The following is a 144179-nucleotide window of genomic DNA, read 5'->3' on the forward strand; positions in this document are numbered from 1 at the left end:
AGAGTTATGCCCCATGTCTTTTATTCATGTATTCTATACCTGTTGTGTTTATTTGATTATCTTTGCTTTTTAATGCCTGTTTTTAAAATGTCATTTTATAATGTGTTCCTGCTGTAATTCTTCTTAAATGCCTTTTATGTTATTTCACTTTGCCGTGTGCTGAAAGGTGCCATATAAATACACTTGCCTTTCCCTTTCAGTTATCTTATGTTAGAGCATATAGAACGTTTGGTACTATTTTTATAATTTTTAATAATATATTATTGTATTTTCTATCATCAAAGTACATGTATAGACAAAATGAGTGAATTAATAAAAACACCAAGAAAGAAAGACATCTTGTGACGGATACACTCCTGACTTTATATGGAAACTTTTCTCAATTCACATTTACATTTTTTAGGTATTCAAATCTGCGACCTTGTGAAGGACAATGAAGGGCCATTTTCAAGATAACGTCATAAAGCTATCAATGGCCTGGGACTTGTCTCATCTCACACCCTCCCTTCATTACAGCAGATGTGTAATGTGCTTCACCTGCTAAATGATGTGGAAACAAGGCCTCTGTGAAATGGACTGCCCAAATGGAGCTTGGACCTCTCCCTGTCTGTCCAGGCAATTAGGGAACAGATTAGCCTAACCACAGAGAACAATACACTATGTGCTAATAGACCAACATCTCAGCTGCATCTAATGATGATGAGCTAGATGTATCTACAGAATGTACAGACTGAAATATCCATTTTATTACAAGCACACTGAAGGAAATGCCTGTTTGTGCAAAACGCTGAAAATGAAGGTGTAACCAAGGGCTATACGAACATAAGAGATAATAGCAGAGATGGAACAAAATAAATGGTAGCAGCTAAATTGGCTGAAATTATCTAAAATTATAGGAAATATCTAAGAGTAGTACTGCAAGAGGAGCATAAATGCAAGGCAGGAAGAGGTGGACTGGGGGAGAACAAGTGAGAGGCTCAGAAAGTGAGCAATGCAGTAAAACCAGACACACACACACACACACACACACACACACACACACACACACACACACACACACACACACACACACACACACACACACACACACACACACACACACACACACACACACACACACACACACACACACACACACACACACACACACACACACACACACACACACACACACACACACACACACACACACACACACACACACACACACACACACACACGACCCTTCCAGTGACATCTGGACAGCAGTAATAACACGGTACAAAATGGCATCCCAGAGAAACTGCATATTAACACCCGACTCGTGGCATGCTAATGGCAGTTATCACAGGCGCCATGCTCAGCTGCTCCAATCACAGGCCAACAGGAAGCAGGAAATAAAGTGGGAATAAAATGTAATAAAATATATATATGTACCAGGGGATCATTGATGAGGCTTGTTTTACTTGAATGAATGAGTCGTTTTTGTAACAACTGGCTTTATCCTGGTGTATTAACTTGTATGTCAGCTTTTGGTTGTTACTGGAAAATTGCAGTTAGATTTGAAATACATAATGTTGCTACTGTACTGCATAAGCATATATAATCAGGCAAAAACCTAAGGTATGCACACTAGTATGCTCCCTGAGAGAACATGTGTTGGGCTATATGAATAAATGAATTGAGGCCAACACCCCAACACATGTTATACACAATGGTGCAATATCAAAACTTCAACTAACTGACATTGAACGATCATGTACACTTATCGCACACACTGACGTAACTAAGGGTGACGTGTTATTGCACATTGCTTTTTCCCTTGTACTAATGCTTTGTGTTGCCTCGCTGAGCAGGAACAAACCAAAGTTACAATGATTTTTGTAGGTCAGTGCACAGGTCAACGCACAAGGAGCAAGCAACTGTTAAGTGTTCCTGTGTGGTTTCACACACCGACTAAGACAATATAATTAGAACTGGCATATGACCTCGTGAACTTGAAGTGAGATGTAGGAATGTAGTTTTAGGGTGGAGCCCGGTCAGGCCAAAGCCTACAGCAAAACAATGCAGAATTTCCCTTTAGTATTGTAATTTATGTTATTCTAATTGTATATAAGCCACTTGTTAGTGTTAGGGAATAATTTGCTTAGGGATTCAACCTTCGACCCAGTTCAATGTTTTCTCTCTTTACTGTCTCTTTTCCCATGGCATAGTTCTACGGCCTTGGGAATTGCTGCAATCTCTCTTAAGGAGGAGCAGCTTGGGCGCATTGTTGTTGATAAAGTATGTTGATTATTACACTCCAAACTAGTTAAAACTTTGAGCTGCAGAAGAGTTCTTCAGAATTGGTTTGTCAACTCGTGACACACCACCTCACTTGTCAATTCTCAGGCTGGAGCTCCAAATAAACCGTCAAGTGTTTGCCATCAAAGCTCCAGCTCTCCTCGTGTCTCTCTGAGTCCTGAATCTCCATTGCTACAAAAGTTTCCCCGACAGTTAGCAATCTATCTTTTTAAGATACGTACAGGCTCCAAATTGAACAAGTATGGTATATTGATTGAAAGTGTTTTGTATATCTAATAACACAAGTCTTAAAGTTAGACCATTTGCACTATGCGCATGAAATTGACCCATCAGGTGTTGAATGTTTAACTACTCTTAGGGTTAGGTTACAGACCTCTTCATGCTGTGTTCCCTTAAGTCATTAGATGCAATTTAATTCACCCCTCAACCCAGAGTGTGGGCGTTTCCGTTTTTTCCAGTCCTGCATCTTGTAATCTTCCATTGGTAACAGGCAAACAGCAGCATGCCTCCCTATCAACAAGGGTTAAATACAAGTCAATCTGAACATATACACACAAACACATCACAGCTGCAAACCATACTGTACACACTCAAGCATTTGTGTTTGATACGCTCATATTTCATTAGGACAGCAATGGGGCCTGGCTGGGCAATGACTCTTTGCAATTATGTGGACCGGAGTCCGTATTCCTGATTGGTCTCATCAAGCTTAAATGGACCCTAGCACCGGAATGCACTGAAGCATTGGTTTAATATGAGACTGGGATGTTATGCAACTGAGTTGGTCACGCAATAAGTCCTCAGAAGTTCCATTTAGAACGACAACAGAGGTTAGCACTGCCTCACAAAAGTTTCCTGATCACATGGTTTTAAAGTGACACAAAGCATAAGAATGGACATAAGACTATAAGAAAGGCTGACATTATAGCTGGCTTATATGACTGCTAAATTAGGAAGGTATTAAGTAAATAGGTCCCATACTGAGACCCATAACTATGCACCCATACACTATAACAATAATTTCAATATGAATTATTCTATTTCATTGATTACACGTTTGGGATTGAAACTACCAGGTTAAAGTTCAAGATGAGGTCTTGACATTTATATATTTTTGATTTCAAAACCCAAAGATATTCACTTTCATATGATATACATAATTAATATCAGTGATTATTTGCCAGTTTTGCATGAGAAAATTACTTTAACGTTTAATTGATTGTTGAATTAGTTGAGGCAATTATTCTATGGCTGTAAAATGTGATGGATATTTATTCTGAAAATGAACAGTTGATCATCATTTTACAATGTTCTCCCGGGTTACAACATGTATAAGTGCTCATGTTGCGACACGTATTTTTGACAAATCAAGCAATTTACTTTATGAGTACAAACTGCCCTGGTATTGTAACTAAAAGGAACGAAAATTAAACCCAAGTTTTGTGAAGGTGTATCTGCATCTCAGAGAAATAAACACCTTTGGGCCAGTTTCCTTCCACCTCTCTCCAATAAAATGAATTTCATACTCATTCATATTCCCTGTCATCATTGAGACACTCCATCCCCCTAAAAGTCCACATGGAGATTACAATCAGAGGCTTGTCATGTTCAATTTTGGAAGTGATTTGTCCCAATTGCCATCTCTCCATTTCTTTCTCATTCCTTTCATGGATGTCACTGTGATCAAAGGCGTTCACCTTAGTTTCCATATTCCTGGGAAAAAGCCAGGTATTGGTGCTGGCGCTTTCCATAAGGCTCCCCTGAGAGGCATCCTAAACCAACCAGGATGTACTATTGGACAATATTCTGGTGTTTAATTCTATTTTGGGGGGGGATTGAGGCAAAGAAGGGGAAGAAAAGGTGGTATTAGGGCGGTCAAATTATGGAAAGGATCAGGTTTGGTGTCGACTCAAGACAAATAGAGTCATTGCTTGATATGTTAAGCGATCATATCGTCAGCACACGTACAAACAATTCAGCGACCCAGGGGCCAAACCTTTGGCTCCTATCAAAACTGATGTCATGTGAAAGGGCACGAACTGTGATTAGAGTCTTGTAGATGAAACATGTCTCTTAAAGCACAGCTGAAAGGGCAAAGGGGCTTTGATCTCTTCTGGTCAACAATTACTCAGGAAGCTTCTGGAACAAATGGAATCTTTGAATCCAGTGTGTACATGTTTACATGGGATTCTGTTGGAGAAAATAACCCTGAAGCATTATCTTATACTCTACCACAAATTGGAAAACCACAAGTTACAAGAAAGAGCAAAAACACATAAAAAGCGAGACAAAGGTCTTAATTCAAAGGGAAGATGTTGCTGTTCAAATGTTTAAAGTCATTTTCAGAGTAATTGCTCGGTGACCTTGTTACTGACGTATCTCCCTATTCTCCGGGACAAGCTCAGGCACTCCTAAATATGAGGTCTGACAAGCAGAACTGCACCAACTGCATTTCTACTTTGCCGCATGCTGTCTAAACATTAACAAAACTGACATGGTCACGGTCATCGCTGCACCCTCTCTGACTGACCTTCATAAAGAACAAACTTCAAATTACATTTGTTTTTGTTTGATCTGCATTTTTGCATTCATCTCTTCCTATACTTGTTGTGCCTATCAAACAAACCATCATTTCATCTGCAGTAAACTAGTCGAAACTGTACTGTAGTTCCATATAGTAATGAGACAATATGTTGTATGCTATTTTTGTATCTTTTTTCTTTCTTTTATCCTGACTTTTCCCATTGGCAAATATAGGTGATAACTGGCCATATGTACAGATAATGTGACCTTAAGATCGCAGCACAGTATCCAACACAGTATCCATCAAATTTCATGGAGATTTGCTCAATAATAAGAGTCATATATTCCACTGAAAAGCATGAGACATCCAAAGTAAGGATACATCCTCTAGATGCCCTGAATACGTTTAAAACCATGTTGAACCGATTGATCAAGTAGATGTTGGGATATGTCACAGGGAAAGTCAAAGCATTGTATTACTGGCGGCACTACAGGGAAATTAAGTCAGTAGGATTCATCCTGTGGGGAACATGAATTTCCTCAAGTGTTGTGGCAAACTTTTCAATTGTTATTTGGATTGTTAAGTTCAAAACTGTTTTCATCTCTGGAGCCATTCCACCAGGATGGCTAATAAAATAAGTCTTAAGATGTCATAGCTTTTTCTATTATGCTCCCAGTCTGCTTAGCATTTCTCTGCCACCATGTTTTCTTGCTAGCAAAGTCAGGTCCTTCACTGTCAGGACCTGACTTGACTGCATTAAAAACCAAGATCTGCTTTCTAATTCATATGGAGAGAAATCTATCTCACAATAAGCAGATATATCAGTATCTTCATGGACAGCAACCTCATAAGACCCTGGTGCACTTTGACAATATGCCATGTTTTGGTGAAGGAAACAAACAACTCTCCCTCTACTGCTTTCTAAATCCTCAGTGCACTCGTGGACCCCAGCTGAGAATAACAAGTTCTGACCCCCTACAACAACAGCTGGTGTATCAAAACAAATCAAAGCTTTTGCTAAAAGTCTTTCAAATAACTAATGACAATATGTTGCACTTGTTGACAGCCAAGTTTGATCATGCACATCGAATGCCACTTGGAAAGACCAGACTATAAGAGACGATAAAGGTTGAATGGTTTCGTAGCAGTTAATGTATGCATACAGTCAGTGAGTGCAAAGCGTTGATAGACTTTAAATTATGATTATAGGACCATTTGATATGTATTTCAGCTTTCTGGTGATTGCCTTGTTCAACCATAACCTCAGCTCTTTGCTAGAAGATTAAAGTGGAAAAGACATGCACCAAAAACTAAATTGAGCTTGACTAGATGAGCATCGGACCAATCAGCGAACAATCTGAAATGTTTTGACGTTATCGCTGCCAAACCTCATCAGCATCTGTTGAAACCAGGTGTTACAGATTGGAAATTTAGCATTTTTCTTTCACTGCATGGCCTCTTTTACATCTCCGTGTTTAAAAGAAACTGATTCTGGCTGATAGTTGAGAGGATATTTTAACACAGAATATTTGTTTTCAGTTTAATAATGAAAAACATGACTTATCTAATTTAAAAACCAAATCATTTATGGTTATGAGCAGGACCTGTGAAGTCATACTTAGTATTTCGTATCAATGTAAAAGTTATTTCTTTTTGGGTTGTTTTGTACAAAAAAAATGGGTATAGCACCAGAACAGTTTTAAAAAAAATGTTGAACCATTACATTTTATTTGTTTTGCATCTCTTTGTTATAATTATTATTATTATACAAAAAAAATGAACATGTTCAATAAATTGACTAATAAATAAAATAAATAAATGAGAGGTGCCATTGTCCAGATGTCTGTGAGAAGTGAACATGTTAGCTGGCATTGCCAATATATTTGACCCACCTGATAATATCCAAGACAGGTTTCTTTGTTTCCTTCCAGTACAATTGCACAAAGCCAATGAATGATCCCAAAAATGTTACTCTGAGTCGTTGGTATATAAAAGAAGTTGGACAAAAAGCACAACAGTGACTTTGTTAACAACTAAATGGCAGCTCCCTTGCTTCCATTTCCCCTCAATTGGTGTCAGTTCCTTTGATAGTCCAGCTAAAGCTAGTGCAGCGGGAGGTGGTTTTGTCACTGAGCGTTACCAATGTGTAAATTGGCCTCCCCACTGTAGCGAGAGAGAGCATCAAAAAACTCAGAGGAATGGAGACACAAACTCTCACTGACTTACACTTATTTACCTACGCTGGAAATACTTGCATGACAAACACGATGAAAGCAAACCCTGGCAGGCGAGAACTGGCAAACAATAAAGTGTGCGAGGAATTAATCACTACTCATTCAATTGTAGAGTTGCTTCGTATACAAAAAAAAGGTTCGAAAACGTACATACTGTACGTATGTACACAATATCATTTCAGTTCTTTCATTGTATCTAAAGAGTAATTAATTATATATATTATTATTTTGAGTCAGCTAATTGTATGCCATCATTGAAACCAGCAATTCATTTATCTTACTAACAACTGTCTACATTTTATTTACAGTTGAGCGACATACTTTCATTTGTATTAATCCACGACTTTAAAAAGTCCCGAAGCCATTCCATATTTACTCCTGTATATGTCATTTTATGTTTAAACTTCAGTACTCAGCAGTTTTATCAAATTAAGGAGGTAGATAATTAAAACTATATATATTTAATGGCCATTTGAAAGTTATAAGGCTCGGGGTCCTACTTCTTCACATACAATCAGATGGAGGAGCCATAGTGAGGATAACAATTTGAAATGAAGTCTCTGCATGTTATAACTGACATGTCAACCCTCACTATGTAGGCGTTAACGGCAAACTCATAGTCAAACATTTGCCTATAGTGCTTTTATGACTTCTTTTTGAGTTTCAGTTTACCTGCATTGTCAGTTGGATATTTATTGACAATGGGTTTAACTGAGCATGCTTGATCACAAGCTGCTTAGGTCTTTAACACACTCATTAAATTGCACTCCAAAGTCACACAGACTCATGCTGTTTTTATGATAAATATACTGACCATTAAAATCGAATCTGTTACCATGAAACATTTGACAAAGCATTAAGCTGCTATTAAAAAGTGAAGCTATTTTATTTTTCTGCATAAACAGCTAGGCCAAATTAACAGAACCTTCCAATTCCAATTAAATATGTTTGCGCATTATGACCCTGGTGTAAACCTGACTATTTCCATTGTTCTAAGGTTTGGATAAAAAACATAGACTGTATGATACAAACCTCTACTATATGACAGTTCTCATTAGTGACCATATGAACTTACATTAACCACATGTGGGAAGCAATTAGGTCCTTGTCATGAGACAACAGGCCTGAACACCAGCTGTTTGCATTGATAAGTAGCAAATCAGGTAATAATTTCCAATTATAACCATGGAATGCAGCAATATGCATTTGCAAACTAATAATTAGCCTTCTTATGTTTGGGTGTGTATTATCATCTACTATGGGCACTGTTATATTCTGTTTTTGCATTTGGAGTTTGAGGGTCATACAGATAGTACATAATAGAAAATGGATAGTAAGAAGGCTAATCTGGTTTCGTCTTACGATTGTCTTGGGAAAAAGACCCTGAAATGACCAGAGACTAACACTGCGTTGGCAATAAGCTATGTGATGCACTGGAGCATGTCTTGGCCGACATGGTAGTTGCACCTTTGCCTAATTCATTGTTTGCTTGCCTCACTTTTGTCCACTGACGTGAGCGCCTAATTGGAAATAGAAACCAAATGAAAAACTGATGAGAAAGGCTCCAGACCAAGACATGACCAAAACAATGCAGAACAAGCTTCCTTCTTGGCATCATGCAAACTGGCCCCTCCAAAAACAACAAATGATATAATTGGTCATATCTCTTGGCCTAATGAGTTCAGTGGCAGTAGAGGCCATTCATTAAAAATGCTGTCTCAATTTGTTTATCAATTATTAACCCTAATGATTTTAAATTAAACCAATAATACTATTAATGTAAATGCTAATTCCTGTTCTTGCAGTGAGAAGGATAACAAGGTTGATACCACTCATGTTAACATGGAAGTAATATGACTAATATGAAGCTAGTAGCTGGTTAGCACAAAACAAGGTGAAACAGCAAGTCTGGCTCTGTTCAAAGGTTACACATCTAACTAAAGAGAAATATCTTATTTGTTTAAACTGTAGAAAAACTGAATGAGGCAACATGTTTATAAGTGAGCTTAAGAAAAGTTTTTTGTCACGCCTTGGCAAAGCAAGATAAGTCATTGCTAAACGTTTAGTTAAGCTAAGCTAAGCTAATAAAATGCTAGTGCCAGCTCTATTTTTACTGATATGTACAAGTGTAGCATCAATATTCTCATATAACTCTCCGCAGGACAGTGAAAATATAATAACGAGTCAAACTTTTAGTAAACTAAAACTCGCATTAACATTTAACCATCAAACTATTTGAACCCCTAAAAAAGCATTCTGAAGAGAGGATGACCACAAGAGGCTTAAAACTCAAAAAAAGTTTGAAATGAACAAGTGCACAAACACAGACTCACTGCCCTGTAACCAACCACTCGAACACAAACATGCTGCCTTTTTACCCCCCAGTGGCTGTTTTTTTGTTGACAGCTCCCAAGAAGGGAAAACAATAAAGAGGCACAATATGTAATTTGAGTTGACAAGTCATTCCTTCCAGCCGCTCTCGGGTAGGTTTTCCCTCTTTCACCAGAGTGCACTAATGAGTAAGAAAAAAAAGCGTTTGTTTGTTGACAAGGCTGCTCTGTGGCTGTCTGAAGAATGTTGACCGGGGTGTTGTGAAGGAAGCACCAGTGACTCCGGGGGCCGCGTCTCCACCAGCGAGCCGGGCATCTTGACACCTCCCAAGCCCTGAGTACACTCCAACCATTATTCACCCCCACTGCCACAATAGCGTGAGTAGAAACCCTGACACGCTCTTGACCCAATTTCAAGTTATAATGCTGTAATGGGTTTCAGCCTAATTTAAGCAAGCGTGTACATATAATTACAAGGAAACAGATTGTTACTTAATTGGAGTTCTTTCTTGAGGCATGGAGGCAGGCAGTGTTTTCTGACTCGTGTGGGAGATGGATGTTACAACACTTGTAGACCTCTAAGTTGAAGATTTAAGGAAGAATGGTGACACACGATGCTTATTCATTTATGTGTTTAACAACATGATGCATCTGTATGTTTTTACAGCTCCCTGCACGAAACAAATAAGGAGAAATATACATGTTTTAGAGCTCAGTGATGTTTTCCACGTATGTACAATTACATCCTAGATGTGTTTCTGGTCCCATTATCAACAAAGTGTCTTTGCTGATTCCATATTGTTTGGTAAACCTTATTGAAGTACTTGAAAAGCCAGCTTGAAAAAGAATAAATGCTATAGTTTGTTGAATAAGTCTGTGGCGTAACTTTAAGCAAAGTATTCTAAGAAAGATGAAATGTGAATGTTTGTTTTCCCCTATGGCAGTAAAAACTATTTTACTGTAAGCACTGTACGCATCAGCCTCCTCCCTACAGTTATTCCTTGAACCATACAGTGAATCCCTCCCCCCCCCCACCCAGCATCGATGCCAATGCCCGAGCTTTGGATCAGAGGCTTCCGGGAGCGATGGTGCCCGATGCTGTCAGAAAGTAGATGCCTGCCGTTTGACCCCGAGATTCTCTCAGACCGTCACAGTGGCACACATCGCGCAAACATCAGCATCACACCCCCCCCCCCCCCCCCCCCAGAACTGCACATGGGGGCTGTCAGGACACTGGATATGTTCTTGGGGAACGAGCTGTAAATAAGACACACTTGGAGCAACATGAGAGTTAACAAGCTCAATACTGTGTCCAACCTTCAAAACGCAGATTTATAAGAAACAACGTAGATAGAGTAATGAAAGTACTGAAAACCTTTATTTAAATACAAATACTCATACTACCGTTTTACTCAAGCAAAAGTCTTGCATCAAAATATATTATGATTTTCTAAATTATTACTATTATTATGCATAAAGCACTGTTTCAGAATTAAATATATTATTCCTTTCTTTAATATTCATGACTCTTACATTGCAGCTGAACGTACAAGCTAATTTGAATTAGTGTATATATACATACTGTTTATTAGTTTATTATATTGCTGTTATTTTAATAATAACTTAATGTATTTATAATCTGTAATAATAAGTTAAATTGGCAAAGTAAGATAAATGTGGTGTAGTGTAGTATTTCTCTTTAGAAGAGAAACAGAGAATATAAATTGTTACAAGTATAAGTAACACAAAAGTGTACACAAGTATAGTAATTGAGCAAATGTACTTTCCAGCACTGGATATATCAGTGAGGTTAGAACAGGGTCAGACTGTATAATCCAAATTGATGTTGTGGGATAAACCAACTTGCTCATTTGCCAATAGACGCATGAATATAAAACGGTGTTAAAAATGTAGTAGCAAATATCTACGCACATTGCCTTCCCTTTGTTTATGATAAACCATTCTAATGCGAGCGAATATCAGTAAGGAAGCCAACACAATGGAGTAAACACGCACTTATTGGGAATTTATTGCGGCTGTAGGCCCAGATATAGCGGGTGATAAGTTTCACATTGGAGAATCAACTGCTCTGACGATTAGATGAATGCACAAGAGCTCAATATGGAGAAAGAAACTATCCGTCCCCTGTGTGAGCAGTTTCCAGCAGCTCCTGCCAGTTTGCAAACTATCACAATCTCCATGGCTTGTATCATCATAATCATCAAAATGGAATAACAAACACAACCGCTATAGGGCATTCTGACTTCCGTAAAATAATTGAAAAACAGTGTGGTGCATTTGTCTGTGTTATGGCTGCAGCTGGGCTTTAACAAAGCTAATTCTTTTGTTCCATCATTAAATGGCCTGTTTTGTCAGAGCTGACTAATTTGAATAACAACGAGACTTAGTTAATCTCTCCTGTTTTTCAGAAATATAATAGTGCCTGAACTCTTATTTGAATGTTTCATGCAGCCAATTAGCGGTGTAGCACTGGGGTCTGTCGTTGCCTCGGCTTTCGCGGGGGAACAGTAAACACAGGGAATAGTTCTGTGAAACACAACTGAAGTGAGGTGAACTACAGCACGACTTCCGAGTGTGTCGGCTTTTAGGATGCAAGGAACTTTTCTCGTTTTTGATCTCACCTTAGAAGACTGGGAAACAACAGCAGACATAAATAAATAAAAGCTTGTGACTTAACGCTACTTTTAACATATATTTTATGTTAGTAATAATTATTTTGAATGCCGCTTCCATCCTGTTTTGATGCTGTGAATCGTTTTGTTCCATCTGGGACGGAAAAAGTTGCTACTGTACGTTTAAAATGAGTAATTGATCATGAGCCATAAATAACATATGTGGTGCCTTTGAGCTTTGCAATGATTTAGTATATATACCTATGAATATTTGTTATAAACAGAACAAATTATACTGAGTCTCTTTAGTGCCTACCGACCCAACAAACGGTGAAAAAAGACAATCAAGTCATTTTTCTTTACGGGCTGCCAAAGTCAGAATACATGGGATTTGAAAAGCTATTCAGATTTAAGTCTTACATTTTGAGTCCATTTATTTGTACACTAATCAATATCAGGACACTTGGCTTTTTGTGAGGAATCTTAAAGAGACAGGCACCTAAACAGAGTGTTACAGACGGATGGTCAAAACAGGAATATACATTTAGACATAGTACAACAAAAATGTATTTTCCAGCATTAAAGCATATATTTTTGAAGTTGAGAATAAGCAAAAATATTCACCCTTTAAAATTACTTTTAAAACCTCCAATATCATATGGATATCGCTTTAGTCATTTTTAATCTTCTCATTCTTAGCAAAAAACAAATCAAATTGTTCGTACTCAATGTTTTTATTTTACAGTTTCATTTTATGTTTTGATTTAAATGATAAACAAATATCCTGAAGTATGTTGTTGTATGTGTGCGTATATGCTGCTGAGACGCTGTGCACACTCTATAAATCTGAGCCTATTTGCATTATGTCTGACAGAGAGAGGAATAACTAATAGAGTATTGCCGTGTACTGTTGGCAGACCGCAAACAAAGAGCTTCATTTGGGATAAATCTCGATGAGGAATCAATCCATCGTAAAATGCCGCACTTCTGAGGCAGTCTGTTGTCCCTGTTTTGGGCGGGAGAATGGGAAGCAGAGTGAGTAAGTGGATCAATAGCGACCTCCGCCTCATCGTCAAACTGCATGATTGGGATTATTTGCTCTGGGTGGTGTTCTCCAATCATAGCCTCTTTTATAAGCAGCGTGCATCTCGATCAGTCTATTTGTGGCTTTAGACAAACAACAAACACAGAAGAACATATGCAGACAAGGAGAAACCAATGTCAGTCAGTTTAGAGGGAACACAATCTTAGCTATTCTTTATTTAGATTTTGATATCGCAGCTAACGATCAAAGGTGCAATAAGTGGCAGATTGTGGGAAGGATAATGTCTGGGAAAATAGTGTTTTGCTGACCCTGCTGGTCCCATTTTATTCTAACTTTAATATATTTCTTCGCCATCAAGATTGCTTTTCTTCAGAGGATTGGGAACGTTGCCGGGAAAGCTGCCAACTCTCTGGAACAGATCATTCAATCTCCTACAACTCTTCTGCATCTCATAAGCCCCGCTGCCTGTCGGCCCCTCTCTGACGGCGAGGGACCCTTCTCTATTATTTCCTCATCTGATCTCCCCCGATGCACTCCCGGTGCTCATCGCAGCTCAACCCCTCTTCTGTTAATCCTGCCTTTCATCTGGCGCTGGGGGACCTTTCAGCCTATGGTTCACTTATGATATCAATCACCTGCACCGCTACCAACATAGCCTCACACACACACACACACACACACACACACACACACACACACACACACACACACACACACACACACACACACACACACACACACACACACACACACACACACACACACACACACACACACACACACACACACACACACACACACACACACACACACACACACACACACACACACACAAAGGTGTTCCTCTGAGCTTCCCACTGTCCTCTGACAAAGGACAGTGAAGAACATCCACCTTGACTTTGAAATGATCGGGATCTGAATGTATTTAAGTACACAGTGACATTACTATATGTCCTATCTGGTTGGTGTATCTGATAGCAGCAAAAAGAAAATATGGGAACTGTTGAGAAGGCCTAAACGACTCTTCAAATTCAGATTTGCTACCAATAAAGCAGCAAGTAGTAGTGATGGGCGATCACAACATTTTCCATAAATGGTCATCAGCTATGTGGATATAATGGTGGGTAAAGGCTTGGGCTGCATGCTTTGGAAACAATAACTTTATTAAGTCTTTAAGAATACTGTTTGTATGCTGAGACACACTGCAGCACCACAATACTTTATTCAAAATAATATGTTCAAATATTGTGCTTTAACCAAGTGTTGTGCTTACTGCAATTTGGATATTGCAGATATCCATATCGCAACAAATACATTAAATAATGGAAGAATGGTGTGAGAATTAATGTTAAGAAGGTCATAATTAGTTTTTTAAACTTAAGCAATAGTAAAGTATAAGAACGTCTAACAATATCTTGTCTCAAATCAAAATATGTATAGCATTTAGATTGTGTGCCCAGGCCTAACTGCAAGTTTCTGGATGGCATCACAGACTGGAGCCTTCTGGGATTTACTGTAAGTTACACAGCAGTTCTTTATTACCTATTCTCCAAGGTAATTGGAATACCATGGACTTCTATTATGTGGTTTTATAAGGCATTTGTTGTTTTTGCAGTCACTCGCTTGTGGTGTGTCTCTAGATGGTGTTTTTCTTAATATTATTGTTATGCCTACAATACCACTGTCAAATAAACCCTTGCTGTGTGGCCATTTAAAATGCTCTTTCCCTGCAGAGCTACAAAACAGTGCAGTTACTAGCATTTGAAAATGTTAGCCCCGACATGGCTATGAAAGCTTGTCCTGTCATGTTTCATCAGTGCATTGTCTAACTGGTAAAGGCTAACAAGGGTGAGTGCTGGGAGCATACAGAGCAATAACCTAACCCTCGCCCCTTAGCATACTTCCTACCACAGCCTTCGCTTGGCATGAATGTCATGCAGACAGTGCCTGGAATTGAAAGGTTTATCCTGTAGACATTGGGAAGACAGACAGTACAAAATATGAGTCAAGAGTGAGTGGTTTGTGGGAAGCACGTAGACATGTCAGTCAAAGAGAGATTATCTCAAGATTCAGAGACATAATAGTGGGTGGATGATCACGTTTATCAGAACATTTACATTTGTGTTGCTCTAATCAATAGATTTAAGTTAAAGGCGTGAAGTTTACAGTCTATAATTGTACCGTTTGGATTAACTTCTAACTATTCATGTTAAGAAGAAGCTTATTACAGCGATACACATATTGTATTCCAGCCTAGAACCACGCAGAAAACGGACACAGTTAGCTGCTAGCTTCAGAACAAAGCATGTTGATGCTAAAGAGATAGGTATGTGGCTCAGGAGGTGACGAAAACAGAGCAAAAAGTAGATTAAACATTCTGAATAGATTGGTTAGGTGACCCAAAACACAACTCCAAATGATTGTTGCTCAAGGTCTGTTAGCTAATATGTTCAGCATGAAGACATAATGTTCATTTTGTGTTAAAAATACCCAAAAGCCAGAACGACGAACCTATGATTGCAGGTTTTTAAAAGTGTCAAACACAATTATAGCCAATCAAACGCACTCTCACTTTAAAAGCAGTATATAACTTATATAAAACTCCATACATGACATCAGTGGCTTAGTTTGCTGACTGTGTAATTCTTTGAGCATTCCACTTTATTTAATGATATAAGCATATTTTAGCATGTAGGTTTGTGACACTAGTAAGACCTCACAAGACAATGGCCATTTCTCAATCTCGAGGATTTCCAAGCCAATATTTCAAGGATGCTACGTCATCGAGTGCCGCCGAAGGATTGTTCCAATCTCCAGCATACTTGGAATTCCACCGAGGCCGCGTCCTTGGTTTGGGGGAAATTTCGAGGCTGCACATGGGTAGACTTCGCGTCCTTAAAATCCCCACAACGCTTTGCGCACTGACCATTTTCAAAAACCCTTGCGGAGAATGGCTGAACCGACGCAGCACACATTTACATGTAAGTATGTAGTGGCGTAGAACATGTGTTGGTAAATATGTTACTTTGCTACATTTGTTTGTTATCACCAAAAATGTTTTATGTGAAAGCAAAGCAAGTTCATAATTAGATAGACATCGTGAGGTATTTATTTTCGGTACAGTTTATGTTGAAACCGTTAGAGAGAGTGGCACACTTGTTAGCCTGTTCCATTCGTTTTCCGAAGCCGTGGCTTGGAAGCATACTTGCTTCGTTTCTGAAGGAAGTGACTTGGAAGTACGTGACTACCAAGCCAGCATCCTCGCAATTGAGAAACACCCCCTATGTGTTGATCCATACCTTTTATTTTGACTAATACGAATTGTGTGCCGCTTTTCTTTTATCGCCCCATGGGGTACTGAGCTTAATATAAAAAATATTGCTTTGAAGTGTTGCTAATTACAAAATCAAAACACAAATACCACATTCTTTGAAACCCATCCGCTCCAAAGAGCTTCAACCACTGCTTCGGCGCTCACTGTATGAAACCCTAAAGAATTAAAAGCACAGAACTATGAACAAAAGGATGCTAAATCATCTGGACTGCATACAGATACAGCATGTCCCCCGTGTGAGCGCCTGGCACTGCCCAAAAGACAACCAGGCTCCAAAAAAGAGGACATTACAGCCGGGCAAAGCTGAGATCTGTTTGCTGTCCGGATTTAAGGGAGGACCTAAACAACTCCACTCTTGGCACAGACTGAAAACACCGCCACAGGCTTGTGATAAAAGATTAATTGAATAAAAATGGTGTTTCCCGTCAATGGGAGAGCAGCATGTGGGAGAAGGGAGATTATAAGGTTAGGAGAATGTTACTGAACAAACGCGGCACATTGACCAGGCGCGATAGTTAAGGCCAACTTGGACTCGCCTTCAAAGAGTTGGCTTCCCTCCTAACAACGCCACTAAGCTGGTTTGTGGTGTGCTTTTAGCTCCTTTCTTCTTCCGTTATGTATTTGCCCCCAACAGCTCACGACTGACTCACTTCCTCCTAAGCTGTAAAGTCATATGAAATCACAGGAACAAGTCTTTTTTTAAATGGGCCATAATTAGGAACTTGAGGAAAAATGAAAGAATTCCCTCTCGTTTTTTGGAATGGTACGGTGAGGATTACAACGCCACAGTCAAAAAAAAGGTCACTCTTTGATGTAGGAGACCAGACTAAAATAAAAAATATGTACAATTGCGTAATAATTGTTTGTTGCAACATCAGGGTATCCACATAATTTATAGAAGCCAGAGGGTCAGACACACTCATACACGAATATAAAACAACCTAGATAGGAAATTGTTGATGATTAGATGATGTAATGCTCAAACTCCAACTAGACACGGGATAAATATATCTCAGTTGTATCTGCTGTTTTGTATTGCTTCATAAATGTAACTTTTCCACCACTGATATAAAGCACAAGGTTAATTAGGATGCTGGGGTAAGATTTAGAGGGAGAAAAGGAAGGGGGGTATCCAAAAAGGTCAGCCATTTTATTTTGGTCAGCACGTCCTAATGAAGCCAATCTCCCGCTGGTCAGGAAGGGAGTCGGGAATAGTGAGGACTATAATTATCGAGCACCCTCGGGGATAGTTCATTATACCACAATATCAATTTGCAATGGTCGTAATTGAGGGAAATATCTTTTTATGTTTTTGGGACTTTAGATTCAAACTTTTGTTGAAGACACTGCTATATTACAGATTATAGACATGGTAAGGATAAAATAACAGAAACACACAGACTTGTTACATCATTTTATTGTTCTTACTTCAACTTTGTTAATCAACTTATATCTGAAGCCATCTTTAAATGAGAAACCAGTTGTGTCTATCACGTCTCAGAGGTGTTTAACCTTTTAAATTGATAACTCAACCTTAAAATGATCATTTGTTTATCAATTACTCACTGCCCCTCACCTTGAATATTTAAAGAACTCCTCTGGACTTCAACAGCCTTCATGAATCTGAGAGAGTAACGGTGGAAGAGACGGAAATACTCACATGTTGGCGAGTGTTTGAGAAGTAGTGAGCGTGCAACTAGATACTCAGTTTTTTAGGAAACACACAGTGAGGAATTGATATAAAAATAGTTATTTTCTTTTAAAACTCGACTCTCCCATGAATGTCCTCTCCTATATCTGGCCTTCGGTTATTGGCTACAGTTCCAGTGATTTTCCCAACTGCATCAATTTATTCCGGAAACTGATAACATGCCTTTTTTCAGTCAACCTCTCACACACCCGGACTATATCTCATTAACTTACAGACATAGCTCATGATTTCAGCCAAGATAATGCAACTGCTGTTCCATTATGTGTTTTGCTTTCTCTTTTTATGTCCCCGAGTCTATAGCTCCTCAGAGGAAGCGTCACTTTTCTGAATAGGGTTTCTGGCTTTTCTTCAGAGCAGCTGTCACCACGGATTGACGGAGACAATGCAACACATTTCTAATTCCAACACGCTCCTTTGGCAGGTAAGAATGACGCCTGTGAATGTGACTATTTTCAGCCTCGTCTGCGTTACAGAAACAGCTGGTATGAACTCGTGTTGATTGATATGCTCCACTCGGATGAAGTTCACTTCATACATGTCGTTTTTTTTATTGGGGCTTGGGGAAAAAAGTAAGTGTACCTTGTTACTTCCATTTCACACCAATTACTTCCAGTGAGTAGCAAAAATATGTTTTTTCTTGTGACCAAGTATTCCATCGTGAAGCAATATGGAGATTTAGCAAACTGCCTATGTGACTAATAAGGGACAACGAGACTGATCTTGGCTAATGCATCTCATCTGAATACATTCACTGGCATAAATGTCACTGCATTCAGATTAATTTAATCCTCTGATGTCTGTTCTTCGTCCTTGTAAATGCAACCAAGCAGAAAAAGGAATAATAATCACAACGCTTGTATAATGCAAAGCAATTTGACAGGCCCCCCCCCCTCTGGTGTCCCTCCCAAATTTTCCTGACATGCATCCGACACACGCCATGCTGAGCGTTAATAATGTGCCCACCTCGGCACCTTTGCTCTTAAAAACACACCACTTCAAGCACATTTACATGTGACTACACACACGCAGACACGAGCACACACCACAACCTTTTGATGTGTTCAAACCAAGAGGCTGCCGTTAATTAAAATGTTGAAAGGATAATGTTGGTCTGAATGTATCTCTGTTAGACGTACAAGAGGCAACTAATTAAAATTTGAAATGGATCCTAGTGCCCCTCTTTTGACGTCGCCTCTTCCTGCGGAGAAATGAAGGAGATCGAAATTAAAGCAATAACTCAAGCGGCGGCGTATTTCAAAGCCGAGGATTTGAAGTGGTGAGTTGTATCTGCCTCGCCTGCAGTGCAAGAGTTCATGATCAAGGTGGGGGGGGGGGGGGGGGGGGGGCTCACAGGGACCATGTTGTAAGACAGGTGACTCCTCATATTTCTCAAATAACTCGCACTGTCATTCTCAAAAGACAGGTTGCGTTTGGATGTTTTTATAGTTTCACTGCCTCAAGGAGGTTTTTGAATAATCAAACAAAAAATATATTTTTTACATTTAGAACTACAGACCACTTTTGCTTGCTAGGGCAACAATCGTTGGGTTTATGACTTTTTGTAACTTTAATTCTACTACTCCATTTGAAGATATCAGAACATTGTGGGATGACACTCTGAACGCCCCTTGTAATGGCTTCCTTTAGTATTGAACTAATTGCCTATTATGCAATATGTCACTTGTGAAAATAAATGGACGTGTAGTGTAAGTATTTATGTCTGTAAAATGTAACCCTTTTTGAGTTTACATGTACAGCCACGTTCGAACTGAAGTCATTTTCCTTTTTGCTGAAAAAAATCTAGTAATTGTGTCTATATTGTGAAATTCTAATTGGTGCACAGAGAGAAATTATGTGCATTACTGTTGCAACTTCCTCAACTTTAGTTTAGACCAACATTGTATACATATTATTAAACTGGCCATTAAACCCTATGAATCACCCATTGGCAGATATGGAGCACCCATAATGTATTAGGTTTAACTTGAAATAGAAAGCAGTGAATAACAAACCCTTATAACAGTTAAATAAAAACAACCTGCAAAACAACAAAAAAACAGCATCCAGCCTGGATATTCGTTCTACTTCCAGCTGCTTCTTTATATGGAAGTAGATGTTTCGCAGGAGTGGAAAGTCAACGCTACTCCTCATATTTATAAATCTAATATATTGAATCAATATTGAACACTGCGGGTGCTGCTAAAAGGCTCATTTACGGTAAACAACTCATTCCCTCTGTATCTAAGGAGCTGAAATGTGTGTTTCGTGCACCTCAGCTTGTCGCTAGCTAGTTCAAGCCCATCCAGGCGCCAAATGCCTCGGCTCTGTCAATGGACCTTTCAGGTGTATTTATGTTGCCCTAGCAGGTGGTGGTGGTGTTTACTCTGAACAGTTTGTGCTTTGAGGATGCTGATATTGTGAGATCACATGACTGGGTCACTGCCTGTGGATGCAGATGATGCAGGTCATGACAGAAAAAAACTTGACATTTGTCTTGCAAAATAAAAAATAGATCTAAAGGAAACGCACTTTTATACGCAAACATATAAAATATTCTATTGCATCTTCAGAAGACGGGGAAAAAAATCGGAAAAGTAAAAAAGACCAAAGGTGTCTGGGTGATCCTGATATCCCTTAGATCTTTTAAAACGTTTCAAAATAGTCAACCTTACAATCAAAAAGTCAAAGTGATCCTCAGATATAAGGGTGTCAAAGAAATGCAGTAAACTGTCAAGAACCCTTTGAATTCGTTGCAATTAGATTTCCAAGAATACACTCATATAATGTCTCCCACATATCCCATAGTGCACTCTCAAGATGGAGTTACAGTGCCATACAATCATCACTTTATATTACACTAAAGTAATGTTTGAATAAAGTGGTCTTCATTTTAAATGTATCCATGCTCCTTAAGTCTTATCTCACATCAATTCATGCTTGAAATGTGGTGATTTTTGAGCATTTATGGAGGTCTTGGTAACTTATGACATTTCCTTTGATAATTCAAAAACAACCAGCAGGAAGTATATTGGAAATATAATCCATTAATACATGTTTGAACCGGAATTAGATATTCTGGTTTAAAGTTTCCCATCAGGCTGAGGGATTTTCACACATATAAAGAAAAGAATATGAACAATCTGCAATGGTTTACACACTGTGTTAAGGAGGGGAGTTTAATTCAGGCTTTTTATCTCCCTCATTTCCTTTCAATCATTAATTTCCTTTCAATCATTCCATCATTGGACCATGACGATATACCATGTCTTAATTCCTTAAAAGTCCACTAGTAGTTTCCCAATTAATATATGTTGCTATTTAAAAATATAGAGCAGTCCATAAACAAAATACATGCATTATAAAAACATTTGGAAGCAGGTATCAGTGTCTGCATTGCTGTCAGATTTCCCTCAAAGACTACCTGCGTTTAATCTCATGCCACCATATCACAACGACTTATCAACATTCAAATAGGGTTAAATGTTGGCTGCTTCAAGCTTCATGCACTCTACTCTGGCAGGCCACCCATTCAGAAATAACCCTGACGATCTCTGAGCACCCACTACTGTAGCTCCAGGTCACACTCCCTGTAATTACTGGGAACCCATAACTCAATACTGCAGCCATAAAGCAGGGGGGCTGTATAGAAACCTCAGATTACAGACATATTGATTGCTCTGAGGACACAGGTCCATCCACATTGGCTGTGAGGGTTTGGTGTTGCCATAGCTACAACACCGTTAGCAAAAGATGTCTTTAATTGATTGATTAGTCTTTTAAGGGCAGAGATGAAGCATTATGAACACATGATTTGCCTGCCAAGAACACCAGTTATATTCAAAGTAGGGCTATATCAGCTCTAATCTGCGACTTGAGGCCGTTGGCAGGCTACCAATTTGCTTGCCATGTATGTTTGTCAGGGGTGTCACTTCATGCATGCATGAATGTTAAGTGAACCTATTTTCTGCAAGAATGTGGGATTATGAGTGAGTGTGTGTGTAGTAGGACTTCTTAGATGTGTGTCAAGGAATGTGTATTGCTATATCCGAACATAACAAGCTCCCTTTTTTAAATTACAATAGTTTCCACATATGAGACACCAGACTCTTTTATTTCAAGAAAATGACTGTACTGATGTAGTGGTATTTGATGTTGTCTTTTAACTATTCTACATACTTCTCGTGATTGTATTTGCATCATCATTTACAAATGGATCTGATACAGCTCACTATTGTAGTCAAATGAATGTAGTAAAAGAAAATGTATCATGATTCCCTCTGAAGTTGATAGAAAGTCTAATTAGATTGAGGCCTATTTCCTGATTTCAGACACAAAATAGTCTGATTTTCATGAAACCTGCTGGAATGGGATAGGTTACATTTTAGAGTTTATCTGGATCAATATCCAGGTTCAAGGCTTTTATTGGTCATACAAACATAGCTACAGTATGAAATAAAGTACAACACATTTTATTTCTAGCATCCATGTTGTTTGCACAATACCACAAAAGCACAAATACCCGAAGGTCAAAAGAACGACTTTGCAACCCTTGAAAAGAGACCATCCAAGAAGCAAGTGAATGCACCATTGGCCTTGATGTAGGTCTTTACTCTACGTGTGCCATTCTAGTTTACCGATACGTTTAGTGTTTGCCACCGGCTGTGTCCTTTCCCAGCAGCATCTTACACACAGTTGGACATTTCGCTTGTCAAAGACAGCGCGAGAACCCAGTGGCTGCTGACCGTGCATTACAGCAGCAGGATGTGTGGATCATCATTCCATACTCATCGCTTTCAATAAGTGACCTTCTGCTTTGGCTCCGATGAAGCCCAGCCTTCGTAGAGAACAATGACAAGGAGTCGGGTGGGAATACGGGGGGGGGGGGGGGGGGTCCATTCAGCTGAATGAATGCTTCCCTACTGAGCTTTTGGCTGTGGAGACGCGGCAAACCTGAAGTGGCTGTAGCCCCTACTGTAAATCATACTGCCTCCTCGCGGTGCTCTCTGCCTCCCTGCATTGTGTCGGCCCTGCTCGCTCTGCTGCCCATGTGTCAGAACGGCTCACATCGGCAACAGGCAACATCTCTCCCCTGGCTGCTGCCTCTTCCTGTGAGTTTCACACCGCTGTCTGTTTCGCTCCCTCCAACGCATCGCCCCTCTCCCCTCTCTCACTTTGTCTTTAGACATCAACCTCTCTCCGTCCCTCTCTTTTCCCCCCTCTCCACCTCCGAGTGATTTTCTGCCTGCTGAATATGCAGGGCAGAGGGACACGCTATCGCTCACTTAAAAAAGAGTCTAAAAAGCAAGTGTTTTGTGCGATGATGTCATTCAGTTTTTATATTATCTTGCAAAAAGAAAAAGCAGACACAATCATCTTGTTTTTGTATTATGATAAACTGGAGAAAAGCAAGGAGTCTAACTACATGACAACGAGAAATATAGCTTTCACAGTAGCACCCAGGACATTACATTGCCACTTTCATAGTCCCCCCAAGTTTCTCTCTCCGCCAGCCTCCCTCTCTGCATTCTCCCCGGAGATGACAACATGTTCCACACTGTCCTCTTTTGGATGATTAGAAAACTGCATGCTCTGAGCCCATAGTGTTGAACGGAGGAGAGAAGAAGGGGAAAAAAGAGTGGTGGACGATGGAGCGAAAGAAAGACAAACAGTGCACGCTTCTTCTTTCCTCCGAGCAGATAAACTGCATTGCAATTTCAGCATGTTTATTTGACTTTGACTATCGACATCAAATGCATTTGTGCACACACCGGATGTCAAAATTATTGTTTGTGTACAGTCAGCACTAAACAGATGGGGTTTTGGAGGCTGGGTTTCAACACTGCGACGGTCTGCTTCTGTAACTATAACAGACTGCTCCACAATATTGATGCTATGCTGCCATCTCCTCAGATGTCTTTGCGCTGAGATCTCTATAATGTTAGATGTTGACTGCATGTGATGATCAGTGTCAGTCGAGAGCATAGCAAAGGCTTCCAATCAGGGTGAAGCCTCTACCTTGTGTTGCGTGTACTCTTACTTTGGCAGCATGACAAATGGCCCTGCTACGGATAAAAAGTATTAAACAATGTTACCAGGAAAGGGAAAGCACCACAGGTAGATGCACTTGTTGACCCGGCTTGAATTATTTTGATACGCTCAGGCCAGCGGTCCGAAAGTACATAATTTAGTGCTGAATAAGTGCTTTACTTCAATATAAATTGGATGTCCTCGAGTACTTCCATTTTATTGGTTCCACTTCCTTTCAGTGGAACATTTTTACAGCCTTACATTTATTGGACAGCTATAGTCACTTCACGAATCAGCATATACATAATTCAGAAGAATATTTAAAATATGATGCATCGATCACAGTGTTAAACATTAAAGCTAAACAATGTTCTGAACGTTTTTTGAAAACATTTTCATTGTGATTTCTCACGGTTTCCTGAGGTTTGACTAATGGAACAACACATGCATTGATCAAGAAGACAATCAGCAGACTAATCCACTGTCATTATTCTGCTTATAAATTAATGAATAAATTATAATAATACAATGATATAATTACATATAGGTGGGCATGTCTCGGTATTGAAGAGTTTTAGTAGAATTTTACAGTTCTGTAATTCTTTTAGTTAAACAAAAATATCCACCACCACTGTTAAAGGACACTCTTACTTACTGAAAATATCATTCATATCATAATACAATAATTAAAGTAATGACCATCTAAAACATCTGTTGTGGAAAAGGTGTACCTTCAGTGAGGGTGAACCAATAAACCAAAATAAACAAACCCGTGTGCATCATTATATTGCCCAGCATGCTCCATGTCCATGTGCCCCTGGCTGGCAATAACCTTTAGCTAATTACTATTTCTCCTGCATCTTAATATCAGTTCATAAAGCAATGCAGCGCTAATTAGGGAAAGAGAGTGAGATGATATCCAATTAGGGGCCCGTCTCTCGTCTCAAAACAAGTGAGCCGACCCAATTCATCTTCACCTTGCGTGCCCCTCCGCTACATGGTCGGAGGGCGAGTTTCTTTGAAAAGAATATCCGCTGTTCCCTGATGGCTTACACTATGATCCAGTGAAAACATGCCAGCCAAAACAAAGTCACGGTAATGAAGAGGACAAAGCCGGGGATCAGCAGGCGTATTTGCTTATGTGGGCAGGGGTCTTTCTTTTGCAAGGGGGAAGTCTGGCAAAGGCCCTTGACAATATAAGGAAAGAGAAGCTTTTCATACTTAAGTGACCCCTGTGGCCCAGCCTGTGGCCCCCCCTGTGGCCCCCCCTCCAATCAATATTACAATTTATTGGAACTAAATCAAATCAGAGACCCGGATGAACAGTGGAAATTAAACTGTTCATTACCTTATATAAAAGCAAATACTGTTTATGTTTTTTTATTAAATTGTCACTGAAGTTACTGAAACAAATACTCTAAATGAAAAAAATGACCGAAAGAAAGGACTGTAACTTAAATGTACTAAAAGAAATACCAATTACTGTATTTTTATTTTACACAATTAATTTATACTGTCTTTGTCTTTTTAACCCGTGTTTATTGTGCCCTCATGAAAGAACTGGCCCCAGCCTGGCCACTGCTGATAAGAAAATCATATATCCCAATATCAAAGATAGTAGGAATAAATAAGAATAATCTAAGACAATATCAAGTCTCAATACGATATAGTGCCAGCCCTAACCCCAATAACACAAAAAAAACAGTTAAAGAAGTTGGAGCAAAAATATGGATTGCGAAAAAAGGCACATGTTTTCCGCCTATAGATTCATTTAAGGTCAGGTTCTTCTGCAATACCTGCAAGTCAAACCAGAATGGCCTGCCCTGCTGGTCATTTCCTATTTTAGCACCGACTGGTAGGCGCAAAATAGGCTCTCTCCAGACTTGAATCAGATTAGTGTCATGGGGCCAGGCCAGCTGCCGTGAATGGGAGTCATGTCTGTGGGTGTCGGCGAGGGGGTCCGCCTGTCACTACCCCGTGTCATTTCAGCCTGATGGCCTCGTCCCCATAGACATCAGAAAGTAGCCGATGTAATCTGCAGTCATTCAGCAGTGACCTGGAGAAATGGAAACCAATGCCGGCGGTGTGACGGAGGGCAGAGACAGCAAGAGAGTGAGCGATCTGGTCGGTCCGTGTATTTATCTACCTGACACTTTGAACTCAGCAGAACCTGTAGAAAACTCTGCCATATTCAGACAGAAACCCAATGCAAGCAGCAGCAGTGGGGGTACAGATGTGAGATTGAAGAGCACTTGGCTAATTGACTGAAATGATACATTAAGACATATGCTTACCTAATTGAAGGAATCGCTTCAGCATTCTTTTAAATCGCAGCGTAAACACTTGAGGCTGGGGTAAATAGTCAAACTGGCTCGGTCTGGTCCTGATCTGACTGATAATGAACTCATTTGAATATATTTCTACCCTCGCAATTACAATCTAAATCGGAACTGATGGATCATTTGGGCCCAACTTGCATGAAACATTCATTATCACAAGCCCTAACACATGGTCGGAGCGCTTTCCACATCAAACACCAGCGTTTAGAACGAGGGACGGACTAATGAGGTGGACACAAGATACAAATGCATGAAAGGCGATACTGCTTGTGCACTATATGCATCTATCTCTGCTTTCCAAATATCCAGCATGGTGTTTGGCATTTCTATACACAAACAAAATCGCCAGCCAAGGACACATAGGGAAAATATATACATACATTTAATATGTAAGCTCAAAACAGGTGTTTAAAAAAACACGGCATGGCTTCAAAGGCTTTCTAGTCCCTCTGCGCTGCCTTTCCAAACAACATATGGTGGGAAAACATGACTTATCTATTGACATTAATGTATTCATCTGCGTTTTATTATAAGAACAAACATTAACATAATTCTCCACTTGGCGGCTGTCCAGCCATCTCCAGTATCTGGTCTGATGGCAGCTTGGCTTGGCTTTCTCCACATCCCTGGACTACATTCGCAATGGACTCCCAAATAAATAAATAAACTGCTTTGGGCCTCTTGGCGGCAGAGGGGATTAGCCATGCAAGCACTTCCTCCGTTTTGGAGATTTTGTTATTGACTTGCACTTTGCCAATGCTAATTGCCCGAGCCCACGCAGGGTCAGAGAGGGCCACCTCCCCGTTGGGATGGATCTCTCCACTTCATCTGGACATTATATTACCTCCGGCCATGATTTGCGTCAGCAGGCTTGAGTTTAATTCCCCTTAATCACATTCAGGAACCCTGGCAGAATCAATAAAGACACAACAGTCAGGGCTATCCTTTGTCCAACATTCCATTAAGGAGATAGAAACCTCAGCATGCTACGCCGGCAAACTGTGTTGCTTGACTACAAGTATGAATAAAAACCAGGAGTTGTAAAGTTCACACCGAGTGATGTGAACACAATAGGGCATTTTTCTGATGTCTTAATAAGTGCTGCAAGCAACACGATTCTGTATTGCTTTGTATTTATTCAGTCAAGGTGATGTGTCCCATTTGGGTTGCCAAAATAAAAAAAATTGGATAAATATGTAAGAAAGACATGTAAAAATACCCTGTTTGTATTTCCAATATTGCTCTTTGGCAAACCGAAAATGCTTGGATAAAATAAATATGAGTGTGTCAAGTAAAGGCCCCCAAACAGTTACCAAAGAACAGATACCTCAAGCCTTCTAAGCAGATCATCACCATGCTGTGCTGAACTGGACCCGTCAGTGGATATTAGCAACCGGAGGGGTTAGCATGTGACAGAGAGACATTTACAGGTCAAGTCTTGGCAACACATGCTTAAACACATGTGTGTGTACATTGCTGATGGACAATATGTAAACAGATTTGTTTGTAATAGCAATGACTTTCATGCAATGCCACATGTGCTTATATTCACCGTCACATGCTCCATTTTGAATATGATTTATTGTGGTGATAAAAAATAAGCAAGACAAACTAAGCTGCTTAAGACAACATGGGAACCATGCTGTATATCTCTAGAGATTGTATCTTTAACATAAAAAGTGCTTCTTTGTGTGATTCATCTTTCAGCACATGTTTTTTCTGCAAAAATGAAATGTATCTTACATCTGAAATGTATATACTGTATAGTGCAATGAGTATTACCTAACGGTCATTAGACCAATCAACTTGTATGGTGTGTATTCGTCCCAATAAGGCAAGCCACATGTAACACAAAACAAGACAATAGCTGTAATTGGGCTAATTTAAGGCAGAGTTCTACCAGGAAATGTCACATCCGTAAGTAACAAATCACTTTGAAAAATAGTGTGATAATTTTGTTTTGTCATTTGCCATTTCGGCATTCTAGCTTTTAGAGTTGAAATGTTTTTGTGATGCAGATTGCCCCATTAATGTGTCTCTGAATAAGAGGGTACTTATTGTTTCAAATCAAATACAAAACAGGAGAATTTGGAGATTCCAAAGTTGTAAAAGGTACTAACAGTAATTAGAGCACCATAACTTATTTGTACTACAAGCAGTGAACACATCAATGCCAATGCGTTTGTCAAATGGCTGCCACTTTACACATTCACCAGACAGACTATGAGCAAAATTAACATCCACTTAAAGTCAAGTTTCAGTTTAATAAACTCCTTTTGCTCTTTTTTGTCTCAACCAACTTTGGTTAGTAAAATGGGACGACGCCCAACTGCCATTCAGAGGCGCCACAACCTTAGTTACGCATACCTTTAATCGCTACGTGAGATGCACAAAATGTATCACCACATGTATTTATATGAATGGCGAAGTAGCAATAGAAAAAAAAAACTGTTTTGGTTCCACGCTGTAAATATGTTTATTTTTGCTGTAAAATTTGCCATTTTAAATCAGGGGTCTGAGGATTGCTATATAGCTGTTTATTAGTGCAGAATTGGGGCAAACGTCTTTGTTTTCTTTTTTTTCTAACATTTTGGTATGCTCCTTTTCTGCTCTAGAGTGGATTTATTGAGTGTGTAGGAATGTGCTCTTTTGTGAGGACGGGTGATGTCTGTCCCAGAGACAGTATATTCTTGTATTGATTCACAGCAGTGTCCCCGCGGTTCACCAGTGTGGCAAACCAAGGACTGGAGCACACAGCATTTTAATCTGTCAAGATGTCACCAGCTTGGGACAAGAGGGGAAAAGGGGGGGTGGGGTGGGGGCTAACGTTTGGATGGAAAGAGACAGATGACACCCAACAGTCAATGCCATTGTGCCCACACACGTACAGACACACATACACACACATGTACCTGCCTAGAAACACACATAAAGCCTGCCAGTCAGTCAAGTCAGTCAGTCAATGTCCACTTGAGGGAATCACCTTGTGCCCTTTATATTCCCAAAGACATCTCAACACAGCTCACTGAGTTATCTGGCAGTACTCTTCTTCATTCTCATATAATACAAAAAACATCTCATGACATCATTGAGGATAAGGTAAGCTATGCGTGATTTGATACGCTTTGGAGGTCAAGAAAATTGACATACTGTATGGAACATTGTTCTGCTGAAGGTTACATTTTAACATTACGTTCATGTATTCTTAGTGTGCAATCTGTATTTACTGTTGCTTTAAAATTAAACCTGCCTGTTTCTATTTGTCAGTGTGGATGTTGCCAGCTGGTGGTTTTGTGATAACAGCTGATTCCCGAGACAGCTGCAGTGATGTTGCAGAAAAAGCTCTTAAACAGCTTTTATTGGCAAACATGCTGAAAGGTAAAGTGTTAAATTGCAACATTGCTTTTAGGCGGTGAGAGGAGCCTTGTGTCTGCTGTGTGTTTGGGTTGTGTCTGTATACACAACACAACTTTTCTCAGAGGAATAGTCAAGAGGGTATTCCTGGGAGATGGCAGTGTTTCTTCAAAATAAATGTTAGAGGAAGGTGGCCGTTAACAAAAATTATTTGCTTTTTGCAGAACTGGATGTAGATATGTCCATAGAAGCATTACATGTTTCCCACAACATTGGGATAACTTTGAATGAAGAGGTCAAACTTCAGGAACTATTTTAGATTTAAACCCAGACATTTTGCAGGTTTGATCATAGTCATTCTAAAACACAGTTAAATGAACACTGAAGTTGTTTAAAAGGCAAAATCTATGTTTACAAGAAAATATACTCAGGCTTAAATAGATGAAACCTTTCCTAACATCGGGCTTGAGATAGTATACCACAAGATACATCATAAAACACATCCTTAAGGGATTTGGAAATCATTTCAAAATGCATTATTCAACACTATAAAATCACTATTTACTTTGATGGAGCTCTCATTTTCAGTTATACACTCTCTAAAGTGCAAGATGTTCCTTATAATTACCATTTATTTATAAGTATGAGTAACGTTTTATTCCCTAAAAGGAATGTCTGCAGAATGTGTGCCTACGGAGAGTGTCCAAAGAGAGTTAAAAATGTCTGAGAAGGAGCCCTCATGTTTTTGACAATTTTGACCAGTGGCCTTCAAGGTATTCAGAGAATACCCTGGAACACTCAGATAAAACAAAAAATCGATTTATTTATATAAATAAAATATAATAAAATGTAATCAAATGAATAAATGAGAATCGTATCTGTGTTGTTGATCTGTAATATTACAGTGTTACGTTGATTTGTTTGTCCTTCTCTGACCATTCACTACGCATTTCACTGGTTTTGTGTTAGAAAAGAAAGCAACCAATCAGATCTTCTTCTGGGTTTCTGGGTAGGATATCCTTCAACCAAGGTATTCTATATTCTGGATCGAATGCCCTGGCCGTTGCACTGAATGAGAGCGTACATTTGGACTGACAGTTTGATCAACCAATCATATTGGTTTGTAGCCAATGGGCATGTTCTTTCAGAGTTTCCCTCGGTCCCAGGGTGCTCTAGAAGGCCCTCTAGTTAACTGGAGAGAGACCTATATATACAGTCTATGAGAGAGAGACAGAGGATCTAGAATGAATGCAACGAAGCAATTCATGCCGTTTTATTGTTTTTAACGTTGAAATGACAAGTGCAACAGGTGAAGATGAAGTTGTTGCGGAATTGTTGTGAGTACCCTTTTCAAGACGACAATTCAGTGAAAAGACAGACATCATCATGCCGGGGGGGCGGCGGCAGCGGAGGGTGTGTGTGTCTACCAGAGGTCGCGTTAACCGAATATTTTCCTTCAATGACGGATTTGTTCTAACAATGACGGAAAAATCTGAAAGCAGTCCGTCATTTTGACGGATTAGAACACAATTCGGAACAGCGCCAAAATGTCCACCAGCGGCCCACATTATATTACATCCTTAGTGGCCAGGTCGACTGAGGGCGATCTACTGTACTGTAGTCTGTAACTATTATTTAGTCATTCATACCCCTGTCCAGTTGGTGGCGAGTGTGTGTATATTAAGTAGCTATTGTCTAGTCTTTTTTTTGACCTCGTTGATTACCTCGTTGTTTAGCCGGCTTTAGCAATAGAGAGGCGAAGTCCCTCCCCTTCCGGGAGCCTCCATGGGACCCCGGAAGCGGAAAATTATACATTGAAGTCAATGGAGAGAGAAAAGTTATCTTTTGATCCCGTTTGAATTGTGCCACGAATGACACATATGATGTTTGTCAATCTTAAACAATCATTTCCATGCAAAAAAAGTCACAGTTTGTCGAAAAATGCTGAAATATAAGACTGAATAATACGCAACTAGAAAGACTACAAATCCCAAATGCATTCTGGGTCGCGTAAGTGATGTCATAGGCGATAATGCTCCAAGACTGGTTGTGACTCGCAAAGCAAAGAGGAAGAAGAAGACTGATTTATTCCCTCCAATAAATATAAGAGATTGCTCCAATAAATTCACTTTTACAAGATGCCTGTGTGCTTTGTACGAGGTTGTAATCACAAAAGAGATCATACCACTTGCTCGTTCTATCGCTTCCCGTCTGATGAAAGGACCAGGAGTCGTTGGACCAAACATATCAGGTAATATACATGTTTTGCATGGAACATAGTCAAGTTAGCTACCTAGCTAGTAGCGAGCATGTTAGTTAGCATTATATTACATGACTTAGCCTTGTCATTTGTATTAGCCTTAACATGAAGTAAACCAAAATGTTAAACAGTAAGAGTAGTCATGATGGTAAGTATTTTGTGAAACATTTGAAGAGTAGCCTATCGCCCCCTTCACCAGGTGCTAAGGGGGCGGGAGGTAGGCTAACGCCACATTAGTATCAGCGATCTTTTCTACTTAATGCTATCTGCACAAATGGTTAACATTGACCATTAAAAGATCAGGCAGTTCAGGGAGAGTCGAAGGAAGGAAGGCAGGCAGCTTTGCATGACATTCTTCTGGACGTGTTTCATTGTGATGATAGTGAGAGTGAGTCAATCTGTTTGTTGGAAAGACAGTAGTTGAGTGATTACTGAGAGAAAATTATTAAAAGAGATAATTATTCAGTGTTGTTACTTTAAAGTGTTGTTACTGACCTTTTTCTCTTTTATTTTCTTTACCTCACCTGTAACTGCTGAGACCCTGAGGAACATGCACACTGGTCTGACCTGCTCTGGCAACCTGATTTCCACTGTACGTAATAGTATTTGGTTATGGTATATTATTTATATACATCAAAGGCACAATGCACCCCTCAGAGACACATGTATTGAGTGGGATATTTTGCATTGGTCATGTGAAATCATCTTTACATACTAGAAAACTGTAGGAGCGGCAACTTGTTTTGAAATTGAATTTTTAATATCCGATAATAAAGTTGATCTGTTTTCTTTATTCTTCTCTCTTCCCAGCTCCATCCATCACCATTCTCTGTTCCTGCAGGTCCTGCTTGCTAATCAATATTCATATTTTTTTACACAATTACAAATAAAGTCAATGTATTGTATGACATGAAGTTGTGCTTCATTCTGAGTCAATAATAAATTCATTCTGCCTTCAGCTGCAAAATTATTGTGGACTGCACTGACATCCATGTAGCTGCCCCCCAGTAAGATAAACCAAGCTAAGTTGACATACTCAACATACAGCTGTACTCTTAAGTTTACATGAAGAATTTGTGAAATATTGGTAATAACAGGTTTAAATGATTATTAGTAATTAATTATATAATTTTCTCATCGTAGATGAGCAGACAGGGAGCAGATGAGAAAAGCAGAATATGCAGCTGCCATTTTCCACATGGAAAAGAGAAAGGGCCAAGTGTATTTGAGTGGACAAAAGAGAAATCCCAAATACGAAAAATAAAGTTATACAATTTAGAGATATGTATACAAATAAATACATATCCTATATACACCATCATGTATAATGATGGTGTATGATGTAGAAGGAAGTGTGGTAGATAACAAGTAAATATAGAGTTACATACATATCCATGTTACAGCAAAAGATGGAATAACTAAGAAGCACGCAGTATAATAATAATTACACGCAACAATTAAATAACTGCTCAGCATCTCCACCACAATCCCAATCTGCTGTGTCCTGTTTTCCTCCCCTCTGCATAACACCCCATCACACATACGAAACACAACGCAGAGTCCGAGGGTGTTAAGAGTATGTTTATTTAAATGTCCTCCTCTCTACTGGCCAACACAGGGAGCATATGCTGGGTGTAGAATTGTTCCAGGAGGAGGAGATTTCCATGCCATGCAGGGTCTTTGGGGATGGGGATGATGATCCCCTCCTTCGTGGTCCACAGTAGCAGAGACTCCGGTCTGTGATGTGCAGCTGTTATATAATATACAATACATTTTTTTGAAAAAAAATTGATCAAAAAATAAGGATTTGGTCAGGATCTAGAGTCAGTGTGTAGTTTATTAATTAATCAATGCTCTCTACATTAGGAAAACACATACCAGTGTACCAGAGGGAGTCACACACAGCTGTGCCTAGATAACCAAACAAATTGACAACAGGGATGCAAACTCATCAGGTATGAAAAAGGTGACAAGGATCCGAGCCCCCTGACCCCACAGAATATTGGCTTTAAAATTAGGAATAACAGAGGATTTTAGCAGTCAGAACAACTAAAGCAGCATTGTTAATATTAACAGAAACGCCATAGAGTCACATCTAATAGAAATATATAAAAAGCATTTATTTTAATTGTGTAGCAGTCAGTTTATAATTTTGGCAGCACTGTTGAGCATTTTGAAAATGTATTTTCATGGCCTCTGTGCAAGGCTTAGTCTTTCTATCTTTATAGCCACTGGTGTAAAGTAACTAAGTTCATAAACTCAACAAGTACTATACTTGGGCACAATTTTGAGATACTTGTACTTTACTTAAGTATTTCAATGTTTTGCTACTTTGTACTTCTACTCCACTACAGTTCAGAGGTAAATGGTGTACTTTTACTCCACTACATGTATGTAATACCTTTAGTTACTTTACAGATGTGGATGAATGATGTGAAATATAATCAAGTGTTAAATCAGACTTTAGTTCCACCTGGAGTAAATCCAAAAGCTACCCTGCCTGCAGTATACAAAGTCATTCAAACTAGCTGCACCTTTACCAGCTTTGATAACACTTTAATGATCAGTCATTATAAAACATATCATATTATTCTGAAATGGACCAATCTGCAAAATGACTACTTTTACTGTCGCTACTTTCACTATATTTTGATAATAATACTTTTCTACTTTTACTTGAGGAACATTTGGAATGCAGGACTTTTACTGTAACAGAGTATTCCTACACTCTGGTACTTCTACTTTTACTCAAGTACAAGAACTGAGTACTTCTACTTTTAATCAATTACAAGATATATACTTATACCACCTCTGTTTATAGCCTATGAAAAAAACGATTAGAAAACGAAGGCTAAAGCTAACGTTAGCAGATAGTGACAATGTATGCTAGTTAGCTAGCTCAACGATAATGTTGCGACGGGGGAAAAAAACTTTTCAGTGCACATCACGCTCTGCCGCTCCGACAGGGAGCTCTACTGTGAACACCTGAACGGCCCGTTCTAACAGCTGTTCACCAGCGGTCCAGTCTGTGCCACAGGGACTCCGGACGCACAGTTAATATTAACGAACGCACCGTAGGTAATGTAGCTGCTGAAGCTAGACCATCATCGCCGAGCAGCAGAGGCTTATTATCCATCATGAGCAGAGCCGACAGGCAGGAAGACTCGAGCACACAGCTCGCGCTTCATTATAATATATAAAAAAAAGCTCGCGGCCGCACATTAATCCGGGTCCCAGACCCCCTCCCATACCCCAAAAATATTTTTATTGCAGATCTACAGGAATCACAAAAACGACCTATTTTGGATTCAAAACGGAGAATTTCGCCGAAAGGTGACAAGTTTGCATCCCTGGACAAGATAACCAAAATCCTTGAATCTACACACAGCAAATAAACTCAAATGACACAACGAGATGTAAAAAGGAGATCACACATATAGTCGATATAGAACTGGCCGCTTCAATCTGAAGAGCAACTAAAACAAAACACGGGAGTGTATCTTGTTCTTGTGAACACTAATGTTATCCACAGCATACACAGACACCACAAAGTTCTTAAGGAGAAAACTAGTTGCTAAAACAAAACACGTTAGTGTACCTTGTTAGCTAGCTGACATTAACCTTAAACATTGCACTCATATTACTCACTGAAACCTTGTAAAGCCGGTCCCGCATGCTGGCTCTTACAGAACCTCCCTTTCGTGTATGTACAGCTCTCAACATGCCCAGACTTGTAGTGATTTTCACCTCGTTTTATACTTTTTCGCCTCATTCGGAAAGAAGCAGGTGAAATTTACTAACGTGACAGCCATCTTTGTGATGGTGACGCGTATTGTTCGAGACCAGAGACCTGTAGTTCACTGAGCGGTTTCACACAAAAAAATGTGTAACTTCACAGTTTTACGACACATTTTTATTTTTTTGACTTGCAAAATGTTCTTTTAATTTGACAAACATCATATGTGTCATTCGTGGCACAATTCAAACGGGATCGAAAGATGACTTTTCTCTCTCCATTGACGTCAATGTATAATTTTCCGCTTCCGGGGTCCCATGGGTCGGAAGTAGATGGGCGGGACTTCGCCTCTCTATCGCAAAATGTCACGGCAGCTGATCGTCCGAAGGTTTTTTAATAAGCCCAGTAATTGTGCTGTTGTGGATAAACGAGGTGAAAAAAGAGGGATTGATGCGGTGGACGATGAAGGACAAGCCAGTAAGACTAAAACTGACAACGTTCAGCCAGCGGCAGAGGGGCAAGCAAGTGGCAAGGAGTTCAAGCTGGAGTACCGGTGTTGCAGTATAAATTGAGTCATGACAACTGGCGACATTCTATTATTTTCGTCATAGGAATCCGGGGCGTGTACATTGAGGAACCATTGTTGACTTACCAGGAAAGAAACATCGTTTGTCGTTTACGTTCATCTTTTGCTATATCTGCCTTCCTAAGATCACTTTGCTGCACATTCAGTACTCGTATGTGAGGTTGTGGGTGAGAGGCCGATATCGTGAGGCTTACAGGGAGGTATCGAACATTACAAAGTAGGTGACTGTGTGGATGCCTGTTCAAAACATTGCAAACTTCAATAAATCATTTAAATTATATATTTGTGTCCGACTTTCATTTGTTCATCGTTCTTAATGTGATGTATAGTAGCTTTGATAGCTGTCCATATCTTCAGACAGCCTAAAAGTAAAACACAAGTTGTTTATTCACAGCCCGAACGCTCATCGAGATGACTGGATCAGTCATGACAACTTGTGATCAGCTCCGATTAAATTGTGATATCAATTCTGTAGCTAACCTCCAGGGAGCACGTTTATTTTATGAAATACCTGTATCCCTCTCATCACAACAAGACTCTACACTGTGCAGGAAAAACAATTACATACATGAAAATAACCTTGATGCATGGGAATTAAACACACAAACTATCTTCCGTGGCTATACCGATATGTCACAGTAACGGTAAACTACAGAAAAGTAAGTCCAGCGGGGCACAAGTTGAATACATATAATACGGTAGTTCTATTATGCCTTTAAGCCTATACGTTTAACCCATAAGAACCCGGACCCATTTCTACTTTTGGGGAAATTAAGGGGAACGTCATTTAGACTAAATAGACACATTTCTGACAAGTAACCTCCCTAGTGTCAAATATCTGGGCTTTAATGGTAAAGTAACTCTTATTTATAACTTAATTAACAAGGATGATGTTTTGGTTTGCATTTGTTTGAACATACTATGAATTGAAGAATAAAGCATATGATAACTAAATATAATTGAATCAGCTAAATTAACTGACCAGACCATAATCATATTTCTAATTGTGCATATATGTCACTCCGGGTTTACTGTGAATGTTTAGGGTTAAAGTCCCGATGTGACACCATGTGTCACAGCAATATTTATGGCATTTGTTTCATATCAATTTCATCAAGAAATGTTTCCACAACAGGTTAAATGTAATCAGAATCAGAATACCTTTATTCGTCCCACAGAGGGGACATTTACATTTGTTACAGCAGAAAAGAGCCGAAGACAGCTTAATGTTTAACAAATGACATGTCATGTAAGCATTTTTATTCTTAAATGGCTTGAATATTAACTTTAGCAACAAAAAAACTTTCCAAATCTAGCTAGTTCTGTCACATGTTTTAGCCTGACACATGGACATCTTGGACATGTTGTTATGGGAAGACAAAAGCAAATGAGAAAGGACCATGACCCCAGACTGTTCAGTGTGTGTCACTTTGGGACTTCATGAGATAAAAAAGGCTAAAGCTGTATAAGGAACTTTCCAGAACATTTAAATTTCATGTGACACCCGTGTCTAAGCAATTCTGTCTGCCTTCCGTGTTCCTGTTGTTATTTACTTCCTCTCTGCCTTCTTCTGATGATTTATCTGTTAGTTTGTGTGTTTAATTCCCATGCATCAAGGTTATTTTCATGTATGTAATTGTTTTTCCTGCACAGTGTAGAGTCTTGTTGTGATGAGAGGGATACAGGTATTTCATAAAATAAACGTGCTCCCTGGAGGTTAGCTACAGAATTGATATCACAATTTAATCGGAGCTGATCACAAGTTGTCATGACTGATCCAGTCATCTCGATGAGCGTTCGGGCTGTGAATAAACAACTTGTGTTTTACTTTTAGGCTGTCTGAAGGTATGGACAGCTATCAAAGCTACTATACATCACATTAAGAACGATGAACAAATGAAAGTCGGACACAAATATAAAATTTAAATGATTTATTGAAGTTTGCAATGTTTTGAACAGGCATCCACACAGTCACCTACTTTGTAATGTTCGATACCTCCCTGTAAGCATCACGATATCGGACTCTCACCCACAACCTCACATACGAGTACTGAATGTGCAGCAAAGTGATCTTAGGAAGGCAGATATAGCAAAAGATGAACGTAAACGACAAACGATGTTTCTTTCCTGGTAAGTCAACAATGTGTCCTCAATGTACACGCCCCGGATTCCTATGACGAAAATAATAGAATGTCGCCAGTTGTCATGACTCAACTTATACTGTAACACCGGGTTCAGTGGGAGCAAGAGTTTAAGTGGCTGAGGAGGGAAGATGGCAAAATGTTCTGCGACATCTGTAGAAAAGCTAAGATGAGAAACGGATTTGTCCGAGGGTGCACGACGATGCAGAAATCAGCGTTCAGGCTTGGCTACAGCAGATCAATTGAGTTGTTATTGTAAATATTTTGATTGTAATTGTCTCATTTAAAACGATGGCATTGTTCATATTTGCCAGTTTAGGCACAATGGTCGCGGTTTTTAGCGGCCTCTGCCCCCCCTCTGCTGTGCTGTCAGTGCAGGAAAAAAACAAATCATTCATGTTCGTGTTGACATGAAAAGTGACCACACGGTCGGTGTTCATCTTTTTTTTTCTCCATGCCCTTAAATGTTCTGTATGAATCATTAAAATAAAAAGAATGAATGAACATTTACTGCTCAGTACCCAAACATACATATTAAATATATCTCCTCTCATTAAAATATGAAAAATAAAATGACGGGTAATAATGGAAAATGACGGACAACGAAAAAGTCTAACGCAACCACTGGTGTCTACAGAAGATCCAGTTGTGATAGACACGGTCCGCCACTGATTTTGAATAAAGCCCAAAACCCTTGTGCATTTAGTAGGCGTGCCTCAGAGTCTTTTGATTCAATGAGTCTGATGAGCCACTGATCCCACACATAGTAACCACCAGTTTGCAGCACTATAAATAAAATACTTGGGTGCTGACTCCTTAGATACACATTTGGGTGTACTTTAAAAAAGAAAAAAAAATTAAATCCATTGTTAATTACCATATCAAGATTGGACATATAAGAAAATTCCTTTTGAATATAGAGGCAATGTTATGGATTAAACTAAGTCAAACTCCAACAACCAGTAGTAGTAGTAGTAGTAGTAGTAGTAGTAGTAGTAGTAAGAAAAGCTTAAATGGTATTGCTTTGTGAGTTGCCCTCAGTGCCGTACAAATGGTATTTACCCAAAGTCTTTCTCCCAATGGTGCCATCTTTTTTAAATATCTTTACAAAGTGTACAATATTATTAAAATTGCCTCATAAACATAACAGTGTTGAACCAGCAATCATGTCCCATGGAAATTGTGAAATGCTGCTAAATGTGTTAATAACAATGTGTCAAACAATGCATGACTGTAGGATTTGAGTATTTATCCTGCGTAGTATAAAAAAAACAAAAGCTACTGCAAAGCACGCTGCTATCTTGGTACCCATTAATTTGCATGTCTATTGTGAGTTCATGTTCTGCATGTTTCTACGTTGATTTGATCAAACCATGTTCAGAATAATCAACACATAATGTTCCGTATGTCCTAGGAATGGATCAAATCCACTGCATATTTAAGTCCCTGAACAATATATGCAAAAACATGCTAATCCCAACTCCTATTGTTTTACTCGTCTATGGTCACATGAGACATACCGTATTTTTACGCATTCTAATCACGTAACAATTAAGACAAGCTCGGGTAGGCGTCATTTTAAGAAAAAAAACAATATAACATTGTACACACTAACTTCTGCCTCTGCGTTATTCCAAGTAAAGGAACAACTGTGTGCTACTAATTAGGGGCCAAGCTTTTGTTTCCTCGGGTAAAACTGAAAGAGCCCGAGTTATCTCGCTGCCCTCCTGCACCAGCATAAAGTAAGTGCCGCCTGGAGAGAGAAGCACTTAGATCCAACACTAGCCCCCATGCAGTGATAAATATATTACTTTTGAGTAGCAGGCAGCTTAATGGCTAGCAATGGCATTAAAAATAAAGCAAATATTGACAGTCTGGGAATATTTGCTTTGGGTGTGGTTAGGAAATGGTTTCTAAAGGAAAGAAGAGGTGTCAGGTATGGGGAGGTGTGTGTGTTTGTGTGTGTGTGTCTACTTTGTTGGCGGCTCATCTATAATGTACAAAGACGATTAAGTTTGAGCAGCGGCTGGGGCAGATAGACAGTCAGTTGAGTGGTGGGTTGCAGATAAGAATGAATGCAAATATACAGCAAGAGTGACAGATTAACCTTGGACAAGGTTGAGCGTTAACGCTGTGAACAGGCAGGGAGCCTGTGGTGTCTGCTGAGGTAAAACACACATGCACAAAGACAAAGGCGCCCCTACACACACACAGTTTAAAGACAAGGGTGTGGGCCTGCATACAAGACAAGTACACACTTCCTTATGTTCACACAGATGTGCGTTTTAACTGTTTACACAATTGAACATGGATTATTCATCAATCACCATGTTCAATGTTTGAGTCGTGAACTACAAACAATTTTAATAGACAATTTAAAGCTGTACTAAGCGAAAATCTAACGCATTTCCTTTTAAAACCTCAAGGAAGATACAATCAATTTTTCAAGCCACATTGATTGCTGGTCCATTGGTTTCCTTTTGGTCTAAATTGAACAATCGTCTAAGTCCTGTTTGTGCTCTCAAAGCGTCTTACATTTCTTATTTCACTTTGTTGTGAATGTGGCTTTGAAGAGGAAATGTTAGGCAGTCAATTAAAAGGTTCTTTCTAATAATGTTTGCCGAACGTTCACTTTAAAGGAAGTTATATTACCATTTCCATGGTTAAGGTATTTCATGCAATAGGAATTAATTGGGTTTACAAGTGGTTAAAGTTGTTTATCTGATAGATTTGAAGTCACAAAAAGTAGAAAACATAAACATTGTATTCCCATTAGGAAATTGGGGTGCATTAAAGAGGCATATCAGACAAATTGCAATGGCGTCTCCTTTCTAGGACATGTCTAAGGTGTCATTGGAAGCTAACCATAACTCTTTATTTACATCATGTCAGAGCTTTATTTAGCTACTGCTAATACAAAGCAGCCGTTTAAAGATTTAAACAAAAGCGGCAAAACATGTTGGATTTTTTTGTGACGCATCCACAGGAAACAAATCATATTTAGGGGTTAGCAGTGACATTAATCAGTACAAAAAGTAACGTGTTGCTTAAATGTTGCTTAGAGTTTGTTTGGTTGCACGGTAAAGAGATAATCATGAGTAGGGAAAATCATAAAACCAAAAAGTAAATGATCAAATCCAGACTAAGTTCTTACACTATTGCACACGGTTATCCATGAGCATGAGCAAGCATTGCAAAGTTGAAAGTACTGTAGGGAAAACAATAAGCTGAACATCACAGTTATACAACACAAGTACACACTGCCATTAAACATTGCACATGGATCATGCTGTACACCACCGTCACCCCCATTAAAAGACCTGAACGCCTAACTCGGAAGACGTTATGTAGCTGCATAAAAGCCATGTCCCTTCCCAGCTCTGTGCCATTATGCACTGATTACTTTCTTGGAGGATGACAGCGGGGAGCTAGATAACCCACACTGTAGATGGGTGATAACGGCTCTATCTCTATTTCTTGACGTCACATGCAGGGAGACAGTATCTAGGAGCAGGTAAAAATAGTTCCGCAGAGGTAGGAGGCATCAGGTTGTGATGTGCCGAGCAGATGTAGGGAGGAAACGGTGAATACCAATAAAGCAGATAGATGTGGCCTGGACTCTACTGTACGGTGTTTGTCATGTTGCTCTGTGCTTCTGAGCCGAAAGGAAATAAAAAACTGAGCCGGTATGTAAAAAAGAACGGAGGAGGAGGAGAAGCTGCAGCCTCCTGTTTTCTGTGACTTAATATAGTGAGTGTTCGGGGGTTATCTTTATTAAAGCAGGTGAAAACATGCAATCAGTGACTGCATCTTTGTAACGTCATAAAGTACAAATAACAAACCCTATCTGTAATGAATCTCTCCATTTAAAAAGGACCTACAATATTTGCTGTTTTCATTGACCTTGACTCAAGTACTGTACTTTGAAATATGTGTACTTTGAGTATTTCCATGTGATGCTATTTCATTTAGAAGTAAACATTGTTCTTTTTACTCTCTTCATTTATTTGATAAGATTAGTAAATAGTTACTTTGCAGATTCATTTTAATAATACGAAATGTCAGTCAACTAAATTATGGATTATGAAACCTGCCTATATAAAAATGTATGCACCTCCTTTAAAATTACATTTATGTACATATTTATTGATCATTATTTACAGTCCACGGATATTCTGAAATACCTGCATAGTGAGTACTTTTAGTTCTGGAACTCTAAGTATACTTTAATGCTACTGCTTTACTACCTTAAGCCCAATTTGAAATGTGACACTTGTAACCGAGTATTTCAACACGAAGGTAGTACTAATTTAGTAAACTAAGTACTACTTCTTCCACTTCTGGTCGTTTAAGTTACGTGTATAAATGGACTTGCATTTTGAAGTGCCTTCCTAGTTTTCCGACCACCAAGATATCACTAAATGCCAACAATTACTCATTCACACACATATTCATATTGCCTGCCATGCAATGTGCCAATATGTTAATATTCCAATCTAATGTTCAAGGACACTTCCATTGGAGGACATAGGGATCGAACCGCCAAACTCCCAAAAAGTTGATGACCCAACGTCCGCTGTTGAATGAACTAATATTTTGAGTTTGTATTTTTCGGCGTATGTACATCTTGCATGATAACATTAATACATTACTCGTATTGGCTCTTCAAAAACAAGTCGGTGTTTCACCATCTGCGCTTGTTTTATTAAAGTGAGGAAACACAGTTCATCCACGGGGCCCTCCGACCCCTAGAGCCAATTAGAGAACATTTTTTCTCTGAACATTGCTCAGATCACTCTAGTCCAATTCGGCTTGAAAAGGCACCACCCTAATAGGCGGTAATGAAGGAAAACACTGTTTTCCACTGATTCACCATCTAGCTTCAAGATGTTCCTTAGTGCTGATAAGGAGGCCCACTGTATGTGAAGTTAATAATAAAAACCAGCAGAGCGAAATGAGAACAAGGGGGGAAATACTCCCAAAACAAGTACCTCTGAACATAAAGTCACAATTCATGTTTACTTGGTTGCATGGTGAGCACCAATCATGTCCTACATGCAGCGCATAAACAAACACCACAGAGTAAGAACATCATAATTGGGATGACGGAGAGAGAGCTCCGCTGACATGCAATCTATTTAGTTTAATGTATGAAAACTGTGATAAGAAGCTTTTAGAACGCAGCCGCTAATGAGTAAACAAGATGGGATGATTAATGTATTAATACTTAATAAAACCAAAATGTGTTGTGACGGATGAAGAAAAGAACATCAAATGGAAAAGGCTTTTAGTTTGTCATGCGGCTTACATCGTGAAAGCCTGAGGTAATGGCATCAGGATTGCATTTAGGACTTGATATAAGGCCATGTTTGACAAAAAATGGGGTCCTGGTATTGAAAACATTACTGTTCCTTCGTGCAGGGTTGATTGAATTTAGGAAAATACATAATGCAATATATTTTGGATGCCTTTGTGTGCAGATATTGATATCTTGACCTTTTACGAGGCCTGTGAACCACCTTGGCTCTATTCCTCGTGATGCTTGCCAAAGACAGGCGCATTTGCTTTTGTAATCCAAGTTTTCCTCTCTATAAATGTTAAATAAAAAAAATATTCAAGTCAAGGACGTTTACTTCACCAAGGGCTGAGTTAAACCCAAGTGCAAAGAAACACAATGGAAGGGGAAGCTTCTCAGTGTTTTAATAAGCACAACAGCAGGAGTTCAGCTGAAGAATAAACACTACTGCCAGACTAACTGGGGAAGCAGTCACACAAACAGTGGGGGAAATCACACACCAGAGAAACCATACTATACTTACACTAAATAGGGCTTGCAGAATTACCACACTTCCAATACAAAACAAACAGGGAATACAATTGGTATTATCTTTTGATGCACACATCCAATACTCAGGCGAGACAGTTGAACAGCTTTATAACATGGGTAACAGGTGGTCGCTCCAAAAATCTGACGAAATCAAAATCATGGACAACAGCTGGTTGGCTTTAACATTGTTGAGCTTGAACTGCACCATTGAGGTTGTGACAGAAAGTACTCATAGAAAAGTCAATTTTATAAAAGTGTATTCTATACGTATATCAATAAAGAGACATTCATGTGCGATATTTGAGTCAGCGGATATCTCTTAGGTCAAAAGAGGGTAGTTGAAAGCAGCACTCCATTAATTGTATGCAGCAAAGTATTTGAACAGTTTTAAAGTTTTCACTGTGTAAATAATAATAATAATGACACATCAGGGTAATCTCAGACCTTGAGCCTCACATTTCTCAAACAGATGACTTGTTGATGGGAAATGCATCAATTTCCTTTTTTTTTTCCAAATATGCCTCTTGTAAGCTCCCCAACTTTTTGGAAGTGCAATTCTGAATAGCTAGATTATCTTTTTTAAATGCTTTGAAAATAATGGACATTTCCATTAAACTAGGCAAACTCAGTCTGCTGATGAAGATAATATGATCCAATCAAATATCTCTTCGACAGCTTCTTAATGGTGAAATAGTCTTGTAAGAATACATTATTTTGACTTAAATCAACGTTGCTTTGTCTCATAATGTCTTTACTTGTCATACAAGTCAAAACAGCAAAGTCTAACTTCATTTGGATCCTTTAAACCAATGGATTCTCTCTTTACTTTAAAAACCATCATACTTCTTGAAAAAAAGAAAGGTTGTGACAATGCTATTAATCAAACAGGATCATTTAACAAAGGAAATCAGAGCAGCACTTCAGGTGCATGGGTAACTTTGCCTCACTTGGATATTGAGGTTTTTTTTACTTTAATCCTGTGCTAAAAGGTCTTCACTACCTTCATTTGAGGCAGGTGCTGAAGGTAAGGCAGATTGAATTTTGGTCTATTGTTTATTGCTAATAATGTCGTCCCTTCAACTTAGTTCAATTTTTGAAGGTGGAAGAAATAACTCATAGGGGCCAGTTTGGTCTTTTTATGGAGGCATTTTTATTACCCGGACAATTTGATTTGGAGTGATTTGTTTATGCCGGAGCGGCGGACGGCCTTTTTTAATAATCACAGGATACATCAGCACTTCTCGGATATACTCCACTTTAAGCTTCAACTCTGACAGTGTGTGTGTGTGTGTGTGTGTGTGTGTGTGTGTGTGTGTGTGTGTGTGTGTGTGTGTGTGTGTGTGTGTGTGTGTGTGTGTGTGTGTGTGTGTGTGTGTGTGTGTGTGTGTGTGTGGGCAAACTATGTAGGTGTGTATAATTATATGACTCACAGAAGAGAAGTGCTAGAGATACCGTTGCAGACAATATTGTTCTCTCTCCGATGCTCCCGTTCCCCCTCGGCTGCCGGAGCGAGGGAAAGGTTACACCAGCAAGGGTGGGTATTGAAATTCAAGACCACTTCACCTAGCCCAGGAGTGGCTGTCTGAAGATTAATGAGCTATTTGGTGAGAGTTCAGCTATTTCACATGCGCAGGGTCCACATTAGTGATATAATTAATTTTACAACACTGGGGTGTTGTCACCCCTTGGTAGCGTGCCATGCGCCTATGATAAGCATTCCCTAATTAAACAACACTAAAAAAATGTTTGACATTCAGAGTCTTGTGAGGAAAAACAACCTCATGCTACAGTCCAGACACAGCATGATCCTTCCTTTCCTCACGGGGCATCTTTGCATGAGTTTTACATACTTTAGAATCTAGTAATTGGATGGATATTGATTTTGGGGAGCATGTCGAGACTTTGAGAAATGACATGTGCAGGAAATCCGAGGCAAGTATTTGCGCCAGAAATGGCTAATGCATTGTTTCCCATGCTGTGGTTTTTGTGGCTGCTTTGGTCACGTTGTGAGCCCCAGCAGAATGTTACAAAAGAGTAATCAGGATAAGGTCCTATGCACGTCCACAATAGCTGCCCTCCCTCTCAGTTAACGCTGACACAGCTGCCATGTTTACAACTAAAAATGAATACAGTCATGGCAAATTATTTCTGTCTGACCTCCGTTGTTTGCTAGGGAGTGTTGAAATAGTGCTAACAGCAGCTAGGGCAGGGGTAGCCAACACGGTGCCCGCGGGCACTTAGTCGCCCGCAGGGGCAACGTGTTCTAAAATTAGCTCGCCAAGCAAATCCAAAATGCATAAAATACACAAAACAAAAAAAGGAAATGTATTAAAAGGATCTACCCTATTCATAAACAAAACCTAAATCATAGCAAAATCTACTTACTACAACTCTATATCTATCCAACACCCCTCCTCCCCCCACCCCCCACAATGAATATCGACCAATCACGTTCTTGCTTGATTTGCGGGACCAGTGTTGCAGTCGGGAAGAAAAGCAATGTGGCACCTCCCCGCTGATTTTCCTTCTGGCAGAATCTACACAACACATAAGCCCCATTGAACACAGCCTAGTCATGCCAGCCTATACAGCACATGAGGGGCAGAGTTTTACTCAGTGTGTGTTGCAACTTACATATTTATTTATTTATTGCACTTGACACACACACACACACGCATGGCATGATTACATTACATTTACATTACATTGCATTTAGCTGACGCTTTTATCCAAAGCGACTTACAATAAGTGCATTCGACCAGGAACATACAAACTTGAAGAAAACAGGGGGGCAGGGGGGATATGTCCCCCCCACTTTTCGAAATCCCGTTTGTGTCCCCCCACTTCACACTTCACAAATATGTTTATTATTTTTTAACGCAAGCCGTCATCGCCACCGAGCAGCACACAGCCTCTTTGAGTGAGAGAGAGCGAGCGCGAGAGAGAGAGAGAGAGAGAGAGAGAGAGCACACCTTTATCTATTTAATATAGGTAAAGTAAGAAATCATTACAATGTATATAGGACAATAACAAATAAAAAAAACAGTTTAAAAAGGGGAGTGATTAGTAAAATATGCATATATAGAAAGAAAGGATGCTAACTAGGTAACATAAGATAAGAATAAACAAGTTTAAATGATTTGTTATTGATTGTGATCATAAGATGTTTGGATCATTGAAAAGTATTCAGCTCCCTTTCATCTGAGTGTTGAGAGCTGTATCCATAAATTCATGTTGTGCTGAAAGTGCACCAGATTCATGCATTTCACTTCAACATTTAAAAAAAAAATTGTCCCAGGGGAGCATGCCCCCGGAACCCCCTAGAGCAGTGGTCACCAACCTTTTAAAGCTCAAGATCACGGACCTCGGCCTAGGTGAAAGGCGAGATCTACCTATTGCAGAATTGAGTGAAAAAGACGGCCCAGACAGTGCTTCCAATTTGAGGCCGTTTATATAGGCTAATTGTATCTGAATTACTGTTACAATGAAGGCTCCATAATCAGCTCACGGCATATAGGCAGTGGTAAAGTGCTATTGGGGGGCGGACCTCACCTCCTCAAGGGGGGTCCGGGGGGATGCTCCCCCGGGAAGATTTTTTTTTAAATATTGAAGTTGAAAGCATCAATCTGGTGCACTTTGAGAGCAACATGAAGAGATCTATGGATACCTCTCTCAGCACCAATATGAAACAGAACTGTAAACAGATTTTCTTTTTCTTTATGGATATTTTACAAATCACATTAAACTGTATTCTTGTTTTACTGCCATATAGTAGGCTATTTCATACCTGTTTTTCATGTATTCTCTTATTGTTTGTATAACTATAATGATCATATGAAGGTGTGCCGCGGAAATAATCTTTTGAATAATTTGTGACAAAACTGTTCTAAACACTCAAGAGTCCTTTAGCTCACCTGAGCCCCTCAGTCTGACAGGAGAGGACTCTCCTCCAGCTTGTTTTGGAAACAGCTCGTTATGTCCGTCAGTGCAGCTAGTTAACCAGATGCTAACATCACGGTCCCCGCTAGCACAGGTCCCGCTCTCTCCCTCTCTCCCTCACTCCCTCTCTATCACACTAAATGCGCTATCGCCACACACACACAGAGTCGAGCTTGAATGACACAAGCACACGTGTATTCCCATGCAACTCTCTGATTGGTCTGGTGTGTTGCCTCTTGCGTTCACTGAACACGGGAAATTACAGTCCTGCCGTCGTCTCTTGTGTCATGATGAGGTTCACGTAAAGCACGGTTAATGTATTATATTATTGAGGTGTCTCAAATATACGTCAATCAAGTCGAACCTGCTAACAGGGTGGTAGATGATAGGTTTACATCTAAAAACGTATTTTTCAAACATTATTATTTTAATTTAATTTTTCTTTCTTTTGTTACTTTTTTTTTAACGGTCCGCGATCTACCCGCACCACACTCGCGATCGACCGGTCGATCGCAATCGACTGGTTGGCGACCACTGCCCTAGAGGATGTGAGGTCCAAATAAAGCAGGTTAAAATAATGAAATTGCATACATGTTATTTTAGTAAACACTGCAAACGGGTCCCACAGACCCAAACAGCACACAAAGGTTAAAGGTCAGCATAATAATGTTAGAATGTGCCAAATATATACAATGCAAAAAACAAAGAAAAGAGGAGTAAAAGTAGCCCCTAACTTGTTTTATTTTTTTTAAGTAGCTCTCATCCTAAAAAAGGTTGGTGACCCCTGAGCTAGGGTAATAGCTTCATCAAGTGAAAGCTAGCCAGCTTGCTAGCTTCAACCTTGTACCTCATGCAGTATTCCATTGTGGACAAATGTGTCTCCCCAAAAAATTATAAGTAAATGAAATTTGGAAATGTAAACGATAATGCTCCTCATGAGGTTTACTCTCTTATTAAAGTTTGTCTCGAAGCACATATTTATATTAGAATCGCCCCAAGTGCTACACAGTTATGTAAGCTAAAGCAATGAGTTCATACTGACAAGCATACTGTACGCTGTCTCTGAACAAGAAGAAGCCAACGCATCATTTTTGTTTCTATATACACTATACTGCATCTTCACTCAAACTCAAAGCCCCATGTCAGCACGGGCGAACCTGAGCAACATTTCTAAATATTTGTTCAAATACCTTGATTTGGAATTGTATTTTTCCACAACAGTGTTGTCCACACATCCTTGTCACAACAATGCTGTTAGCATACAGGAAACTTTAATGAGGGCCCCTATGCAGATTTCTGCTTGTGAACCCACTCCATACAGTCTTGATCTGACAAAATAATAGAGGAAAATTCCAATATCCGTTCAGCTTCAACCAACCTGAACAAATGACAGGCACATTAAGCCGTCAGGTCCTCTTCTCAGGTGCCCACACAGCCTCGCTCACAACTTCACATCCGGCACTTTAGGAGAAATTAGTGGGCTTTATGCTAATCTTCTCCCACATATACAAACCATCCAGCGTGACTGTTATGTACATGATATACATGTGAATCATATGGTCAGAGAGGTTAGACATAATCATCATTTAGATTCCTACTAGTTAGACAATTTCAAGAGAAATGATTTAATGCCAGGGATTTGCATAAAGCAGTATTTAATGGTTGTTCGCTAGGGTTTCATACATTGGTCAGCACATGCCTTCCGATAAAAGGAGCTACAGTTCCGCTCTAGTCTCAAAATGCCATGTGCAGCAAGGTGCAAATAGAAAAACAGAATTGTTTATATTCTGCAGGGTTTCAGCTTAATGGAATCGTGTAGTGGCTGCCCTGGAGGGGAACAATGTTGTAATGAAGAATTAATTTGTGTGGATAAATGCCGTGGTGATTCCACGACTTATTTTGCTACACATTAGATTCAAAATGGAATAGCCATTTACTTTACAAAGTAGCTGATCCGCCCTGGATGAGACCAGACTAATAAGTTAATGGCAAAACTCACTAGCAGGCTTGACAGCTGTTTAATAAACTCGGTCTCATTTGGAGGTTGTAATGCTTCCTGTTTGGGCATGTGCACCAGGGAACACACAGGATAGAGACTTTTGGGGGTTAAATACAATACCATTTCATGTCACATCCATCCTTTTACCATGTTATAGGAGAGAAAAACATTTATGAAGAATTTCTGAACAAATACACCTTTGGGGAGTTTCTTCCGTAAACCTTTGTATTGTGAAGACCAACGCTTCTACCCTACATGAACACTGGGAATGGTTTATACATATTTCATCTCCATGTTCTCTAGCAGTGATTCAGCTGCTGCTTCTTCTACCGTTTTTCATTTTTAATCGTGATGATAAAGCACCATACTGTTTGTATGCTCAATCCCTCTTGGTGGGAAATGTCTGCAGTAGGCTGAACGTTTTGTCTGTGTGTGGTAAAGTGTGTGTACCTACGCTTGTTGTAGTGTAGTTTGTTCTGGCATTTCCAGGAAAAGAAACATAGCAATCTTCAATAATATCTGCTTATGAATGTAGAATATGTGGTCAATTGGACCAGATTATTGCATCAGGAGCATGCTGGTTTTCTTTTGTTATCTATTTGTAGTCTTTGTATCATTGACCAATCACAATTAACCACGCTTTGATCGTTTGATGTTAAACATAGCTAGTGGAGAGCAAAGTGGGCTAAACTGAAAATCCTATCGGCCATCATTATTCAGACAATAATTTAGCTTTGATTAGCTTTACATTTACTGGCTAATAGATGAATACCTTTGTAGATGTCATGCAGGTTTTACTACAGTAATGTGACAAATGTCCCAAATAATACAGACAATCCAACAGTCAATTTGTAACATTAACCTACCAATTCCTACATTTCAGTGATGCCTCTACAGTAAAACAGCTTAGTCTGTCTGTGACCTTTAGATTTCTCAAATGTTGTTCTTCACCAGACTGCCATGAATAAAAAGTCTCACTGCTCAGTGAATTGCAGAGTGTGCTTGTTACAATATATTGTACATTAGGTGTTAACCAGTCCAGATTTGTGTTAGAAGAGCAATGCACAAGCCTTACAGATATCATCCATCCGCGGATGGGGGAGGGGAGGGGGAGGTATAGACAAATGCTGCAGAGGTTTGCACAAATCAATTTCTCAGGCTTTTTCCACATTTCACTGGAGGACACATGGGTGGAGTCCATATTGATGTGTTCAGTTTGAGACTGTTGAAGCAATGGCTTTGGGGAACGTTTGTTTTCATATGAAAGATCATGAATAATTTTGCATTTATATCCATCGTGCTATGATATGTGAAAAGCACTAAATAGAAAATCTAAGAGCTCAGAGTGTGTGTTCCTTTGTGTTGTGGCTGTGTTAACATGGAAGTATTTGCTTATGTGTGTTTGTGTATTTATAAAAGCGGGGCCCCTTTACAGTTTGTATATATAGGTACAAATGCAATTATTTCGAATAAATATGTACATATGTGGAGATTTGCATTGATTGCAACACAATGTGAACGCATCAATACGGAATGTTATCACAAGCCCTGAGAGCTAAACAAGCCTCCCCTGACAGAAAAGCCAACATCCCTCCAACTTTCCCTCACTAGCTTGCCTGATAGGTATCAAAATGGGCTGAAGTAATGGGAGACAGCACAGGCGGAGACGCTGCCAACAGCCAGAGGGTCCGGGGTGAAGCGAGCGGTGCCCATGCGACAGATGGACGTTGTCTCTGGACAGATTAATGTGCTCGCTGGCAGGGGCTTCAGTGGCTGCAGCAATGAAGGAGTTCACAAAAGAATTCTGGATATTTGTTCCTTCTCCAAAACAGGTGTTCCACTTGTTTGGGCCCCTCATTTCCCCACAGTTTGTATAACTAGATAATGTAGCCAAGCAAATTTAAAGTGGAAGTCCACCTCATCACATCCTACCAGAAATATATACTACATAGCCTAAGGCACTGCAGGTGGAGGTGGAGGAATTATTCAGCTATTTTACGTAATTAAAAGTAGCAGTACTACAGTGTAACAATACTCTGTTACAAGTAAAAGTATTGCATTCAAAATCTCATTCATGTAAAAGTATAAGCATCACAATATGCTTAAAGTGGCAAAAGTAAAAGTACTCATAATGTATTATGGCCCATTTAAGAACACGTTTTATTTAAATATTGGTGTTTAATTATTGAGGCATTGGTTTAGCTTTAAAACGTTTCAAGTCAAACCTTCTGTATTCATAAATTCACCATGAATTGTAATGGAGTACTGCGACAGAAAAACACAGTTGAATTCAAGGTCAAACTTATTTATAGAACCTTTCAACAAAATCACTAAAAGCTTTACAAAGCAACAAATGACATAAACAACTGCTTACATTATGCATGTGGTTTTAACAAATCAAATGTTTCCTCAGTGCTTTGCCCGTGTGGCGCACACACCAACTTTTTTCATGTCCCTACTTATTTTGTTCTGGTTTACATGCCACACTGCTCTCATATTTGCTCAGCAGGAAGAGCCCGGGGAGGCCCTCTATTAAGTATATAAAACAGGACAAATCAATATGCATTCTTCTACCAGCGGCGCTCCTCGATCACAGCATGGTGACACGGGGAGAGCGGGAGAGCCAACCAGGACGCCCGGACTAATAGGCGTCAAAGCCAAGTGACGATGAGGCTTATCTGTGGTGAGCAATATTTCCTGTGCATCCCCAAAGATCTGGCTGGACAGTTTGTGTTATCCCTCCCTCCAGATAAACCTCATCACCCACACACAGAGCCTATACTGTATGTCACATCCAGCTATAAGCGCTGTCCCTTAATAGCAACCATGACAGCCAACCTCCCGACTGGGAAAACAACAGTACTTTTTGTTTCATAGCCCACCTAATACTCAGATGACACACATTCCCTGTCGCTGCTCAGACTTGTTCATAGGTCTTATCCCGTCTTTAAAGGTCCCTTCTTGCCCCTCTGAGATTAGTGGCGGGTAAAGATGAAAAATTGCGTTTTCTGCACAGTGACATCTAATCTGTTTGGCGAGCTTTAATTTCCCTCGACGATGGAAACGCTGGTGGGCCACAAGCTCACGACAGACATACTTTTGTCAAAAGGACATGGTTGACACCATAGGAGAATATTTTCTTAGCCGATAGTCTGTGAACATTCATTGATTATTTTAAAATAAATGCTTTTGGATCCCAATTTTCAAACTATGTACAGTTTCCATTATGTAAAATGTCAGTACAGCAATCCTAATTCAGTATCAGGTTAGAAAGTGGCTGATTGGGTATGTCTTGCTAAAATGGAGTAAACAGCCTATCACAGATAGTCCCCCATGAAATTGTTGCATAAGTCAGGATGAGGAATATTTATTTTAACTAAAACATTACTTTCCGGGCTTCTCTAAAATATTATTGTAGCAATGAAAACACTTTAGCTGTGCGGTTGCTATTTGTCTACAAAAAATAAAGGCTATTTTTCATCTTGACAGGTGTAATGTGGCCATGTTACTGGCGTAATGTGCAAGTACGATGAGTAACACAGGAGTTTCTTATTGGCCTCAACATTTTGTGCGAAAAGGCTGTCATTTAGGTACATATTAAATTACTGTGTTTGACATTTTGATGTGGAAGTTGAGTCCCTCGTCCCCATTTGCCCCCCCAAGAGTAATCTTTCAATTTCATGAAATCAGAATGACGTTGTCAAATCGCCGTCTTGTCTCCAGATCCATCGCTCTCTGTTTCATGTGGCAAGAGCCCACTGCACCTCTGAGGGGAAGATTGAGTAATAGATAGGAGGAAAGAGGGATGGAGGGAGGCATGGAGAGGGGGGGCTAGTGGAGGGGTAGTTGAGTGAATCTGATCTTAATTTTCTACCACTTTGACATGTGTCACGGCTGTGATTACATAACAATGATGACCAGCAGAGTTCACCGCCGGGCGGCTGCGATATGTGCCTGATAAATATACTCAGGGGCTTCGAGGCACGCACGCAACAAGCTGCGTTAAAGGCCAGCGTCACATCAAGTGGTCACAATGCATTATGGGCTCAGCGTGTCACGGCTAATGACAAGACAGGGCAGAGCACAGAATACAGTGCAAATTCCCTTTAAATACACATCCTATCGCTATCAAAGCTCACCCGCCGGAAACAAATTATGTCCAGCTGGGAAACAGGCAATTCAATTTAACATGGAAACGTAATAGCTGTGATATATTTTGATGGGCTGGTATTTGATTTTAGTGGAACATGAGCGCTGTGAAAAACCACCGCTGACGAACAAAAGTCAAACTGCTGTACGTTTTGACTTCAAAGAGAATATTCAGTTCCCTATGCATTATTTTCAGAACTACCATGACAAGCTGTCTCAAAAATCACTTTAATATTAAATACCCTCTAAGACTTTTGAATAATAAATGAAGGTTGGCTGTGTGCATTTCATCATGAAAACATGGTTCTTGTATCATATAAGCCATGGGTTTAAATGAATTGTGTCTTAAAACAATGTGGCTTTCTTACGTATGATTTCCTCATGTGCCCTTTTATTTTAACTTGTGTCTTTGACCTTCACAGAGGAACATTATGTCTGGAGTTTGACACTAGAAGGCTGTTTTCCCATTCAGCTGCTGGGGGGTACGTTTAAAGTGGACCCTCTAACGCAGGGGTTCCCAAAGTGTGTGTGTGTGTGGGGGGGGGGGGGGTCGTGAGATGATTACAAAATAAAAATGAAAAAAATAAATAATAATAATAACAAAAAATTGATTAATTTAAAAAAAAAATGTATTATTAATAATAACGTTTGCATAGACATTTTCAGGGGCGGACTAGCCATCTGTATAATTTCCCCGCAACGAGGCTCCCCCTTTGACAATCCACTAGCGCAGTGTTTCTCAAATGTTCTCACACCAAGGACCACTTAACCAATAAAAAACACTAATGGACCACCTAACTCCACAAATATCCAAAAACAATAGGCCTGCTTACCCATTCCAACAATATATAACAAATTATAGCCTAATAATGACAGTAGTGATAGTAATAATAGTAGTGAGACAATAATGACACTCCCGCGAGGGTGCGGAGAACTGAAATTAATTCACTAGCACAGTATGTATGAAGAGTATTTGTATATTTATATATTCTAATAATTGCAATGATGCAGGCAGAGTTGGATGACTTTAAGAAGTCCTTACTATAATTGTACTTGTTTTGTTTAAAAGGGAAGTAGAAAGTGGTTTGATGGAGTGCCTGAACAAATGTTTCAAGTAGATATAAATAAAAACACATAGCGTAGTTTTTTCCGAATTGATCAAGACATCCATTAGGCAACATCTTAAACTGTATGATATATGCTGCTTTTTATATCTTTCAATATTTGTGGCTTTGGACGGTTGGTCAGACCATATAAAAGGTTGGAAAATGTGAGGTACAGCTCTGGGAAATAATGATTTTCATTATTTGATGTTTTTTGTATGGACTCTTTTTGGTTGCAGTCCTATACTTTGGTCTCAATTTTGAATCCACAAATAGACTACAACCCTGAGTGACCACTTCAAAAAGCCTAACATACTTCAATCTTTAAAAAAAAGACATTTGGGTCCAAATAGAACTCAATCATTGACTCTGAATTTCTGAAAGTCCTCAAGAAAAAAAGTCTTCAAGATGTCAATGAAGGAAAGAGAGTTGTATAATCGGATTTGATAGGACAACTCCTCACTATCTCCGGCCGTCTGTCAGCCGGGTGGAGACGGATGGCAGGTCTCGGATGTGGTGCAGGGCATTAACCATGTCATGCATTTGCACAGAACGCTCCTCCATCACCTGCCCGAGCACTTAGCCTGGGCGGCAGGGGGAGACCCGACTCACCCCACCCCTGACGGCTGAGAGACAATTAGGGTGATGCACGGCGACTCATCCTTCATCCAACAGGGGAAGGGGTGATGGATCCACTCCAGCCCCAGGCTCCAAACGGGCCTCCCTCGGTTGTAGGTAGGGGAATATGCGTAGGTAAAGTTGCGGATGCTTGATGGAGGGTTATGAGGTTGAGTTGGATGTAAAGGGTGCAGATACTTCCCTTCTGACCGCGGGGGTCACAGGTTCAGATCCTGGCTAAAGGATGGATAACATTTCATATTTATGAGCTGTGGTGCTGAGACATCAACGTTAGTAATAGATGTTGCAATGAAAGCACTAATCGTTGTAGATAAATGCTTCTTTTTTTAAAGGTCAACTACTGTATTATGCAAAATCCACTTGTTCATGTCTCTTCTACATCAACATGTGTCCCCTCTGTGTAAGGAGATTCTGAAAGTTTCCGGAAAAAATATTCTCTCTCTTTTTTTCCTGATCCATTTATATAAAAACCTGTCTGAAAATGAGCTGATCAGAGTTTGGCCACTTTATGATGTCATAACGATGTTTTGGCTTGTGTAACCATTAGCCAATCACCAACTAAGGTAACCCCCACCCCACCCCCACCTTCTCACCTGAATCTCCTCCGAGAGCAGGGGTGCCCAACCAGTCGATCGCAAACGACCGGGAGATTCCCAGTCGATCGCGAGATGTGTCTAAAAATAGAACAACAATATTCTGTTTTATCGTTAATATCCTATAACATAATCTTCATGTGCCAGAATAATGCACTTGAACGCATCAAAGCTTTGTGATTAGCCGGCGTGACCCCATGTGTCGGGGCGTGGCTGGTGGGCAGCGGGCAGTAGTTCGCTGACGTTGTCCGTGGCAACAGGAGTGCCAGTCCGCACACACACAAGACCGCAATTATGGTAGAAGAAAAAAAGCCCAAAATATATAGTTTTCACTCCGAGTGGGAGGATGATTATTTTTGTATCTATTCCAATTCAAAGTCCATCTGTCTCATCTGCAATGCAAGCGTGGCTTTATCGAAGAAGGGTAATTTAGGAGCGGCATTTCAAAACAGTGCACAAACGCTACGAGACGAATTCCCTCCTAATTCTGCCCTACACTCCCAAAAGGTGAGGGACCTGAAAGGACAGCTAAATGCACAGCAGTCCATTTTCACCAGGCCCAACAACAAGAGCAAGGCTGCTACCATAGCATCTTATCGTGTCAGTCACGTTCTTGCGAAACACATGAAGTCTTTCAAAGATGGCGAAGTTGTGAAAGAAGCATTCCTGGAGGCTGCCGACGTGCTTTTTGGGGACAGTAAAAATAACAGTACAGATGTAGCGCTTCATTTCAGACAGTTTGAAACGTGAGGGCGTGATTGGTACGTGATCTGCCCTCGCTCAAGGGAACACCTCCAGCTTGACTTGAAACCGCCCCCGTGATAGATAAATGTAATTATAATGGAGCCAGCTGCAATGGATCATTGATACACCAGGGGGTGCAGTGGGGTTCCACACTGGAGCTCATGTGAAATACAGTCAGATACAGTACGCTGGATGTACAGCGGAACTTTGTTAAGATCCATATGTCACGGATATCATACTCTGTGGTATAAATAAGAGACATTTAATAATTTACAAAACATCACCATGTTGTTATTTAACAAAATAATGTTGTTTAGTCGAAAAAAACTAACGGGAGGAAATGCAGCCCGGCTCTCGATTTTTAATCCTAATTTAATCATCATCTTCACCTCGATCATTTTTGTTTATGTTCGCCGAATTGACATGAAATCAATGACACATATGAATATACTGTATTCAACTTCATTAAAACGTTATTAACGTGCCTAAACTCAGTAATTCACGAACAATATTTATATTTTAATGGAGCCTCGTCGGTAGATCAGGATCCCAACGCATAGCGGAGGGATCCTCATCTGCATGACGGGAGTTATTTTCCCCCTACGGAACAAGTCGCTGCAAATTATCCCGCTTATTACATTGCCACATTCTCAACAAAGTAACGACATGACTCCCAATATTAATTGAAATGCTTTTATGGATTTAGAAAATGTTTTTATTGATTTAAAAAATAGTTGTATGTATTGAATTAAATTGACATGCATCCGCTAAGAAAAATAGTCCGTTGTTACCGTTTTTTAAACAGTCTGAATGAAACGGCAGCTCTCAGCTGTGTATTTACACAACTAATGGCCCATCAACCACAGCTCTCTCCCCCCCTCCCCCCCTGATCTTTCTTCTCAATCAGCTAAATTAACTGTAGGTTACTCTTAGTGACAAGTTTACAATTAGACACAACACTGTCATTGCAAGTGAACCTCAGTTAGTTGACTTTTATGTTCAACTGCTAAATTCGTTACTGATAAAAAAGGGCTTCTACTGTACCTAATTACCTTAACACTAGAACTGCCAGAGGTTTTTGTATAGGCCTACCAAAAACCGTCAAATCCCGCTATTAGAATGCAATTTTTAACAACATAGGGTGCTACATAACACATTTTCAGTAAAAGTCACGGTCTGGGAGACATTAATATTTTATTGAAAAAAAGTTAAATTGCACACACACAACACACATCACACAAATTAACCCGATTGGTGGTTCTAGTGTTAAATAAACTCACTAATTAATGAAACCAGTTCAATACGCATTATTCTTATTCTTATCATTCTTTATGAGCGCAGAAATATTCTTAAAATCAGATCTGTTTTTCAAATGAAATCTGACGGCAGGCAGTTAGCTCTGATCACCTATGATAAATGTGCCACACCTAATCGCTGGCCATTCAGGCACAGAGATCCCTCTATACAAATCAAACTGTAGACGGTGTGAAAGCACCTATTGTTTTAAATAATGGTCGGAATGTTACCTGTGAGCCTTCTGAATTACCGTGGGACAGCACACTCTAAACTAAAATGTTCAATCAATAAAGTAACATCTTATCTTATCTTAATAATATCTTCATATTAATAATAAATCATACAGTATGTGTCCGAAAGGGAGCAGGAGGAAGCAAACACAAAAATGTACAAAAAATATACTGCATATTAAAGCAAACGATTGTAAAGGTAAAATATGAGCATAACAAATAAAGAAGTGTAATGTAAACATTTACATTATAATGATGATTATTTAATATATAAAGACTATATATTATTGAATTACAAGAATACATATACTTTAGTTGATCTAAAATATTGATGTGTTCAAATGCTCTTCAAAACACAACTGAAAGTGCTGGAAAAGTTATCTTTCTGTATTTGTGAATGAAGCGCCATCTCCTGGTTAAAACCTGAAATTGAAAATCTGGCAACGCCCTCTTGGAAAACAGTGGGAGGGCTTAACATTCCCAGATGTTCGTCTTAGGCAGGTCGTAAATGAAACAGGGCTGAAATGCTGAAATGATCTGATTGGTATTTGGAGCCAAACAATACAGAGACATGTTTTGTATATACTGTATATATGAGACCTATAATATATTGATGAAAAACAGTATAATGGGGGATCTTTAAATGTTATAAGCATGAGGAATTTAGTTACGCAAGTAGTAGAAAGTCATTTAAAAGCAGACGCGACTCGAATAAAAGACATTTTAATTGCCCTAAATGCTTTGGAATCCTCTGCATTGCACTCACTACCTCCATTGGACTTCCCAACTTGTGATACAATGGTGAACACCCTGATTTGTAGACCATTAATCATCGAGATGAGAATGAAAATATAATAAATTACAAACTGTTAAACAACCTTGTTAACAGCAAAAGAAGCTCCTTTCAGCACAATTCCCCTCTTGTAATGAAATGTAAAATCTTGCTTACTGTACATACACGCCGGCCAACCCATATCCTCGTAAATAAGTACACACACACACACTGGAACCAGTATAATGAATAATCACAAAGTCATAATTACCTCCTAACAACCTTTTCCTCACTACAGTGCATCTTTGTGATTGAAGTCCACCCACATTGAGTTAATTGCGTTTATTCCCCGATGCCACAAATATGCAATTAAAATGCAGGCATTACACAGCCCTGCAAAATCATCAATACAGCAAAGTTAAAAATAGGGTTCGCCTCCCGAGTGCGAACTAAAATGTAGTTCTGAAGAAGTGAGGGCAGTGAAAGACGAGGCGGTATGTTAGCACTTCTTTTGTATTGTTATTATGCATTAATGTCACTGTCAATGGAATTCATAGAAAATATATTTAATTAGTTTCTTATCATTCTGACTCACAACCTGTTAACAAAACATTACATATTCATTTTAGTCGATAGAAATAAATCGATGTGTCCACAAAATACTAAAGAGTGACTGAGGAATTCAAGCAGAGTTCAAAAGCATGTGGACTGGTGGAATTTCATCAGATTCTTATATTTGATCAACCATCCAATATGTGCTCTCACATTTGTTTTGCCTTTATTTACCAAAAGGGTTGTCTTTCATTTAGATAGGTTTCAACACATTAAATGTAGGAAGCTGACGGCCTCATCCATTCTTCAGTCTGTGCAACTGTTTGACAATAATTTGGGCATTCAGGAGTCCAATTGGAATGCAATTACAGCAGAAAACACACAACGGTAAAGACCTTATTATTATTACTATTAGGATGTGCTGCATAGGCGGCGTGTGAGGCTGAGGTTTGGGAAGGCTAAATTACTTTTTTTTACCTGACGCTGCCCGCCTCCGGCGTCTATAGAAAAGAGATCAACTCAGTGAAAGCACCGCCTACTGACCAATCGGAGCTCAGTGTGCAGAGTTTAAATCTATCAAGTCATATTACAGGATAAAGGAAATACAGTTTAAACTGCCGTATGCAGAGAAGACGCAGACGTGTCGCACTTATCATTCATATCACATCATCAATCAGATCATCGATCATATAATATCATAATGTATCATATATTTCCTTATCTGAGTCAGCTTCTCGAGCCGTATCTGGCCGTGCAACACTTACATTGTCACATATTGTATGCAGAAGTATTATTTTAAGCAACACATTAAGTTGACGAAACACTCAACTCAAATGTAATTAAAGTCAGATCCACTTGTGTCTTAGACGGGGCAGTGATATCAGTAAATCATGGATGTTTAAAGTTCATATTTGTCTAATATTAGTTTACTTTTCATTAATGAAGTATGATGCTGCGCTGTCAGTACACTTGTCCCTGTTTGTGATTGGTCAAATGTAGCTAACCCCGCCCCTTTCACGTGAACGCGCTCTCAGCTGGAGAGAGAAACCCTGGCTTGATTTACCGAGTTGATAACCAGCGTCGGAGGACCGCTTAGCGAGATCTCGCTTCTCAGGGTTAGTTAAGATAACTCAAACATATCCAGGGTCTGTTGAACTGGCTTTGTAGTACAGGGGACAGGTGGCTGCATAGCAGCGCTAATGTCAAAGACACAAACATTATACATTATATTTTTATTTTACCAAGATGCAGTGACAAAAATATTAGGGAAGGCTTAGCCTTCCCTAGCCTACAGTACCCGCGGCCCCTGATGTGCTGTGTAAATGAAATAAAGCATACTGTAAGTGTCATGCCTCTGATTTTGTTTGTCCGTCTGTCATTGTGATACAAGTCCTGATATTACATTGTAGTTCCAATTGCTCACAAAAGTAAATACTCCTAAAATAAACTCCATACATTTTACCCTTTAAAGTCTCTGGTTTACATATCTTGGGGAGGGTTACCGCATATGTCGATAAAAGCTGTTTAAGAACTTTTTGCGACTCCAATGAGAACTGATAAGTTGAGAGAAAAGTAGAGAATGCCAAATCACAATTTCCTGAAAACCAAAAATTACTTAATCAGTTTGCCTGTTTTGTCAGACGAGCAGTCCAAAATGAAAATGTTTTGAATTTATGATCACACCAAACAACTGAGAGGTTGCTAGCAAAAGAACATTTAAAATATTCTGGTTGATCTTCTTTGACTAATCCGTGAAATCCAGCTTGATACAGAAGATACAAGACTGTATGAGAACAATCATCAAATATTTGAGAAAGATTGGGAAAACACATTTTTTAAATCCTATCCAGGCAATTCTATCACGACTATTATATGTCTGCATCTAAAACATTTCCTTATGGGAAACCATTATCTATGTAATTTACATAATCGCAAGGATACATTCCTATGGGAGACAGAAAGATTGAGGCCTAAGCACCGTCATGATCACTTCTAATGAAACACACTGAGTATTCCTACTGATCAGGGTGTGTGTGTGTGTGTGTGTGTGTGTGTGTGTGTGTGTGTGTGTGTGTGTGTTTGCTGGAGGCTGACATTTACAGGATTGTGTGTTCATAGGTTCAGTATGTCTCAATGTGCTGTATGTGGGAGACTACAGTAGACGATGGGAGCGCGGAGGCAGAAAGTCTTAATAATGCAGCTCGTCGAGCAGGTTGGCCTCTTCTCCATTTGCTCAGGCAGGTTTGGAGAACTGCTGATGATGCAATGTGCTGACCCAAATACACTACCTGCTCCCAGCAGACTATGCCAGCTGGGGCAATCTCTGTCTCTCTTGCTTTCCCCCTCAGTCTCCTTCATAAACCCCAACCCTTCTTTTCATTTCGTCCTCTGATCGCTGAAAGGGCTCAATTGCATAATTTCCTTCTTTGTTGTACTGCTTGTGTCTCCACTAAACAGCACTTCTCTTTGTGCAACACGAGCCAAAGCCTATTGAGTGAGTGAGTGATATGCCATTGGGTTACGCTAGATGGTCATGCGTAGTAGTGCAAAGGGCCAGAGGCATCACGGCTGGAAAAGTATCACAGACAAAATAAGGGCAGCCTTTTGATCAGCCATACAAGATAACGCCGAACAACACACTACTCTACCGGTGCTTTCACAACGGTTAACTGCAGACGTACCAGATGACCAATGTCCCGCTTGTTGCTCTCACTATACAGGCAGATCAAACAGACACTACAAAACACTCAGGTCTTTTATGTCGCCACCGGGCAGCCAGGGGAACCGCTGTATGGAGTGGAAGCTGTATTCGCATGGACACAGACATCACAATAGGTGCAGGGTCACAATACATGGCAGCCATTGTACCAGGGGGTGGGGGTAATTATAACCGAGCACACCAGAATGCCCCTTTTTAAATATGATTCCCAGACTGAAAGGTATACATGTTCGCACACACAGCAGTTTTGAAATCTAGTCCAAGACATACAAGGCTAGAGAAGTCAAATGTCAAGTAAGTGAAGATGATTCCAATCTTAGAGCCTATTCAAAGTAAGCCTTATGTCTTTTTTAAGTTGTTGAGGTTCAGTCCATATCAAGTGTCAAGACACTCAACATAAGTTAAGAGACATGCCTAAGTCTTGTTTAGTCGTTTGTTATTTGATACGGCATTTGTGTCCAATTAAATATAGTTGTAAAAATTGTGAAATCATTCAGGGAGAAAGAAATCAGGACATTTCAACTACATTCCAAGTCTTTCATGATCCGAATGGTGTTCCTTCAAATGCATAAGTCTGATATTTATATTTTCATGGCGTGTGCCGTTGCTGGTCAACATTGTTCTCTATTATTTTGGTATTTTACGACCACAAGTCTCAAAGCTTTAAACTTTTTTAGTAGTTTTCAAGTCAAGGCATGTTGCAAATAATATGTCAGGTCTCTAATAAGTACATTTTCAAAACAGTCTTAAGTTCTATTTCAGTCGTTCAGAGAGTCATGCCTCAGAAGTATCTCAACTTTTTCCAAAAAAGCATGTTCTTTGAAGAAATATAGGCTTTGATGCTAATGTATTTAATTCCTGTTTATGCAACTTATTAATGTAAAAGACAAGCTCATGACTTCCACTCTTGTTTGCAGTGAAATGGTGAGACTGTAAAACCAAAGAATTTAGTGTTTCAGACAGAAAGCCCACTTCCAGCTGTACAGACTTGATGCCAGATTGGCTCCATCTGAAGATGAGAATGAAGACAATGGTTAATCTACTGTCTGTTCTGACTCATAATGAACTTGGGTTGCATCGCATGCAAGATAGAGTATAATGTACCCCTGTCAGAATATCAAAACTATACAGCAGAGATAATTCTGTGTAACCATAGCGGTTCTGAAACTTGAATCCATTTTGTGGCTGGATCAGTGTGGTTTTTAGCGAGGGGGCTTATGCGTATAATTACATAGACACTTATTTTCTGCATGACAGCCTTGCCTGCCATAATAGCTTCTGTTTTCAGGGGGAAAAAGAAGAATGAGTCTCAGGTAAATTGGAATTGTCTCATCATGTTTTTTCACTAAGCCTGAGTCCGAAATTACTTTTTCTTTTTCCTGGAATAGATGATTGTATAACCAAAATGGAGAAGGCTAAAAGGGATGTGTTGATATGGGCTGTAAATCTTCCTGTTAGAAGCTGCTCTAAATTCTCTTTCATTTAATGTCACGGACAACCCGATACATTCAAAATACTTGCCTGGCACCATTAAAAAGTGATTTAGATATCAATTATTTCAACATTCTTCTCTTAATACCACCATTTGCATGTTTTAATAAGGCTGGGAATCTCTTGGTAGTTCACTCAATTTTCATTTCCATATGTTTTCCTCTTGTATGATAACATCTGTAATCTCTGGTTTGTAAATTGTTAATGAATGTAAAGGAAAGAGTCACTGACCAAAGAGCATCTTCCTTCACTTGGCCCTCATGTTTCCTCTAACTCGAGGGGCAGAGGGCGATATCAACAGATTCATTAAGAGGTCGTGGTTTGCACTTATTATTCCATTATCGACCTTGATCTGAAATTTGCTTTATTCTTTATTCAGTGGTAATCGATGTGTGCAAGGCTGTTGAGTTTTAAAACCCGTGATTGACATTGATAAATGGTTGTGCCAGTGCGATACAGAACAAAAAAAAACTGAGCAGGGGAGACAAGTTCTGTGGAGGTGCATAGGGACGCATTAGGGAAATAGATCTAAAATCATTAAACTCCAGAAGGCAATGTTGAGATGGTGGACATTTTATTGGAAAAAGGAAAGAAGACAACGGATAATCCAAGTCTGTGGAGAAAGAAGAAAAAGCCTGGCGCTCAGGTTGATGTGCAGACACCCGATCAGACAGCCCTTCATCCCTTAACCCCCAGCCAAAAGTAGAGAAGTGAGATGAGAGGAGAAAGGTTGAGGGGAGGAATGAGCTTTAGAAGTGCTGAAGCTGGATTTTTTTTTCTTTGTGAAAGAGAGAAATAGAAAAATAAGGAAAGGGAGGGGTTCTAGAGAGAAAGAAAGAAAGCAAGTGCTAATCTTCTAGAATAGGGCAGTCAGATCATCGCAGGTGAAAACAGGAGCTAAAAGAATGTGTGTTTTCCTCGTCGCTTTCCAGACTCAAAGACAAAGCTTAAAAGATTCAGGCTTAAGGATTCTCAACACAATACCCTGTGCCAAGCAGCGATGTCATTCCCCTCATTCAGCTGCAAAGAGTGACTTAGATTGAATTCATAGAGGAATATGAAGGTCAGGTGCAGTACTATGTACACTCTCAATCTCCATGCCCATTAGTGCTTACTTATAAAGCCATTAAGCCCATTATCATAATTACCTTTGCTTACTCGCAGAAACCACTGAGTGAAATCTGTCCCCCAGAATTCTCTCTGGCAGAGTGTTTTCTCTTGCCCGGCCGCCATCCGTCCTCTTCCACCTGACTGCCCTCACTTTCTTTCTGTTTTAAAAATACAACCCCGGAGCCACCTCGTGCGTACGTTTGCTTGCCACGAAAAGGTGTGCTATTAATATGCAAGTGCATGTCATGAATTAGTAACGTAGCAACCCTTTGCCAGTGCGGTGTATGTCAAGTTCGGTAAGGACGTAGCAGGAGGAGGACGTTTGGCATGTTGTACCCACGTACCTACCTGCCGACCGTTGAACAAGCAGGGCTGTTGTTCCCCTTAAGGGGGCAATAAGTTCCCGTTCCACAGGAGAACTCACAAATAGAACTTTTTAAAGATCTCACTGTCGTCCGGACAAGTGTCGGTTGTGCTTTTTGTCACACGGTGAAAAAGACTCTTCCTCTAAAAATCCAATCCCTCTTGGACATCATTATTGAATGGCTCTCTTGTGACAGTTTTCTTGGCCACAGCGGACATGAAGCGGCACTATTTTTCGTCCCCTTGAGTGAGTATTCCTGTTCCCAGCAGCTAAATTCAACATGTGCCGTGTTACTCAGGGTCAAAGGTCGATAAAGGCCAACAATCCAATTTCACAGCGCCTGCCTCTGACAGACACCGTGTGATCTTGCGTGGGACCCCGCCCGATCTCCTTCTCTGCATACCCACAAGAACACTCTGAACTTAATCAAACTTTAATCAGCCCTCTGCTTTAGTGATAATTGGCAGTCGAGGCAGGGCCAGAACTTTGCTCCCGTAGGAAGCACTCTCTGAACGTATCCATGGCTAATCACGGATGGAGGTATGCAAAGCTATTGGCCCCAAATCTGTTCCAAAACCGAATGGGACCACCGTGTTGAAGGCATTTACAGATTGGCACATGCACATATGTTGGTGTAAAAGTCTGGTCTGACCGGTACGATATTGCAAAAAAAAAGGAAAAATGCAGTTTTCTCCATTCCTGTCACCTTGCAATAAATGGATTGTATGTGGTATTGGAGCAGATGATTAATTCATTAGCAGCCATGCCAACTGAAATGGCAAAGACCTAACCCTAATCTTGTCTTGAATGTTAAACCTAACTACCTTCTCTTAGGCGAACACTTTTTAAGAAGTTCAGTGTGTTGAAAGCCAATTGGGCAATTCACATGACTTTTCCCTGGGTGTAGGATTACATAAAAAAGAATGGAAGAAAGCAAATGCAAGAAATCCTGCAAAGTTGGTGATTGCCTAATGCACTTGTAGCCTTTGCAGTATAGGATGTGAAAAAAAGCATATTTCAGAGAGCACCTCCTCTGCACTCTATACATAAAGGTTCATGGCAAATCAAATAGAGTTTTCTCAATATCAGACAGCAGCAAAGGAATCACATGGAAAAAACTGACCTGTCGGTGATGTGTGCACGATATCGAGCAGTCATCAGAAATATGATACATGGGTATGTTTTAGGAGCCAAAAAGTAATAAAAAACAATTATGGTCTAAGCCTCTTTGACCCGATGGAGAAAATCCATGCCAACCCAATCTTGTTGTAGGTGCTATGTTATACCGAATCCAATGCCCTGTGAAATGAAATCAATGGAGTTACTCACTAGTGCCACATCTTTCTGCTGAGCTTGTGTGGCGCATGTGGATTTAGAGGCCTACAGCACCCCCTATGAAGACTGGAGGTCAATAGCATTTATTTGAAAAGTTTGACTAAAGCAACAGGGTGCATTCCCCCCCTTAGGTTACAATGAGTTTAACATTGGAAGTTGTGGGCGGCAGTAGTTTCCTTTCAGAAAGACTCAAACGTAAATAAGAGAGCAAATGTTGCCGTGGAAAAAAACACACAAGAAGAGCAATCTATATCTTCATAAGAAGTTTTTATTATCATTATTAAATTGCAGCTCCACTCATTAAATCCGGGATGTATGTACTAGTCAATGTGTTACAACTAGTCGCATAGGAGTTTAACAGTATTTATGTTGCATAAGTATACACAGCAGCAAAGGTGTCTGATGTTCTAAGTGTCCAGAGACATCAGTGTGGAAATAACACATTGATGTCCATTATGATAAATGATATTGAATTGATAATGTGACCAATTAAGAAAGTGATTTTATCTAACGTACTGCAGATTCCATTTTGAGAAACGTATGAGACGGACTCAATAACATATTCAATTCTGAGCTAAGTCTTTTTGCATCATCCCAGCTTCCAGTGTTCCGTCTGACTTTTCATACGGGATTATTGTCGTATTTTATCTGAACATGTTCGAGTTCATTTGAGCTCCAACTCTGAGCCTTCACTGTAAAACGTCTTAACATTAATGTAGCGGTATCAAACTCTCCCAGCGTCTTCGGGCTTATCCTCTTTTCTTACATTTATCCATTCTTTAGTTGTCATATCGGGACCGGAAAAGAAAAAAAGAGTCACAAATCCATTTTGTCCGCAGACAGTGTCATTACATGATAATTCAGCTGTCTTACTTGTTACTTTGCAGGAATGGAAGTAAGTGCTCCAATTGGATTCATTCAACTAAAATGACCCTTCGTTGACCATGAGGCATTGAAGCTTTTGAGTTTCTTCTGTCTACTAATGTGCTAATGGAACAAGAAATAAAAAGCTCAGTGGCAAAGAGACAACAGGACAAAGTCTAACCTTCAGACGTTGTGTCATTCAACAGAATACCTGCTGATCAAGCAGAGCACATGGACAATGCCAGAAAGAAAAAAATACATAACTATAGACATCTGTAGCTCTTTGAAAGGCCCTTATTGATTATGAAGCTGCATGTTGACAGTCTCTAAGGCTGTCAAGTTATATTATAAGGAGTTAATGTTTGTGTGTGTGCACTTTAAGGTTTGTTCTTGTGTGCATTTTAATATGCTCAACCAACCTGGTTTAATACTCTGGAGGATCCCTCCATGCACAGATTTGTGATTGGATTTTGAAGTTCCCTTGTAGATCACTACAAAGTTCCCTCCCAAGGACGTAGCATTAGTATTCAAGGATACCAGTTTGACACAGACTGGGCAGACTTGTCTCCCTGCTGGGCTGGTAAAAGGCAAACGGGAGAAAAAAGGGAAAAGGCTTTGAAGTACTTGAAGAACTTGTCAATAGCGGGTATTGACCCATCCTGCTTTTATTTAATAAGGTTCCCATTCCTAAAGGCTTGATGTTCTGGATCCTCATTGCTATGCTAGCTTTGCTGCAGCATGCTGTCATACTGCTGATGCCACGTATTTCCGCATTGATTACCCCTCTGGGATTAGCTCAAATGCAAATGTGAGTGTGTGCGTGTGTTTATGTGTGCATTCAACTGTGTGTGTACAAAGAGTGCTAGAGAGGAGTGCGTAAAGGAATACCTCAGCCTTGGAAAGACTTATCCACTTGTTTTCACATGCTTTAGCATTATCCAGTTATGCTTTCGAACAGGCTGTCATGCTCACAACACACGCATAAAGTAGTCCATTCATGTCTATTAATATTGCTGCAGATCCCTCCTCCACATACTGTATGCACCTACTGTATGCACTGTATAAAAAACTAAACAAATGGATGCTTCCAAACCAGGCAGGCCAAACGTATAGGAACATGGCAGCTGTGAGAATCTGGCTTCCTTGAAAAGCCTGGGAAGCATTACAAGGAAAAGAAAAATTGACGGCAAGCAAAGGGAGATTAACATGCAGTCCCCTGTTTTATAATTACGCCGTGGATTAAACTGTGATCAGGCCTGCTGAATTGATCTTCAAGAAAGCATCAGCAAGCCGCGGCGTCCTTGTGCATTTACGGAGTGCAGTAACTGTACACTCACGCATTTTACCTCATTAAACAAATCCAATCTTGATTTTGTGAACGATGCATGTTCACAGATGTGAAGGTCAGTGCAACACGGCAGGCTAATTCAATCTTTCGGCCATGTGTAATCCCGTTTGCGTCCTTTGTGTGCAGGTGATGCTTCTATTGTGTTGTGAGAAGATTAGCAATTGTTTGCTGTAAAAGGTACAGTACACTCTCGTGTTAAACCTCAACTGTGCAAGTACCATCAGGTAGGAAGAAATCAAAATCTAATATTATCACCTTTCCTTCTAGTTCTTAAAAGCTTAGTGAGTCAGTATCATCAGAAGAACGTGTTGAAGTGGGTAAAGTTTGGGGCAATTTTAAATATTGCTTCCATATCAGTTAATTAATAACAAAAAAACATTATTTTATGTAAAATGGAGCATTCGCCGACTTCAAATATATGTTGATGCCTCAAACTCTACTGTTAAAAAGTAGTTCAACAGAGTTAATGCCATTTGCCCCAAAATATCTAAGTAAAGTTCCATGTTTACCAAAGGCACAGCTATAAAAGTCTCACAATGAGTACAGATATATAATTCAGCTTACAACACCTGAAGCTTTGGACTCGAGATCCGAGTGTGATTTTTCACTGAAACATGCTACAAGCAGAAAAGCACTTTTAGAATTCTAGCGTGTGTGTGTGCCTCTGTCTCTGTGTGAAACCGCTCACATGTGCTGAAAAAGACCATATGTTGTAAGACAAAGCTGCCAAATTATAATAAATACCAAAATTAGAATGGAATTATTTTAAATAAATTGGCTCAGCGTTTTATCCTTAGTCGTTTATTCCATTGCTTTTAATGCTAAGTATAAATGCCCAAGTAGAAAAAGTGTGTGTCATGACTGCAGGGGCCAAGGTTTGATTCTGAACTCCAGTCTGGTGAACGTTGTTTCTTTTCATGTTCTTCTTCAGTTATTTTTGCAAAAAATGCAAAAGAGAATATACAGATAAGCTTGCTGGCAACATATTTGTTGGAAGTAATGTCATGAGGAAGCAAAATCTGTGAGCGAAAGATAAAATATGCAGGTGATTCAAAAAGTGCCTTGAACAGACATGAAATTTTTTTAACAATCTGAGTTAATATGATTCAACAAGTCTGAAAAGGATAGTCCTGATGTTACAAAAAAAAGGGCAAAAACCTTGAAATGGATGGATGTGAGCGATTATCCTTCCATGCCACTGCAGGCGATACATATCTCAGATCAGAACTGAAAGAGAGTGCTGTGTACCACCTGAAGTCTTTTATATCTTATTATATCATTACATATTACTGTATCAATGTGCTTATACAGTGCTGGAATGTATGTTACATTTACTCAAGTGGTGTACTAAGTTACTAATATAGATTATAAATACAAAATATAAATCAAACAATAAATGATGGAATATTAGCATAGGTTCATAGTAACATAAACCCCACCTTTAACAAGTACAAATTAAAGGAATTAATACTTATAATATCATACTAATTACAATTCAATCATGTTCTGCACAATTCATCATTTTTGTGATTTAAGTATATTTTAATGCCAAAAATATTGTATTTTTACAATGTAGTATTGATACTTTCATTCGAGTACAATGTTTGACTTCTAACTGCTAATCAAAAAATAAAAATAAAAAATTCTTATGTTTCCATATTTTAAATATATAGAAGTAAATATAATATCACCAATAAGGATGAGTAAGGAAGTGATTCATCCCTTTAAGAAGTATTTTAAAAAACGTGACAGAACAGAACACTCTGACTCACCCTCTGACAACTTCTTGCAACCTCATCTTCCAAGTTCCTCATGGGGGCCAAAAGCAAAAAATAGACATACTGTCCACAGACTGCGGCTGTCTTTATCTAGTCTGCTGCCAAATCATGTTTATAAAACTGACATCGCACTGACTGAGAAAGTTTCAGACGGCAGCTTCGCTACACACATGCACACCAACACAGTTTTCTTGTCTGGAAATAGCAAAGGGGAGGCATTTGTGTTCCCAGGGGAACCGTAGCGAGCGGAGACGCCATATGGAGGTGGGTGTACTGTACCATGTCTGCTGGGGGAATGTGGTGAAACTACAGAACCAATCCAGGTATGTGGGAGGTCACCAATAAGCGTTAGCCTCCCAAGAGACGGGGCATGATGGGAGTTGCGGTTCGCCGTTACTCGCCACCACACGCGGTTTCCGTTCTCACAGCTGTCACAGATGCTTGGCTTGGATGACAGGTGGGGGAAATCGATGAAAAAGATGGAGAGTATGTGAGAGGATCGTTTTATGGTCTGCAGATAAAAAACGTGCGAACATCTGTGAGCAATAAAATATGGAGAAAAAAAAAAAAATCAAACTACCGATTACTACATAGAAATGATAGAAGGTTGTATTTGTGCCAGATCCTGCCTGAACATAATTTGTACCTTCTGGATTGGAGCAGCGTATCTGTCGTCTGCATCACATCTACATTTATGACAATTTTCTAACAGATTTAAAGGAATCGAGAGATCCTTCACTTATGGCAGTGCATGAATCCACATTTGTGTCACAAAATTGCGATATCGACCAGTTGACAAAGTCCAAAATGACAAACTAAGCTACAGATTCATTAAAGGTCCCATGTCATGCTTTTCACGAGGGTTATTACCCGTCCCCTTGTGTGTTATGTAAACGGTCTGCAGAGTCACAAACCCCCAAAGTACACCCTGTAGCGAGTAAACTCTAACACAGAAAAGACCTGTCGATGCTGACCCAGAACGCCTCGTTGGGGATTTATCTTTTTTTCCTGGGTACAGTGACGTGCCCATACCCAAATGGACCAATCCGTGGAGCTCCTCACTCACACACACTCTCTCTCAGCGGCAAAACTGTGCCGCGTTTGTGGGTGCGGGTGCTAGTGAAGCCTCGCAGATGGGGGTGCTGCAGCCCCCTCACCACCACCCCCCCTTCCCGCGTCCATGGTTCTCAAGCTGAGTTCAGGCTGAGATTCGCGATGTCTCACAGACCCCACGCAGCAACCAGGAAACTACACCATAGCTCACACTGTCCCCTCCTCACAGCAGCGAGCCCCGCAACGTCCCGCCAACACGGCACCCAGACCCCACGCAGCATTCTCATCTGTTTGTCATTACTGGTGTCATTTTTCTGGTTGCTAACGCCATTTGAACACATAATCACTGACGTTCCGCTGTAACGGCGGTGGACTCATCAGAAAAGAGTGGACGAGCTGACCAATCAGAGCACACTGGGCTCATAGGGAGGGGGGGGGGGGGGGGGGCAGGAGCTCCAACAAGCCGTTTAGGACAGAGAGAGAATACACATACTATACAGAGATGGTGTATGAGAAACCAATGTGAGTTTGGAAAATTGCATATTGTAAATCTATTCTAGTAGACCTCAACAATGGAATTATGATCAGTAGAAATGGCCATGACATGGGACCTTTAAATGGTTTCTCTTTCAAAAGCATGACCAATGTCCTGTGGGATTGTCTTTTTTAATGTTTTGACACAGTATTGAGGAGTGAATATGCCCATGTTCTCTTACGTTATAAAGTCTTAGCTTCGTTGGAATTAAACATTAAATTCGTTTTTTTAAGTTCTACTGTATTTGTTTGTAACTTTGCAATCCTTTTTTGATTTTGAATACAGAGAATAAGTCTTGCAAGGACTAAGATAATGACGATGGTGCACACTGACAATTGTGGTGTGCGGTTGAAATCGCTTAGTCATATTTGTACAGAAAGAATCCTGGCTAAGCAAGTGGCTGTTTCTGATGTATGGGGAAAGCATGACTAATGAAAACCTGTACGTCCAATGGATGGGGGCTCTGGGCTCAGCTGTCAGATCAGAGGAAACGCATTCTGCTGACAGTATAAAGCAGGTTTGCACAACATTGTTTATGATGACTGTCTTGTACTGTCCAATGTGCTCCAGGCAATGGGATTTAAAAAAAGTTCTAGGACATTGTTCTTTCCTCTGTCTCAGAAGAACAGCATTTTCTGTGTTGTTAGACATTAAGGACCAGATGTATGTATGTATTAATGTCCCAGCTTGAATGCATGTTTCATTTAAAAAGGGAAATCAACATTTCACAAGCATATTTCTCCTTATAAAATGATGGGGTATTGATAAAACGCCTTACAACCAAAAATACAGCTTCCTCAAAAAATAAATGATGCCGAACCTGCGAAGAAAATGGAACCATGGTCCCAAATCAGAGACCTCCCTATGTTTATGTTCAGCCCCAAACCTCTCCTTAAAAGCAATTTCCTTCCCTCACCGAAGCTGGGGACAATCTTTTGAAATCCTGCGAGTAAGAGGAAAGGGAAATATTGAACTGACATCTACAGAATTTCAATGTGGTGGAGGAAATATATTATCATACAGTATGTCCCTGTATGTTTCCCCGTGTATATTAGGCAAGGGAAAGTAGGGGGGAGTAGCTGTTATATAAGAGAAACTTTTGAAAAAACAATGTTGAAGTTGTGTGTGTGTGTGTGGAGATATACATGCAGTGTGTAGATGTAATGTGTGGGTGAGTGTATATGCAGTTGTAGATACATCTGAGAGTGTGTGGACATATTTGAGTATGCATATATGTGTGTGTTTGTGTGAGCATGCTGAGCGAGTCTGATAACCAGAGTGTGCGGTCACCTTGCTTTACGATTAAAGGTTTGCGCTCTTTAGCTGCTTAAAAGGAACCCTGTTTGTCCTCAAAAGGGAAAAAGGAACACAGCGAGAAAAAAGGCATGTTTTATCAGTCACAGCCAGAACTCAATATTTTGCTATTTTTCCCAGATTAGGCTTATTCACAAGGTCCTATAGGTGAAATGCCTTCAAAGATAATAAAGAGATTAAGATCACATTCAGAAATCCCTACCAGGGAGAGAGAGGAAAACTTTTGAAATAAACAAAGCAGTTCACACTTTTTGATATTTCTGTCGCCAAGTGCTTTGGATTTAGCTTATGCTTAACTTCTTAAATGTTCCCATTGAGATCTCCTGATGCATCCATACAGACCATTTTTCCATCCTATGTCAGCTATGAAGAAAGGATGAAACCCAAGGAACCCAAACCTTGAAGACTGAATGATTAAAAAAGAAAGTCAATCCATTTGAAAGATATCCATCTTCAGTAAAAAGGTGTCTGACTTGACACGAGCTGGGGGAAATATCATTTGTAAAAATCAAAGTCGAGATTACAAATAATGTTTCTGGAACAGGACCTGAAGCACTTGATGATTCCATTGGCCGTCCAATCAAAGTCGTGTACACTCACACTCCCTTTCCAAGCTGTCATCTATTGTCTTGCTGTCAGAGAATTTTTGGAGGGACACTACATGGCCCCAGGTGTCATTTTGGACTCGGAAATGAAAATGTCACTCTGCCAATGTCCCATTTTCTGCTCGCTCAATGATATCCTAACTAGCAGGCAATCACGATTTCTATAAATGGATACAGATGAATTGGCTTCACATTTATTAATCAAATCCCGAACTTCTGAAGCACTCTTCATGCCAAGCTGTGAGGAAGTACAGGCTCTCACAATGACTAAACTAATCAAGTTTAGTCATCTACTAAAAGCATCCTCATATTCTGTGCCTCCTTAATATAAATGCCTTCCTTTTTCTTCCACGCACCCCTTAAGGTTAAGTGAGGGAGGTGAGTATAGTGTTGTCAGTGAAGGCAGCATGACCCTCCTGTAGTAGCAAAGGCGTTGGAATGACCCTCGCACACCACCACTAATCAGGACTTTCGCAAGGGAGGTCCGGCCCCCATCGACAGCTATTGGTGCAGAGCCACGGCCCTGCCATTGATAAAGAGTCACATTCACATACGTTGACAGGTACACAGTGCTCATGTCCCGCCCACACACAAGGAACACACACGCAGGCACACAGCCATTAAAAAAATATTATTGTATCAGCGTGCCGACAATCGTGAATTTTCAACGGGGGGGGGGGGGGGGCCTCGCTGCGGGGAAGCAGTGTGTGGACCTGTCAGCGCAACTTACATGATGCCGAATTTAACAAACTAATTTAAATAATTGGTTTAAACGGCATAATAATAAGGACGCTCGTCCGTTCTGTGATGCCCAGAACACAAAGATGGCCAGTCCGCCCCTGTGTAGAATGTTATTTCAATGAGAGATGAGCAGATCGCCACTGGGCTTTCAACTAAAGACACAGCCACGCAAAGACAGCGACATTTGTACAGCTCTTTATGGGTACAGCAATTTGTGAAGTGCTTTCCTCCGTGGTGAAACGATCAGCACTGCACCACGGAGGAAAGCGGGAGAAAGTAACCTGGAGTCAAGGAGAGCGGGGCTGCGTTGCGTGCATGGCTTCCTTCTGCAGGTAACGGGGAGACGCGCTCTGGCGGCGGTCTCGTTCAGGATCCGAAAATTTAATTTAAATACTTTGCACACTTATTCTACTAATACCTAGTGTGCCACTGGTTACGGTGGCACGCATGCCCGGGGTTGCCGACCCCTGACGTAGAAGCTCTTTTACAGTTTAAGAAACAATCAATCAGTATTTTCTTAATTTATCACGCTGGATTTAAAGATTGTGATACATCGTTTACTATGTGTGCTTATGACCACATAATAACCAAGAAATCATACTTAAAGAGATAAATCAAAATGCAGAAGCAACAATTACAGCTGTCAATTAGTTTCATTTTGAGCACAGTATTATTCTATGGCGTCAATTCATCTCAGAGTCTTGGGAACACATTAATTAGAAGCCAACAGACATGAGAGAATCCACCTATTATCTCAAATCTTTGATTGCACCAGCTCAGCTGAAAATATACCTAGATAGAGAATCACAATTAAATCCTCAATGACAAAACGTGGCCATGATTCATTTCAATGTTTTTACTTATTGAAATATCTAAAATGCTCCCTGGAAAATATAAAAACATTTTAAGCGGCAAATTATTTTTGTGTCATGATCATTTCAAGTTTGAATGTGCAGTATCCATCAGGTGTGGTAGAAGGTCAAGGGGTCTGTCATCTCTGCCCAAGTATCATCCACATATAACAATTATTTATGTTCCATATTGCCAACCTCAACATCTAAAATGCTGGCATTTGCCCTCATGCTTCAAGACATTTTTTATGATCCTATCACACAAGGTTAGGCACTGTCAGATGACGATTTAAGATTGTGAAACAAGAATCCAAACAGATTTCTGTGATTTACGTCGTCGAGACTCCAGGTATTTGTATGTGTACTGCATCTGTACATATGGGGATGTTATATGAGAGCAGTATGGGTGTGGGGAAGGACAATTATTCAAGCATTTGCTTCTGTTATTCAACTGTCAAATGTACCACTTTCTCTCCATGTCATTATCTATCTGAGATAAATACCTCAAAGGAATCTGTTAACGCTCAACATTCATTTCTGTTGTTCAACGCTTTTGACAGTTGTGTCCCTAAAGAATGACACATTTTCAACGTAAAAAAAAGGTGACAGATGATATTACTGTCTCCATCACACTTTGGTTGATTGTCTACTGGAGTCTCTTTACGTAAGGCTGGAAAAAAAATGTTGTCACTTTAATTAATGGTCCACAAAGATATACATTTGTCTTTTTATTTATCTGTTTATCCGTGATTGAAATGAGAGGATTCTTGTCAGAGTTGGCAGGGCAGAATAAGTCAAATCGTTCTGCTGAAAGATGTTTTGTTGTCCTCCTCACTCATGAGCTAAGAAAATGTTGCGAAGTGCAACACGTCATATTACATTGAGGGTTTCAGTCCTTGTCAAAACATTATGCCAATTTAGACACAGCAGGACTACAAATACATAACTTTGAAAAGGTTTTTCAAAATGCCAAAAACAACATGTCAATACTGTTGATAGACCGCCATGGACTGTGTGCCATGGAGCTTTAAGGGGTGGGGAGGTTCCAGTAGAAGCATCTTGGTTGAGGGTGGAGAGCAGATGGCAGGAGGATTGTGGAAAAACGGCAAATCCTTTGATATGTCTGCAACATCTCATTCACAAGAGCCATCAGCAAATATGTGCAACAGCTGTGTTTTGAGTGAATATTGGAACTGGTGACAAATAGGAACTTGAAGTGAGTAGAGTACCCAAGGTTTGCTGTGCTTAGACCGCAGCAGATTTCTAGAAGAACATCATGTCTACAATATTTGAAACACTGAATAATAATAATTCACCATTTATTTAATCAGCATTTCTGCTTAATTTGAAAACAGTAAAAATGGTTGTATTATTGTGTTACTCCCGTATCTACTTCTCCTGTGTGACCACATGGAAGTAACGGTACAAACGGTTCTGGTTCACCTGTACATTTTGAAAAAAATGGATGTACTGTATGTTGCCTTAATCTAGAGTCCTTGGCACCAAAATACATTTGGAAAAGTTCCCTCACTTGAATGTATGATAATGTAAAAGCTTCAGAAGTAAGTTTGTGTGTCAAAGTCTGGAAACTAGGCTTTCCTTCAGAATGGGAAAAGTATTATGGCCCAAAGGACTGAGATACTTCTGTTAAATCTGTTGAAAATGTTAAACTAAAAAATGAATATAATTTTTTCAAAAAATAATAAAAAAATCACCCAAATAGACAGCACTTTTTAACCTATAATTAAATGTTAGATGTTGCCTCCAACTTTAGTGCATTAACTCGACATAATTGTTTGAACATAAACTCTTCATCTCATGTCTGTCAAATCCAAATGACTGCTTCCTGTGCCTGCTGTCCCGATGTAATGCCTTCCTAACAGAATAAAAACGTGTTATTCAAAACACACTGGGAAATGCAAATGTCATGCCCATTTCTCAACGTAGTGACAGATCTGGCAATAAATTGTATGCGGCCCCCCTATCTCCCTTAAGAAGCTCATTCTATAATTCCAAACATATTATAATTGGCAGTCATAAAAAATGTGTTTCTCTGTAAACACTGATATAGGCAAGGTAATTCAATTCACCATACATTGGGAATTTACATTGCTGCACATCAGTAGCTAATTTCCTCTGGGAAATTAATCTCTGCTGGGTCTGGGATGAACACTGACCACTGTCTACTGTGTAAATATTGACAGTAAAAGATAAGGTGGCTATAACTAGCTCATACATGCGACAGTTAAATTATGTCTGTGGAGAGGCTTACTTTCATAGCATGCTGGTATTTATAAAATCCATAGATGGGCTGAAATTAAGGGGATAGCTTAAGATTTAGCTTGAGGGGAGACTAGGAAAAAGCTAAGAGGGAGTCAAGTGCATGAGGTTAGGAGGTTTTAATGGTTACTTTTTTTAAGGAGTCACACAGGCTTTATGACCACTCAACTACATGAACTAGTGAAACCTGTTTTAGCTGGCTTCACCGACTTGACATTTCATTTATTTCACCAACTGACAGTGACAAGCAAGATCCAAAAACTTGAGAAACAGTGGCAAGCAATGTCTCTAAAAGCTGCAAAACTGTGGACACACAAATGTGTAGCTCACTACAGCTGCCTTGGAATGGGAGCAAGCCTTGTTTGGCTTTGAAGACTCCCTTGGCATACATTCACTGCTGGGCATTGTCAGTTGACTAATGGTACCAGTAAGGCCTTTTCTTTGTATCTTTACAGATACGCTTCCTCTATTTATGCAGAGATAGGTTCACAGTCCAAAGAATGACCTGAGGGATGGATGCACAGCGCCCCCGTTTCTGCCATTTTCCTGGACCTTTGACAAAAGACTTTGAAGAAGACATATCCACAAAGTGTGGGAGCTTGTAGACGCAGAATGGCCAGAGCTAATGCAGGCCAAGGCCACCACCCAAGGCTTCAATCATTGAACCAAAGATTGTCTGGATGAAACATTCTCCTTCTTCAAAGTCTCTGCTTCTGTCCTGATCCAAACATTTAACCCTGCACTTTCATCATTGTGTAAATATATGTCTGGTGCTTTAACAGTGACTCTGCATGTGTTGCCATGCCATCAAATGTTGAGAGGGCAGTTAGGGACAATTATGTAGATGAGGGTGGATGAAGTCCAGCTTTACAACACGGAGAGTTATTTTGCAAACATTGCTCTTTTCTGCGTCACCAGAGATCAAATTAGTGTTCTCGTATTTGCCCAATACTTGCCATGGAACAAATGGATTTTAAAGACTGAGGGGTTGAGACGTGTCCCCAGTTTACCTCGTGTTGCTAGGCATTTTCCTATCTTGAACTGCCTGAATGATGTTTCTGGTCGAGTCAATTCATGAACTTGGGTTCAGAGAAACCCAGGAAAATATAATGAATCTATCAGAGTGGTACATTATCAGAAGCAGGTTTAAAATCCACCCCAGCATCCGGGAAGAAGGCTGAAAGGGCTCTAAAGTTTTGGGATGTGACTCCCCTCAAGCATGTTCTTTTAGGGGCTCCCACTGAGGCAAAAATATTAAAAACTAGACATACTGTGGTCACAGCTTATCTAATCCGATTTAAAAGGATGTCTCTATGGAGAACCATCCTTGATATAAAGAGGTTTACTTTGAAACTGTATTTGATATCAAAAGGATAACAACAAAGCATAATCTAGTACACATAATAGGTAACAAAAAAAACAATAAACTGTGATTACTGATGAACTATAATCTGATAAGCATTGTTTGATCAGTCCGTAAAATGGATCTAAAAACTATCCAGCATTATTCCCATAGGGACCATGTTTTGCTTGTGGCCCTTTCTGTCTATCCCTTGATGTTGCCTCAATCATAACAATAGCATTACGCACTCCCTTGCACAACACCTGCCACATTATGTGATGACGTGAACCATCCCACCAGCCCCGCCGCTCCCATCTGGCAGCTGCCAACATTATAACTGTTGGAGAACACAGGGGTTAATGAAACCCCCGTGTTAGCAAACGCACCTCTGCGTTCAGGGCTCAAGCTGCTCGGAGATCCACATGCAGCCCTGAAGGATTGGCTCCATTATGGATGCCAGCACGGGGCTACACACACTTCCTGAATAAAATAATGCTCACACCTGCTACCTGGGCTCAGCTGTTGCCATGCAACATAGAGATGATGCATTCTGCTATCTGTTCTCCTGCTGTGTGCACAATGTCGGCAATTACAACACGATTAGTGGACTTTCAAAAGTGTTCGGAAGGCCTTGTATGAACAAGGTCCATTGTTTTTGGTATCATCCAACATTTATCTTGTGATCTAAGAAAAAATATCATCTGGGTTTTGCAACTTGTTCATATTGAGTAGATAATGAGCAATTGTGTGATGCCCAGGTAGATAGATTGATCTTATTAATATTCAAAATACAAATCTTAGGACAGAAGTATACAGCTCTGGAAAATATTGAGACCATTAAAGCATTATTAGCTTCTCTGGTTTTACTATTTATAGGCATGTGTTTGAGTGAAATGAAAATATTTTTATTTTATTCTATAAACTACTGGCAAAATGTATCTGTGTTGGAATTCAAAAGATACTGGAATAGAATGGCTGCCCTACATGAAGAAATTGAGATTAAAGAAAAATGTATTTTTTGTTTAAGAGTTGTCGCTTATTTGTTACAGTCTTTAGTTTCCTTATACAACTGTAAGATACAGAAAACCATATCATAATGTATAGTTTTTCTTGCCAGCTCATATTTTCAATTTTCATATTCATATGTACGTATAATAAGTAAAGATTCACATTTTTTTCAAAACATTCTGATGTGTTTTCAGGGTATAAGAGTGTTCAAACCAAATTCAATGTGTAAGAGGTTGAAATTGAAATCATGTCCAAACCAAAATTCCCAACAGTTTGACATTACAAGCCAAGCTCGAGTTCCAATTCAAACAGTGGCTTGCTCAATAATCCGTTAAGTTTTGCCGCTTAGGGAAGCATGCTGGGAAGCTTGAACATGCAGTCACTCAAGGGGAAACCTAGCCATTTGCATCTGGCTTCATGGGGCTTAGAGAGGAGGGGGCTACCATCAATACTGGTGCGCTCTCTCTCACACCTTTTGCTTTCTCTGTTCACTTGGTGAATGCCAGATGAAAGATCCAGACCTTTACTCTGGCTTCTAGAACCCTTTGAAGATGCAACCCCAACGTTTATCAAAAGCAATGTCTTTGAAATAACATGAAAAGGCTACATTTCTGATACAAAGTGGGGGAGGGCGGGTGTTTAGGTTTCTGAAAAGGATGTCAAAGTTGCACTGAGGCCCACCCCATGTAACAAACTAAATAATATATAATGGTATTCTTCCAACTTAATGTTTTGTAGCATCACACACATTAAAATGTTCTCATTGTACATCATAGGACACCGTTAAATTGCTGATTAATCACTTTCATTGGGAATTCCTAATAGTTCTGGAAATGCTTTTTTAGTTTTTATGCAAATCTAAAGAGGGAGGGATCAAAGCTCCACACGCTACCTCACATTGATCCTCAGCTTCAAAGGAGTAAACATCCAGTTACATTTCATTGACTAAACAACAATTAGTGCTTGTATTGCTACACTTAGTTCCAGCAGCTAAGCAGGTCGTCAGCTGTGATCCATATTTAATAACAGCCCCATTCACAAAAAAACACCGTAGAAAAACAGCCATCATTCATTTCAAATGTGTTCAATGAGAAAAGAGCTGAAGGTTTTAAGATACCGATGTCCTCTAAGAGAGCACCCTTGTCTGCCTTCACTCTTGTTGCCTTTATACAGAAAGTGCTCTCACAAACAAATCAATCTTTTAAGAAAGTTATTCTCCAAGGAGAATATAGGAAGGACCATTTATTGTACAGTATGTGGAGCGTTTTAAGCATATGTTAAATATGTGTGTGAAGGCCTCATGCTATAATTATCTAGTGCCTCCTTACAGTTATATACTGAGGCAATGCTAAGTCACTTGCTAATCTAAGTATGACCAATCTTGAGTTAAAATGTATCATATTTTAAAATGTTGATTCAGCTCCTTTTTACAGGCTGCAATTGTCCAGTTATCAAAATCACTTCATTGCCGACGAGGTTTGGTTAGTTTGACTGTTTGTTGTTAGGACAGGAAAAACTCCTGACCTGATTTTCATGAAACCTGGTGGGAAAGTGCAGCTTCGGTGAATAAAGAACCTATGACACTTTGAAGAGGGTCCTAATCATGGGTGAATGAAAAAGCACACAGGCTGCTTTAACCCTTTAACTGCCAGACCAAGAAAAAAAGCTATGGAAAAATTATTTGTTTGCATTTTTGTATCAAATGGCCCACAAATAACCACAAACAATTTTTTTTTTTGACTGACAACACAGTTTTATTTGTATGAGCAATATGAGTTAGAATTGGCCTAACAGGAAACCACTGGCCTAACAGCAAATGTCTATATCCTGTGTTGGCCTAACTTGCTCATCTGTGTGCAACTTTGGGCTGAATGCCATGCATGAAAGGTGCTATATAAATTAGTATCACTCTTTCACTCTGAGACTCATAAGGCATTACTATATTTAGTAATATTACCATGAATATAGGCATTTATTTACCATATTTTATAGGAAAACATCTCTGTAACTCTGAAAAAGTCATATTCCTCGTTTACCATAAAAAGCCAATTCGACCGATTGGTTGAGCATATTTTCCAAAAAATAATTACACTCTTGTTAAAACTTTTGTGCATCAAGTTATCTAAATATGTTCAGTCAATGCTCTGACACTAAAATATGACAAATGATATGGTTACCTTACAAAACTTGACCAAAAAGAGTGATTTATTCAGCGGTGATTTTTAGCATTGCCAACTTTCTCAGTGGAAGCTAGCTGAAAGGCTTTCTGTTCGAACCACAGTGACATCTAGAGGTTGTTTTGTGCATAACATGTCAACCAGATGGTAGAGCTGGCTGAATCAGATGGAGTTCAACTTTATTTTTCAACAAGACAGACACAAAATGTGCTCCACTAAATGGTGGCGCTGGCAGTTCAAGGGTTAAGGCACATTGAATGTCCAGAAAAGTCCAAAAGAAAATACTGTAGTAAAGCACGTAAAAAACACAATATCATACTATTGATGCCCTTCCTTAAACTTCCCTTTGGTCCACTTGAGAGTTTGTAAACATTTGCCCTTAACTAGGATAGGTACCATTGTTATAATCATAGCTTTAGCATTTAGCTCAAGACCACAGTGCCTAAGTAAAGCCAAACATAACTGCTAGCATGGCTTGTCTCCCATTTTTGAAATGATACTGTATTTGTATGAGAGTTGAATGACATATGTTTGACTGATGCTTAATAATATACTTCCTGATCTGCCTGACACCATGCTGTCTACCCATGCTAGGGATCATAGCATTCATCTAATTTATTACTCCCATTACTTTCAACTTTGTGAGACTTTGTCGTTTGATTGATGCCGAAAACGTAAGTACATATGGATCAAAGAGCTGACTTAGTACAAGGGCAGTTGTCATTGATATGTTTATAATTTGATTTATCCTGACTAGTCACTCCACAGATTGGATACGACAGTGATGACCTTAAAATCTGCCTTTATGCAGATGACGTTGCATTCAAACAGCCTCCAAGGTCATAATGTTACCTCCACTCAAGTGCTATTACTTTTTTTAGCCGATGATGTGTTGATTAAGGTAAGTATTCATTGTTAAACACATGTCACTCAATTTCCTAACATCAATTTGCTTTGGCAATGACAAAGTGTTTGATTTGCTAATTCGCCTTTGAATTGCAAATGTAGTCTCCTTGGAGCTTTCCGCATGCCAACGCTCAATTTAGTCCCTTTTTGTGTGACTTTTGGAGAGGTCAGCACCAACAATACCGCCAGTCATTGGTGGAATCCTCTGACCTGATAAGGCACAGAACATAAAAACCCAACAGAGCATTATCAGCGCCGGCATTGCATGGTGAAAGCACAGAAAGTATTATATAAAAGGATAAACAGTGAGGGGAGCTTGGGCTTGGTCAAAACGCCGACAGATGAAAATGTTGTGATTGGTTTTTGTATGCGACAATCTTGAAATATTGTACAGTACAATAGGGGGAATTAACAGGGAGCAGGCACTTCTACTTTCCATGCTTGCCTATTGTAACATTTGTCTTCTTCTGGCTGAGCCCTTTGGGCGTTAAATGCTTGAAAGTGTGAATACCTAACTCGGTCCATTCATGACTAAAAACCCCAATTAAATTCCAGTCAGAAAAATTCAACTACAATTCCGCCAACTGCCCTTGTTGGCACCTCTATTCTGTGTAAAGACAATTATATGGATAAATGTTTTACTTAGCTTCCTGTTTATGACTTTCACACAAGTGCATAGGTGCTCCAGCACACATATCCAATTACCTTTACTCATTAAAAACATTGAGAGGAAGCTAATTTAAGTTCACCGCCTTGACTTGGCAATAAATAATTTCACGTAACAACACATGCCATTCGGCTGCTGTACGCCTGTGCTTAGGAAGACCTGCAGTGAAGATTTAAACCATGTAATTATATCACCACATCCTTTTTTATAGTGTTACATTATAAACATGTGGCTTGGAATGATTGGATATTTCTACCGTAGAGTAATAAAGCACCTATTCTGATTTAGAGATATGATTTTAATTAGATTTCAATGGCAGTACATGTATATTTTTTTATATAGACGATTGTGTCAGAGTTCTAACATACCACAGCTGATTGTTTTCTCATCACCTTGATTGACTTACAATACCACAGGCCGCTATAAAATAATTGAATTACCTTCTATAAACACGAAAACCTAGGTCCTTGTAGTTTATTTGTTTTATTTCATCCGTGTTGCGACCTTGGTTGGAAACAAACCATGTGTCCAGGTGTTCAAAGCTTTCTTGCCCTCGCCACGACTCTTTGCCCGTCATATTTCTCTTTCAGTTACATCTCTTACGCTCTTTTCACCATTGAGCTGCCACTGAGCAACATCAAATACACAAAGAGACCAATGTAAAGTGACCCAGCACGACCTCGCATTATGGCGCCCAATCGTCGTGGAGTTTATTTTCCCTTGCTGCTAATAAACTTGGTATCTTCTTCCCAGCGCATCAAAAATCAATTTCAATAGCATGGCAATGAACATTACCTGGCCCTGAATGTAATATGATTGCTGCGTCAATTACCAGTTGTGTTTGCCGGTGCCCTTGGTCATATTGACGTTCTTAAATTGAGCCGTATGAGGATGAAGGACTCCACTGCTACTGCCTGAATGTATTCTGGAGGAATAACCTGCCTTGCCACAGCGCGTAGCTCTGGCAGTGAATTCAGCAAGGGATCTGCATGTCATAATGGGATATCATTACTTCACTACCCTCATTACAAGGTCCTCATCTGCTGGGGCTGGAGTGTAATGTTAATTATTACGGAGGAGTAAGACCGAAAGGGGCATTGTGGCTCAAACTGCCATTTTGATTGGATTCCCTTTCATCTCATTAAGAAGTCAATATTACCGCTTGTTTGGCCGTCAACATGAGGCCACTTACACATATCCTTCTTATAATATATATCTTTGTTATTTTGGGCCATCTTTCCAAAGGCAAATACAGTTGTGCAATTATTATCGGAGTATTATCTTATATGGTGCGGCAAACTGAAGTCTTGAGACGTAAATACCAACAAAGCATGCAAATTGGATCTTTTTATATGTCCTCTCGATAGCTATGTAATGCTGCATTCTTATTTCTGTATCTCATTTTAAGGATGTGGTCATCTGGTTTGAAAAAGCTTGACTTACTGTCAGGTGGTTATATTCATATGCAGACATCTGGTGTTCTTAAATATGAACATATATCATAAGCAAAGAGGTGCTGGTGTGGATAAAGAAGGCAAACATTGAACTACTGTACAGATATGTTGTTAACAAAAGAATGATGATTGCCCCAACATAAAGTGATTTGCTTAATATTGACTTTTTAACATGATCATTATTTCCTCCTAAGTCTGCGGTTTGCAAGTGATGTGTATAGAATTACAGTCACAGGGATTATGAGTGTTTCAGGTTGAGTGTGTGTGTGTGTGTGTGTGTGTGTGTGTGTGTGTGTGTGTGTGTGTGTGTGTGTGTGTGTGTGTGTGTGTGTGTGTGTGTGTGTGTGTGTGTGTGTGTGTGTGTGTGTGTGTGTGTGTGTGTGTGTGTGTGTGTGTGTGTGTTATAAGGATGTCAGTGGCGTCCCCCCCGGACCACTTTCCGCTCGTCTTCCTGTTGTCTGAGTCATTTCACACGTTTGTGGCACTCCACACCTGACCATGTGCACTTTTGAAAGTCTATATATGTCTGTGTGTGTGATATTTGTTTCATGTGAGCCTGTCACACATCATGTTGGAACTCATATGTTCAGCTCCACCATTCACGCACACACTCTCTCTCTTCCACACACGCACACACTCTCTCTCTTCCACACACACACACACACACACTCTCTCTCTTCCACACACACACACACACTCTCTCTCTCTTCCACACACACACACACACTCTCTCTCTCTTCCACACACACACACTCTCTCTCTCTTCCACACACACACACACACACTCTCTTCCACACACACACACACACACACTCTCTCTCTTCCACACACACACACACACACACTCTCTCTCTCTTCCACACACACACACACACTCTCTCTCTCTTCCACACACACACACACACACACTCTCTCTCTCTTCCACACACACACACACACACACTCTCTCTCTCTTCCACACACACACACACACACACTCTCTCTCTCTTCCACACACACACACACACACACTCTCTCTCTCTCTTCCACACACACACACACACACACACACACACACACACACACACACACACACACACACACACACACACACACACACACACACACACACACACACACACACACACACACACACACACACACACACACACACACACACACACACACACACACACACACACACACACACACACACACACACACACACACACACACACACACACACACACACACACACACACACACACACACACGGGTCTTTGAATGGGCGAACCCACAGGCAGGATTTGCTGCTGTTTGAGCTCGCCTGTCTTACTCTCATCCCCCTTTGAAGTGGATACAGACAGTTGGAAGTCCGGGGGGCTGTGTGCTCCTTGGGCTGAGGAGACGGCTCAGAGAGACATCAATGGGCCGAAGCTCGACATGGTCATGCGGACGCTCACGTGTACTGTACTGTAAAAACAGGCTTTCTAAGGTGCATGGATGTAGAGGGACAGAGAAAACAACTTTCCAACAGAGGAGAATCAACCCAAAAGTGTAAACAAAAACCCCATGAGCCAGAGAGAGAGGGTGCTGTAGTTCCTAACCTTCAGTTGAGGAAAGCCCAAAGGTGTGGGAACAGCAGAGGTTTCCTAAGGTCCAGACAGCTGAAGTAAAATTAGCTTTATAGAAAAAGAGCCGGAAGGGTGAAGTGAGTATGAGAGTCTTTTCAGGGGACTGCTGTGGGGGAATGGAGTGAGGCTGGTGCTGGAAGGATCAAGGAGCAGAAGTAGGGGGAGATGGATTATATACTCAGAGAAAAGGGAGAGACTGAGAGTCCCACAGTGAGCTGCCGCGATGGGAGATGACTCCAGGGTCAGGAGTGATCGAATCTAACTGTATACTAGCTCTATAATGGTCCCTTCGGCAGGGATGAGAAGACATCTCACACCTAACAACACAGCACACTGACCTAAGCAATAACAGATGGGTTGGTCATTTGTTTACTCACTTCTCGTGTCGGGTGTGAAGCTTGGCAACAACTTGCCAGAGAAAAATCTGAAAAACAACATTATGCAGTACCACAACATAAAACAATACCATCTGCTATTTTGTTTCCGTCTTCAAGTTTTAATCAGTGCAAAAACTTGATTCTTAATAAGACCTTGCAGCACTAAGGAAGCGCTGTTTCAACTTTCCTGTATTAAAAGCAGAATTGACTTTCTGCAAGGGTAAGAAAAAGTCAAAATAAAGTAGTTCACCGATCAGACAATTTACCCAATGTGAACACAGCTAGGAGTGAAACATGTTGTTATTGTATGTTCTACAGTGGCCTGCTGCTGCTTGTGATCACCTTGCACCTACATCTTAGCTATTATCAACATTTTTTATATAATGTACAGCATGTAGCATTGCCTGTGCTTATCAAAAGAGACTTTCTCCTTCAGCAAACATCTTGTAATATAAGAACCCATTGGCCATTGTCTGTGTAAAAGGGGCTTTTGGGAGCAGTGGCATTTATGTTTGGCTCAGTGTTGCTTCCCCTTTGACCGGACGTTGATATGCAGAGTTGAAATAGTGGCCTGAAGAAACTGTGGAAGAATATAACAATTGTTTCAATATTTACCTTAACCTATGCTTTGTTTGACTGTGACCAACATATCCAGAAATCAGACATTTCTTGTATTCCTTTCTATCGAGAGGAGAAAAAACCCCATTGATTTTGGTGACCTAAGACCTTTACTCATGCGTTATCAGTGCAAACTTCTCTGACCCCTGATCCTCTGTGCTCTCAGCGTTTGCAAGCGTTTGATTCTCGAGACCCTCTGACCTTTCTACTTGCATTACCGCTGGGCTAAACTTTCAAATTTCAAAGTGCTTGCATTGTTTTTACAGTTTGTGGAGTTCTAAAGTAATTTCTTATATTCTTAATAATGCAACCAACCAACAAATCTATTATAACCACAGACAATTGCCATATTAACCCGTCTCTTGCATTTCGAGTGACTTTGTTTTTGATCATAAATATTGTGTTTTTCATCCAATTGCCTCAAGACCTTATGTTATCCTCCACACTAGGCCTCTGAACATATATGTTACGTGCCAGGCAGGCTGTACTTGTGGGGTTTTCTTTCCCTCCTGTGTTTCTCTCTTCTCCCTGCCTTCTGCACAGCTAATCAGCAGCTGATCGGAATCTGCCTGTGCACCTGAATCTGATTGGATCTCCTCACCCTCAGCTGGCCTATCAGCAGCCAGGGCCGACCATAAAGGAGGCACCCAGGAAGTCTTCTCTCTCTCTCACTCTGGGCCTGTTGCTGATGAAGGAGCCTGCAGTGTTTAGCAACTCATGAACTTTGAATTGTCTGACCTTTGTGAAAGTGTGTGTGTTGAGAGGTGGAGGAGTTAGGTAAGTCTGGGGTACCCTGTACATTTCTCACCACGTAGCTAACTAATGTTCAGACACACTAAGTTAGTGGATTGTTGCCACCCCTGTATATTGTTTTGTCAAATTCTTTGTAGTTTAGTTAGTGAGGGTTTTTTTTGTTTGAGTTTTGGTTTCAAAGGATAGATGTAGAGATAGGCCTGGTTTTGTTATTCGTGTTTCTTTTGTTTGGCACAATCCTTTGACTCCTCCTCCTCCTCCTCCTCACCAACCGATTGTTCTATTTCGTATATGGCTTCGCCCTCTAAGGCTATCGCTATTGGGTAATCCCCCTGCGCCCCCGCGCAGCACTGAAACACTTGTAGTCCACGCCCACCCGCAAGGTGGGCCCCACCCTCGGGCCTCCTTCCGGTATAAATAGGAAGGTGGCCCGGCAATCTGCTCCCTCTTTTCTTCAGCAACCGTCAGAGTACTGAAGCACAGGAAAGGAATTAGAGTCATGAGCAACAATTGTGTCCGTGATTGTCCCTCATGTAAAACGGGGTACATCATGAGCTATGATCTACACGCGATATGCGAATCCTGTCTGGGGCCAGAGCACGCGTACGCGGCTCTCAACCAGCAGGTCGCGTGTTCGCATTGTGCCCGTCTCCCATCAGCCGACAGGCAGCGAAGAGCGGACGCTCTAGCTGCCGCGGCTGAGGAGGACGACTGGCCAGTCCAGGAGCACAGGGACGACAGCCTGTTTCTGGAGCCGAGTGGTGGGCAGGAGTCGGACGACTCCTACCCCGTTTCCCTCCATGGCTCGCCATGCGGCTCTCCCCTCCCCCCTCCCCCCTCTCCCCCGGACGGGGGAGACGGGGTCGGAGCGAGGTACGGGTATGGCGGCCGAGCACGCGGTCCCCTTCTCCGTTGCCACGGCACTGCCGGCGTTGGGGGGCATCATGCTGGAGCTGCCGGAGATCATCGGCAAGGCGGCAGCCTGCAAGGGTCTCCTCGTTCCCCTAGGACGGGAAAAGGTAGCTCTGGATGACATGGCCGGAGTTTTTTCCCGCGTTCAGACGGGCAGGAGTGACCCGATCTGGCCGCGCTTCCCAGCCATTAGGAGGTACCAGGAGGGGGCTGCGGCGAACCCGAGGACCCTGAGGGCTCCGGTGGCCACCTTTGTTCCCTTCACTAAGGTGAAGGGATTCACTGACGAGGGTTTCGCAACCACCCCCGCTCTGGAGCAGAACTTGACAGCGTTATTTGGGGTTAAGCAGGCCAACTTGGTCGCCGGACGGCGCCCTGTGTTGGCCTCCCCCAAGGATCAGTATGTCGCCCGCCAGGCTGACCGGGCGCACCAGTGTGCGGTTCAGGCGTCTGCGGCGGCGAACAACATCGCGTTGCTGGCAAACTCGGTGGTTACGCTGGTGGAGCGGTCCACCACCGTGGCTCCAGAGGAGGCGGAGGAGATCGGCAAGGCGGCCAGCACGGCGCTCACGCTGTGCGCGTCCGTGGCTGTCTCCCAGGCGAGGATCGAAGCGTGGATGACGCAGATCCAGCGCCACCTCTGGCTGCAACAGGCGGCTGTTACAGAGCCGGCCAGGAAGGGCTTGCTGGACGCTCCGATCAGCTCGGAAGGGCTGTTCGGACCCCAGTTTTTGGCCATGGTAGAGGCCATGAAAGCGGCAGCGGAGCAGGCGGATGATATCCGCCAGCACGTTGGCTGGCTCCAGCCTGCGGCGAAGCCGCAGCGGCACCAGCGGCAGCAGCAGCAGCGGCCAACCCGGCCACAGCGGCAGGCAGAGAGACAGCCGAGGCGGCAGACTCGCCCGTCGGCGGCGGCAGGGGCACCGTCCCGAGCCTCCGCCCCCCCACCAGAAAAGAAAAAAGAAAAGTACTCCCGTTCGTCGTCTGCTCCACGAGAGCCGCCGAGGAAGCAGAGCCGGCCCTGACGGTTTGGGGGGGAGTGTGAAGGAAATAAAAGAAGCTTAATTTCCAACCTTTTGTCGTCAGTTTCAAATGGGTTTCACATATCCCCCACTCTGGGTGAACCAGCTGCCTATGACCTATCGGTTAATAGCCAGCAGGGTTCGTTACAAAAGCCTGCACATTTTAATCTATCGGTTAATAAGTTACAGAGCGCAGTAACTACGCCAGCTGCCTCCAATCTGTTGATTAGTAGGCAGCGGGGTTCGCTGCGGGGGCCTGATGGTTATAACTTTTCGGTTATTAAACCACAGACCTCGCGGCATTCCTCTGTCCGAGATCTGCCACCTACACAAGGTCACAATAAGCCCATGAGCGCCGTGGTAACGCCTCATGTGGATATTACTGCACACACCTCTACTCATCCTCTGAGCGTGTACGCGCCTCACGATGAGAGTCGGAGTGAAACGCAGCGTGTGGAGGCCCCCTCACAGCCCTTTCGCTCTAGGCCCACCTTGGGTTGCCTCACGGGCAGCGGCGGCGAGGGCTCTGGCATGGCTCGTCGTCATGACAACCACAACACATCTCGAGCATGTGCGCCCGCTCTCAGAGTGTTTCTCGGAGTGGCAGCGCGTGTGTCTGATGGACAGATGGATGAGCAGGCTGATCAGCAGAGGGTACACCCTGCAGTTCGCCTCCCCCCCCACAGTTCAACGGGATAAAGGAGACACGCCTGTCATCCCGGCAACATTGTTGGGCGCTCCAAGCAGAGCTACGGGAACTCCTGTTGAAAGAGGCTATTTCCAGGGTTCCCCGAGGGGAAGAAAATCAGGGATATTACTCCCGCTACTTCCTTATCCCGAAAAAGACGGGGGGAATGAGACCCATCCTCGACCTGTCAGCGTTCAACGAGGCAATAATGAAAAGGCCGTTTCACATGCTGACGGTCAAAAGGGTGCTAGAGTGTGTTCACCAGGGAGACTGGTTCACCTCTATAGACCTAAAGGATGCATACTTCCACGTACCCATCATCCCACAACACAGGAAATTCCTGCGGTTTTCATTCCAGGGAATATCGTACCAGTACAACCGTCTGCCGTTCGGTTATTCCCTGGCTCCTCGCAGCTTTTCGAAGTGTGTAGAGACGGCATTGCAGCCGCTACACAGAGGAGGGATGAGAGTACTATTTTACCTGGACGACCTGCTGCTGATGGCTCGCTCCAGGGAGGAAGTGGCTTTACAGACGGTACAGCTCATATCGCATCTGTCAAAGCTGGGTTTCATGATAAACTGGAAAAAGAGCTGTCCTCTTCCCTCCCAGAGTATTGTTTACCTGGGTGTGGAATTGAACTCAGCCCGCATGAGAGCGCGACTCTCACGGCAGAGAGTGGAGACGCTGACAGCTCTCCTTCGACGCCTCACACCCGGCAGCGTGGTGACAGCCCTCTCCGTGATGCGGCTGCTCGGCATGATGGCAGCCGACCACGGGGTGATTCCCCTGGGTCTCCTTCACATGAGAAGACTCCAGAGGTGGTTTATTCGCCTACGCATCGACCCCGTGCGACAGAGGAGGCGCATGGTGGTCATCCCTCTGTCCGTGGGTTCAGACTTAACCTATTGGAAAAGTCCCCACGTCCTGTCAGAGGGTGTGGCCCTGGGCAGAGTTACATCACACATCTCGGTGTTCACAGACGCATCTCTCTCAGGGTGGGGAGGAACGTGCATGTCGCAGGCAGTGGGGGGACAGTGGCCGGCTCACATGTCCTTCCACATAAACGTGCTGGAATTGATCTCCGTACGGAGAGTAATTCAGCATTTTGCCTCGCTGCTGCAGAATCAACATGTATTGATTCGCACAGACAACAGAGCCGCGGCAGCCTACATCAATCGCCAGGGCGGGGTACGCTCAGCGCAGCTTCTGAACAGAGCCAGACGGCTGTTGATCTGGGCGCGCGCGCACCTACTCTCCATCAGAGCATTGTATGTGCGCAGCGAGTTGAACAAAGGGGCAGACCTCATGTCCAGAGGAGGCCCTCGCCAGGAGGACTGGAGCCTACACCCCGAGCTGATCGCCCAGGTTTGGAGCCGGTTCGGGAAGGCAGAGGCGGATCTGTTCGCCGCACGCGGGAACGCGCAATGCGCCCTCTGGTTCTCCCTGTCAGCGCGGGACCTTCCCCCCCTAGGGGTGGACGCGTTCGCACATCGTCCATGGCCCAGGGGACTGCTGTACGCCTTCCCCCCAGTCCCGCTGATTCCCCGGTTTCTGGACCGAGTGCAGGAGGAGGGGCTGTCAGTGATCCTGATTGCCCCGGAGCGCACGGGCGCTTCCTGGTTTCCATGCCTACAGCGTACGCTGTCAGGCAGACCGTGGGAAATTCCGTGGCGCGGGGGCGCTCTCTCGCAGGTGGAGGGAGCGATTTACAGTTACCCAGTGATAGGCCAGCGCCTATGGGCATGGCCCCTGAACGGGAACACTTAGAGAGGTTGGGTCTCTCTCAAGATGTTGTACGCACCATTCAGGGCGCCAGGGCCGCGTCTACCAGAGCGACCTACACAGCCAAGTGGGCAGCGTTCCAGCGCTGGTGTGTAGAAAGAAGCCTGGACCCCACTACATGCCCCCTGCCTCACGTGCTGTCATTCCTCCAGCTGTTGTTAGACAGGAATTTGGCTTTCAGCACAATCAAGGTATATGCGGCTGCCATATCATCTTGTCACGTGGGTTTCGGAGCCGGGACGTTGTTCAGTCACCCCCTGATGAAACGCTTTCTGCAAGGGGTACGAAGACTCAGACCGGTGTCACGCGCACTGGCGCCTCAGTGGGATCTGGCTTTGGTATTACGAGCACTAAGCAAAGCCCCATTTGAACCGTTAGAGCAGGTTCCCCTTAAAATGTTATCAGCCAAAGTAGTACTGCTTTTGGCTCTAACATCAGCAAAAAGGGTGAGTGATCTATCCGCTCTCTCGGTGGCCCCGTCATGCCTCCGGATCCAAGGAGATGGCAGTTCGGCTGTGCTACGGCCTAACCCAGCCTTTATGCCAAAGGTCATCACAAGCACTTTTAGGTCAAGAGTGATCACCCTGGATGGGTTTTTTCCGCCTCCTCATAAATCGGAGGAAGAAGCCACATCTCATCTCCTCTGCCCGGTGCGCGCGCTGTCCTGCTATGTGGCGCGCACGGCGGCCTGGCGCCGTTCTCAGCGCCTGTTCGTGCACTATAGAGAGCGCTCGATCGGGCAACCTCTGTCTGCACAACGGCTGTCACACTGGCTGTGTGAGGCTGTGTCACAGGCATATGTCTCCTCTGGGGTGGAGCCCCCGGAGAACATCAAGGCGCACTCCACCAGAGGAATTTCCTCCTCCACGGCTTTGCACGGAGGAATGTCAGTGGAAGATATTTGCACGGCTGCATCTTGGTCTTCCCCCTGTTCATTTATTCATTTTTATTTGAGGGATGTCTCCCATTCCTCTCTGACACACCCTGTACTGGGTGTCCTGTCGGGGTGAGTGATGTCAGGGAGCCGGCTGTGCGCCTCTCTCTCTCCTGCCTTTTGGCACGCGGAGAGCGGCCCATTTCCCCTGAGGGATGTTCCTTTTTCCTCTAACACACTTTGTACGGAGTGCCTGGTCAGAGTGAGTGACGTCAGGGATCCAGCTGTGCGCTCTCCTGCCTGTCTGCACGCAGAGAGCTGCTGTCCCCCACTACGATCGCAGGACGAGGTGGGACTTTCGTCTCTACTTTCTCACAGCGGCCGGTATGTATTGTTCCCAGCCTTCACCCCGTCGGGAAGATAGGCATGTTTGCTATGTTCCAGGTACGGTGATGAGCCATTACGCATGGCACATCAGGCAGGGGGGTGTTATTGAGCAGGTATGTCTGTGCTTCTAGTGCCGGGCGGACCCAGTGGGGCGCAGACTACATCATGCTTCGCCCTTAACCCAATAGCGATAGCCTTAGAGGGCGAAGCCATATACGAAATAGAACTGAGGTTACCTACTGTAACCCCAGCTTCTATGAGTAAATGGCGCAGCCCTCTAAGTGCGGGGCCCCACTGGCTCTACGAATAGCTGAAGAAAAGTTATGTTGTATGGGAGCAGATTGCCGGGCCACCTTCCTATTTATAATGGAAGGAGGCCCGAGGGTGGGGCCCACCTTGCGGGTGGGCGTGGACTACAAGTGTTTCAGTGCTGCGCGGGGGCGCAGGGGGATTACCCAATAGCGATAGCCTTAGAGGGCTGCGCCATTTACTCATAGAAGCTGGGGTTACAGTAGGTAACCTCAGTTTCAAGTATATGTCTGTTCGATTCTGGGTTTATACAAAATAAACCTTTTGTCAACTGTTACACTGACTCCCTCATTTTTATTGGTTGTATGTTATTGTCTCCAGGTCCCCTAGACCTTAGTGGAGACGTAACAATATTCAATTGATGATCACCACTTGCATAGATTTTTTTAGTGATTTATTCAACAGTGACACACCCATGATGTTTTCGGTCAGAATTGACCGCTGTAGGAAATGAATGGGTTTGAGTGTATTATGTCCACACACACACACACACACTTCTCGTGTATGATACAATGTATCAGACATTCTCACAGGTGCGAGCTCTGTGCCCCTCGAGAAAGAAAAACCTCACACTTTCTCGCAGTAAATGCCCCTCCATTATTGGCTCTCATGCAGTTATATTTGGGCCTTACTCACATTTGAATCATTGACACAATAAGCAGGTGAACGATTAGGCGATTTTCTGTCAGAGAGGCTCTGGACAAATATTTTGAAAGAGATGAAGAGGAGATTGAACCAGACATAGAGGACGATGTCTCAGAAATGGAGACAACAGCGATCCAGAACTATGAGCTTGACCAACAGTCAACAGACCAGGGATAGGCCCCTGAGGAAGAGGCCCCTGAGGGAGAGGCCCCTGAGGGAGAGGCGCCCTGAATATTTATTTTTCTCTAAATTTTCATTGAGGAAAACACTGAACAGTATCAGTGTCTTATGTTATATTCATCACAGTGAATGCAGTGAATGTTGAACTTGATGGGCCCACCGGTGGGTCCGGACCATATACTGTATAGTTGAAAGTACACAATGAAACAATGACTTGCTTGTATCAAATCAATACATCCCATACATCATTGGAACGGGAAGAATCTCAGCTATAACAACTAAAGCATTTCCATCTCCAGCAAAACACAGCCTACATGGCAAGCATTCTTATAATATACAGTAATGTACAGTCAGCACTATATTTGAACTTACTGCATAATTATAACTCCTGGTGTCATTATGTCTGTCACCCCTTGATTACACTTGCTTGGACTGTTCAAATGAGATGTCAACCATCAAAATGGGATCAGGGGCTCCAGAGATATGACTGTGCAAAACACACCGGTCAATTTTGACCGAAAATAGTATGGGAAGGGGGGTATGACCCAACGCAAGAGAAGGGTTGAACCCATGTTTGGGGCCCTATGACCTTTACTGTGGAACTACTTAGCATTGATGGATGTGGTGTTCATTGTAAGCAAATAATTAGGCTTGACACTATTTGGGTATTGCCATTTAAGACTTTTTTTTTAGTACTAATTTCGTAATTCCATGACAACTGGGTAAACATGACCCTCTGATAAAGATCAAGTGATGTCATCAAAAGCTCCAGGAAAGCTGGATTTCTTAATTTATTTATTTTTTCTGTAGTTGAGGACTAGAAACTATGTATTGCCACAAAATGATTGGTTAAAGCTATTACCCAATTCCCCAATCATATTCTTGTGAGCACTCAGTTCGTACCAAAGCTGTTCGACACTAACGAAGACTCACACTGCATCAATAAAATAGTCCTTTCAACCAATAACAATGATTACCGGAAAATCCACAGCGTTCCAGTTTCTTTCTGGGTTTAATTTGCCATGGATTTTGAGTACTTTTCACGTAATTTGAAAATGTGATATTACCAACAAGCAAAATCAAAAATCAAGGTATTCAAAGATGTTCTTTTGATGTGTGTGGTTGTTTTGAAAGCTTACAACAAAATTGTTACCAAATATTGATTGGTAAACATTTCATTCTCAGACCATTGGAAATGTTACTTCTTTTTGCCAAGCTTTTATCCATCCATTTTTATTTCTTTACTTACATGGTGGGCATGTTGTCCCAGACCGAGCTCACTTTGTTCTTTTGTTGATAACATTTCAGAAAGTAGTGTGGAAAATTGCTTCTTCTAATCCACCGGTGAGTTCCTGTAGTTTTATCTCCATTTGTTTGTGTACAAGTTATTTTGCTCTCTCTCCTGAAGTGGCTAGTCCTTTTTTCCCTGTTTTTTTTCTTCCTTTTACCTCTGTGACCACTAACAGAAAAAAGAAGCCTTTTGAGGCCATACGTGAGAGGGGACATCATTAGAGGTTGTTCATATCCAAGCACTTTAGCTCTTCTACTGCATGTGGTCTTTGAAAAGCACTGCTAAAAACCCTAATAGCACTGGAGGACAGAACAAGACAGGGTAGGGATGCATCTGAAGATGATGATGTTTCCTTTGGCTGACGTTAACATTAAGTTGCATCATGCTTCTGCTATAATAGCTCAAACATTATGAGTTTCTTATTTAAGTTAAATATACGATTGATGCTCTACAGCTTACATATTTACTAACATGGCATGGTGTGAGGCCATTAGCCGGGGGTAATAATTAGCTAATTTCCATCTGTCTGTAAAATAATGAGGCTCATTTGGAAGGGCCAGATTAAGAACAAAGGGGAATACATCTCATTCTAAACAAAGGAGAGATTCTCTAATAAGAATATCTTAAAAAGTGGGGTTCATGTGTGATAAACTACAAACTATAGAGTTGCAATGTGGGAGGTGACACTGTTTCTGAATGCACATTCCCTTACTTTTTTCTTTAAATTATATCCTCAATGGTCCTAAACCATAAAATCCCCTGGTTCAGCAATGTAATAAAGGCATAACAAATATATAAATAAATAAAGATATACTGTATAGCAAGTTAGCTAACAGAGAGGCGAAGTCCCTCCCCTTCCGGTGGACCTCCATGGGACCTTATTTCTGAAAAGTTATGCATTGAAATCAATGGAGAGAGAAAGATTGTCTTTCGATCCCGTTTGAATTGTGCCACGAATTACACATATGATGTTTGTCAATTTAAAAGATAATTGTACAAGTCAAACAAATAAAAATGTGTCGTAAAACTGTGAAGCAACACTTTTTTTGTGTGAAACCGCTCAATGAACTACCCCTCCCGTCTCGCACCACACACCAAGATGGCCGTGACGTTGGCACATTTCACTTCTTTCTTTCAGAATGAGGCGAAAAGTATTCAACGAGGTGAAAATCACTACAAGTCTGGGCATGCTGAGAGCTGTACATACACACAAGGAGAGTTAGTCGGGACCGGGACTCTGGGAGTTGTAGTCTTTCTAGTTGCGTATTTTTCATAGACTTATATTTTCAACAGTTTTACCACAGACTTTTTTGACATGGAAATTATTATTTAAGATTGACCAACATCATATTTGTAATTCGTGGCACAATTTAAACTGGATCAAAAGATGATCTTTCTCTCTCCATTGACTTCAATACAAACTTTTTCCGAAATAAGGTCCCATGAGTCCCACCGGAAGGGGAGGGACTTCGCATCTCTATGGCCTTAAATATTTAATCTTTGTCCATGACCAATCTTTTTTTGTTCAATTAAAAAATGGCAGATGCCATTAAATACTACATTACCCATAAGCCTTGGCTGCTCACCCCAAAGACAAAACAATCCGGCAATAGGGCCTAATCTGAGGGGTAGAGGATGCAAAACGCTTTTTTAAACATGGTTGACGAGTTTAACCAAATTTGACCCAGAATGAAAATGTGAATTTAAATACGTCATACATCACAAGATATTTAATGTGTCTGCACCCAAAGGTACTTCTCAACTTCTCTACGTTTTAATTGTACCTCTTTTAAGTTCACAACACCTCAAATGGCCATGCATCCGTCATGTATCTGCAGTAAGTGCTTAACACCTACCTAGGCTATAATGGGTGTCTCACTATCTGCGTAAAGACCCTGTAATCACGCATGTTCAATAGTTGTGAAGGGTGAGGGATATGAGTGTATGCAAGCCTTGGATGCTGTTAAGGTGAAGTGGGAAATATCTCACTGTGTTTGTATGTGTGAGTGAGAGAAGACGTTGTGACAGAAAGAGTGAAAGTGCTCCCCATGCTACAGTAGCTCTGTCAGCACTCACACACACTCTCTCTCCTCTTCTTCCATTGCACCTCCCCTCCCTTTCCTCTTTGCTTGGCACCGTTACCCCACTGCAGATTCCAGCTCCTTACACACTGAATGTATTGCATCTGTGATTTAAGAGGGGGGAACTTTAATGGTGTGGGGAAGCAGGGAAAGGTTGCTTTCTGTTTAATTCCACCTGGTCACAGTCCAGTGCCAAGAAGAAGTAGTGTTAGGTTCAAAGCTCTCATAAAACAATGTGAGAGACACCTGGAGAAGTTTGCGTCTAGTGGGGTTCATACCAATGCACAATAGCTTGGTTTCCCTCTAGTACAGGGGTCTCAAACTCAAGGCCCGGGGGGCCAAATATGGCCCACGACTTCATTTTATGTGGCCCCGCAAGAGATTGCAAAGAATATAATATGTTTATTATACGGTTACATGCCAATTTACAGAAGCAGGTTGCCCATAAACTACATGTCCCACAATGCATCTTGTTTTGTGACATGGGCACACTTGCAATTATTTGCCCTGGACTTCTGCTTTCAGACGTAGTTAATTACTAAGTTATTTTCCTATCCGATAATAATCCAATTCAGAGGCAATAATGTCATATAATACATTATTTTATATATATATTATATATTTATATAGTTAAAACCGGCCCTTTGAGTGCAACCTTTATGCGAATGTGGCCCGCAATGAAATTGAGTTTGACACCCCTGCTCCAGTATTTGCTGCATTAGCCTTTATTTTTCCACACTCGTCCTCTGCTTCCCTCGCTCATTTAATTCCTTCCGTTTCCCTCTCTCATTTCCTCTTTTCCCTCTCGGGCTCTCTCCTCTTACTCCCTGTTTGCAGAGGCATTAACCAGACCATTAATGTGACGGCAATCTACATATGAAATGTAATTTGCGAGAAATTAATTTCTACCCTCCATCTGTACATTTGCTCTCGTCCTTAATTTGTTTCGGAGGAACATTTCCATTGGTCGCCATCTGGGCGTTTGGAAAAAAGGAACAGAGATGTATTCATTTAATGTTAATGGCATGTGTGATTGGATCCATGTAAAAACAAACCAAAGAGAGGCGGAAATAAATACAAATTGCATTGAAGGAACGCAGATGTCATCTTAAACATTTAAAGAGTGGAGAATGGAAGGGTCCCATTAACAACGCAAACACTTCAAACGGAGAAAAAAGAAAAGAAAACTGTGACAACAGATGCGCAACATAATATCAGGTTTAGGAAACTCATTTTGGGGGTGATAGAGAAGGCTGCTAACTCATTATGCACTGCGCCCACTTTAAAATCATCACAGTTGGTTCCTGCACCAATGGCTCCCCTCTGTTACAGGCTGGTGTTTACCAGTTTGCTGCGCCAGCCTCACAAACGAGAAAACATTCTCTGCTGTCCTACTAGTGTGGCCCTGGCAGAGATGGCTCTGCCGGCGAGTGGAAGTGTGCTGATGGAAGAGCAGAGGAGGCACATGTCTTTGGCTCGTATCATCCCAACCCCAATTAAAGCATTTTCAATTAGCCACCAGGCAGCATTCAGGCTGGGGCTGAGCCAAGTCTGTCTGGGGGACAGGACTTTAGAGAGGAGAGAGGGTGACCAGAAACAAGGCTTCATAACAACAACAAGGGGGTACAACAGAGCTATTTGCAAAGGGGCAATGGTATGCTATTGAGTGTGGTTGCTAGGCATATAATATAACATGCTTGAGATCGACAGATTACTGTAAACAGGAAAATGCGTAGAAAGAAACACAACTTAATGAAATCCACAACGTGTAAGTAACAGGGTTCATACACTTTTTCACCAATGATTTTTCATGACTTCTCCATGACCTTTACCTAATTTTCCATGACCAAAAACATGACTCTCAGCAGTGCCACTGAAAATTGTTTATTTTAACATGGAACAGGAAAATAAGGTCTGCATATGAAACATGTTGTGCCTATCTAAAACAAATCAAACAGGCTTACTAGCTTCTATTAAAATCTCTCACCAGCAAAATACCTCGACAGTTAAATGCCATTTTATGTTTCATTACTATACGATACAGTATTTATTATCATTATAGTATTACTATTTCGGCGATTAGATAAAATATAAATTATATTTGATGCGACTTTAGTTACATTTCCATGACTTTTCCAAAACTTTGGGGAAAATATTGTTTTCCAAAACTTTTCCAGGGCCTTTGCATTTGCATTTTTGAATTTCCAATACTTTTCCAGGTTTTCAGTGACCGTAAGAACCCTGAAGTAACCTTTACTTTTAAGGTTTATTTTCAGGAAATGGAACTACCAATGGGAATGGCTAATGCTAAAAAATATAATTCAAGAACTAAGAAACTAACAAGGAGTGATCATGAGAGGGATCACTAGCATGCTTGACACATATCTTTGTCCCTCTGCAAAGCAAACAGGAATACCCAGACCCACAAAAAGAAAGAGATACTATGGCGGGAAAAGACATGGCCTTGTTAAACAGTTCACGTCATGGTTCTGAAATCATTTATGTTCATGATGATACTCATTTTCATGTCAATGGATTCTATATTTGCTAACTGGGTGCATGTTGACAATTCCCACACAATGGTGAATCCTTGTTCTGTTGAGTAAATATTCTCCTTCCGAGCATGCTGAATGGCCCAAGGTTAGACAGAACACAGAGCTCATTAACATAATGCTGTACAACACAAAAGCAGGAATGTTGAGATTCCTAATGACCACTTGTCTGTGGTATGAATTAATTGGGCGATCGTACCTAATTCCAGAGTTGTAGCACACAGATCTGGGCCCTGTGCATATAAAGTCTAAGTGGGGTTGCCTCCACTTATACTATACCCATTGTCACACCTGTACAAATAACTGAATCAGCAATTAAACCAATGCTTGTAGAGGGGTCTTGCTTTTCAGTTTTTGTAAATACCAAGTGGAGTTTTAAGTAAGAGGACATATTGTATGCAGTTCTTCTTTATTTATTCCTTTTCCTTTTTCTCTACATCAGCACGTTCCTCCAGATTGTACGAATTTGCATCTCCTCTGGCCTCCTGGGAGTTTTGTTTGGTAAGGCCCCACGGGGGAAGCAAGTGAAAGAGCAGCAGAAAAAGGTAGGTAGACAAGAGGGGAGGGGGGGGGGGGCGCCAGGGAGGCACACAAGCTAACGTGCACCTGCAGTGTTTGATGAATGACGAGAGTAATGACTGATGATATCTAGGAGGCCTGGGGGGAACACCTGAGTGGTTCTATCTCTCACACTCTCTCACACACACACACACACACACACACACACTGAGGAACACATCTAACCCGGTGGCTTGGACATGGTCATTGCCGTGATAAGACAGTGTAAAGTGTCAGATTGACCGGATCGCAGTATTGACTTTGTTCATCAATCCAAATAACTCAATGATTACATTCCCAGGTGCTGAGATCTTTGACTTTCCAAATGTACCGACTGGTTTATACTCATTTGGAACAAAAATGACACAGCTTTTGGTATTTTGTTTGTACATCTTGGAAAGAAGACTGACTAAGAGGGATCATGACTTGTGAAAAATAAATCTTGAGGGTAGCCGAACCTAATTGTTTTTTCTGTGTCTATATCAAGACCAACAGTCATTGCAGTTTAACAAACAGAAAAGTAACAAATGCATGCTAGTTTAAAGTTGAATAAAATAAGCGATAAATGTGCTTAGTTTTTCTTCTTCTTTTTTTTTAAGAATAGCCACTTTTTGTGCACAGATTGCCGAAATGAAGGAGCCAGATGTCCTCTGGTTCCTTGAACAGAATAAAAGCATTAATGTGGCTTTAAATGCTAAATGCTGACCAGAGAGTTATTCAAGTGTGAGTTATTTAAATGAGTGTCACATTCAAATTGCTTACATATAGTGGAAATACTGCAGTGTGAATGCCTTTTAGATTGGCTTAAAGCCTGTTTAATCTTAATGGCTCTTCAGAGGACCAGTGTTAGGATTGCCTGCACTATTTCAGCGACAAAATACTTTGGCAAAAGAGTCAAGGCATTTGATCCCCTTCTATTTGCACATAAATAGCCTATAGGTCGATATACAGTATGTGACCCAATCAGTGGACATTTCCTTTTGAATTTTGCTTTAGTTTAGAAATACAGTCTCTCTTAACTTGTCTTTAGCAATACACAATCAACAAGAGTTCATTTGTTTAAATCGAGAGCGTAAAAACAAATACAAATTGACCCCATTACTGACTTTTTTATTGAGAGGTTTGACATACTCAATTTAAGACAAAACTATTCAAGTGTACCCAAAGGGATTTTCAGCAATGTGGTTCTCTTTATTATGAAAGTCTAAAATATTATTTCCTTATGGTTATTAAGCCCAATAAACACATCATATTTCAGCCAACGCTTGCCAACACAGTAAATCTTTCCTTCGATGCAACCAACTTTAACAGACTTTTGCAGCAATAGAGCTGACTACTAATTTTGTTTTCCACAGTTAAGTTTGACCGTCCGCCATTTCTGCTTCTTGGAGAGTAACTGCAAAAGACTTGAATCTCTCTGGTAACTTAGTACAGCTAACAAGGAAAACAAAGTCACTTCCTTCTTCCTGTTTTGGTTGTGCAACTTAATGTAAGCTGTAGTTCCAGCCCTCATTTTCATAGATGATAGCACCAGTAATGTAATTGCAAAAGCAAGGTTTAAAGAAAACACATATAAAAGCAGATTACAGCCATTTCATTGTGCAATCAACATTTGCTTTATAATGATAAGTTTAAGCAACAAACTAACCCTGCCCACTTAAGGTTTAAGTGCATTGGCACACTCAGATACTAAAGAAACTAAATGTTCTAGGATTGGGCGTGTTAGAATAGCAATAACATTAAAATCGCAGATTGGAGGCAATCAAAAGAAAAAAACGGCAGTCTTGATTTCCCGGTGTTTCATGCATTTAAAGTACATTCTTTACCACCCCTGACCCCGTGCCTGCAATGCACCATCAGCAACTCATTTGAGTGCAAGCCATGCACAAAAGACAATTAATTCCAGTTATCGTGAAATATGTTTCATGACATATGCGTCTGAATAAATGCACATGCAGGAAGTAGAAACATTTGCATTGGGTTTTGCTCATTATCTGCTTTCTTCTGTACAGTTGAATTACATCAGCATATGAGGTGGTTTGTATTTGCATGTTTTGATTGTATCCTCAGGAGGGAAAAAGCCTTTGATATAGTTTTGATTATGATTTGCTGAGTACACACTAAACAACTCGTGATTTAGTTGCAAGTCCTTTCGCGGTGTCTATACTGTACATCAAAAGCACCGTTGCTGTTGGTTAGCTGATGTTTGCCTGGAATGCATTTATTAGATCAAATCATTTTATTGTATTCAAGAGTGTTTCACTTAAAGTCTACCTCGCTATTTAAACTTTTTTATTCAGCGAGGAATGTTGCCTTCCTGCTCTCTCAGCAGGCTGTGCTTATTTTCTCCAAATGAATTCTGTTTAGAGTTGGCATTTTTAGTAAGAATACAATTTTTTTGCAGACCCATCTGGCCCAAATGAAACAGCAAGTAACTTATTCAGTCTTTAACTTTTTAATTAAAATGATACTGATTTTGCTGCATCCGATTCTCCCCAAGTAATCATCATACACTAAGTTTACTGTCAGAACATCTTTTGAATAACACACACAAGATACATGTCAATGTTCAATACAAAAAGTAGTTTTTTATGTATCTGTGTGTTAACTAACTTAACACAAAGCTAACCTCTGTGCCAAATACATATTGCAATTTCTGTAGATGCGTCACAATAAAAGCCACACCTTGTTTTGCTAGTAAATACATTTATGCGAAGCCTTGTTTTCTAAACATTTGGGGGGGAGATCCAACCCAAGAAGGGCAGACTCAACCACTATGGATGACATTTTTGTATCTCTCGAGAACTATTTCAAAAATACCCAAAGGAAACCAACATTTAAACAATTGCAGATCTACAGCTGAACAACAAAAAGCCATACTATTTAATTGGACGACATATTCTTTCTTTGTAATCAACAAGTGTTGGTGTAGTTCATTGAGCGTCAACAGACAACCCTTTAAACCAGGATCATTCTCTGGCCACCTCTCTGCAACACTGCCAAACTGTGTCTTTGTGTCTTGGTTCCTGTTATCTCCGAAGCCATATGTGTTGTACTCGGCTCCCATCGTCGGGGGGAAAAAGCAGCCTCACTGTCACAGCACAATTGGAAATATGCTATTGAAAACAATGAATAAGCAATTGCCACGGCACTTTTGTTGCTCTAAGTTTAGTCCAAAGGTGGAGTATAAAATGAATCAGAGGGACATTTGCACTGAGGTCCATTTGACGTGGGGGAAAATAATGAAAACACTATGGACTCCCAGTGATACAAGTCACAAAGTTAATAGCTGGAGTGGGTAAACCTTGAGATGTTACTATCCGCTGGGTGTTCAGGTGAGATTGCTTTATCTCAATTTGCCAGGTCAGAATTCTAAAAAAAATCTAAATTAAACTCTGTGTCTGTGGAGCGCGATACAGGTTTTATTTTTCGTGAGCGCACTTTTATCATGATGGATTTGCTTAACAAAAGGGAGTTGAGCTCTAGCTGCAGGGTGAGTAGCAGTGGGGGAACTGGAATCATGTAAAGGGAATGGGTATTTGCGAGCATGATTTGTGCGTTTGTTTGCCTTTTCCCTGGAAAGTAATTAAAGCCTGACACGAGCGCATGAGAAAATCTCAGCGAATCACTCCTGTGTGTGATGTGATCTCGCCCCGCATTCCTAATTACACTTTAGCCGTGTCTCTTTTGGAATATAATAAAAGCAAAACACTTTTGGTGCCACTCAGACACAGTCGGCGGTGGCGGACGTGCTGGCAGGAACAGCCCCACTGATGGACGTCTTTAATTAGCAAAACCCTGACACAAGAAGAGATTTCCCAGACTTTCATTCATTCTGAACTGCTGCTGATTGGGTCAACTCTATTTCAGCGCTGTACCAAAAACTGCTAAGCGTCCCTTTAATGTTCTTGGCTTAAAGTCAGACAAAACAATACAAGCGTGACATTGAGAAATTGAGAAGACGGGGAGTTTTTCTTAATTTGCTTCAATATTTTTTACTTTATTCTGATTAAATATAACCTCAAGGGTTTCATGTTTAGGCGATTATTGCTATTTCACATTAACATCTTATTGGAAAATACTTTTAGGCGCTTTAATCTTGTTTGGTTCTGCTTCATTTCATACTTATTGTCACATACTTTGGTTGATACAGACAGTCCATCTCAAACACACAGAATACAACAGCCCTTTTCACTGCTCTCAAACTGCCAGCATTGACAACTCATTAGACGGAGGGATGTTTTGCGTTTTCACTGTAACACTGCTTAAATTCCTGGGTTTTCCTGGTCCCTTTTATCCCCACATGACGGCACATTTGCACGAGCAAAGGGGAAGGAAATGGCGGGTTTAGAGAGGGGGAAAAAAAACCTTATTAAACAAATTCTCTAAAGCATTGAAACCAACTGGTGTGGAGTGCGCTGATAACAGCTGGCCATTTTGGAGTGTCACCTCGCTTGGCAGCTGCGCCAGCGGAGAGAGGCAGAAAATGTTTTAATGGCTCTGGCCAGCAGATTTGAACACTGTTATTTTGGCAACTTTTTAATTATCTCCAAATGAATGGATTGATAGGAGCAGTCATAACGAGACAGAGATAGGGTAACATTCTGTTGTGGCAGTGTTTTACCCATTTTGGTCGTCTCATGCAAAGATGTGTTAGCAAGATGGCCTCTAGACTAAATTCTTTGAAAGTTTCGAGGGCAACTTTGCTAATGAGAAACGTAATCGCACACTTTCGGAGAATTTTTGCTTTGTATGTATTGGACAAAAACTTGTAGCTGAAGACACAAATGGGATTTCATTCTGAACCAAGTAAGTATGTAGCCTCCCACTAACTGGAAGTATTAAAAAGCTATTATTTGAAGTGGTTTGTTTATTCTATACAAACTGATTAAATCTTCAATCAGTAAATGTTTAAGGATAAACGTTTTTAGTTAGTTAACTTCAGTGATTTTTTGATCAGTTTAAGTCGATTGATATGGCAGGGAATCCATTCAAATGCAAGATGAGTGAAATGAAATCTATCCAAACTAAAATCAGAGTATAAACAACAAAGCTGTATGGTGTCCTGCCATCACCACATGTCCCGAAATTATCCACATTTAAACATGACAGATTTTATTTGTAATGTCTTGGATGTTAAAGGAAAGCTAAACTTGAAAGCTTGCATCTTCAAACTCTAAAACACAAAGTATTTAATCTGAAGGCCAAATCAAAAAACCTTTGAAGGTCCACTGTGACAGGAATTTCATAGTTTATGATAACTACATATTTCTCCTTGTGCCTTAAGATAAAACGAGGTCTGCAAATAAAATAAAACATTGCAAGATATCCAAGAAATATAACTTGAATCCACTCTAACAAACTTCCAGAGAAAGTGATGTGTATAGTGGACCAAACAAGGCCCATGAAAAACCAATTCCAAAAAAAAAGAAAAGACCACTGGCATCATCGGCAACCAAGTCTCTTTGGACCCATCTGTTGTATCAGTGATTGTCTGATCATTTTTGAAATGATACTGTGTGGGTAAACTAGGGGAGAAGCTTCCATGGCAAATGAGATGGAATGCAACAAAGAAAACCTACATAACAAGCGTCCAATGTGTTTGTGCCAATTTGTGTAAAAGCCGCCATCTCTCATTTACATTTTGAGAGACGGTGTTGTTCGCCATGTCTTTCCGAAAATTCAGTCTGGGTTCTGGCCCGGATTTGAAACATATAAGCATGGCTGGTTGTTGAGTTTAAGCATCAGATTTGTATGGGTCCGGTTTATCCAAGTGTATGCATTCACCTAAAAGCATCAGGAAAAAGGGAAGGGTTTTCCCTACTAAGCCCTTATTCCTGACCCCGATTGAAGTCCTGTAATAGTCAAATACCATATTTAAATGTATCTCAGGTTCTTTCCTTCAGACAGATACATCACTTACACCAGAGAGGTTTAATCATATTTGTAACTGAGCTATCTACAGATTATTATTATTATTAAGTGCCGACAGTTTCTATGACCTGCTATTGTAGAAATATGACACTTTGACTGGTAAAAGCAAAAGCTATCATTAGTTAAAGGTAGAAGCTGCTTGTTAGCACTGCTAAGTGTTGATTTGTAACAGTTTATCTGTGCCCTCCAAAAAAGCCATTTTGGAAATATTGAGTATTTTATTTTTCCAATAACATTTTCCAAAACACAGTCAAAGATGTCCTGCAATGCTATTGGTAAACATGTATTTTTAAATTCCATTTACACCCAGGGTGAGTTCCTCATACTACATACTGTAAGGTAATGTAAGAGAAAAACATTGCGTTATTGCCAGCTGCTCCTTTTATGTAAAAATAATCCTTTCCGTCTGCCTTCTTTGCATTAGTTTATTTGGATTGGTCGTGTATCAAAGCTAAAATGTCCCATCAGTAATCTGTGGCTTTTGTTGTTCCAAAAAGCTCTTGAACCCATTTGTTAATGCACTCTATGAATACATATGTCTGGAATTACAAAGCAGAAATGTCAGCAATGCAACAAAGCTAATGAGCCAATTCTCCGTCAGTTGAAGTGTCAAAGTGAAAACTTCACCGCCAGAAGGCAAGTGTCTCATGAGGTGAAATAACAGACCAAATATGAAAATGTCACTGTGGAATCTCTTCTCAGCTGACAGGTCCATCCGCACACCTGAGTGTGTTTTTTTTTTAACACTCAATATATTCTGGAAAAGGCTCTATATAGATATATGGACTGTCTTCTTTCCAAAGTTTAGAATATGCTGATAATGCACTGTCATGTTGAAATTATAAAAACAGATAGATTTTGTAATCTGTGTCTGAAGAAGTTGTTTACATCTTAAAAAGGCAGGGACATTTTTGTATATCTTCACATTTTAACTTGATTGTTTTTGGGGTTTGTTTGGACTCTAAAGTATTGTATCCCTTACTGTTCCATCCTTTTTGGTCTGTCATTGTATTCTTCTTAAATTATACAACAGCGAGTATGCAGCCACACCACTTGATGTTTTCAGTGACAATGAAGGAGTGATTGATTGTCAAGCTCACAAATCACCTTGTTAGAAGATGTGCCTGGGAGACAAGGACAAGTAATGGAGATTGCAAAACATGTAATGTCCACACTCACTCACACTCTTACTTAAAGTAAGAGTAGGGTAGGTAAGTTTGAAAAACTGGCTCGAGATACACTTTTTGTTATATTCCATGGAATGCTCTTAACATCCCGATAGCAATGAATATCTGAAGTGCTTTGACAAAAAATCCATTAAAAAATGTCATCTGTGGAAGCCTTAGTACTGCAAAAAGCACGACCAATCATCTGAGCCGGCCAAGCTAAAATAACTGGATGGCCTACCTGCCTGTCAGCCTTCCATCTGTGCACAAACTTATCTCGTGCCCTCATTGGTCATGTGCGCGTTTGTGTGTGTTGGAGGAGGGGCTCTGTAAGGAAGTGGCAGATTTTTTCCGGTTGTGTATTTTCAAATTCCAGCGCACTCGAGCTGGTTTCTCCAAAATTACCTACCCCACCTTTAAGGCCACATGATAAAGATTGTACCCTACACACACATGGAAAGCAAAAAGAAACAGTCAAGTTTGTTTGATGAAAATAATTAAAAAACCCAAGGTCATTGTGGCATTTTCCCAGCATGTTATCTCAAAATGGAAATAAAAGCCCCGTGGAGAAAGACATTACAGAATACTCTACTATAAAAATATGATGGACATAATAAACATTCTGACAATTTTACACTCTAGGAATACATTATAGACTATTTAGGCTTTGAGAAAGCTGATAAAACCAATGGGGTCATCCATTAATCCGTCTAGTATTACAAATCAGAATCTAGTTACATTTGAGAATCTTTCATGATAAAACGAAATGTTACACTAAAAGATGGCACTTGAGAAAGTTCATGGAGTTTGCAAAATGGCATTACATTCTCTCAGAGAAAGTTGTATTTATATTGGACTGTTATAATCATTTCCATCCAACGGAAATATTTAGTTCCAAGTGGCAGCCTTTATTATTGAACCATCAATCAAAAAACATTGGCTGTACATTGAGAAACGTGGTCACTGAATATATTCTGCGGTAGGGCTGTCAGTTGGAGACACTTAATGGAGACAACTGCCAAAACAAACTGATACTCATGATACCAAGCCATTTGAGAAGTACTGAGTGAAAGCATTTTGGATTCAACACCATAGAAAGTCAAACCACGACAACAAGAGTTTACAGTCATCCTAGCAGCTCTAGCTTTAGTTTGTACTAAGGCAGATTAGTGTGTTAAACTAAATGCTAACAACGGAAAGCTAATATAGTATGCCTACCAATCCAATGACACCATGATAGTAGGGATGCTCAATTAATCGTATTTTAAATCGCAATTACGATTATGGCTTGCAACGATTACGAAAACAACGTAATTGAAATAAAACAAATAATTTTTTATTATTATTACCGTAATTTTCGGACTATAAGCCGCGCCTTTTTTCCCATTTTTCGAAGCTGCGGCTTATATAACAGTGCGGCTAATCTATGGATTTTTACAGCTAACGGCCACTAGAGGACCTCCTAAATCTATGGATTTTACAGGTTACAGTCTACCACCTTTAACTCTATGGGCTCTATGGCCGGTCCGCGCCCCCCACCTTTAAGCGGCGAGCTCCAGCAGGAAAAGCTGGAGGCCGGAAAAGAGTGAGACAGGTAGCGCTCAAAAGTAAAAGTGGGACCGAGAGTGGTACGAGAGACAGAACGAGAGCAAGACAGACAGACATTACGAGAGCGAGATAGTTTGTCCCCGTACCACTGGTTGAAAACCACTGCTGTAGATCACTGCCGGTACGTGCGCTGGGAGCGCACCGTTTAAGTTTGAAAGTTGAAAAGTTTGTGTGTCTGAAACGCTATGTGATACAGTAAAGTTTACACAGCACAGTACATGTTCTGTAGCTACTATTGCACTAAATGGTAACACTTGAATACGTTATGCAAATATGCAACTTGTTTGTTGAAATGTTAATAAATGGGAGCTTCCTCAAACAGCCCTCTCTTTCCCGACAATCCCCTCTGTGCACGAACCCTTACATATGGTAATTAAACATTAAAACACCTGCGGCTTATAGTCCAGTGCGGCTTATATATGTACACATCATTCAATTTAGCTGCTGTGGCTTATATTCAGGTGCGCCTTATAGTCCGAAAATTACGGTACTTTATTATTTTTTTTCAATTATCTTTTTTTTTGGGGGGTTTTCAGTTGAATTATACTTAAAGTTCAGGGTAATCAACTGTTAAAAACATACTGTTCACATTTTTTTTTCTCCAATGAATTGATGTTTTCAAAGTAAATGGATAATTGTTTTTAATAATCGTGATATCAATTATTGACCCAAATAAATCGAGATTATGATTTTTGCCATAATCGAGCAGCCCTACATGATAGTAGTTTGATAGTTTTGAGTGTTAGCATACCAGCATACCAGCATACTAGTACTTAACAAAAATTGCTTCTAGTTGTTGAAACTCAAAACTACAAATGTCACCCTCATTGTGGTCATTGAAAGTCACCATGTATCATCCTCTGGGGACCATGCATCTATGTGCCAATCCTTTAAGTACATGTTGAGATATTTCACAAGTGAAGAGAAAGTGTTTACCAACTGATGGAGCTAGAGACAAAAAACTGCCAATAAAAAAACATAAATATTCATCCTCTGGATACCATGAAGAAATAAAGCAAATAGTTTGGCATTCGGCCAGCAGTTTCAAAATAATGTGCACAGTACCAACAGGTTGGACGGATCTGAATTGAGAGAGCAGAATTGCCGTCCTTATGGCCTGCTGCCGGCAGAGTAAAAACTGCAATCACACTTGGCCATGAAACACTGAATGTGAAAAACAGCTTAATTGTATTTTCCTTTTTCACAAATAGTTGAATGATAATGTGCCCGCCCCCCCCCCCCCACCACCATCCCAGGATGAAATTCATAAATAAAACATGAATAAATAAATCATCTTTAGAGAACATTTTATGCCAGACTGTAAACCTCATAAAATGTAATGTCCACACAGTTCAGTCAACATGACGGGGGAAAAACATCTTATTATTTTCCCTTTTTACAGTGTATTCACAACTGATCAACAAAAACAGGGTTTTTAAAGCCTACCACTGCCCTCTATCCCCCCACCTAGCAAATCCATTTCTGCCCGGGACCCACTTCAATCCTGTAGCCTCGATGTCTATCACACTGTTTCCATTCATCCCTTCTTCTAAGGCCCTGGCTAAGAACACTTGAGCATCATGTGTCCAGGCTACAAAGGCTCTCATGTACAAAGTGAAGAAGAGGGTGTAAAAGGTCCAGAGATAAACCACAACGCCTTTCATCACATTTATTCTGACCACATATACAAGCTGGGGGAACGAGAAACATCTTTCTTCTCTGAGACAGAGTAATCAGCTAAAACTCTTAAACCATTAGACAGATAAATCGATCTCCCTATATTTGCCCAATCATTGTCCATTCCACCAGAGGACTTCATATGTCATAGTTAAATTAGAAAAGCAATTGCATGTCAGATTGCTTCAACTTAACAATGACATTGCTGTGAGTGGTTCAAAAGGAGGCTTTTTATGAATTTCTCAAAGAGCTAATGGTTTGTTTTCCCCTGTGAGACTTGCTGCCTTTCTCCTCATAGCAATGTTTGGTTTGATGTGGCTTAGCTCCTATGGTGAGCCATCACAAGTCACACTGAGAATATCAGAGATTATCACAATACTGTATGTCCAACTAGGCGTAATGTGTTTGAAAAGGAGAAACACAGAGGACCGTTGCGTTGAAAAGCCTCACAGTAGAAAGTGATAGAAGTCTGCTCTTGAAAGGGAAAACCCACCCTGGGATATATGGTCATGATCTTGGAAACACAGACGCTCTCCAAATGATGGTTTTCAGAGCACTGAAGCCTTAATGGATGATGTCATCAGGTGACACTTGTTCAAAAGTTAGTTCATAGAGTAAATATATATATTTATTTGATTAGCTCTGACCAGAAAACGCATTAATATCAAAGCCTCCCAACTAATCCCATTATTCTTTGTCTTCGGGGCATCTCCTGGATTTGTCTTTATATCCTCGCTTCATTTGGCTCCCTTGCTGTGAAGGCCTTGTTGTAATCAAGTTTAATTTAGTTTATCACCAAAATGCATTGTATACACCCTTAAGATATTAAAACATTTAATCCCTTTGCCTTGTAAAAGTTTCCAAAGCCTTTTATTTTGCAGATCCTTGTTCTGTGTTTTGTTGTGGCCAGTTTAGCACGCTTCCAAACATTGTTGGCTAATCAAATTCCACATAGTAATTTAAAGTGTTAAAAGTCCCATTTGCACAGCTCAATATCATAAAGCCATTTAAATGTGAGGGCTGGATTTTGCAAAGCACCTTGAGCCGAACTAGGCCAACAGCACTGTACAGTTAACGCCAACAGGGAATAGTTTCCCAAAAACGTATTGTAAGTAAAAGCATGCAACCAGAACCACAGCCAGAGGGATGTACAATGCACAGAAACAGATAATGCAGAGCTGCTATTCAAAAAAAGACTTCTTTTAAATTGAACTCTAATGATGATCTAAGTGCTCAGCTTTTTTGGGCCCAACCTGAAAAATAGTGTGTCGTTCTGTCGGAGGCTGAGAAATTGATGCACTTATGTGCTTTGTATTTTCTTTGCTCTGTCGTGAGGGCAATGCACCCCGTGCCCGACACCCTCCACTGCCAATAGCTTCCTGTCCCCGCCATTATACATCCTCCTCTCCTCTCCTCTCCTCTCCTGTAAGGGGCTGAGCATAATTTACAGCCCCCTCACTGACAAGTTTGACTAAATGGCAGGTTATTCAGTCACAAGCTATTTGCAGTGGTGCACATTAAAGCAATGGATTAGAAGCATTTTTCTGGCTGCATTATTTTCCTCACAAAGTGCAAAGATATATAAAAGGGAGAGAGAGATGGAGAGGGAAGCAGACAAGGAGAAAGAGACACAAACACAAAAGGTCCCTGAAAGTCAGCCGATGCAGACATTTACAGTAAATCTCACTTGACAAGATGCATGGCTCGGTATTTCTATATAAAGTATGTCTGAACATTTGCAAAGAAACAAAGGACTTTAGATATTCATAAGGAACGGAGAGAAGAATAAGTCTGTGGATGAATTTAGGTTACTTTTTATACAGTTTTATAAAATACAACAGTGTTTTCCCAAGGGAACTTCAGTTAAGCAGGGCAGGGAAGAGGAAAAATAACGTCATATGGACCTAATGCAAAAATAGTTTACGGCCTCTGTATGAAAAGTACTTACTAGACCTCAACCAACTGCACCAGCTAAAGCTACCTATATGCATTGGTCAGAATCTAATAGTGTTGTGGAACATAATTTGTTGGTCAAAGGGACAATCTACTGATAAAGCATTAAAGGAGAGGTGTCATGGCCATTTCCACTGATCATAATTCCATTGTTGAGGTATACTAAAATAGAAAGATACTGTGCAATTTTCCAAACTCACATTGGTTTCGCATACAGCATCTCTGTAAAGTATGTGTATTCAGCAGTATTCACTTTTTCCACTAAACGGCTCGCTGCAGCTGAGTCTGTGTGTGGATTGGTCAATTTGGACCAATCAGCGGGGGCTTAACGTAACGGCTCCGCGGACGTAACGTAACGGCTCCACGGATTGGCCCATTTAGTTCCGGGTACGGGCTTACGAAAGCCCGTACCCGGAAGAATCAAATGGATGATGACGTCATGATGACGTTTCACCAACGAGGCATTTTGGGGAGGTATTTTCTGTTTTAGAGTTTTACTCGCTACAGGGTGTACTTTGAGGGTTTTGACTCTGCACACCGTTTACATGCAGAAAAACCTTCATAACACACAAGGGGACGGGTAATAACCGGAAAAGCATGACATGTGGCCTTTAAAACATAATGAAACATAGTAAGAGGCGGATCTGAAAGATACTAAAGTGTTAAAGTGGAGAATTGCTACCCCTTGTGTGAGCTGGGGGGGGGGGGGGGACAACAGAGGCCCAAGTAAAAGTTTAAGGGGGGGAAGTGTAGTTATACATGATTTATGGCACAGCTTGGAGAGCAGCTTGCTGTTGTGTGAAATTTGACATTAAGCATCTTTTATGTAATTCCTGTTTTTAGCCTGGAAACCCAAGGGCAAAGAATATGCAACGTGTAACTTGCTCTATGGAGGAAGGTGGGGCTGAGGGGAAAGTGTTCACAAAAAAAAAAGTGAGCTAATTTGAAACGGTGACAATGTGACCGCCCAATACAAATCAACAACTGGATGTGACACAGAGCTGATGCTGAAAGGCATGTATTTCTACGTGTATTCAAACACTTCCATTAGAAACATCGCTTTGCACAGATGGACATCACCACTGTGGACCAGAGGCATTTTCTTTAAAGAAATGCATCTTTGTTTTCCTTCTTTGTTATGACTGAGTGACCTATGGCCTACACATTGCAATGTTATTGCTGTGACATTTATTGCACCCCTTTGTTTATGTTTATGAGTGACTTTATAACCGTGGTGATATACTTTGCACATACTTAATCAACATCCTTGCTTTAAAAAGGTTGGAAGGCTGAGTATGGCTATGGATATTGTGTGGAGGGTATATTTTATTACTAATTGATGCTTTTTGTGTTAATGAGTTCTTTTAACGTCAGCATCACCACATTTGTTTTTATTTTCCTGATTATTTTTAGACAAATCCCGCTGCTGGCATAGACCTTTTATTTCCTTTCACTCGCAGAAAATGTCTGGAAAGCAGTGAGTCACTGATTTGCTGGCTGCTGCTTTAGTAAATAACAAATTCAGAGAGGTTTAAAGCACATATTCATATACAAAACTAGCCGTAGGAAAGAGTCGCATTGAGAGACAAAAACAAACAAAAGTATGCAAATCATGACAAAGTTGCTTTATTTTGATAATAAAAAGTCCCCATTTGATATGGTTGCAGTATGTATTCGTAATAAACTTTTCACAACCCATAGACAAAATGTGTAATTGAGGTAGCCGACGAATGAGCCGATATATGAAACAGTTATAAAGTCAGTGTTCCCCAAATCTGTGGCGGAAAATGTAAGGCGGGGCTTCTCATGTGACGCACACCTGCACACTTGCTAGCCTGTTCCACTCTTTGTTTTCCGCATGCCAGGAAGTATTCTTGCCTCGCTTCTGAAGCAAGACACTCGGAAGATGTGCTACCAAGCAAGCGTACTCGACATTGAGAAACACCCACTGTGTGTCGCCATCATCTCCGATCACAATTAACTCAATATCTTACGAGAGTCTGCTCCGGTCCCGTCTCGTTAATGCAATTGAATATGATGTATTTCGCATTAGGTTCCCAATTGCAGTTGCCATGGTGACACACATTAAAAAAAAAAATACTTCTCGTAGAGGCTTGTTATTGCTTCATTACAAGCATGTTTGAAGTTGTTCTCCCTATTTTTTTTGTTTTTCTTTTCTGAGAAACCTTGGGTGGGAGATAAGCAGACCGTGGCTTCATCAAAGGATGTCCTACCCTGCAAGCAATTACCCCTCCAGGATAAGCTCTTGTTATTCTCTTTACGAGGAGCGCTGATTCCGGTCCATCCAAACCATCAGGGAAAGTGCACACTCGAGACTTCAGTGGACATTTTGATGAGTAAATCGCAGACACACAAAGTTCATGGAAGTCTTTTTACGGAGGGAAAATTGGCCATTTAAAGAGAGGTTTTGTCCATCAGATGGAATTATAGTGGATTCAGAGCAGTGTTTGGAAAATCATTTGGAGAATTGCTAGAGGTTCTCAAGGGTTTTTGTTCCTGAAAATAATAAAATCCCCTGTTGACAATGTCTCAGAATCTTTTATTTCTTGGAATGCTGCACTTGTGACCCCGTTTTGAATCAGTGAAATCAAAGTTAGGAGCCATTACTATTCTCCCTAAAAGTTGATGAAATGTCAGAAGAAAACAAATGTGTTATCCACTTGTCTCATTTATTTGAAGGTGATTTAGCTCTATGCAATTAGGTTTCCAAAAGCATGCTTCAAAAGAAACAGCAAATTGCTTTTTAGTTGGACAAAACAACTATTTTGATAACAGGTTGTGTTTTCTGAGCCACGTTTTTAGAATTAAAAAAGGATTTCAAGATGGAATTTGAAATATTTCACGTAGTTGTATATACTTTTGTATCCTCCTTTTTCATACCCTTTATGTATCCGCCCTTTATAAAGTGTATTTGTTATATTTGCTTCTATTTTTGTCCACCGGCTAAGAGACAACATATGCAAATTGAGTTAGCATACATATTCCTCTGTTTGTGCAGTAACCTTCAAAAACGTAAGAAAACACTTTTTATTTCCATTCTTTGCAGTACATTGATGCTAAAAAGGACTATGGTAGTTTTGCATTTATAAGAAACCCTCATAAACCTTATTATGGAATTAATGTTTTTAATGTTATTAACAATGAGGAGTTTTTGATTACATTTGCAAAAATGTACAAATGCAATGATATGTGTTGTACTGGAGATTGTTAAAAGGTGACATGTTCTACAAAGTGAAAGGTGGACTATTTGGGAAATATTCAAGAATTGATGGTTGGCTGCCGGTAAGCATCACACCGAAAGCTATAACATAAGTTTGACCAAAAACTAGAGGCAACAAGTTGTTTATAGTGACGGATAACTGGTCTCCAGGCACCTTGCAAGTCTCTGTAAGTGTCATAAAATGTATGGCAGGAAAAGGCCGCTGGGAAGGTATCAATCCAAAGTTCAGACCATAGGCAGCGGTTTGGGGGTTATGTTATGGGCTCAAATGTACACAACCACTAGACTTCACCTTTTCTCCTTCTTGTTTCAAGTATCTTTTTTCACCAAATATGTTTTCAAAAGTAAGACGTGTTATCCCATAAGGATGTCTGACCCTGAATAGACTGTTGGGCTGCCAAAAACAATGACAATGCTTTCTGTCTGAATAAGATTGTCGATGTATATTCAATTATTTTTACTACAATATACCAAATGTAGGACTCATGAGGATGTGGAAAATTTCCCAATTGGTTTATATTAGGAAAGAAAGCTTAACAGAAACTCTACTTAAAGTGGACCTATCATGCTATATTTGAATAATATAGTGTAGGACCATACCTATGTAAGGCATATTTATTATTTTTATTTTTTCAAAATACCAAACAGATCATGCATTTTAGCCATTCCTCATTTCGCTCAATTTAACACTGTCTTTTCATGGGCTGATTCAGTGAGAACAGCACCATCCACAGGCCTGGCATATATACTACAGTGTCTCCAGCGCTTTCGAACGGCAATGTCCGTGGCTGTCTCCTCCTGATTGGTGGAGTTGGCCCAATAGCCGTAGCGCCACTTCTGTGACGTCATAGAAGTGTTCAAATCTGGATCAGTCTGTATCAGATCCGTTGCAGCCCCTTTTTAAGAGATTTGGGTATGGAGTAAAATAGAGAGGGTTGTGTTTTCTGACACTTGGTGAGTTCCCTGGAACACCGGGGACACATATTCATGTACAAAAGACGTACAAAAGTGCATTTTGCATGATAGGTCACCTTTAATGGATCAGAGGTTATCGGAAAGACTGAAACTACCATTGTTGTAAAAAAAGAAAATCATGAATGACCTGGACATATGACCTGGGAAAGGTTTAAGCCAAACGTCAATTTAGTTTGTCTTTTTGGCTTGGATTAGGGTATACTTTACCTAAGGTGAGACAGGCTGGGAACTGACGACTGCACTTCTACTGCCACCTCCTTAATGATATACCTCATTATTTTAAAGCCATTGAATTTTAAAGAGGCTCTACTTTATAGGTAACCATGAAAGTCTCCCCCCTCCCCCTCCCCCCTTGGCCCTGGGTCTAAAGCAGTGACCACCAACTGGCGGCCCGCGGGCCACATCCGGCCCGCCAGACATTCTCATCCGGCCCGCACGACGGGGGTGACTGTGGCGTTGGCGAAGTGGTGACTGCGGTACCGGAGTCCAACAGAGAGGCAGCAGTTGCGGGACAGTAGACTGCGCACTGCGAAACCTTCCCTTCCTTGAAGAAGAAGTGATCCTTCGTTGTGAAGAATCTGGTTAATGGGCTCCGCACCACAGCAGTAGCCCCGCTACTGAAGTGAATACATTTTGGAATACTTATTGGAATTATTGGTGGAAAGGTTTCCTCACAAAATGTAATATTCATTACCGGCAGAACTGTGTGCACACTGCACAGCGCTGCAGCATGTCTGTGAGCGAGAGAGAGATCCAGCGTGTCTGTGAGGCCCCGCCCCCGCACGCAGGTGAGAGAGAGAGATCTCTTTTAAAATATATTGAAAGTTAGAAACGGAGATGGTTAGATCAAATGTGCAAGATAACGTTTATGTAGCATTTATTTATTGTCGAAATGATGACATTTCATAACGGGATCAAATCAAAGTGAATGGCCTGCTGCTGCTGAATGCATGGGGCAAGTGACTGAAAAAAGTTATTACATCGTTTCAGATAATAATGATAATCCATTCTATTTAGGGGCGCCTTTCAAAGCACCCAAGGAAACCTTACAATTCATAACCTATTCCAAGGAAAGGTTATAAGACAGTACAAACAATGCAGTCCGGGTGATGTTTTTTATGTGGGGTGCAGACGAGAGGGAGCTGTCCAGAATGACACCAAGATGTTGTGTTTGAGTTCTTGATAAGCCATTAAAACAGTAAAACAAGTGTCTCCTGTTCACCAAAACATACCCATCTGTTATGGAAAAAGAAAGTATTCCAAAAGTATTCTAAAAGTAATCTGAATACTTTTTTAAGACACGTAACTGTAACTGTATTATGATTACTTTCAGAGCATGTATTCAGTCTCTGATTACATTTACAAAGTAACCCTCCCAACCCTCCCAACTACATAAAAATTGCTGGCCCGCGATAGTGTGTATTGGATACATTTTGGCCCTTTGACAAATGTAGTTGGTGATCCCTGGTCTAAAGCATCAGCCACGTTTGTATTGCTTCAGTTTGGGGAGGTGTTTCCATAAAAACAGCTATAATAAATATTTCAACAGTTTATTAACAATGGATCACAAAATGACTTGCTTGTGCAAGGTGTCACTCAAACAGCAGTTAGGAATCCAGTGAGTTCTGTTTTGGTTTTAGGGCTCCCTATCTTAAGGCTTTGGTTCAACAGTGGTATTTTTTGAACAATCCAAACACCTGTTTAGTAGCCAAAAGGCTGTAACATTTTGAAAAATTGCTGGTGAACATATTGGTACATTTACGTGGGGAGCACAGAATATGTAGTGGTGTAGTTGATTGGTATAGTGAAGGTTAAAAGCATGTTGGGCAGTTGATTGACTGATCCATCTGCCATACATTTTAGATGGTACATGGCACATTTCCTTCGCATTTAAATTCAAAAGTTGACCCTTGGAGATTAAACAATGGCCTCAGTAGGAAAACATATTTTGCCTCTATAATTCATAGCTTCACATTCTCAGCCTCATAATACATGGCGTAGTCATGCAGAAGTGCCACAACATTTTGGATGCCACAGCACCCTATTCACTTGCCTGGTTTTGTTTTCTTGTTGTCCATCTTACAATAGTATGTGCATTAAAAATGGCACTTAATCATTTCATAGAGTGGCATTATGACATGAGAGATTGCCTGGAACAGATTGGAGTGTCGCGCTCTCGTGTTCATCCCGATGTATGACAGATGAGCAGGAGACACATGACATGAGAGCCATGTGGAGTAAAGGACTCTTTGAGACATGCAAATAAATCATTATTGTCAACCCCCTCCGGAGACGCGCTTCCTGTATTTCAGAAAAGACAATTATTGCGTTTCACAGTGACACGTGTTTCAAGGACACAGTGTATACTTCACTGTACTGTAACCATCTGTCAGCTCATCAGGTCTATGCTGCAGTGCCTTCTTCCTGTTTGTGAAATGCTTTCATCTACACATTTGACACATACTTTCAATGTATTCTTGTTTTCTCAAGCCTCCAAACTGTAGCAATGGTGGTTTGTTACTATATTCTACTATTACTACTATATCAATAAATAAAACTTGCCTATTCTTAAAGGAAGAGGACTATACGGTCATTTTAAGGTCAGCTGGTGACTTTCTTTTTTCTCCCTCAAGTCCCAGAGTTAAATGGCAGGTATGAGTTACCTTTAACCTAACACCAATGCAGTCCAGGACTCTACAAGACCCTTTACAGATGGCGAGACATCTGTACGCATTGACATGGAAATGCTGGACCACTGACAGGAGGTTGGGTTGTTTGATTTCAGTTGGCACCGGGCGATCCTCCCCCTTTTTTCTTGTTCCCGTTCCATGCCGCTGAAATATTTACCGAGCATACACCCATTCATCTACGGGTGATAACAGGGGGCCCGGCGTTTCTTTGTTAGGTTTGCTTGGCGGTTTGCCGTGTGATGCACAATCAAAAGCGAGAATCACAGCGCGAAACAATTGCAGTGCGCTTGTGTGTAGGTGAATGGCGGCAATGAAAAGCCCATTGTCGGCTTTGTGCGCCAGATGTGGCTCGGGCAAAAGATTTAGAGGAGGTGGAAGCAGGAGGTGTAGACTCCAAACATCGCTTTCAGGGGAACAGCTAACCTTTTCCCAAGCCAGAATGCCCAAATCTGTAGCATCATACAGACAAGGCGGAAATTCACTCGGGCCAAACACTCACATTCCTAAGTGTTGGTGTTGTGGGGGTGGACAGTACAAGAGTAGATACTGAACTGACTGCATGTCTGGCTGCTTTCCTGTCAATGTCTCCGCATTGCAAGCTCCTGACAGTGGGAGGATAAGGAGGTCAAGACTTAGAAGTGATCCTCCCCTCCGCATCTTCCTCTCCATCTGTCCCCCCCCACCCATTTCTACACCAACAGCCCTGTTTATTCCCTTCCATCACCATAATAGCAGTCATTTGTGCGACGCATGGTTCGAAACCTGTAATTTTCAGGAAATCAGGCTGATGTGAGAGTGAACATGATTCCTCCCCAATGCATGTTTTTTTACGGGGCCCAGAGTACATAAAACAAGGCTGTGAGTTTATAGCCACCGTGAGGCAGTGATTCTCATTAAAGCCAGGAAATACAATTATTGGATTGACGATAATCGTTCCAATTAGTTCCGAAAACTATTTTTTTTTATTTGCCCAAAATTCACAACCAAAACAATCGAATTGTGGTCTAGATATTTCAGTGGGAATCACATATGCATGAAGCTGAACATGCATTATCAGATTCCAGGTAGAGGCGTGTAATTTATGTATAACGCAGCGCCGGTGAAATTCCTTTTTTATCCATGACACTTATCTTGTTTAGCATGAATTTATTTCATTGTTTTCTCCCCTCATTTTTCCCTGGAGCGACTAATCAAGGTTTGAGCCGTGCTCTTACTTCTAACTCCCACACATTGTCCCTTTATTTATTCACCTTCTGCTGGGGCTCACATACATCGGAATATGTTGAGGGAATTTAAATTTCCTGTAATGTTCCTGCGCTGACGTGAGGGAAGCGTGGCAGGCGGAGGAACACAGATGTGGATTCTATGGAGTGACAGATGTAGAATGGGGGTGAAATTGACACTCGAGTTCACTCCCATCAAGTGTCAAGTCCCTTACATATCTGGAGGACACATTGTACCCACTGAAGAATCAGAGTGCCAGAGCATTATCCGGTTTTCATTTTGCGGCTGGGATTTGAGTCTTAGTCGATGATAGGAGCTACTATTGAGCTATGATAGGGAGGGGGGGAGGGGGGGATCATTGAGCTTTGATTTCAAGTTTCGGACCCATATATTCTGTATCATTACTGTGCATTCATTCTCAAACAACTCTGTCTGGCTGCCTTAAAATCGTCTTCCTTCTGACTTCACTCTCCCTAATGAACCATCATTTCTGAAATATTTCCTTTCAGGAAGTGAACCTTTTCTCCAATTCAGGGTAATATGAAACTGTTTCAATTTTCAGCACCTATTTCAGACATTTCCTTTCCAGAGAAAACCAGCAGTTATTTTAGATACGCTATGAAAGCTCAGTTTAACTATTGTAACTGTGGAAGCTGCCTTCGTGACAACTCTTCATGTAGGAAAACCAAAGCGCTTTCTCTCACTGTTATACACAATTCAGTGTAAAAATAGGTGTGAAGTTGTCTGTGCAGAGCTCTGCATGACCTTAGGAGAGCATCCATAACCCTCTAGACCAGGGGTATTCAACTCAAATTCAACGAGGTCCAGTTTGAGAAAATGTCCCCATGCAAAGGTCCGGAACATCAAAATGTCTAACTTGCTTTATGAATTAGTGTGATATATATTGAAGTAGCCTGTAGCTTTATCAACGTCTGCATGAAATCAACAACTGACTGCCAATCAAATAAAGAAAGTACAATTAAAAAAACAACAATATTTATTGTCAATGAACATTGAACTAAACAGATATACAGTAAATACTGTGGACATGTGTAATGTTCCTCTGGGCTGCATTTAAAAATAAAATAGAGAACATAAATAAAATAGCTTTTGAAAATGTGTGCATCTTAAAAGTGCTTCATTTTAGATAAATAAAATAAAGTGTAGCAGCAGCTTGAGTTTCCCTTTCTCTTTGTTAACCGTTTCACATCATGACTTAACTGTTTCAGAGGATTATAGAACAATATCAGTCTTTACACATCATAACAATTGAACAGTTTAAAAGTTTCTCTTTCTTTCCCTCTTATAGTGCAGTCCCTCACTCACTTTTTTTGTATTCAGTGCGAGAATTGAGCTGGAGCTTTTCCTGCCAGGAGTTTGTAAATCTGGGCTGAAATGGTGTCAGGGCCATTCTCATACACATATGCAGGTGCTCATTGGTTAGCCTCGGTTAGCCTGCCCTGGAACTATATTTAGTTTTAATTTTGATCCTGGTGGACTGATCATATCGGGCTCTGAGACTGCTTATTTTTTATGACCTCAGTTCTGACTTGAGAGGGAATGTTTGGTCACTTTGTGTTTTGTCTCATAGTGGCGTGTTAGCACTTTTAACGGTCTCTGAACAAATGAGACACACTGGTTCTGTGCTCCCAGTGGGCAGGATGAACATGAATGAGTCCACTCAGGGTTAAAAGCTCTGTTCTCACTGTCCGCTTTCCTCCTCTTGGAGAGCGCCATGTGTAATTATTTCTCTGTTTGTCTGCCGCTAACACGCCAGTTCACTCTCTTCACTTCTCTCCCTGTATCGCTAATTATTCTCTTCACAAAGGCCCAATCCCAAACCACTCCCTCGACCCTACCCCTCCGTGACGGAGTGAACTCCGTCTGTAGCAACACTCGCAGCTCAACGAGGCTCCCTCCTGTCAGATGGAGGGAGTAAATACAGCAGCAAGCTTTGGGACGGCCTCCCCTCTCTCCGGCAGAAACAGGGAATGCCGTAACTGTATGTAACAACGGTTTCAAATCAGCATCTCTTCGACAAAAAGTTTAAATGAGTAACTCAAATAAAACTCCAAACATCTTTCATTGTGTTTCAAAGCTCTTTTAGTTTTAAACCTGATGTTTATAAGCTTCTTAGTTTTTGCAACGGTCTGTAAATATACACAACTTTATAATAAAATGGACACATTTACCTTTTTCTAGACTAAACACAGGTATGATCCTAAGTTAAAAACATATGAGGTTATCATGAGTCTATTATCATCGTAGTTTATCAGTGGATGTTTGCTGGAACTACTTGTAAACAGCGTGTTTCCTGACGCAAACACACACAGCGTGACTCCGGTCAGGTAGAGACCGGTCTCAAGTCAGCACCGCTGCAGACTTGTTTGAGGGCTTGATAGCCGACTCCCACTCCACACCGCTCCACACTTGTTGCTTTGGAACAGCCTTCAATATGGCGGACCCTCCGCGTGAACGTGCAAACGGAGGGGTAGAGTGTAGGGGTAGGGTGTAGGGGGCGGTTTGGGAAAGGGCCTAACGGCCCGTCCACACACAGGCATGAAAAAAATCTTGATCCTGGGCGTGTCTGAAGCTTGGCGATTTTTTGCGTGCAACGTGACCAACAACCAATCACATGAATCTCCCGCCCCCGACATGCAAAGCAATAGCAATGTTAAAACGAAGTAAACTGGATATAAACTCCCCAAACAGGCAAAAACCTACCAGTTTCACCACCCACTGTCTCTGCCACCTCCCTCCATGTCTGGTTCCTCCGGTTTGTATCCCGGTAAATAGTTCTGGTCGTAAAAAAACGGCTGATTTGCTACCGTAATTTCTCGTTTGGAATATGAGGAAATGAACTGTCTGTCTCTCCCAGATTTGGCTAGCGCTTGTACTGGCGGGATTTGAATAAACGGGATTTGATTGGCTGATGCCAGCTTCGAAAGCATCGGGAGCATCAAAAGTTGAACATTGCTCAACTTTTGATGCTCACGATGCTTGCAAAGCCATGCTCCGCTCCCCACAATGCAGTTCGGCGAAGATTAAAAATCTTCTACTGCACCCCATTCAAGTGAATGGGCGAAGCTTTGAAAGATTTTTGTCATGCCTTTGTGTGGACGGGCCGTTACTTTCCTCTCCGCTTCTCTCTGCCATGCTCTCGTCTCTTCTCCTTTGTTCTATTTCGTATATGGCTTCGCCCTCTAAGGCTATCGCTATTGGGTAATCCCCCTGCGCCCCCGCGCAGCACTGAAACACTTGTAGTCCACGCCCACCCGCAAGGTGGGCCCCACCCTCTGGCCTCCTTCCGGTATAAATAGGAAGGTGGCCCGGCAATCTGCTCCCTCTTTTCTTCAGCAACCGTCAGAGTACTGAAGCACAGGAAAGGAATTAGAGTCATGAGCAACAATTGTGTCCGTGATTGTCCCTCATGTAAAACGGGGTACATCATGAGCTATGATCTACACGCGATATGCGAATCCTGTCTGGGGCCAGAGCACGCGTACGCGGCTCTCAACCAGCAGGTCGCGTGTTCGCATTGTGCCCGTCTCCCATCAGCCGACAGGCAGCGAAGAGCGGACGCTCTAGCTGCCGCGGCTGAGGAGGAAGACTGGCCAGTCCAGGAGCACAGGGACGACAGCCTGTTTCTGGAGCCGAGTGGTGGGCAGGAGTCGGACGACTCCTACCCCGTTTCCCTCCATGGCTCGCCATGCGGCTCTCCCCTCCCCCCTCTCCCCCGGACGGGGGAGACGGGGTCGGAGCGAGGTACGGGTATGGCGGCCGAGCACGCGGCCCCCTTCTCCGTTGCCACGGCACTGCCGGCGTTGGGGGGCATCATGCTGGAGCTGCCGGAGATCATCGGCAAGGCGGCAGCCTGCAAGGGTCTCCTCGTTCCCCTAGGACGGGAAAAGGTAGCTCTGGATGACATGGCCGGAGTTTTTTCCCGCGTTCAGACGGGCAGGAGTGACCCGATCTGGCCGCGCTTCCCAGCCATTAGGAAGTACCAGGAGGGGGCTGCAGCGAACCCGAGGACCCTGAGGGCTCCGGTGGCCACCTTTGTTCCCTTCACTAAGGTGGAGGGATTCACTGACGAGGGTTTCGCAACCACCCCCGCTCTGGAGCAGAACTTGACAGCGTTCTTTGGGGTTAAGCAGGCCAACTTGGTCGCCGGACGGCGCCCTGTGTTGGCCTCCCCCAAGGATCAGTATGTCGCCCGCCAGGCTGACCGGGCGCACCAGTGTGCGGTTCAGGCGTCTGCGGCGGCGAACAACATCGCGTTGCTGGCAAACTCGGTGGTTACGCTGGTGGAGCGGTCCACCACCGTGGCTCCAGAGGAGGCGGAGGAGATCGGCAAGGCGGCCAGCACGGCGCTCACGCTGTGCGCGTCCGTGGCTGTCTCCCAGGCGAGGATCGAAGCGTGGATGACGCAGATCCAGCGCCACCTCTGGCTGCAACAGGCGGCTGTTACAGAGCCGGCCAGGAAGGTCTTGCTGGACGCTCCGATCAGCTCGGAAGGGCTGTTCGGACCCCAGTTTTTGGCCATGGTAGAGGCCATGAAAGCGGCAGCGGAGCAGGCGGATGATATCCGCCAGCACGTTGGCTGGCTCCAGCCTGCGGCGAAGCCGCAGCGGCACCAGCGGCACCAGCGGCAGCAGCAGCAGCAGCAGCAGCAGCAGCAGCGGCCAAACCGGCAGGCAGAGAGACAGCCGAGGTGGTAGCCGAGGTGGTAGCCGAGGCGGCAGACTCGCCCGTCGGCGGCGGCAGGGGCACCGTCCCGAGCGTCCGCCCCCCCACCAGAAAAGAAAAAAGAAAAGTACTCCCGTTCGTCGTCTGCTCCACGAGAGCCGCCGAGGAAGCAGAGCCGGCCCTGACGGTTTGGGGGGGAGTGTGAAGGAAATAAAAGAAGCTTAATTTCCAACCTTTTGTCGTCAGTTTCAAATGGGTTTCACATATCCCCCACTCTGGGTGAACCAGCTGCCTATGACCTATCGGTTAATAGCCAGCAGGGTTCGTTACAAAAGCCTGCACATTTTAATCTATCGGTTAATAAGTTACAGAGCGCAGTAACTACGCCAGCTGCCTCCAATCTGTTGATTAGTAGGCAGCGGGGTTCGCTGCGGGGGCCTGATGGTTATAACTTTTCAGTTATTAAACCACAGACCTCGCGGCATTCCTCTGTCCGAGATCTGCCACCTACACAAGGTCACAATAAGCCCATGAGCGCCGTGGTAACGCCTCATGTGGATATTACTGCACACACCTCTACTCATCCTCTGAGCGTGTACGCGCTTCACGATGAGAGTCGGAGTGAAACGCAGCGTATGGAGGCCCCCTCACAGCCCTTTAGCTCTAGGCCCACCTTGGGTTGCCTCACGGGCAGCGGCGGCGAGGGCTCTGGCGTGGCTCGTCGTCATGACAACCACAACACATCTCGAGCATGTGCGCCCGCTCTCAGAGTGTTTCTCGGAGTGGCAGCGCGTGTGTCTGATGGACAGATGGATGAGCAGGCTGATCAGCAGAGGGTACACCCTGAAGTTCGCCTCCCCCCCCCCCCACAGTTCAACGGGATAAAGGAGACACGCCTGTCATCCCGGGAACAGTGTCGGACGCTCCAAGCAGAGCTACGGGAACTCCTGTTGAAAGAGGCTATTTCCAGGGTTCCCCGAGGGGAAGAAAATCAGGGATATTACTCCCGCTACTTCCTTATCCCGAAAAAGACGGGGGGAATGAGACCCATCCTCGACCTGTCAGTGTTCAACGAGGCAATAATGAAAAGGCCGTTTCACATGCTGACGGTCAAAAGGGTGCTAGAGTGTGTTCACCAGGGAGACTGGTTCACCTCTATAGACCTAAAGGATGCATACTTCCACGTACCCATCATCCCACAACACAGGAAATTCCTGCGGTTTTCATTCCAGGGAATATCGTACCAGTACAACCGTCTGCCGTTCGGTTATTCCCTGGCTCCTCGCACCTTTTCGAAGTGTGTAGAGACGGCATTGCAGCCGCTACACAGAGGAGGGATGAGAGTACTATTTTACCTGGACGACCTGCTGCTGATGGCTCGCTCCAGGGAGGAAGTGGCTTTACAGACGGTACAGCTCATATCGCATCTGTCAAAGCTGGGTTTCATGATAAACTGGAAAAAGAGCTGTCCTCTTCCCTCCCAGAGTATTGTTTACCTGGGTGTGGAATTGAACTCAGCCCGCATGAGAGCGCGACTCTCACGGCAGAGAGTGGAGACGCTGACAGCTCTCCTTCGACGCGTCACACCTGGCAGCGTGGTGACAACCCTCTCCGTGATGCGGCTGCTCGGCATGATGGCAGCCGACCACGGGGTGATTCCCCTGGTTCTCCTTCACATGAGAAGACTCCAGAGGTGGTTTATTCGCCTACGCATCGACCCCGTGCGACAGAGGAGGCGCATGGTGGTCATCCCTCTGTCCGTGGGTTCAGACTTAACCTATTGGAAAAGTCCCCACGTCCTGTCAGAGGGTGTGGCCCAGGGCAGAGTTACGTCACACATCTCGGTATTCACAGACGCATCTCTCTCAGGGTGGGGAGGAACGTGCATGTCGCAGGCAGTGGGGGGACAGTGGCCGGCTCACATGTCCTTCCACATAAACGTGCTGGAATTGATCTCCGTACGGAGAGTAATTCAGCATTTTGCCTCGCTGCTGCAGAATCAACATGTATTGATTCGCACAGACAACAGAGCCGCGGCAGCCTACATCAATCGCCAGGGCGGGGTACGCTCAGCGCAGCTTCTGAACACAGCCAGACGGCTGTTGATCTGGGCGCGCGCGCACCTACTCTCCATCAGAGCACTGTATGTGCGCGGCGAGTTGAACAAAGGGGCAGACCTCATGTCCAGAGGAGGCCCTCACCAGGAGGACTGGAGCCTACACCCCGAGCTGATCGCCCAGGTTTGGAGCCGGTTCGGGAGGGCGGAGGCGGATCTGTTCGCCGCACGCGGGAACGCGCAATGCGCCCTCTGGTTCTCCCTGTCAGCGCGGGACCTTCCCCCCCTAGGGGTGGACGCGTTCGCACATCGTCCATGGCCCAGGGGACTGCCGTACGCCTTCCCCCCAGTCCCGCTGATTCCCCGGTTTCTGGACCGAGTGCAGGAGGAGGGGCTGTCAGTGATCCTGATTGCCCCGGAGCGCACGGGCGCTTCCTGGTTTCCATGCCTACAGCGTCAGGCAGACCGTGGGAAATTCCGTGGCGTGGGGACGCTCTCTCGCAGGTGGAGGGAGCGATTTACAGTCACCCAGTGATAGGCCAGCGCCTATGGGCATGGCCCCTGAACGGGAACACTTAGAGAGGTTGGGTCTCTCTCAAGATGTTGTACGCACCATTCAGGGCGCCAGGGCCGCGTCTACCAGAGCGACCTACACAGCCAAGTGGGCAGCGTTCCAGCGCTGGTGTGTAGAAAGAAGCCTGGACCCCACTACGTGCCCCCTGCCTCACGTGCTGTCATTCCTCCAGCTGTTGTTGGACAGGAATTTGGCTTTCAGCACAATCAAGGTATATGCGGCTGCCATATCATCTTGTCACGTGGGTTTCGGAGCCGGGACGTTGTTCAGTCACCCCCTGATGAAACGCTTTCTGCAAGGGGTACGAAGACTCAGACCGGTGTCACGCGCATTGGCGCCTCAGTGGGATCCGGCTTTGGTGTTACGAGCACTAAACAAAGCCCCATTTGAACCGTTAGAGCAGGTTCCCCTTAAAATGTTATCAGCCAAAGTAGTACTGCTTTTGGCTCTAACATCAGCAAAAAGGGTGAGTGATCTATCCGCTCTCTCGGTGGCCCCGTCATGCCTCCGGATCCAAGGAGATGGCAGTTCGGCTGTGCTACGGCCTAACCCAGCCTTTATGCCAAAGGTCATCACAAGCACTTTTAGGTCAAGAGTGATCACCCTGGATGGGTTTTTTTCGCCTCCTCATAAATCGGAGGAAGAAGCCACATCTCATCTCCTCTGCCCGGTGCGCACGCTGTCCTGCTATGTGGCGCGCACGGCGGCCTGGCGCCGTTCTCAGCGCCTGTTCGTGCACTATAGAGAGCGCTCGATCGGGCAACCTCTGTCTGCACAACGGCTGTCACACTGGCTGTGTGAGGCTGTGTCACAGGCATATGTCTCCTCTGGGGTGGAGCCCCCGGAGAACATCAAGGCGCACTCCACCAGAGGAATTTCCTCCTCCACGGCTTTGCACGGAGGAATGTCAGTGGAAGATATTTGCACGGCTGCATCTTGGTCTTCCCCCTGTTCATTTATTCATTTTTATTTGAGGGATGTTTCCCATTCCTCTCTGACACACCCTGTACTGGGTGTCCTGTCGGGGTGAGTGATGTCAGGGAGCCGGCTGTGCGCCTCTCTCTCTCCTGCCTTTTGGCACGCGGAGAGCGGCCCATTTCCCCTGAGGGATGTTCCTTTTTCCTCTAACACACTTTGTACGGAGTGCCTGGTCAGAGTGAGTGACGTCAGGGATCCAGCTGTGCGCTCTCCTGCTTGTCTGCACGCAGAGAGCTGCTGTTCCCCCACTACGATCGCAGGACGAGGTGGGACTTTCGTCTCTACTTTCTCACAGCGGGCGGTATGTATTGTTCCCAGCCTTCACCCCGTCGGGAAGATAGGCATGTTTGCTATGTTCCAGGTACGGTGATGAGCCATTACGCATGGCACATCAGGCAGGGGGGTGTTATTGAGCAGGTATGTCTGTGCTTCTAGTGCCGGGCGGACCCAGTGGGGCGCAGACTACATCATGCTTCGCCCTTAACCCAATAGCGATAGCCTTAGAGGGCGAAGCCATATACGAAATAGAACTGAGGTTACCTACTGTAACCCCAGCTTCTATGAGTAAATGGCGCAGCCCTCTAAGTGCGGGGCCCCACTGGCTCTACGAATAGCTGAAGAAAAGTTATGTTGTATGGGAGCAGATTGCCGGGCCACCTTCCTATTTATACCGGAAGGAGGCCCGAGGGTGGGGCCCACCTTGCGGGTGGGCGTGGACTACAAGTGTTTCAGTGCTGCGCGGGGGCGCAGGGGGATTACCCAATAGCGGTAGCCTTAGAAGGCTGCGCCATTTACTCATAGAAGCTGGGGTTACAGTAGGTAACCTCTGTTTCTCTCCCTGTATCACTCACTCGTCTCTTTCGCCCCCTGTCGGCGGCGGTTAAAATAGAATCGCCCCGTCAAAATTGAAATCCCCTATTAATGTATTGATTATAGGTCCGGGTCCGTATAGGTCGGCGTCTGGGTCCGGATCCGGACCGCGGTCCGCTTGTTGCCCACCCCTGCTCTAGACCAAAATCAATCTCCTTTATGATGACCAATTATCAAGGTTCCTGCAACCCTGTCTACATGAAATCTATATGCAACTCATCATTTACATTATTAATACATTCTGACATTGTTTCTTGCTGAGAATTTGCAGTCATTTATTGCGATATGCAGAAGTTGTTCTTAAATCTACAGGTTTTTGCGTATTTTGGCCACACATTATGTTGATCAAAGCAGCATTAGCTTTCATTACTGGTGCAGAACATTGATTAAATCCCAGTATCGTATCATGTACTCAAACTGTATTGTGTAATTGATGCCCAACAAGGTGAAGAAGATAAATGCATTTTTTTAAAGAATTATGTTTCGGAATTTCTGCTTTAGTGAATAGTAATTGTAGGAGCCGATTAACTGGCTAAAAAGACAGAAAATACAGAAAAAGGGGGGGCGAGCAGCAAAAGGTCTGATCTGCAGAGAGGACTCAGCTTTGAAACTAGAGGATGCACCAACAAGGTGAGATAACGGGACGCCCAAAAAGTGCCGTTATCTCTTGAAAAACGACTTAAAACATTATAAAAGGCTGCTTCAATATTGTAAAAAAAAAAGTAACACCGGTTCAAACCTTGCAGGATGAGAACATAAAGAGATGTTTAAAGAATTACTCAATTTGGCATCCTTTTTTTTCCAGTCACCACATCATTCATGTCCTCTGGAAACTGTTTTAACATTTCAGTGACATCAATTAAAAAACCTCTAATTTCTAACATTACAATTGTCTCTTTTCTGTGCGAACCTGTATGCATGTGTGCAGTGAAATATAAAGCAGCCGTTATCCTGTTGTTTCACAGGCTCACGGAGCATGAATACACCCACTCCCACATCACCTGTCCTTTCACCCCCTCATCCATTATTCACACACGGTGGACAACACACTCATATCGACTACACAGACTTTTATAAAAGCCCAGCGCTTCACTATGCAGATAATATCTGCTTGACTGGGAGAAACACAGTTTCATTAAAATATGTCAATATCCAAAAAGCTCACAATCTTTCATGCTCGGTAACACTTTGAAACTTTTTTTTTTCTGCCAGCCCTGCAGGGAAGGGGAGGAGGAATAAAGATGTTCCAGTTGCCTCGAGGGAATATTTTTCTGCTTCTTTCACTTCTGTTGACAACGTTGTGTGCAGCTTTTTCCTCTCATTTCCCCACCGGGCAAGGTCACCCGCATCATTTGCATTTTATGGAATTGTTTCTGAGGAGGAAGATTTCTGATTTGTATTAATGTGCATGCACATGCCGCTTTGTTTTCCTGACATGCACTGCATATTCAGCACCATCCAGGGGTAAAGTCAATAAATTCATTCAGATTACCTGAGAGTGGAAGTGGAATGGTTCATGCCGTGGAAATGATTGTCTCGTGGTGAATAATGTGGACTCGGGTGTTTTAAATCCACAAGTAGTTGTCCTTGAGGGAAGTGTTTTAGCCTTTTCAAAGCATATTGTTCAGACATACATTTAACTTTACACGCGTGCGCATGCTAGCTTTGCTGTAAATGCCTTAAGGAAGACTTAGCTGATGTGAGTGTCTGCTGATATGGGATTTAATGTCTTGAATGCATGTAGTTGAGAAGCAAACAGGTTTGTTTTTAACATTTCCTTGAGAGCTTTTCACACAAACAACACTACCTACCCCCTCCCCCCCTTCTGAGTTCCTTGCATCATGAGAGAGTGAGCCCACGGCAGACTGTGGCCCCGGTCACTGTGCCTGAGCGAATGGATCCCCTGGCACAATTCAGTCCTCACGGCCCCGCTGGCCACGACATGAGAGTAATCGTCATCCTCTGCTAATCGGTAGAGAGGTGGGTGAGATGGAGCCAGGGGGCCAACGTGATGCCCTTTGGTGAAGTACAGTCATTTTTCACATGAGACTAATACCAATGCTCAAAATAAAAACATGCCTCTGTGCCTGAAGTGTATGTGCACTTTAAATGTAATGTGGTAAATAGGCCTACATTGATGTTTAGGTGTTCTGTGGGTGCTTGGTGGTTTATTTATCGGACAACTGCTTTAAGGCATACAAAGAACAACTGAAAAGACTACAAAAGCTCTAAAAGGTAAAGTTTGCTTTAATAAGAGATGCTTGGGACTTATTTTGCATTGTTACAAGGTAGAGATAACATTTACAATTGAATACTGGAGGATAAAACAAAACCTGCTTTTCTCTCTTTTTAAATTTCTATTCACTTTGAACATAACATTAATTATGCTCTGAAAATAACCAAAAATACATTTTAATAAATGTCCAATTATATTCTTCACACAAGGGCACTATAATTTAGCAGATGAATGAATGGGCATCAATACTTTCTTTAAAGCTTATTTTCAGCGTTAACACACCAGAATATACCACAATTACATCACATTTTGAAATAATAGATACACAAATCACAGTTAAGTTCTACCCTATTTCCAGATTCTCTTCCTACCTGCAACAACAACCAATTCATCTTCAGCTATGCAAAATATAAATAAATCAGTAACTCAGTAAAAAGGGAGAGGAAAAAAAGAGGCATTTATTTATTGTAGTATTACTTGATCACAAATATAGAACATCCATCCATCCATCCATCCATCTTCTCCCGCTTATCCGTGGTCGGGTCGCGGAGGTAGCAGTTCCAGCAGAGAGCCCCAAACTTTCCTTTCCCTGGCCACATCAACCAGCTCTGACTGGGGGATCCCAAGGTGCTCCCAGGCCAGAGAAGAGATATAATCCCTCCACCTGGTCCTAGGTCTACCCCTCGGTCTCCTCCCAGCTGGTGGCATCCTTACCAGGTGCCCGAACCACCTCAACTGGCTCCTTTCGACGCGAAGGAGGAACGGTTCAACTCCGAGTCCCTCCAGGATGACTGAACTTCTCATCTCATCCCTAAGGAAGACACCAGCCACCCTGCGGAGAAAACCCATCTCGGCCGCTTGTATCCGCGATATATAACAGCCCGCTAATATTCATTTTTTTATTATTTTGGATTTAATTGGTGACCCAATGGTTTATACTGCATACAGCTTACCCAGGGTTCTGTCTTCGTATACCTAATGAACAGTTCTGTTCCGTAAGCAGACACATTGCAGAGATTCTATGATTACATACTGATACAGATTGGTAGTGTGTAGGTGTTGAAGTGAGAGGCGTCAACTCTCACTGATGGACGTGACTCTTCACAACATGGGGTACTACATTTAGTCTGTGTAATTCCACTCAGTATAATTATATACTTCAAAAATAATGCAGGTGACATTTTAAAGATCTTAGTTTTTCTCTTCAATATGCATGAAATATGTCAAGGAGATACAATCTGAAGGAAAGTATGAGCTATTGGATGTAAAAAGAGTTAATCACGGCGTAAGTTGCGGAACATTGTAGAGAAGCTCACCACATCTATCCGTAACTTCACCCTCAACATAGACCGCTGCCCAGTTCAAACCTTTCCTCACATTCGGAACCTAGGCATCATATTTGACCAAACCCTCTCCTACAACAAATACATGCAGGTCACCAAGACAGCCTTCTTCCACCTCAAAAACCTTGCCCGTCTACGTCCGTCCCTCTCCCCCACTGCTGCAGAAACCCTCCTCCACGCCTCCATCACCTCCCGTCTGGACTATTGCAACAGCCTCCTCTATGGTTCACCTGCAAAAATCCTCAACAAACTTCAATATATCCAGAACTCCGCTGCCCGTCTACTCACCCACACCCGAATCCGTGAACACATTACACCCGTCCTCATCAAGCTCCACTGGCTCCCCATCCCCCAGAGAATTCAGTACAACATCCTCCTGATGACATACAAAGCCCTCCATAACCTAGCCCCATCCTACCTGACTGACTGACCTCCTCCAGACACTCTCACACTCGCTCCCTCCGCTCTGCTGCTGCCCACCTCCCGTCCCTCCCCATCCGGACCAACCTCAAGTCCTGGGGCCCCAGAGCCTTCTCCGTTGCTGCACCCACCCTCTGGAACTCACTACCCCAATCCATCAAGGACTCTTCCTCCCTCACAGCATTCAAAACATCACTCAAAACCCACCTGTTCAACACTGCATCCAACCACTGACCACCCCCTATTTTCTGTTTCTCTTTTTTGTATTTTTTAATTCTCTGTCATAGCGTCTTTGAGTTTCTAGAAAAGCGCTATACAAGTCTCATGTATTGTTATTAAATAATGTGGGGCATCTGCAAGCTTTCTACACTGTCAGAGTTTTTCCACGTGCCACTGTTTGTGGAAGCAAGAGACAAGCATTATTAACTCCAAACTATAATCCCTGCCACAGACATGAGCAAAAATACATCTTAAAAACATCTATAAGCTCATTATCTTTTGAGTGTCAATGGGAATTGAAAACCGCCTGGATGAGCTGCGTGTTCTCACCCGGCAGTGTACTTTTTGACGCTGATGTGCCACAGATATCTATTTTCTGTGCAGCGGTCTCCATTTTTGGATCACAACACATCCTCCTTTTTTTTTTTTTATTAATCTTTCCTTTCTCTTTCTCACCATCTCCTAATGTAAATCGGCCCATCCGCTATGCATGCTTTTTCTAAAAAAACAACAGCTTTGAGCCCAAGTGAAGGCTGCTAAATAACTTGCTTTTCTTTATCAGGCAAAAATATTAATTGGGTGGGGAAACAATGCAAACAAACAGCTTATGCGCCTCAAGGCTGGATGTGCACGGCATGCTGCTTTTACCCAAAGCTTTCTTCAAGTTCAATTATTGAAACAGCGAAGGTTGACACTGAAAACAGCTTGGACACCTGAACCTAATGACAGTTAGAGTAACACAAGCCATTTCATTATTGTCCAGTGAACTACACAGTCTGGGGTCACACTACAATGAAAGCTCATTCAATTTGCAACTCACTTGAAGAGAGTAATGCATGTTCCTTTACCAGTAAAAGGACATTAGTGGATGCTGTCGGAACATTGTGACCATAAGGTCAAAAGAGTGCCAGCTAATGTTGGGATGCTTGAGCAGAGTCTTAGCAGTCTTGTTTATCCATTAGCTTATTTTCTACTTGCAGGACAACTTGTTAAAAAAAACTGAAGATGTTTGAATAACGGTGAGCAATGAGTCCCCAAAGCAGAACCAGAATAGAAAATAATATTTGTTTGCAATGTTTTTGCCGAAAAAACTATCTTTCAGAAAGGCTCTATAAGGACTTGGAAGACATGTTGACATTTCACTGGTGTATGCTTTATAATTCATATGACTATTCCTTTTAGCTGTGCAACATGAATAGAACAGACACATTGACACTAAGAACATATTCTACATGTATTTTTGGCGTGTGCACTTTTTAATGTAACTCTAACCCAGGGGTGTCCAAACTGCAGCCCGGGGGCCAAATGCGGCCTACTGACCATTTTGAATCGGCCCTCAGCAAATTCTGAAAGTATAATGAAATAAGGCCCACAAATGGTGCTTGTATTATACTTATTACAAATATATGTAAACATATATTGCACAGTAGAATTCATATTTTAATAAGCCAATTTTTTTAATAAATCCACTCAATTACATTTGAAAACATTTCGTAACAAATCGAACTTGATAGGTAAATAATTTATTGGGCTTTTTTCTTAACAAGCGTGAAATATACCCTTCATATTTCCCCTTATGAGCAATCTGAGGCTTCTGTTGTAAGGAATGAGCTGCCAACAAAATAAAGTAAACCCTATGGAGAGCTGGGATGAAGGCTGTTTTGTTTCTTAAAGCATGTTCAAGTAACAAGCATCATTGACCTGCATTGGATTGATTTTGCTTACTTAACTTACGAGGCAATATTCCTCTAGTGGGTGGCCCAGCCCTTCTTATATGTTTCTGTATGTGGCACTCGATGAAAACAGTTGGACACCCCTGCCCTAACCCAACCTCACTCTGAACCCGTTATGCCGGGACATTTATCGTTTTCCATTATGGCGCCTTTATGGCGTGTTCGAGGTTTGAGGTTTCGCCCAAACCTTTGTTAAGTGTTTGTCTTCTGCAGTTAATCATCCAAGCACGTCACTTTCCTGGCAACGCTTCTGACTGATTTGCCAACATCCATTTACATTAGGCAGCTTCATCAGAGGGATGGACTTAATTCACAAAACTATGAGTTTGCAACCAACGAGTAAAACTTCTCCATTACACAGAAGAACGAAACAAGTGAAAAAGTCTATTCCATCCATTTGACTGCTTGATTACACGGTAAGCCATACATTTTAACATATAAATACACAGCTTAACTCAGAGTGTGTGTTGGTACTGTTGTATCTATTGGATGTGCTTTGAAAGGGAATTGCATATAATGCCAAGGCAGGGCTAAAGCTTGCCAATTCTCTTTTCAGCGAGTTCTAAATGGATATGTGCCTTTTGAAAAAGCTTTGTGCCGGAACAATTGGACGAGCCAATCGCGGTGAATAGTAAATGTTGCCTGTTAATTACAACCTTTGCCTAATGTTTGTAAAATACAAGCCAGTGCTCCATTTGTCTGCCAGTTATTAGACAACACTGCGAGGTGCACGTATACACAAGACCCCCGCTCGCTGTTTAGAATGCTTAATGAGTTGAAGATCACATCAGACAAAAATAACCAAGCTCCTAAATCTACGAAATCATGAGTTTCTTTTGCCGAGGGTGTTGTGTTATTATTTGTTGTGAATACCCTTTGTTGGGCTATGACAAAACAAGAGCGTGGGCCATTTTTAAAAAGGTGTTATATTAGGGTGGTTTTGGTGCGATAGTTGTTAGAATGTGACAGTAGACATTTCCAACGAGTAAAAAGCAGCAGAATGCTAATCATCAGGCTTTTCACAATAGTGCCAGGGACAATGGTGCCATAGTAACACGGGCAATGAGACAGGAACTCAAAGTTGCTGTCAGTGCAAATCAAAAGGTTTCATTTCTAGCAAGGAAATAATTATTATTTACCATGCAAACAAAGTTAGTACTAAGTAATGTGAACCAATACAGCATGTAAAACCCCTAGAGCTTCTAGAAAGATGACAAATATATGTTGCCCTACAGATTGAACTAGATTTAATTATATAGCTCTGTTGATAATTTGCTGTAAGGGTTTGTAGATTAAGTACAACGTCTCAAATTGAGTGAAAAGTGGATTTTTGGCTTTAGTAAGAGCTTCAAACTCAAGTTTCTGCGTCTAGTTTGTCAGTAACCACATTTTACTTTTATTGAACCCGACAGTTATTCAGAAACTAAGGTCTAGCATCTTGTTTACAGTTAACTTGTTTTGATCAATTGTGTCATGCATCTGTTTCGCTTTTGAAGTTTTACCTTTTCAATCTTTTAAGTAAAGTTTTAGGAAGAGGTTTAATATTTTAGCAATGTGAAACTCTTGCCTGGATGCTTTTTGCCAACCATCGTCGGACTGCAGCTTGTCATGCTCAATTTTTGCAACTCCCATGTAGTTAACCACTGAGCATGTCACTGCCACTGTCTGTAACATCTTTCCCCAGGGCACACGGACACACACACACACACATGGCCACTAGCATCATGAACAAAGGTAAAAAGACAAAACTGAGCAGACACACAGGGGACGACGAATCCACGCAGGAATTAAATATCAAACAGCACAACAAACCATTTATTTAGACACACACACACGAGCGTTAACACTCGTCTCTGTGGTGCATTTCACTCTCAGTGAAAAATATAAACGGTTTCATGCTTGGGCACAGCTCATTGTGATGCAAATATATGAGAATGCTGGTTGAACGTTTGCCCATAGGTTGACAAGAACAAACGTGATATGGAGATTCTCCCTCATTCGGCTTCACCCAGAACGCCAAGGGCAAATGGAAATGGTTTAGTGGGGCGGATCGGCCCCAACATCACCCTGGCAGGAAACTTTGGTCTCCTCTTTAATTAATGAGCGCCAGCGTTTTGGAATGTAAATATGCTACTAAGCAGACACACTGCTCAGTGATGTGGAAAGAGCCCGACAGCGGGAATATGAATACATTTGCCTGTCTATAAAATGTGAATATTCAGTCATGCTGTGCTTGATATCATTGATTCTTGATCAAGTGGCACAGTGTATCAGGCACATAACTGTTGCTTTTCCAGCCGTATGTTTTAAGTCCCACTGTAGGACTATTTTTTGTATCTGAGCGCACAAACAACTGGCCAATTGCTAAATTATGCCAACCTTGGGTACTCTTACTACATGGAAAATGTTCTCAGGATTTATTTTTAAATGGCAGCATTCCAAATGACATACTTTTTACTTGTACTGCAGCTGCACTTAAAATAATATACTGTTATTTCTTTGTGTCTATCCTGCTAGATAGAAACCAAAATAGACAGAAACCATGCTAGCTTGCATACTGTAAAAAATCACCAGATGCAGAAGGACATTATACAATTTATCTGGCACACTTAGTCAGGTAGTATTGGGTATAGAAATCCAGGGAATGGGTTCTTTACAGCAGGAACACTTAAAAAGGAAGGGTTCCAGATCAAATGTCCTTATTTTAAAGTAAATTAATTTGTGGGTTTAATTGATGATTACTTCCCCGTGAGGCTTATGGATATTTTCGCATGGACAGAAGTTGTGCAGTAACATTGTTTAAGAAATATAATATCCAACAAGCTGCTGAGGAAGATGTTCCCTCCTGTATAGGTCAGCAGAAATCAAAACACGAGCTCTGAATTTAATGTCAAAAAGAGACTGAATTATGGATCATCAGTACCAAAAGCTTTTAATGCACCGCTGCCTGAGCCAAATGAAAAGTGATCGCTTATCGCTGAGGGACTCTTGCTGTATTTAATGACTTAAAAAACATTGCTGGTGGCCCTTTGGAGGCAACTTAGTTTTTAATCGCAGCGCGAGAAGGCCCAGGGGTGAAAATAGCTTTTATTATGTAGTAGTGTCTTTATCCACGATGAAATAAAAGTAGTATAGGCTCAAAATGAAACTTTATTAGCAATGTGTATGTTATTTGTGTGCGTGTGTGTTCTAGCCAGCCAATTGTGCCTCTAGGAAAGTATTGTGAAAAATACGGCGCTTTATTATCTCATGTAAATAAGCTGAATGGGTTCTGCGGAGGCAATAACACTTGCTGAATAACTACAAAAACAACAACAGTCCCCTGCGCCGTATCCCTGTAAAACACATTTATTTATAAAAGATAATAACACAACTGAGAAGACAGAGAAGCCAGAAGCCAATTATGTATCCCTTTGCAAAAAAAATGACCCTACGTGGTCAAACAGGTAAACTGATGAGGTCAATCGCTCCCTTGGATTTTTCAAAAAGGTGCTAAATAGGCTCGAAGAAGTGAAAAATTAAAAGCGGGGAGGAAAGGTGTTTTTACAAGTCAGCAAGTCCCCCAGCCTCAGCCAGGACTCAGGGGCCCGGCACGCGTTACCAAGGAGCTCACTAATGAGGCCAATCGCACTATCCCAGGCAAAATACCCCAAAACTCACGAGCCAGCACTCTTAAAATGATATATTTTTAGCACATCATGCAGGAATAGTATCCCTCTTACAAATGTTCTCAAGAAACACATTAATGAGGTTGTTAATGGTTGACCATTTGTTTTATACTCCAACTGTTGTCAGTGTATACACGCGTTAGGTCTTTTTAGTGCCATCTTTCCTAAATCCCACATTATGGTAGCGAGAGAACAAGCTATTATTAGGATGTACAATGACAGTGATTGACACTCACTTATACCGAATCAGAGAACTTTAGCAGTAGCCCTCCCATCATGATAACTCTCAGTCAAGATTTTCTTTTTTAAACACAAGGCAAAAACGTTTCCCCCTTCAATCAATATTGTCTCAAATAATGAGGTGTCAATTGCGTCACTCCATCTGGCAGCAGTGACGAGAACATACTTCAGCGATTCCGTTGGCATGTTCATCCTCTGAATGCCAAATAGGTTCAGATTGCTGCAACTGGGTGATCAACTCACTAGAAACAGTAATGGAGACATTGCTAGAAAAAGATGGTGTTGATGGCCAATACCCCAGCCCTCCCCAAGTGCCACTCAAAGATGTCTGCCTGTTGTTTTGTGTAAAGGCAAACAAGGGACCTGACTACCAAAGTTGCATACATTGCAAACAGCATAAACCTTTGGACATGGACGTCATAAGCCACTTTGTGTCAATGTATTTGTATCGCTTATTTGGTTGAACATGGATTTAAATCAGCTTGAAAAGTGTAAGAAATGGAACCACGATACAGAGCACACACAGATAGGGTCATGTCATCTTGTGTCTGAGGAAAATGGAGAAGGACGGTAATTAAGGTCACCGCAACTTTTACACATTCACCTGGAGACATTATTGATGTCAATCAAACTCCCACTGCGCCTTTCAAGACTATTGAGAGCTTATGTCACAACATTCATAATAGGGAAGAACAATTTTATTTCACAAGTTTCCTATTGGTTTAAGAGTCGACTGAGATGCAGCAGCAGTGCATCTAATAATAACAGGGCCTAAAAATACACAGGTAAATCTCTCCTTGGTAACCGCAGGGACCTGGCTCACCGTCCACCGAGGGAGCGAGCTGACTAATGAAGTTGGGAAGCTTAGAGCAATTAGACACATCAAAGCTCGAATCTGAAAATTAATTAGGCTCTCCTCTCTTTCGGAAGGAGCATCCGCTCATGCAGGAGCTAATTAGCATACCGCCATCAAAACACGCAGGTGCCCGTGTTGTTGCTGCAAGACTATACTTTGAGAAATGTGTATTTATCTTGTTATTTTTATGGACTTATGAGGATTATGAAAACAGACAACAGTCAAGGAGAGAGTGATGGATGATATTGACATTTATGAAAATTGAAGTTACAGTGACATAAGAAGCCTCCTGTGGATTCACCGTGGACACATTGGAGATGTTAATATACCATAAAGGTCTCCGTCCCCTTTGAACAGTGCCATTAAGAGTGGTTATTTTTAGTCAACATGATGGGTTGACTAAATAGGTTCTTAATTTTCCCATGTTGCCTTAAACTTGGTTGTAACATAAAAAGAGGTTTTAGCGTCTCTTGGTAACTTTAAAGGTAAAAAAAAAAGCGACATTCACTGAACTCGGCGGTCGTTTTTTTTAGAACTTCATTAGCCACCCAGATCCGGTTTCGCCGTGTGAAGTCACATCAAAGCCCGGGCAATCACATGCTCATTCACACTAATGAAGAGCTCCTTCAAACACAAGCGCTCATTATTAATGACACCTGATTTTAAATGAGAGGTGTAATATGTAAATGACACCCCATCTCCTATCTATTTATTTTAGCCCTATGCTAGATGGTTTTGAACATTCTGAAAAAGCATATTCTATTTATTAGATCTGCTGACGGAGAAGGGATAATATTTCCTACATTTTCGACTTGATTTTACAAGGACAAAATAGGCAAATAATGCATAACTTCTCATTGATCTGGT

General features: G+C 41.5%; 1 long non-coding RNA gene across 1 annotated transcript; it reads left to right on the forward strand.

Moving 5' to 3' along the window:
- The first annotated feature begins 31709 nt into the window (after positions 1–31709).
- On the forward strand, positions 31710–32984 carry LOC307034494. The gene is made up of 2 exons (XR_013806943.1): positions 31710–32666; positions 32885–32984. It is a non-coding gene; the product is annotated as an uncharacterized lncRNA (long non-coding RNA).
- The last annotated feature ends 111195 nt before the right edge of the window (positions 32985–144179 follow it).

The sequence above is a fragment of the Notothenia rossii genome, assembly GCF_949606895.1.
Source record: "Notothenia rossii genome assembly, chromosome: 3".
NCBI classification, from domain to species: Eukaryota; Metazoa; Chordata; class Actinopteri; order Perciformes; family Nototheniidae; genus Notothenia; species Notothenia rossii.